Source organism: Typopeltis vanoorti, chromosome 4 (genome assembly GCF_054136105.1).
Source record: "Typopeltis vanoorti isolate ZY-2024b chromosome 4, IOZ_Tvanoo_1.0, whole genome shotgun sequence".
NCBI classification, from domain to species: Eukaryota; Metazoa; Arthropoda; class Arachnida; order Uropygi; family Thelyphonidae; genus Typopeltis; species Typopeltis vanoorti.
In genome coordinates, this window is record NC_143552.1 from 58,324,131 (window position 1) to 58,468,309 (window position 144,179).

Below are 144,179 nucleotides of genomic sequence, written 5' to 3' on the forward strand. Positions count from 1 at the left end.
TTGCCAAAGCAGCTGTTCATCTCAATCAACTCATTCAAGAGTCATCTAACTATGACAAACACAATAGGTGGAAACATAAGCGCCCGAGAGCAGCTCTGCTCATCGGCTCAGGCGCCTCCGTACAGCCCTAAATAGGGTGAGCCAGGTGCTCGCTGACCTTTAATATAAGTCTATTTCATAGCGATGAAAGGATCAGAATCCATGGGATTGATATCCATCAAGCCACATCAGTTATCAGTATTCAAAGAAATGTTATTATTGATGTTTATTCTAACTGCAACGTGAATAAACGAAGAGCTGGTGCTTTTATTTTATGTTTAGTTACTGTTAAAGCTTTACAATAAATTCGCAGTTTTATTTATCAAATTGGTGTTGAATTACCTGTAAAATGGATAAGTTTCTAATTAATAAAAGAAAAGCTGAAGGTGACGTTTGTGATGAACAAAATGTATCGACTATAGAGGAGACTATGCAAGAATCAACTGTTAAATGGTCTGCATTAATACGGAAGAAGTGTAAAGGAAAATTTTCCACGCCTCGTTTATACAATAAAAATTATATGAAATTGGGGTTCACATTTTCTGGTAATGAAAACCATCCTTGTCCCCAGTGTTTAGTTTGTGGAGTGATACTTGCAAATGAAAGTATAGTACCAAACAGTCATTTGTCAGAAAAGCCAGTAGAATACTTTATTGAACTTTCAAAATCTATAAAGAAGCAGTCTACATCATTCACCAAGAGAATGAAGATATCAGAGAAAGCTCAAAAGGCAAGTTACTTGGTTGCTCAAATAAAAATAAGAGTATAGTGTAACTATATCACGCAACATTTAAAGGAGTTATATGATATTTGATCTTATTAAATATTAAAAGGAATTGCTTGTTATAGTAATGATGGGATCAGTTTTAAAAGGAGTAAGTGATTAATCACTTACTATAAATAGTGAATTTTTATTAACCCGGTATCTGATGAACAGGAAGAGATTTTAAAATAAATCTTCTAAAAGTTATACAAAATATAATTGTAAAAGCATATACTTAAACTACATCTGATCTGGCCACGTGACCCATGAGAGACACATCAGACTGAATTACTGTACGGCGAAATTATGTTTGTTTAAAAAGTGTGTCACCAACATGAAAAGTTTGGAAAGCACTGTCTTAGAGTCTTTTCAAGAAATAGACACAGGAAATAAAACAGCAGTCAGATTAATGCAAATATTAGAATGGAAAGATACATCAAGGAGTATGGCAAATGTAGCCTATCACAAGTACTTTTTAATTTAATATATGTGTGTGTGTGTATATAATTATAACAATCTGGAAACAGCATAACTCATTTGGTGCACAAAGAAATATAGATTCACTGTTTTTTTTACAGATGATCAACTTGTATTAGCTACATCAGAAGATAATCCAGAGAGATCAGTGAAATCATTAAATGAAATTTCAGAACAATATAATGAGAATATCAAAAGTAAAGACAAAAATAATGGCTTTCAAAGGAGAAAATGCAATAAGTAAAATAGTGATAGATAATTAAATCAGAACAAGTAAATGCATTAAACATGGGATGCAACATCATATGAAGATGAAAAAGATAGAAAAATTTAAAGTAAAGAAAAATTTACTTTAACAAAATTTTAAACCATCTCTGATACAGAAACACACCAGAACCAACTTCATTATATGGAAGTGAAACATGGACCATAAAAAAAGAATGAAAAACGGATTAAAATAATGAATTTTCTCAGAAAAACAGCTGGATACACAAAGTGGGATCATAAAACAAATGAAGAAAATTTTATAATTCCTGAATAGAAAACCAGTTAACTATTATATAAGTAAACATAAATAAAAATAGGTAGAGCATCTAAATCGAATGGACAATAGCAGACTGCCAAAAATACTATATAGAAATAAAATAAATGGAAAAAGAACTAGAAGACCAAGTCATTTAGTTTAAAATCCATGATAAGAAGAAGAAAATCAAATGTCACTGGTTACCAGATTTTATTGTTTAATAAATAATTTTAATAGCACATTATTTTTAAATTCAAATTATTAACATAATGAATATTTGAGAATTGTTAATAGATTTAAATGAAGGATGTTATGGATCCAGCCAAATATAGAAATTGAAAAGTTTTGAAAATATCTTTCAGTTGGAGTTGCTGGATCCATAATATATACTCTATTTTAATATCTTACTTATGCCAGACCGAAGCCTTTCAAGCTCAATTTTTCATAAGTTTTAATATTTTTCAAAGTATCTGGAAAAATTTCAGAACTAAATAAATGTAATTTTAGGAATTAGCAACTTAAAGGCAAATGTCTGTTTCCTCCAAAACATTAACCTTTTGATAATTTGTTTGCTAACCTTAGGAGGACTTTGTGTTTCATTCTAGTCATTGACTACAGAAAATTTTTTCTAGACACTTTTTCAACTGATTCTACAATAGTTGGTCTTTGGCACTGTCAAAAAAGAGATTTTTCCTGGTGGAAAAGTATTGAGACTCTGTTCTATTGACCAACACACCATACCACAGATGACCTGCTTTTCCAACATATACCACTCCAGTGACTGATTTTGATGTAGTCCCAATATTTTTGATATTGTGCAGTTAGTAAGGTAACCTCCATTTATTCAATCTCCCATCCAATCTAATAATTAGATCACAATTTTTTCCCAGAAATTTTAGTATTTCATCCCATATACAGTCAAATTGGCCAGAGAACACACAAAAATGCTATTAGTGAACACAAGTGCACAGATGCTGAACAGTAGCATAATGTATAGTTGTCTACATTACTTAATCCTCTGATTACACACTATGCTACTATTCATCAATTACTGAGTATAGCACATTGATGATGGACAGTAGCATAGTGTAGAGTGCCTTCTGTGATGAATCCTTGGAGGTGTCACATAATAATAATATTTATGTAATCTGTATGCAATGCAATATAAACTAGATATTTATGTATTTGAATATGCATGGTAGGCATCAAAGTGGCTGTTGAGGAAAAAAAAACATTTTTCTTGCAAAATCTATTATCTTCTTCTGCAGCTTTTCCCATTTAAGTAGGGTTGCTGTTTGTAGTGAGTCTCCTCCACAACCTCCTGTCTTGGGCTGTAGCCACATCCAAGTTCTTCATCCTCAAGTCCTCTGCCACCATCTCTTCTTTGGCCGCCTGTGCTTCCTCCTCCCCTACACATCCATCAGCATGACCTTTATTCCCACATACTCTTTCTCCCTCCTCATCACAAGATCAAACCATCTCAACCCTGCCTCCTGTATCTTTGCTCCTCAGTTCATAACCTTCACCATTCCCCTTACATAGCCATTTCTCAGACGATCCTTTCTGGTCACACCGCACATCCACCTAAGCATTCTCATCTCCGCTACCTCCATCCTGCTGATGTTATTTTTCCTCAGGGCCACAATAGATTGATTGGCACCTTCTAATCGCACAGCACTCCAGCCATCTCTCTCTCCAGTTCTTCCACCCCACTTCCTTCTCAGCCTCGCCATCCTCTTTCACTGTTAAACTTAAGTATCTAAAGTCACTGACCTTCCTGATGACATTTCCTTCAAGCTCCAGAACTGTCTCCTGGCTGCCATCCACTTTGCAACACATACTGTATCTTACTTCTGCTCAGTCTCATACCTCTCCCTTCCAGTACTTTCCAGTTTAGCTGCCGTTCATCTCTTGATTCTGCACACAGCATGATGTCATCTGCATACAACATAGTCGAAGGCGTGTCTTCTTTCACCTCCTCCATCACAATAATAAACAGGAATGGACTTAATGCTGACCCTTGATGCAAGTCAACTGTCACTGGAAAACTTTCTGTCTCTCACTGGCAGGTCCAAACTCGTCTTCACATTTCTGCATCTCCTGCACCAGCCTGACATATTTCTCCAGTACCTTCTTTTCCCTCAGACACCTCCAGACTTCTTGCCTGGGCACTCTATCATACGATTTCTCCAGATCAATAAAATAAATACCAGATGTAGCTCCCGTTGCTTCTCGAAACTTTTCCATCATCTGCCATAACCCAAAGATAATATCTGTCGTCGATCAACCACACATGAAGCCAAATTGCTCCTTTGCAATCTCCACCTCCTTCCTCAGTCTTCCATCAAAATAAAGTTGATGTCCCACACAATGAAAATCCTCTCTAGGATTTTCATTGTGTGGGACATCAACTTTATTCCTCTGTAATTCTTACAGTCTTGTGCATCCCCTTTACTCTTGTAGATGGGGACAAGAGTACTTTCCTTCCATTCCTCAAATATATTTTCCTGTTGACAAACTTTTATTAACAGGTCAAATCCCTCTTCCCCCAGTGCCTTTCATGACTCTGTGATCCTGTCAGGGCCCACCGATTTTCCATTCTTCCTCTTTATGGCCTCCTTCACTTCCACTCTACTAATGTTCTGCACCATCCCCCCATAAGGCTCCCCCATCTTCTCTGAGTCCTTGCATTTTCTTCTTTCAAAAGCCCTTCAAAGTATATTCTCCATCTGTTTTTGATATCCACATCCCTCCTTAATACCCCTCCTCCAGAGTCTTTGATCTGCCTCACATGTATGATGTCCTTTGATGCCTTATTTCTACATTTTGCCAATCGATAAATCTTTCTCTGTTCTTCCTTTGTTTCTAATTGATCATAAAGGTTTTGATATGCCATGGCCTTTGCCTGTACAACAACTCTCTTGGCTTCTCACTTTTTCTCTCTGTCCTCTTCCACTCTTGACTTGTCCCACTTTTGGTTTGCCTTCCTCTTAGCCCTCACTGCTTCTTGTACATTTTTATTCCACCATCAACCCTCCTTCTGCTATCTAATCTTTCTGGATGTTTCACCAAGCATCTCAATTGCACAGTTCAGAATCTATTATCAATGTACTTTAAAAAAAAAATTTTTTTCAGATGCTATTACCACACACATTCTATTTACTTCTTTAACATTTTTAACGTGATTTTAATGTTATAATGTTCACTTCTGTCAATAATTCTTTATATTTCTATAGCTGTTTTCTTTTCAATGTACTTAGGTTACAGTATCAAGAGATTTATTATTATTATTCCTGACACCTCCAAGGAGTCCAAAGACTCATCGCGAGATGACACCTACAACTGTCTCAACCACTACACCGAATCTCTACTACGAATCATCTCCATCAACGCTATCTACCACCGACCTCCACCACACAACTGGTATTCTATGTCTGTAAACTGCGCGTTCTGAAGGGCTGATTTGTCTGTATGCGGGATGAAAAACCAGAGTTTCCAGGAGAAAAAACCCTGCTACCTTTGTATGGTATTACAGTAAACATTTTAAACCACTCTCTTCATTATACAATATGGGAATCATGTTCATCACCAGAACAATAAAGTGAAAACAGAATTGAAGATAGGCACCTTTGATATAAAAGCATTAAACGGTCACAGATAAAATATAAGCTTCATATTCATGTTATTTGAATAGCGTCCAAATGTCACATTTACTTCAAAGGACACTTCTTCACATCCATGTAATTATTGATATGTATACATGTCAAGGCCAGTACGGTAGTTAATCGAAAAGTAGCAGATACAATGTTGAAATAATGAGTGTTAGATATAGGAAATAGACTAAACAAGTGATATTATCCACTAAAAGTTGTGTAATCCATATACATATCCTCAAATGCTCTTCATAAGCAACACTCCAGAGTCTTGATATCACTTTGGTCATTCATCTTTGGATCCTCTCTAGTGTTTCCACATCACAATGAAAATTAGGTGACCAAATTGTCAGTTCAACAGTCCATGTATGGTCTGATAAATGCCTTATATAGAGGCATCACCATCTCCTTATCACTACATGTCAATGTACTGGTTATCATAGCAGCAATATGACATACAGTCTTTACAACACTTGCAATGTGCCCTCAGAACTTTAGTCCACTGTCTACCAACACTCCAATTATATACTTCTAAATAAATTATATGACATTCTATTCAGGCAATGGTGATCTTGGAAAGGAAGGAATACACATAGTATAACACTTATCACAAACTTCTTGAATAACAGAAAAACTGGAAGAGTTATATCGAAAAATTTCGAAACGACTTCTTTGTGTCTATAAGTCCTGCAAAAGATTCTGGCAGGGAAAATGAAGTCCGAGTCATTTCGAAAGCAGCTGACAAAGAAAACACTGGTCTTAGTTACAGATCTACAAGATGTGGCAATTAAATTCTTGGAATGCACACACAAAAACTATTTAACTGTAGACTAGTGGCTACTATCACCTTTTGAAATAATTCCCTTCTGCAGCAATACACTTATTCAAACAATGCACGTAGTCTTTTTTCTTTAAAAAAACGCTTTTGGAACTTGTCCTCTGGAGTGCTTTTTATTACTCTCTTACACTAGATGTCAGAAAACATTTATCCTTTCATAGCATTCTGCAGTATGGGAATAGCCAAAATTTGTAAAAAAGAACTCTCTAGTGAATACAAAGGATGGGCAACTTTTGTAACTGATTGTTTAGTTAGAAACTGATGGACATTGCATCATGTGCAGGGGTATTGCAATGATTGATGATCCAACCATTCAGACAAAAGTTCAGGTATCTTCTTACAAATAGCTTGTGTAACCCCGGCTCACTGTTTATCCTTATTTAATAAATTTGAATTGAACTATGCACTTATGATAGAAAAAAAACAAGCATTGTTTTGATATGCAATTGCAACATTTGTGCCTTTTTCAGTTTTGGTGAAGATGTTTTCTACTGCAAGCACCATGTTGCATAAGGAACAATAACTTTCAAAAAGAGCCCATTGTGAAGAAAGATCAGAACAAACTCAAGCTACTGCTGGTCTTGATTTTCACTTAAAATTTACAGAAATTTTTCTCAATCCCAAATCATCTGCCAAAATCTTCCACACTATTTCTCTAAATTTAATTCTTCTGCCTTTAATCACACACTTAATCATGTGTCATATGAACTAACAAACACAATCCTTTCTACATTTGATGAATTTATGGTATCATTACCATCAAATCAAACTTAACCACTTGTCAACAATTAACTGTTTTGATATAACTCAAGGCAACAGTACAGATACAGTATATTCCAAACATACAGAGTCACATGGTTTGGCATGACTCATTGTGATAGTATGAGCATTCCATGAGTTTAGCAATCACACTTCATAAACAGCACAACAAAAAAATAAATACCAGGCATATAGAAATTATTATTATTACGTAATACCTCCAGGGAGTCCAAAGACTCATCGAGGGAGGGCACCTACTCTACAACACTGTCTCCACCAACCACAACTACCTTCATCATCTACACCAATGCCATCTAATGCCGACCACCACTATTAGTATTTTCAGAGACAATCACAAACATCCATACCCACGGTAGGATTTGAACCCGCAGCCTTTGGCTGGAGAGTGGATATGCTAACCACTCAGCCAAACAGGCAGGCATCTAGGAAAATCTGGAGAAAAGAGCAAAGTTATTATCCTAAGATCCCATGGAGTCAGAGATTCATCTAAGAGGTCTCTTTGTTGAATACATAGCTCATCATACCATGCCTTAAGGGGATGGGGGGTGATATCTATCGTAGAGACGTATAAGTTGGTAAGGGGTTGTTATAGGATTAAAAAGGTTTTTTATAAAATGGGAGAACAAGAAATCATCCCTGGAAGCTGTATAAGAAGGGAGACAATCATTCTGATTTAAATTTGGGCAATGTAGAAGTGCTTCAAGACCCTCCTTAAATAACCACTCAAATCTAAATGCACCGACATAAAAGGCAGTTACTGAACCATAGGATACTGTGGTCACTGTCCACTCCATGGTCACCCGAAAAATCTGACCTTGCTTAGATTTCTCAGGTTTATTGTTGTTAATATAAGACTGGTGTTCTTGTAGTTTTTTTTTCTGTTTGTTTTTCTTTTCCAACAGAAGATAAACAGCCCCCCCCCCCTGGTGTTTATTGAGTTCAGCGTAAGTGACTCTGCTCATACTTTGGACAAATAAGACATTCTAACTTGTTTGTCCAAAGACTATAAGAACACCAGTCTTATATTAACAACAATAAACCTGAGAAATCTGACCTTGCTCAGTATTTCTCAGGTCCACAATATCCTATGGTCTAATAATGGTCTTTTATGTCAGTACAGGTTTAGGTTTGAGCGGTTATTTAAAGAGTGTCATTATAACTGAAGCACTTATATACTGCCCAAATTTAAATTGGAATGACTATCTACATCTACTGACAAGATCTGGGAGAGCCTCATCTTCATAAGTGGCAAACAATAATCCCCCCCCATTTTAATTAATAATAATTATTTTTTCTTTAAAATTATTTTAACAGTTTAATATAATGCTGTGTCATTTCATTATCTAATGAAATTTAATTTTATTTCAAATAACTTCATTTTAAATTTGAGACTTAATTGTAATGTGATTTCATTATAACCTGTATTTAATTGGCACAACTCTGTAAACAGAATTAATATTCTTGTTGTAGCTTCACCTTGTGATTATGCTGATGCACTGATAATGACCAGTTAGTTTCTGGTTGAAACATTTGCAGTAATAAAACTACTCTATTCTAATGAATACGTATGTATCATAAATGTTATAATGACACATGTTCCATTACAAATTTGTAAAATTCTCTTCATTTCACTCTGCATCCACTTAATTTATTGCCTTCACTATCTTAGGTAATTTTTTCGCTATCATTCACTCATGCTATTTTATCACCAGTCACACATGCTTCTTTGCTGTCAACTCGCCACCTTACCATTAATTGCACTGGTTTTCAACTTCTGCTACATTCACATTCTTACCACCACCATCAATTGTTTCATTTAGCAGATGCTCGTTTGCTTTTCCAAAACATTTTTACTACTCTTTTGCTGATCTTTTCCAGTGTCTCTCTTTGCCATCAGATGAGCATTCATCCTTCTCGTTGAATTCTCACTACCATCACCTTCAGTTACCGATAGATTACTAACCATCAAGTCCACATTTTTCACGGACCCTCCTTCTATCTGCTTCAAAAATGCATAATTTATCGGCATAATCTGACAAATACATATAGCACACCTCACGTTTCACAAAACAACTAAAATTAAAATTTAACTCTTGTAAAGACAAAGCTGCTGCCATCTTTCCTTTGTTGGTTACTATACTCTACTCTAAGTGTAACAATTTTATAAACAAACTCAAACAAAAAAGTCAGGATGCTCTACAAGCATCCTGCAACTCTTATACTGCAACTCTTACACATAAACAGACAATTAATTAGTCAAAAATTATCTGAATTTGGAGCCTTCTTTTCACAAACCTGTCAGCAAAACACCACCTAATAATAATAGCAGTAACTGTTAGATATCTTTCAAGAACGTGGACCAGTCATTATTATAATTTTCCGACGTAAAGATGTGTATAAATTCATGTAGAGAGAAGAAACAAGAAATGAGAGAATTAACTGCCTATGTTATTGTTGAAAGTAATATTTTCACAGTTGTTCAACATACAGGAGCATACAAAGGATAAGAATTAGGAGCTGATCACTATTTAGTTAAAAAAAAAAAAATGAATATTATATTAAAAAGAAAAACATATACTAAAGTTTTCAAAGAATTACAATAGAACAGATTTCTGTGTATGGGAAAGAAGTAGCAAATATATATTTTAATGGGGAAAAAATGAAAGAGTTGGGCACAATAACCAAATATTACAGATTCAATGCCAAAATACAAAGAAAATAATAACTGATTCAGCTAGAAAAGCATTTGAAAGTTGTTTGTAATGATGAAAACTCCACAGTACATTCAAGGTAAAGAGGCAGTCCGGTAAAAAAAAAGGGAAATCAAAGTTATGCATACAAAGAAGTGAAAAAGTCACAGGAAAAATATAGAAGATAAATGTCTCCAAGGTGGAAATATGTTTTGGAGGCTACTGAAAATCTCAAAAATGGAGAAAAGAGTACTGCAAAAAGAAACAGATAATTATGCAAAAACATATTCTGGATGTCTGAAGAGTATTACTTTGAAAAATTATTAAATAAGCAGTAACAAAACAGTGGTAAAATATTCAGGAGGGAATGCACCCATGAAAACATTTCAGTGCTGCATATACAAGAAAATATTAAAAATCTGAATTGTGGAAAAGCAGCTATAGCAGATAATAGCTGACCAAATAAATGTCCCAAAAGTTACACTGCATAATTCAGAATGGCTACTCAGGAACTTGAATTTTAGATGACTGGAGTATGAGAATTACAGAGAAATGTCCTTGTGTCCAGGAAATATTATGCAATCATTATTGATACATACCCTTCAGAATACATATCAGGAAATAAAATGCTTATTTCTATCTTAATCACTAAGAAGTTAATATATTTCATACCAACAGATGTAACCAATGTGTATCACTCCCATTTTGAGGTAACTAAATGGAGAGTTGTCTATAAAAAGATTTGAGAAAGACAAATTACAATAAAAAGAAAAATTAAATGCAAATCAGTTGATGGCTGCATGAAGTCAACTTCTGAAAGTCTTGAGTATCTTTTATTCAACAATAATGTGAAAAAAAAATAACACTAACATTCATTTATAACACTAGGAGGGAGTGCATCTCCAGTAAACAGATGATAGTTTTTTTTAAAGATTTGTATTACTTTCAATTATCTGTGACTCTGAGTTAATTAGTCTAGAAAGTGATTTCTAGAGTATACCAGATAACAAGAAATTAGTATAGTATATTTTATATGTGAAATGTAAAGGATTCAACTATGAAATTTTCAAAAATTGTTTTATTGCACTTTTTTATTTCTAAATATTAACTGCAGAAGGACATATAAAAAACACTTTATACACCTTCTTTAACAATACCATTTTTTTTTTGCCTTTCCTCAAGAAAATCTTATGTTATGATCTCAGTACAATTCAAAAAACTGACCATTTTGTTTAGTTCAACTATTAATTTTATTACAGACTTATGTTGAAATAACTTTCTATATATTTATTTACATATTTCAACAATTAGTTTTAAAGTTCTGAGTTTAAAATAACAAACTAGTTCAATCAAAACAGAGCTTAATAAGTAATAAACATCCTAGATATTCATTCTGGAGTGAACTCTTTATATAAAGTTACTATATTCTTTACTTACTTCATTCTACAGTAAGATAAATAGATGCATATTAGAGTATTTCATAAATAGCTTAAGTGTTTTTAAATGTTTTCTTAGTGTTAAGCATGATTCCAAAGTAATGATTAATTTAGATACTGTATAGATAAAAACTCAGCAATTATTTTGAATGGAACTCTAGACTATTAATTGTATTCAAACAAACATTGCACTTACATGAGGGAAGCAGCAGGAAAAAAACTTTTATGTCTGATTTATTCTCAGAGTGAACTTTCCATTAGAAAGGAAAAACAATTGTTCACTCAGTTAGAAATATAGTGCGTGCGTGCATGCACGCACACTGATCTCTCGATTATCTGACTCTTGATAAGCCTTTAAAAACCTCAGTTAACTGATTTTTAATGGATTAGCATGTCAATTTTCCTGGAACAGAGCCATGTAAGTGGTAATCATAATCCTCAGTTAACTTACCAGCAAATCAATTTCTCAACACAACTAGATAATTAAAGAGATCACTGTATATAATTAAATATAACTTGAAAATATGCATTAAAGAACTGATTTGTTCAATAATATTTGTTAGAGAATTGCAAAATATATTATTTACAGCAAAGAAACTATTGCATCATTTTCTATCATCCTGCTTTCTCTCTCATATGCCAAATGCTTTCAAAAGTGGAAATCAAACTGCTGTTTACAAAATAATAAACATTTTTCATACATAAAAAACTCAATATGCTGTAGCTTGGACAATTAAACATATCTGGAATGAATCTTATGTAAATTTAATTTAGAATGATAAAATATACATGATAAATGGCACTGAAATAGTGAACAAAAACAAATATAGATAATAAAAAACATTAAAATAATAAATAAAATACAAGTAAATCTATACTTCAAGACCCTATTTGTTAAGGCAAGGAATGGCAGTATAAATATACTGCATATATACATATCAACAAGAATATCAGGAGAATAATAAACAGATAATGACTATTTTATTAACAATTCATGAGTTCACACTTTGTTCAGGTATTAATTCCTGACTAGAATTATCCCTTTATAGACTAGTTATAATGTAGCACCCTGTAATGAAATAATGTGGCGAAAATATGACTATGTACATGTTGGTGACTGTGCTGGAAACTGTGCAAATAGTGCAAATCATTTCTGAAAATTTGCTAATTATAGTTTGCACTACTCATGAACTACAGATATACTAAATTATTTTCCCCATAAAATGATAAATTAGAGCTATGTGTGTGTGTGTGTGTGTATATATATATATATATATATGCACACATATACACAAACAAGTGTATGTTAAGTAAACTTGACTACTTTGCTACAAAAAGATGTAAATGAACAGCTGTATGAATTGTGCAATTACTGTGGAAGTACCTTTCCTTTTCCAATAAGAGCATATAAATTACATAATTATGAAACTGCAAAAATGATTCGGTTTGAATATAAATTAACTTAAGAAAATAAAATAAATCCCTGATTCAATGCAGTGATTATATATAAAATAAAATAGGATAAAAGCATACATACATAAATAACATATTCACGGAAATATAAATAAATCATAAATACAACTTAAAATATTATTAATTTATCTTGTAAATAAAGATAAAAAATATCTTAAATTTGTTACTATATAAAATTTTTTTTTGCCATCAAGTAAATAAAAGCTCTACCAGCAGCAACATGCTTTCCTTCTGTTTTTATTTCAATTGTATAAAATAAGTAATATTAAATGAGTGAATTAAATATGCCCATCTAGAAGAGTATACACATATATAGTAATCTAAAAAGTAAATTTCAATAAATAGGCAGCAGCTGTCCACTGAAAGTCCATCCATAGGAAATGCTGTAACCTAAACATGAAAGGTGTATGAGTCAATCACAACACTTGCATGTATTATTCTTCCTTTGTATCTTTAATGTGGTTAACAATGTTATTCTTTACAACAGGAAGACCAATAACAATTTCTTCTTCTGGAAGGTCCCAAACAATTGTAGCATGAAAGGCCATATTAGCAAAGCATATCACATATTCACATAGTGCAAACCAACTGAAAGCTGAAATAATAATAATACCATAAGAAATATTATATGAAAATTCTGTCATTCACAGTGTCATATTTTTTCATATAGCACAGTTTTCAAGTTCAAGTACACTATATATCTACCCTATATATATAAAATGAAAAGCTTTTTATGTAACGTTTTTGTTTCAAGTTATTTGAAATGTTTTGAAACTCAGGGGCTATCCTGAGTGTCGAGTCTTCAAAATTCGAGTCATCAGAATTCAAGGAGAACCAGTCTACCAGTCCAGAACCCGGGGGCGGGGGAGAAGAGGCCTTTCTAGTTTTCAAAATTCGAGTCATTAGAATTCAAGGAGAACCAGCCTACCAGTCTAGAACATAGGGGGGGGGGTATCGGAGGTTCCAGGGGCAGAGCTCCTAGTATACACACACACACGCTTTTATTTGTAAACTACACTTATATTCATAATAATGTATTACTGTTAATTTAAGTTGAATAAATTGTAAGGTACATGCTAAGCCAGTAGATCTTTGTTCTCTCTACACTAATAATTCATTACCAATAATGGACAACATGTGTTTTGGTCATACAGCATACTGCCCCCTCTAGCTATGCCACTGTTTTTACTGACCTCTTTTGCTGAGGTCACATAAGTGAAAACTAGGCTCAGGAAGATACTGAATTTAAATTACTGCAGAAGTCATTTTCTCTATGCAACTAGTAAAATGGTGTATAACCATATTATTAAAATACTCAGGATCAGAGAAAGTTATTTTCACCTTGGTTACAAAGTAAATTATAATATATAAGAAATTATATTCTTGTTTTAATCCTTCAACAAGGCTTCAATAAGGTTACGATGATTTCATGACATTTCACATGTTTCAAGGAAAAGATGATCAAATTTGAACTTGCTGGAATGAAGAAGTTTTATCTGGTTCCAAAGAACTCTCTCCCTGTCTAATGTTAATAGTGTGAAAAGCAAAGCCAGACCTGGATTCTAAAAATGTAATATAGTTCTGATGTTCTTTAATTCTAAATCAAAGCAGAACAGCCAGTCTGTCCAAAATAGTAGAGATGACATGAGAAGGGTACTTGATAGATGCCTAGTAAGGAAAGAGATGGTAATGTATCCTTTATAGATGGTAAGAAGGAAGACAGTTTTTTGAGCTGGTTGGAAGGAAGCATACTGAATTTACAAAGAATCCTTGTTATTTGTTGAGAAGTTCCTTTAAGGTAGATAATTGAAATTCTTTTTGCATCAGACTGTAGTCTGGTAGAAGGATCATAATTCTTAGTAATTTTTTGAATGGTAGTTTTGTTCTATCCATTGCTTTTAATTTTATTCAGTTCATCTATCAAAAGGGAATCAGAAGAGCAGATCGTATGAGCTCTATGTACAAACTCTTGATAATATCCATTTTTGTGATGAATGATAGTGGGAGGATGAGTGAATGTATCTGCCAGTAAACGTTGGCTTCCAATAAACTAAAAATTCAACATGACCAGTGGGATTACAAATTATTAAGGTATCCAAAAAGGGTAGTTGGTTAATAGATTCATGTTCAATAACAAACTGAATATGGGAGTACAAGGAGTTTATTTTCTCTAGAAACTGAAATAATTCTGATTTAGAGTGGGAATTCACAGACTGCACATAAATAAAAATATATCCTTGGAAAAGATTAAAGTTATGGGAAATTATTCATTACTTCTCATCACTACCCTTCTCGTTACAACTCGAAACATGATTATAAAGTCACGTTCATGTTGGCAAAAAAAAAAAAAAAAAAAATGTATATATATGTGTACTTGAGGGGACATGCATTTTACATAATTTCCTGAAATTTCTAATAACTCTTCAATATAGAAAAGCCTTCATATTTATTCAAAATAAAGATTGCAATGAAGCACTGTTTACACGTCATACACAAATCTGTTCTGGCAATATCATTCTTTTTCTCCTCTCCCATTATTTCAGTCAAAAATGTAGGCCATGTTATAAAAGCACTTACAAGATTAAAATGATAAAAAATGCAAAATCTCCCAGTTTTGCATTTTTGCAAAAGAAATCAGCAGCCTAGATCAGAAATTTCCTGCTTATAAACTGCAGCTTGTTCATTATATCCAGCCTACTGATAGGCAACAGAGTTCAGTTTGTGACCACCATGTTAGACCTCATTGCTGAACATGGCAACTACCTGCATTTTGGCAATGTTTCATGCGCATGGAGTTGTGAATTGCCATAACTGTCGGTGTGGGGGGGTCAGAAAATCCACAAGAACTGGTTGAGTTCGTCTCAACAATGGCTCACCAATGAATGATCGCAATGTTCAGCCATTTGTTTTTTTCCCCATGAGGAGACAATTATGAGTGTGGCATACCTGACTATGCTAGAGAACTTTGTATTTCCCCAGATTGAGAATGTGGAGGGCCTCATTTTCCAACAGGATTGGGCCCCTCCACATTATACAGCAATTATGTAGACTGTGCTCAACAACCAATTCCCAGGAAAATGGATAGGTAGAGGAGGTCCCACTGCTTGGCCACTGTGCAGTCTAGATTTGATTCCAATGGATTTCTTCTTCTTTTGAGGCTACATAAAAGACATTGTGTATTAAGAAAAAAATCCAGTTCCTTGTCCACTTGCACCATAGAAGCAATCCGTTCTGAGGTGGAATTCCGTTTAGATGTCTGTAGGGCTGTAAATGGTGCACACACTGATTACATTAGTGTAACTCAAACTTGTGACATTGTACTCTGATAATATATGCTACATACATTTCTGCTTCAAAATGTCATAAAATAAATTTCATTGAAAATCCCTGGAGTTCTTTTTTGGACACCTTGTATTTGGACTGATGTCAGATACAACTGATCTAATCAAAACATTAATTCTGAGTACTAAAATTCATTTTTATGAAATCTTACTCCATGTGCATCATAATAAAGTTGATAGAAGTGCAATCTCTTGTTTCTCCATGTACAGGTTCATGTTTCCAGTGTGCTCATGTTAAAAAGAGCAATTAATGGATTAAACAGTATTCCATGTGAATAATGAAGTTTGAACAAAATATGTAGAAATTACAGGTTTATCAAATCTATGTAAAGATGTCTCTCAGTAAGGAACAACATTTTCTCCAAATATATTGTTTACATTAAAAAAAAAAAAAAAGGCTTCATTTGGCCAAATAGAAAGATATTACATATCTAATTTTTTCAGCTAAATTTATTACAATTACAAAGTTCTGAAAATAACCAGAGCTTACAACCTTCAGCCCTGGAATTGCTTATTTGCCTATTTAAATATTTCGTTCTCAGAGGAAATTCAAAACATCAGATCAGTGAACTCTTAATTTAATGCATTAATAAAAGATAAATATACATGCATCTGAGCAGGGCAAAGCATGTCTTTCCATGTAATGCAATACCTAAGCAACTCCTATGCTGAAGGTTATATTCTCATAAGCACCCTGATCCTTTTTGAAATTTTATAGTTTCAGTATATTTGGCTGAAAAATAATGGATATTTAATATCCTTTCATTATATAGTGTTTACATATCTGGTTGAAGTGCAGAGTACTTTTGTTTTAAATTACTTCATTAAGTAATTTGTCAGATAACTGAGAGAGAGAGATTGACTAGCTCATTCATGTTTTCTGCTAAAAACACTAATGCAAGAAGTGGTCTGCATGTATCAAATTCAATCTACTGCATGGAAAAGACAACTTACAGAAGTTAATGAATTTCATTAACACATACTTCATGACTGAAATGTATATGCTAACAATAAACTTCCATTTCTATATACCTTCATGTTTTAGAAATCAAATGGGCAAGATTTTTATTTATTTTTTTTTTTACAGTATTCTGTAAGTCTGACTATTCATCATTCTACTTATTCTTCAGACCAGTCCTCAAACAAGATGTCACAAAAATATCTATAAGATCAGAGGCATTGGATTATTACTACCATTTAGTCAAAATATGTGTTAAAGTGGCATGCACCAAATACCCAGGAGTAACTCCTATTACATACAAGGCTTGAAAAAAAAAAGACTTTACCTTCAATCCAGCAAGAAAGAACTAACTGACAATCACCAAAAATCCCATGTCTCTGATATCGCAATCGCATCAACACCAAACTTCTGCAAGAAATGTTAATACATAAAGTGGAAGGACTGCAGAGAGCTACTTCTAAGAATATTTGGACTACAATTGTTTTAGCCACTTGGATCTAGCAAGCATTGCCACTAATGAGAAGTATCTGCTATAGTCACTTTCATTTCAGCACAGCTTACCAATCATTGCAATGCACCTGGACATCCCAAATTGAAACAGCGTTGATTGTGATTACCCCCCCCCACTTTTTTTTTTTTCAGAAGTAACAAAGGAATTTTGTCTAATGCTTTCTGTAAAGTTTGAGATTTTGGTAGAGCCAGCCACTTTATGTGTGCAGTGTGCATATACCCATCCCTTACCTCTGTCACCATGTCACATGATGCTAATATACATAACTATATCATTTCAAAGAAAGTATACACCATAGAGCAAGTTAGAACTGAAATAATTTCTTTAGACTTTGATTACTTAATATGCAACAATTATACTTTTCAATCCGTTACTGAGCTGACTAACTTCACAAATAACTACTTCTTATGTTTAGTCAATACATAAGAAAGGAAAAAAAAAATTAATGTCCTCATTTTGTCTAAAACAATTTATTATTTTTATATAACGAAACCGGTCATCACTAAAAACACACGTACTATTTAATTCGTAAATATTTCATCTCAAGTATCTTGGGATATCATCAGTACAGTAGTTCAAACAATATTAGGAATAACATACAGTTAGGGTGCATGATTACAATGGAATCTCAATCTGCGTGCAGTAACGTTATATTATATATATAATATAACGTTACTGCACATATATTATATATATATATTTTTTTTTAAAAATTTACTTCTACTGCACGCATATTGAAATTCCATTGTAATCATGCGCCCTAACTGTATGTTATTCCTAGAATTGCTTGAACTACTGTACTGATGATGTCCCAAGATACTTGGGATGAATATTTACACATTAAATAGTCATTATACGTGTGTTTTTAATAATTTCTTATTATATGGTATAATTTTTAGTATACAAATGCAACATCATACTCTGCACACATATATAGTGCTCAGAATAACATATACAAATCATTCCATTTCCATAGGTACCAAAACCAGAAAACTAAAAGAAAAAAATTAAAAACCTTAAGTAATTTTTGATAATATTCTAAGTATAAATGTATTACAAACTCTGTATCAGAACATTAGCAAAAATTATTAATAACTACTATAGAACAAATAGTTTCTTTACACTTACCAAGTTCTTCACAAAACATTCTGTGCTTATAAAAAAAGTATAACATTGCTGTTGATGACACTGCAATAATGGCAAAGAGGAAGAACTTTATCCAAATAGACCTCTGTTCCTAAAGAATAAAAAAAGCAGAAAATATCTTGAGGAATAACAAAACTATTTCAAAGCAACAGCCTGAACACTAAATTCATAAAAAGAACATTAGAATGGAAAACAAGTCAGAAGTATATTACTTCTGTCTTGTCTAGCAAGTTTGCCTGTTTGACAGGACTAAAAACCAGAGTTTCCAGGAGGGGGATCCTAGCCATTTTCATGTGAAACCAGCTAGCTTACCTCCAAATGAAAAGCTGTAATAAAGATTCCTTACATCCATCCTAGAAGGGGGGTTTATGTTCAATTATAAGGCTGGTGATTATGAGAGACTCAGAGGTCATCTTAGTCATCAGGGTATGACTGTGTTTGGAGAGCTCCGAAAGCTAAAAGTTTTAAAAAAAAATAGTATTAACAGTTAAAAAAAAGTGTGTTAGAATTAGACTGTATTGTGAAGTTAATTAATTTTAAATTAAAAGTTTTGTTTTAAATCTTGTTAATTTAGTCTTTTGCACAGTAAGTTACGTAGCATAGCACATGGCACCAATGCAAAGCAGAATAATGGCATCAAAGGCGTCATTGTTAACCAAAGAGACTTTGTGCAGCGCAATGTCTGCAAAATGTACGCATTAAAAAAGGCAAAATGGAATTTGGTTTGTCAGATGACAGATCAACTCTTTCACCTTACAAAAAGTGTAAGGTGAAAGAGCTGATCGTATTGGCTAGAATGAAAGATTTCAAAGCAGAAAAGAATGGCATAGGAGAGGACATGACAGAAATACTGGAAGTAGCAAAAAAAGTGAGAGAGTTAAGATAGGAAGTCTGTTGCCACAGCATGACAGAAGAGAACTGAGAATAAAAGCCATAATATAGAATGACTTGATGCATAGGTCATGCAGGAGTGGTGTGGGGTTTGTGGATGTGTAGAGTGGGTTTGACAGGCAAAAGGACTTATACAAGAAGGATGATTTGCATCTGAATGGATTTGGTGTTCAGAGACTGAAAAAAGTGTCGAATGAAGTGAAAGTGGTTGTGCAAAATCGGGGAAACTAGAGCTTTTAGGGGATGTGGGGGAAGAAGCTTTGAGTGGATATGCAGACATCAGTGAGGTAGTTGAGTGTAAGAATGTGTATAATATGCCTGAGTTAGTACCAATGGTAACAAACCAGAATGGGATAGTTAGTATAAGGCATCAAGATAGGGTGGGACTAGGAGGCTTTTGCACTTTATAATCATATATTATGTACACTAATGCCAGGAGCAATTGGGAACAAGCAGAAATTTTTGGCATTAGTTCATCCTGGCCAAAGGCTATTGGCATTAGTGAGACACTGACAGAAGATATAGTTAGTGGGATAGAATATGAAGGGTATAGTGTTCAGGGAGGAGAGAGAGAAAAGAATTCGGGGGGAGGGGAGGTATTAATAATAGTTGATGAAGTGCAACCAAAGAGAGTAGTTCAACTGCAGGCCAGTGAAAATAGCACATTTGAGGCTATCTGGTGTGAGATAGAGGCCAGGAGAACAAAATATACAGTTGAATGCTACTAAAGACCATGGAATGGAAAAGATGGAGATAGTATACATTGGCATATAGACTCAATGAGTGGAGGGCAGGCAATTATTATGGGGGATTTCAACTATGGGAACATGGATTGGAAGGAGGAGAGGACACATGGGAGGGAGGATATGAAATTTATGTAGTTACTAAGGGATAATTATCTGAGACAGCATGTGATGGAATATACTAGGAATTTGAGAGTGCTCGATCTAGTAACTGCATCAGAGAATTTGTCTGTAACGAATATCACCATGTTGCTACCAAATGGTGAGAATGATCATAAGGTCTTGACCCAGGAAGTGGCTAATGTGTGGGATTTTCAGTTAAGAAGAGGTGTATGTGGAATTACAGGGTAGTGAATGACAAATATGACAAACACAGAAGATTGCTTGGATTGGTGCCATGGCATGTAAAACTGCAAGGGCTGGATGTTGATAGTGCATGTGAAGTGGTAAAGGAGTGTCTCAGGGAAGTAATGGAAGACTGCATACCTAGAGTCAGGCAAGTAAATCAAGTGGGAGTTAAATGGATAAATATCATCATTAAGTTTGAGCTGCAAAAAAAGAAACAATTGTGGAGGAAATTTAATGAGAAAGGTGACCAGCAGGCACATGAACAGTACAAGGCACAGGCCAGAAGGGTAACTAGTGCGTTAAGAAAGACAAAAGCAGAGTATGAAAGGAAATTAGCCATGCAGGCTAAAGATAATCCGAAACAGTTCTTTTGATATGCTGCAAGTAAAAGAAAGAATGATTTTAATGCATGCCAATGATACGGAGGTAACTGAATCAGTTAAAATAGTAGAATTACTAATTGAACACTTTGCAAGAGTCTATCATCCAGGTGGTGATATTGAAAAAATGAGAGAGGCAAAGACTTATATTGGAACTGAGGTAAATGAAATGGAGGTGCATAGCACTGAGGGAATTGTCAGTGCCCTTGAACATACTGTTTAAGTCTCAGCTCTGAGGTTAGTCCCAAGAGGGTGGGAAAAAGGAGAAAATAGTTACAATGCATAAAGGAGGCTCCAAGACTGATATAGCAAATGACCGACCGATCAGCATATCAGGAGTTGTTGTCAAAGTATTGGAGAAGTTGCTTAAGAGCAAAATACAGGAATGGATAGATGGAAATAGGATACTGTATGCGGGCAACATTGTTTTGTGAAGGGTAGGTCATGCCTCAGTAACTTGCTCACGTTTTATAATACAGTGACAGTTGAGCTGGATAATTATTATTACTACTACTATTATTTGACACCTCCAGGGAGTTCAAGGACTCATCGAGGGAGGGCACCTACTCTACAATTCTGTCTTCACCAACTGACTGCAACCACACCAACACCACATTTTTCCACAGACCATCACAAACATCCATGCCCAAGGTGGGATTCAAACCTGCAGCCTTTTGGCTGGAGAGCTCCATTTCCTTACTAGCTGAGTAAAGGTAATGGATTTACAGTGATACTGCTAGACTTTGCAAAAGCCTTTGACAGGATATCACACAGTAAACTGCAGCACATGAGGGATGGATAAGAGAATGGTCGATGGAGAGAGATATTAGAGAGTCCAATTTATTCAGGAGTAGAGTCCAAAAGAAGGCATGTGACTTGTGGCATGCCACAGAGTTTTGTTCCTGGACCACTTCTGTGTAATTTGTACATTAATGATATATGAAATGATCTGAGAGGAACTGTTCAGTTGTCTACTGATGATGCACAGTTGGAGTAGAGCAATAGTTAATAGAGATGATATCAAAATTTCGCAGGATGATTTAGATAGATTGGCAGACGAGAATAGATGTCTGTTTAATGTGGCAAAGTGTAAGGTTATGCATTTTAGGATGAAAAAGATTACCAGCTATATACCACATTGGTGGAACTGTACTCCAGGAAAATCCACTAACACTCCCAAGTCTCAGACTTGGGAGTGTTAGTGGATAGGGAGTTAAAGCTTAGGAAGCACATAGCAAAAGTGGCTAAAGCAGCTCATCAGATTACTTGGTTACTGAAGAATACTTTGATGAGCAGAGACAAGTAGGTTATTGGTGCTCTTTAATGAACCTTGATAAGACCCCCCCCCCCCCCTTCTTGACTAATGCGTGTAGATCTGGGAGGCTGGATTTCTTGGCAATGAGGATGTGAAGATGATCTAGAGGTGAGCAACCAAGATGGTAGCAGGTCTATGGATGAGCTTTATGAGAACAGGTTGAAGATTTGTGTGTTATAGAAACTGGTTGATAGGTGGAAAAGGAGATATGATTGAGAAATACAAATTACTGAGGAGTTTTTACAAGATCAATTCAGAGGAAATTTTTCAGAACAGGTCCAGTGGTGTAAGAACTAGGGGCCATCCATGGAAACTGAGTAACAGTGTAATTAGCAAAGGTGTAAGAACTATGTTTTTTTTGCTTGGAGAGTAGTGAATGAGTGGAATAGGTTGCCAGAGACTGTTGTAGGTGTCATGACTGTGAATAAGTTCAATGCAAAGTATGATAGATACTGTGCAAATGTTGGATAGTTCTTGACATGATGTTAAGGGCCTACCTCGATAAGCCTAAGGACTCCTTGGAGTAGCCCGTAATAATAATAATAAAATATCATGGTATCCACGTGACTGCACTATACCCTTGTAGTGCAGTCACATGGGAAGTTATCCTCTAACTAATACTCACCATTTGTGTGTTTCAAAGATTGTAAATAAGATAGTAAATATTTTACTATCTTATTTTTATTTTAATTTATTTCTTGATATCTATGAATTAAAACAAAGTTATTTTCCTGGAGTCGATAGCACATATATCATGCTTTCGATTTAATTTTTGTTCTCTCTTTTTTGTGGTTATCTTCCTGTAACGTACTGAAAATGGCTATGAGGCACATAGCCATTTTATTTATAAAAATTTCCAAATATTTTTATAAATAAACAATTTTTTTGCCTAAGTGACTTTCATTATTAATTAGTATTTTACTGTCTTCTTCCACTTATGATTCGATTTTAAAATCGACACCATTAGGATCAAATGAAGTCTGTGTGTGTGCAATTAAAAAGATTGAAGCATATGTGCACATCACTTGCATGCACACTTCAGTTGATCATAACTGTATCGGTCCCCCCATCTGGCTGTCTTGTGACTGCACACAAGGAGAGAATTCTCCAAATGCCCCCACTGCTATATAACAGATGTTTTGATTCACGCTACGTGAATCAAAACATCTGTACTCAATCGTTCGTAATTAAACGCTTTTCAACTGTCTACATGTAACTTACACAAAGTGAATAACACACGGTTATCTCCCAGTAAAAATCCTGAAACTGAAAATATAATAAAACTAATGGTCACATTTATTTCCATATGGTTGAAATTTAAACTACAAGCTGTGCATAGGAAGGCTCAACATTTATAGTAAAATCGCCCTCTTAAATAGAGAGAGTGTCAATAAACAAACCCTGTAACACAATAAATTAAGGTTTTAAATTATTGCTCAAAGCATACACTAATAAGAGTAAAAGAGTGGATTTATTAAGGCAAACAATTAAAACTGCATTAGTTATTCTTTAATAATAAATTATTAAAAAATTATTCAGATTACTGCAGTAACATTCATGTACTAGATCAGCAAACAAAGATTTTAAAGCAATTCCATTCAGCAACTAGAGGAAAATTGTTAGTCTTTTTTCCCCCCCCTAGATGGTTTCTGAGTTGGAGCAGGTAATTATTATTTTTTCACAAAAAAAAAGAAGATTTTTTTGACCTAGATTTTTACCTTTACAATTAAGAAAAACTGAGCAGTAAAAATACACAATGTACACTTCATAATATTGACTAGGATTAGGAGAACAAAACAGTGGCAACTATATCTGGTATTCTTGAGTTGCTTTGGTTTACGTATTGCCAGTATCAATACATGTAGGCATGTATTCCTTAGTCTTAGTTTTTTGATTACCAAAAAAAAAAACTCCTTTTATGGAATAAGTAAAAATAGTTTTCTACACTTTTTTTTTTAGATTAATCACCCTACTATGGCACATCTAAGGGCATAATATGAGATGTCATGGGCATTAATATTCTATTTTATTTATTTTTTTGTAACTGTTACAAGTTTTCAACAGCCAATCCTTTACCTTAATCATTTTAATCCTTAATTATTTTTTTGGTTATTATTGGATTATATCCATTTAGTAATGTTCTTTCTCTGATAATAAACACCCTTACTAAATGGATATAATCCAATAACAATCCAAAAAATAATTAAACACTCACAAAACAACCCATAGAAGAAGCCCACAAGACTCCTATACCATATATTAAAGGCATCTTTGAACGTTTGGCAAAAATTGTGAAAAAATATCAACTCATGCTACCTATAAACCCACCAACTAAATTTCCAACTTGCTGCCTTCTCCAAAAGACAAACTCCCACTAATGATGCTACCCGGCATATATGAAGTATCATGTTCATCTAACTTGTCTTACTATGAACAAAAAGAGAGATCTATAAATAAATGTATCTATGAACATTAGTCTTATCAAACCTCACAAATCTGGCCTTGCACAACATGGAATCAATAATGCTAGCCACGGGATCTAATGGCAAAACACTAAGCTGCTACACAGATCCATATATAAATAAACATTTATATAAAGAAAATGTTTAAGCCTTATTTCATAGACCTAATCTTTGTCAAAACAACTGTCTCACTATTCTAAAAGTTTGGGAAATTGTTATCCTCAATTGTAGTAAATATTGTAGTAAATAATTTATCTGTTCTATTTTAATTTAATTTAATTTTAATTTAATTGTGGACAGGGAAGACGTGGACAGGAAAGAGCAGTGCACAACTGCTCAGATTAGCACAAGAGCGCAGTTTGTTCGCCAAGATGGTCGCTGACCTTCGATACAAGATAGCACAATAAGAAGAAGAATTTTAATTTCAGCCCAGTAGTTTTAATACACGAACATGTGGCATACATGTTATTCTATAGTTATAGATATCCCACAGGTTTCACTATAAAAGTGAAGGATGGACTACACAGGGAAGACACAATAAGTATATCCAGAAATGAACGTGTGTTCTGGTTTTCAATTTCATTAGTAAATGAAATTGAAATTTTGAAGAGCAGCTTGTCAGATGCCTTTTACAGATGTTCAAAAATTAAATAAATAAAAGAAAAGGAAATAAAACTGAAATTGAGAATTAAAGAGAAATTTCCTTCTGAGTACTTCAGTAAGTTTTATATAATAATATTTGAGCAGAGGCTACAAAAAAAAATTGCACAATGGAAATTCAGGGAAGAATAATACAGTAAGGAATTAGAGTAAAAGATTGGTCCTGACAAATCCTCCTGCTCAATGTCCACATTCCTTACAGTCTATGTTGAAGTCTCCTCCCACTCATCTAACTCTGACCCTGAAGTGAACCCTAGTTGAGATGCAAGTCAAATTCATCCGTAACTACTTGTGTTTTTTTACTTATGACTACATTAGGATACATTAAAAGTTCTGAGCATTTATTATAAATCAGTGAATTAAGATTTGAATTCATGAAAATACAACATATAATATTTTTAGTAAAAAGTTTGCTTTATATATGAATCACTGATTAAACAAAATGAAAAAATAAGATCTGACATATTCATGATCAAATATTTTGATAAGCGAATGCCAGTAAAGTATTTAAAGATAATTTAAATCCAACATTTATTTTAAAAAAATTGAGGTACAATAGAAATAACTGTGAATGGTAACGAGGCGTCAAGATTTTTTATTTGAAGTAAACAAATTTGATGTCAGATGCATGTAGTATGGCATATAAACCAATCTATAACTTACCTTTTGCTATGTGTGACACAAACTTTTCTGAGTAACTAACCGCAGTTTTATGTTTGTCTTAACTCTTGTAGAAGAGTTGCATTTGATGTACAAGTTCATTGTTTATGTAACTTGACAAAAGGGTTATGTTAAATTGTGAATGAAGATATTTATAATTAATAATACTTCATTTATAATTAACAAGACCTACCATATCATAAGCAGGATTTATTTAAATTTATTTTGTTAGTCTCTTGCTTATAAAATATTATTCATGAATTCCTTTTTAGTTTTGTTAGTTAATTTTATTTATGTAATTTTTAAATATATTATAGACATGAAAGGCCTCTATATTAAAGTATCATTTATTTTATTTGCTTTATTCTTTTAATAATAATATTAGAAACTGTAATGCATGTAATTTTAATATATCCAGAAGATTCTTTGTGATATCATTTGATTGGTTGTTGTGAGAAAACATGCAAATTTCTCCTAGCACGTGTTGGAGCGTGAACTACTATATACGAAGGGAAAAACAAGTTTGATGTGACCCTAACCGGTGAGAACCAGTTATTGGCAGGGAAAAGGAAGGAGTGGATACGAAAAGGAAAGTAAAAGGAGAATCGAGTAGGGAAGTATAGAGAACGGTAGACTGGAAGGGAATTTTGATGTGCCGAAAACAGAACTTAAAGGACCGGGAATCACTTGGTATTTTAACTTACCTTTTTCTGAGTTGGAGTTATACCAAAACTTCCTAACGCAGTGGAATAGTGTAGGAAATAGGATAATACGTATAAGAAAAAGAAGAAATAGGTAGATAATTTAAACCAAGTGCATAAAAGTTATATTCTCACGAGTCTATAAATCAGTTGCAGAAGTGGAAGATTCTTTTAAGTCTGTGTTATTACAAAAGTAAAAGTCAGCAAGGACTTTAAAAATGTTGTTCGATCTCCCTATGATGTGGTGAAGCTATATCCTGGTAAGATTACCTTTACTATACTTAGCGAGAAGTAACAAAAATTAATTCCTCCGAAAGTAAATTGTTCCTAGTTGCAGTATTCAGCGAGTCAAGATTTAATATGTGATGTGCTAAGACTTTTCTTTCTTCAAATGATAAATGCTATGTTATTGAATTAAGTGTTCATTAACTGAATGAGAATACTGTGAAGCCTATTTGTGTAATTTAGGAATCTCGAACTTACACGAACTAAAATTGATTAACTGAGCCTAGAGAATTACAAATGAATGTCTGAATGTTCATGAATTGTATTCTTCTGAATATCTTGAACTGATTTGATATTTAAAAATGTTTTGAAATGTAACCTTAATCAGAGTAGAGTTATGATATAAGTTCTTTGTAATAAGAAGGATAAGATCTATTAAATATAATCTTTAATTATAAAGTTTAAGCTCAGCTGAGTAGTATACTAGTGACTTAATGAGAGCTTTATATTCATTCAATCATAACGTCCCTGTTGGAATATTGTGTTATGATGTAATTTATGTGTCACTGCATTAAATAATTTTGTTTGAATTGAATCTTGTATTTGTCTGATTGTTTCATTGCACCGCTCAATAAAATAATACGAATCTTAGTGGGAACTCTATGTAGTAAGAATAAAAACCTCAGCCTAAAATCAGTTTATAATAATCTGATACAGTTGAAGGTTGATTTATCAAAATTGCTCATGCAATTCAGAACACGAAGTGGCGCAGTATAATATAAATTTTCTTCATGAACGAATGATATATCAGCCTACAACTAGTTATATACTAAAGAGAGAGAATTGTAAGACGATAACAACGTGATTGAACAGAAATTACGATCCAACAGTTAGAGCTATTACAAAGCTAGGGATTGATTCTTTTTTACTCAACCACAGATTTGAGAAGTGGGTATTCAAAGTTATCACATTTAAAAACAAAACAAAAAAAGTGCTATTTGTTGCTTTTTCTACAAAGGAAAAAGAGCCTACTCTTTATGGAGGAATACCGGACTGCCTTCTTTGAACTTGACAAAAATGACTCACAAATGAACTCAACAATTACTCAAGAAGTTACCAGATAACCTGTTATCTACATTATAGAAAACACACATTGGAATGTATGTTCTTCTTCTTCTTTTCAGCCATTTTCTATCCACTGCTGGACAAGGCCTCCTCAGTTCTTTACACCTTTCTCTGTTCTTGGCAATGGTTGACCAATTTCCCCAACAAAATTTGACAATTCATCACTCCACCTTCTTTTAGGACGTCCTCAACGTCGTTTTGCTTCTTCAGAAACCAGTTCGGTAGTATGGTAGTCCATCACTCATCTTCTCTTCTGGATAGATGTCCGGGCCCATTTCCATTTTAGTTGCTTGTGGTGAAGAATGATGTCAGTGATATGAGTCTGGCTTCTTATCCAGGTGTTTTGCTTCTTATCTTTTAATGTAATGCCTAGCATCAACCTCTCCAATTTTCTTTGAGTTGTTAATTTATTTGCCAGTGCTTTTGTTAGCAACCAAGTTTCACAATCATATGAGATGACTGGAAGTATACGCTGGTTAAATGTCTTCCTTTTTAAACAGAGTGGGACATCATTGTTTTGAAATTTTCAATTTTCTGAATGCATTCCAGGCAAGTTGAACTCTCCTATTTATTTCCTTTTGGAATCCACAGTTTAAATCAATGAGATGATCTATGTATATGAAGAGCTCTTTCCAAGAAATTGTTTTCTATTATTATGTTTTTTGGTGTTACAAAATGATTAAACATGATTTTAGTTTTTTCTCTGTTTATCTTTAGATCGACTTTCATGATATAGGTCTTCTATCATTATATTAAGGTCTTCTGGAGTATCTTAGGTGTGTTAAGTTTCTGTTATTAATTTTTACACCAAGGTTTGTCCAGTTTATATTATTAAATATTTCTTGAAAGACTGCTGTAAAGATTTTGGGTGATAGAGTCTCCTTGTCGGATACCTCTTTCAAATTAGTATTTTATTGCTACTCATGTAACATTGGATTTTTGCTGTTGCAGTGAGGTATATTGCCTGGAGGAGGGTGGTCTATTTATTCTCCTGAAATCCCCTAATTTTGGAGTGCTTTGATTATTGCATTAGTTTTGATGGAATCAAATGCTTTATCATAATCAATGAAGGCTAAACAGAGAGGCAATTGGTTTTCTTCTGCTTTTTCTATTATTTGTTTTACTGCATGAATATGATCGATTGTGTTAAAGCCTTTATGGAATCCTGCTTGTTCTACAGGTTGATTTGAGTCTAGAAGAGGTATTAACCTGTTTGTTATTACTTTTGTTTTACTAGATTAGAGAGAGAATACTAATTGGTCTATAGTTCTTTGCTTCTTTGTCCCCTTTTTTAAATAACAGTATCAGAGTAGCATTTTTCCAATTTTCTGGTATCTTCCCTTCTTCTAGGCATAGATTTAGTAAGTTTGTGACATGGTGAATTATATTGTTTCCTCTCCATTTAATTAATTCTATATGAATTAGGTCTTCACCAGGACATTTTCCATTATTTTTAATGCTTGTCTTATTTCATTTGAAGTGAATGGGGGGATGAATTCCATATGAGATCGAGAAGAGTTATTTATATTTGATTTATCTATTGAAGGATCACTATAGAGTTCTTTATAAAATTTTTCTAGCCTGCTTAGGATTTGTTTTTGGTTCCTGATTATAGTTCCATTCTTATCTTTTCTTGTAGTTATTTGACTTTTGCCAACTGATAAATGTTTTCTTAGTATTTTTATATTTTTATTGTTTTCAATTGTTTCTTTTATATTTTTTGTGTTATAAGATCTTGTTTTATTTCTCACCTTTTTCCTTATTGTTTTGCATAGTTCTGCATATTCTATTTTAAAAATTAAATTTTTGTCTTTGAATGTATGCTATCTACATTCAAATGTAGATGACATACATTTATCCATTATCTCTCAAGCTCAGTGTGATAAATTTGCCTAAATTGTCAATGCACACAAGTCAACTCCAATTTTGCTTATTATAAAAACACACTATCTAGTTACTATAGTTAATATAGTAACTAGTTACTATTAATATTACTATTAATATATTAAATGCTCACTTGAAATAGCTGGTATCACAGAATAGAAACAAGACAAAATCTCTGAAGAAACAAAACAATCAATTAACCTACAGAATAAAACTGAATTACACTGAATTGTGCAAACGATCAGAAAACATTTTGAAATAAGAAATAAGAAAATTCAATTGTATATTCATACAACAAACAATTGAAAACAACCATAGTCTCAAAATAGCCAAACAGCAATTGATGAGCAGCAACAAACAGATGGTTGCAGTCAAACTACAAGAAGGGACCATCATTAGAGATAGATATGCTGTAGCAAAAAGAGTTGAAGAATTTTACTCAATACTATATCAGGATGATGAATTAAATGAAGAAGACAACTACGACACAGCTGAAGTACCACAGATTCTACCAGAAGTTATGTGGAGCATCCAAAGCTTGCAAAATGGGAAAGCTGCAGGTAAGGATGGAGTTATAGTTGACCTTCTAAAAACAGGCAGAGAAATAATCTACAAACTCGTAGCAAAACTATTTACTTTATGCCCGAAGAAAAATGATGTACCAACAACATGGAAGAAGACTACCCTAATTCTGATACATTAAAAAGGTGAGATAGAAGACTTGACGAACTACTGACCTATCAGTCTACTATCAGTGGATTACAAAAGTCTTAGCTCATAGGCTTTGTGTGACTCTAGAGATCTAGCACAACCAAAAGAACAGGCAGGCCTTTGAAGGGGTTTAGTACAATGGACCATATTCAAGTTGTACAGCAGATTATTGAACGGTGTGATGAATATCAATTACCACTAGGCCTTGGTTTTATTGACTATGAAGAAAGCCTTTGATTCACTTAAAACTTGTGCAATACTTAGAGCATTACGAAATCAACACGCGTGGAGGAGCCATATATGAGGACCATAAAATCAGCATACACCAGTGCCACGGCAACAATTCATTTCAATGGAAACATCTCTACTGTGGGAATACAGAAAGGTATAAGGCAGGGTGATACAATATCTCCAAAATTATTCACAGTATGCTTAGAAGAAATATTCAAACTTCTTGATTGGGAAGGGAAAGGTCTGAAGATAAATGTAAGATATTTAAGCCATTTATGCTTTGCAGATGACATAATTATCTTTACTTAAATTTGTGCATGAATTACAGACTCATATCCATGAACTCCAAATTGCTAGCAAAACAGCTGGCCTAAAGATAAACCTAAACAAGAACCCAAGTTATGTTCAATAGCTATGTCGAACCAGAAATAATAAAAATCAATAATGAGGAAATTAAACAAGTAGATCATTATACATACTTAGGACAACAGATATCAATGGAACGAAATATCATGGACAAAATTAAAAGGTGTACAATGCTTGGGTGGAAAACATTCGGAAAATTGCATTCAATATTCAAAAGCCAACTACCATTATGCCTGAAGAGAAAAGTTTTTAACCAATGCATTCTTCCTATACTGACATATGGATGTGAAACATGGACACTGAATGCAAAGGAAATTCAAAAATTAAGAATAATACAATTTAGTATGGAAAGATGCATTGCTTGGTATCACAAGATTGGATCACAAAAGGATACATGGATAAGAAATCGAACCAAAGTCTCTGACATCATAGGAAGAGTGAAACATCTGAAGTGGTAATGGGCTAGGCATATTGCTCAAACACAAGATCAATGATGGATAAAAGAAGTACTGGATTGGATTCCATGAGAGAAAAAATGACCAAGATGCCGACCTAAATCACAGTGGATTGATGATATCATCAGATTTGCAGGGATGACATGGAAAAGGAGAGCCATGGGCAGACAGTTTTGGTCTTGGAAAGGCTTTCATCCAGCAGTGGATCGACAATGGCTGATAATGGTATTAACTAGTTACTATAGTTAGTATAGTTGCTATCGTGATTAAAATGGGTAGGTGTGTATATAATCAACTAAGTTGGCCTGATTGGCTGTGCATTTGAATCCTACCACGGATGTTAGTGATTGTCTGAGACGACTCACCCCAGTAACAGGAGGCCTGTTACTGGGGTGAGCAACATATATTGGACTTTGAACTTGAAAAAAAGCCATAATTGGTCTCAAAAAGCAGGGTTCCTGTATTATGTAAAAAAAAACACAAATAGGGAAATTAATAATTAGTCCATCCAGAGTATACTAATGTACCATAGGTTTCCTAACCTTTCATAAATGGGATTTGCCTAAATAAACATCTTAGGTTATGCAATTATCAACAATTCGATTTCAAATACATTTATTTAAGATAATCGCATTCTTTTCTGAAAACTCAATAAGTGACATTGTACTGACATGCAAAATCATTTACGGTTTTGCTGATTACCATTATTATCTTTAACATTCACTGAGTGCAAATGAAATCAATCTTCTTGGTTCAGCAAACATTAAAGAGACATTATTATGATAAACCTCCATGGAATCAATATACTAATTATTGGAGGTCACACTTAGTGAGCAACATATATTGGACTTTGAACTCATCCACTCTCCTAGCATATACATTATCTGATCAAAAGTATCTGGACACCTACTCGAAACTGTAATCAGACTTTCCCTGTAACATACTTTCCAGTAGTGGACATTAATATCCATCCTTTGCTTCTATGACAGATCTAACTCTGCAGGGGAGACTTCATACCAGGTGTTGGAAAGTCTCTGGAGGAATGGCAGCCCATTCTTCCTGAAGAGCTGTAGCCAGAGCAGTTCGTGATGTGGGTCTTTGGGGTATGGAGCAAATTCGGCATTCTAATTCATTCCAAAGGTGTTCTATGGGATTCAGGTGAGTCAGGGCTATGGCCGGACAGCCTATTTCTGGAACATTATTGTCCACAAACCATTCCCTAACAGACCTTGCTATATGGCAGGTAGCATTGTCATGCTGATACAGACAATAGTCATCATCAAATTGATCTTCTACCTTAGACAGTACGCAATGAGTCGAAACGTCCTTGTACCCTTCCGCATTTAGATTTCCATATAGTGTTACGAGAGGGCCAAGTCCATTCCATGAAAAACACCCTACACTGTAATGCCACCTACTCCAAATTTCACTGCTGGCACTACACACACTTGCAAGAATTGTTCTCCAGGCATTCACCACACCCAGACCCTCCAATCGGAAAAGCGTGATTCATCACTCCATATCACACATTTCCAGTTGTCCAAAGAGTAACTCTGCTGTCCAGTGGTGTTGCTCTTTACACCGCTGCAGGTGCTATTTTAGCATTCACAGGAGAAATGTTTGGTTTATGGGCAGTTGCTTGACCATGGAACCCCCATTTCTCTTAACTCTCAATGCACAGTTATGGTGCTGGCTGGACAGTTAGTAGCACTGCGGAACTCCCAGGGAATTGCTTCACTCGATGTCTGGTGATTTCCACGAACCACCTTCTTCAATGCTCGATGGTCCCTTGCTGTCATTAAATGCAGCCTACCCATGGTTTTGTTGTGCCTTCATGTTTCCACTTCACAATCACATCACCAACTGTTGACTAGGGCAACTTGAGGAGGGTTGAAATGTTTCTGACAGATTTCTGGCGGTCAATAACTAGTCCACGTTCAAAGTCACTGAGCTCCCTTGACCTTCCCATTCTGCTCGTACTTCTTATCACTGAACAACACACAAACACACGTGTGTATAATAGGTTATGTTTACAGTAGCAAATATATTCGTTATATTTCATTTCAAAATATATATAAAATATATATAAAACCACTTTTCTAATTGATTTGTACAAAAATAAACCCAATTTTATATTATACTTATGGCTATTTGCCTGCTTCTGTTTAGGAGTGCCCCAGTTTAAAATGCCATTGACTCTTTTCTCACGGATTCTTAGCATTGTAGATGTATATTTATCAATAAATATATGTTGCATAGAGGACAAGAAATTTGCACATACCTTTTTCTGGGTGTTGTGGCTCTTCTTCTTTCGCGTTGTTCAAACTACTGTATGTGTGTGTGTGGGGGGGGGGGGGGGGGGAGTTTTGGCAAGTGGGAGAATTGAAATAACATATGGAAAAACCCAGGTTTTTTGAATAACATATAAAATATATTATAAGGGATGGGCGGAGTGTTTTTTATATATTTATATGAGGTGGGAAAGGGTGAAAGGGGTTGAAAACAGCAACTGATTTTTGGAGAGGGGGGGGGGAAGGGTTGACCGGGTGCGGTCCGTTTTGACGATTCGTGGTCGTCGTCTGAACACATGGAGGAAGTGGATGCTATGTCAGGTCGGGTAGGTGCTTCTGCTTTTGAAATGTTTGTGTTATCACCTATTGGTCAGGGTTGTGACCTCAATTTTATGTTGTGTAGCTTCCAAACCTCGGAGATTATGTAAGGCCTGTGTACGTTGATAGAGTTCGCATCACACTTTATGGCTATTGTTTCCGACATTCTAAGCATTGTTTCAACAAGGCCATCATCGATCTGGGGTATGTTTTTGTTCAAGGGCATGGACAGCTATTTCCGTTTTTCCTGTGCTTTGTATTCAATTTTTCTTTTTGATGTTGCATTTTTTAGTATTTAAATGTTCTGGAATAGGGATATTACAATCGCGAAAGTGTTCCTGTAGTCTTGCCCATAAAGATCTGATGGTGAAACCTGTGTAGGTGATATCACAGTCTTTTTGGCAGGGAAATTTATAGACTACATTGTGGTGTTCAAATATTTCTTTTTGTGTCTGAGGTTTAGTGAGTTTTAGGAGATTTGCCAATTTTTGGTTTGTGGTGAATACCAGTTTGTAGTCAGTATGTTTGAAGATGTATTTGCAGGCTTTGTATGTGTTTTGGGTGTATGGTAGTTTGATAATTTTTTTGTGTAGGGAAGTTTATTTTGGTACTTGGGTTGTTTTGGCAGTTTTTGGCAGTCTTGTTTGCGTAATTTATTAGTTATGTAGGATAGTTGCGATTTTCGAAAATCTGTGTTAGTTTTTTTATTTCTGCGTTTAGATTACTCTGATTGGTTGAAAATTTGTACGCATTTATGAATTGTGATAAGATGACAGATTTTTTAACGGAATATGGATGGTATGAGTGGAAATGGAGGTAGTTTCCGATATGCGAGGGTTTGTGGTATACTTTCGTGGCTATTTTGTTGTGTGTTCTGGTTAGTGTCAAGTTTAAGAAATTGATGGATTTGTTCTGTTCGGTTTATATGGTGAATTTTAGTCTGTTGCTGTAACTGTTTAGGGACGCTTTTAAGGTGGTGATGTGTGTAGGATTTCCAATGCACAGAATATCGTCCATGTATCTGCCATAAAATGTGATGCCAGGGGGGGAGTAGGAGTGATTCTATGTGTGCTAGGAATAATTCCGCTAGTTGCCCGCTGATGTTTTGGCCCATGGGGAGTCCGAAGATTTGAATGTACATGTTTTTGATGAACTTGAAGAAGTTTGCCAAGATTATTATTTTTATTAGGTTAATAATGTCATTGGGCATTAGTTTAGTACGAGCATGTAGGGTGTGGTCTTCTGTGAGTAGAGTGTGTACGATGTCGAAAGTTCTGGGGACATCCACGTTGGTGTATAAAGAGGCTGCATCCAATGAAGTGAGGATGTCATCTTGAGATAGGATTAGGTTTTTTATTTTCATGAAAAGGTCGTCTGAATTTTTTATCATGAAGTTAGATGCTGTAATTAAGTAAAAAGTAAAAGTAAATAAATAAATAAATAAATATAATAGTCTGTTAAGAGGAGTAACATGGGATTTTTCCCAGTAATAATATCCACAATTTTATATAATTTAATATTACAAGAAAAAAAAATAATTGCAAGAAAGAAATAAAATCATAAATTTTAGTTAGCCTAGTTAGTACTAACTTATATTGCTAACTAGAGGGAAAAAACAAAGCAAATATTATTCGAAACTTATACTGTTTTCTGTGGTTATGTTTTGTAGGTTTGTTGTTTATATCTTGTGTAATTATTCTATTTATTAATTATTATTTATAATTATTCGGACAATGTCATGGTCGGACGAACAAAATGCGGTTGCATGCAAAATAAAAAATTGAACGTGTCATACAGGATATTTTAACTTCTATTTTTTATATACTTAAAAAATGTATTCATTTTTTGCTATTGTAAAAATTGATCGTGCCATATAGGCTTTAGTCTATCCACGCAGCAGATGAGTCTTAACTAGTAGTATGTCGGTCAACTATTACGTAGGTCATTCAATGAATTCAGCATGTTTTGACAGGAATGTGGGTGCTTGCAGTGACTTGTTCAAAGCACGAGTACGATGGTATCGCAAACAAGTCAATGCATGCAAGTCGATTCGGGCTAGATTTCAAATCTATAAATACCAGTGGTTTAGGAATAAGTTTCATTATTTTTTGTGTGCTTTGCCAACAATCATCAGTCGAAAGTGTGATAGATAAGTGGAGTCATACAAAGTGTAAATTAAATCTTTTATTTTGTGAATATTTTTGAAAATTTTATTACTTCATTATGTCTGAATATAAGAAATGTCGACAGTACAGTATTGAGTATTTGAAATATGGTTTTATTCAGTCTCCTACGAACCAATTATTACCCACGTGCTTGATTTGCCAAAAAGTGTTTTCAAATGAAGCAATGAAGCCTTCTAGGCTACAAGAGCATTCAACTAAAATGCATGCGGGGGGGACGTTACAAAATTTATGTCTTGCAAAGTGGGCGGTGGCTCGAAAAAGTTTGGGAACCTATGGTGTAGATCATCCAAATTATACAATATTCACCAGAGGGAGATAAAATTCTGTCTACTCTTGCTATGATATATTTTTTAAATAGTTTCATCCTATTATAGTTTGCCCACCGATTAGAGATCCTTCGACACTTCTGCGCATCTCAGAAAAAGGAGAATCCATTCAGATAATAGGGTAATCAATCCGTATTCTGGGATGAGTTGTTTATTATTACCGGTCGGAAAATTAACTTCTCTTTTATGATTATTGTAGTTAACTATGTTGCTTGTATAACAGATGGAAAATTTTACCTATAAAGCATGATTTCGCGTGTTGGCGACCAATTCGGACGTCCTTCATTTCTTTCTCCCCTTCAGCATGAATCGACTATTCTTGGAAAGATGCGAAGCAGGGACCTACAAACGGTGGGCGAACTATAATTCAATGTGGTCTTATAGTCAATACAATTGACTTTAAGACCACATTCTGGATGACTGGAGAGCAATCCCAGGCAGAGAAGGCTAATGGTGGTTAACTCAGATAAGGCTAACCACCTGTGTACCAATTGGTCTTCTGGTTGTTCATCTATATGAGATTGTTGAAAAAAGAAAATTGATAGCCTCTGGCTATATGGTGATAAAAGAGCTGAGGCCTTTTTTCTCTCTCTCTCTCATATTATCTATGTGTCTTTTTTCCCTCCTAATACCATCAGGCTCTCTTACATCCCTATACTAACTACTCTAGGCCTATGATGAGCACCCCTTTACTTTTTCACCTCAATAAAGGCCAAAAACCATGGATAGTGGCCCTTCCAATTATGCATAGCATTTTACATGCCCGAGAGGATATGTGCTTCGCATTATGGGATACATACTAAGGCAAGTGATGTGAAGCCATTAGCCTCTATATACAAGTAGCTCAGAAATTAATATATTTCACGCACAAACCATTGTTTTGCTTCCTTGGGTAAAGGATTAAAACCAAGAATATAATTTCTTGGTATCTTTGACGCATAACAGAATCAAGGTAAAAAATATATATATATATATATATATATGTAAAATAAGCAAAAAACTGAAACTTGACCTCTTTTCATTAAAATAAAAAGGAAAACAAAACAATATAACTATCTTTAAAATCTAGGGAATATACTTTTTTTTTTAACACCTATCATTAACAGACAGCATGCTATTTAAGCTGCAAAAAAATCGTAAGATGCAGTAAATATTTCCCCAATCAACACTTTTTTAATAATCTGTGTAGCTGCATACAACTGATATATACACTAGTGGCCAAAATTGTGAAAACCATTTGGAAAAAGTGTATTTTTGAGGTTTGATGGCTCATAACACCACTTTTTTTTGGTGTAATACAATAAAATTATATATCACTGGAAAGATAATTTATTCAAGAATGTAATGCAACAAAGTTTGTTCAATTATCTGTATTCTATGATAAGTTATAGCCAAATAACCAGAAAAAAGAAGCACAACTTGCTTAAGTTGATATGAAGTAGCTTTCCTTCATTTGAATGTAGCCAATGAGCATGTGTGTTTAGAGAGCCAATCAGGTGTCATCTTGTTTTGGCAATGAGCCAATAAGGTTACAGTAGGATTCAGCTATTGATGTCGTGTATTGGAGCTGAGAAGAGGACATCTGTCAGTGTGTTATGTGATTGCTATCAGGTTGGTTGGTTTTTTTTATGTTCTTTCATTTAGTGAGCTTGTAAAACGTAATAAAATTAAAGAAATGGTGCAAAGAGTTGACTGGTCACCCAGAAAGCGATGTAAAATAGTATTATTGAGTGAACAAGGCTACAGTTATGAAGAAATTAGAAGAAAAATTGGTAGAAACTTAACCAAAGGTGGCATTCCTAAATTTTTGAAGAGGTATAAGGAGACTTGGTCACTACAAAACCAGACTGGTAAAGGCAGGAAAAGGTGCACAACAGCAAGTGATGATAGAAGAATTGAGAGACTGTGCCTACGTGACAGAAGAAAATCATCTGGGTGTATACAAGATGAAATGGCACAATACAGAGACTGTAGGAATTTGGTCTAAATGCTAGAATTCCAAGAAAAAAGCCATTTTTATCTCTCAAACAAAGGTTGAAAAGATTAAACTGGGCTAAAACCAATGTTAACTGGACAGCAGAACAATGGGACAGTGTTATTTGGAGTGACGAGACCAAAATCTCCCTGTTTGGTAGTGATGGCATAAAATACGTAAGGAGAAGAAGAATCGAAGAAGATTTGCATCCTGATTGCATTACACCTACTGTGAAACACCCACTTAGTGTTATGATCTGGGGTTGTATGACATCAAAAGGTGTGGGAAGAATTTGCGTGATTAATGGAAATATAAATGCCCAAAAATACATAAATGAAATACTTGAGCCCAAACTGAAGCCTTCTGCAAGTGATTTTTTCCAAGATAATGAAGCATTTATATTTCAACAGGATTCAGCTCCATGTCATGTTGCTGCTGTGTGCAAAAAGTGGTTTCAAGATAATCATATTCCACTGCTGGAATGGCCTGGGAATAACCCAGACCTTAATCCAATCGAAAATCCATGGAGCTGACTAAAGAAACTTATTAGTCAGAAGCAACTCACCAATAATTCAATCTTGGTTTCACATTATAACAACTGCAGAACTAAAAAACTTTCACTCCATGGGAAGGCGTTGTAAGGCCGTAATTAACGCTAAAGGTGACCCAACTAAGTATTAACTCACATTGTGAGAATTTTTGTATATCTCATTTTTTCTATGTGTTTCACTTTTCTTTTTTATAACTGCTGTTCTAATAAAAAATAATTCATAAAAGTTATTGCATTATATTCTTGATTAAATTATCTTTCCATTGATATATAATTTAATGGTATTACGCCCCCCCCAAAAAAAAAGTGGTGTTATGAGCCATCAAATCTCAGAAATACATTTTTTCCAAAAGGTTTCCACAATTTTGGCCACTAGTGTATGCAATGTGAAATGGCTGCCATTCAGAAAGCACAATACTCACTTCATTCTTCACATATTCAGTTGTAAGACTTGCAAAAAAGGAATCCCTAAAGAAACTGAAGGTTTATTTAAGAATTATTTTATTGTATTCTAAAAGTTGTTTATTTACAGACCTGTCATTCAAAAAATATTGAGCCAAGCCTGTTCTCTTTCCCCACCTTTTGATATTTAAATGTGTTAAAAGTTAAACGCACTCAAACCAGTAACAAAATTCATTCAAAAGTATGAAACATAAAATAAAAACACTGTCTACTGCTGTTGAGTGTATGATTCTCAGCCAACAGTTGTTAGGATGTGATATAAATTACAATGAGAACTTTGATATAAATCCTAGATTGTGAGACCACGAAAACTTCATTACATGAAACAAGGTTAGCATAATTTAAATATGACTCATTCTGAGATCATAATATAAATCTAAGAACACCTGAAATCAAACTTCAGGCTATAAAAGCTAACATTATGTGTGAAGAACCACATGCAGTGCTAAATAGCAATTATTTAAATAAACAGATAAACAGTATATAATTTTAGTTCTTGTAATTTGGATTAACTATTTTCCACTTCATAAAGTGTTGTAAAACAGCAAAAGATTGCTGATAAAGCTACAAGACCAAAGACAAAGCCAAAAAAAGAAAACAAAACAAAATATGAATAACAGTACTTTAGGTTGAGTTCTAAATTTATTTGTAATTTCATTCCATAGAGTAAATTCTTACCAAGTCAGTCAGCACTTTTGGTCTTCCTTTATAACATACAAGGCATGTGCTAAGCATATATGCAATTGAGGCCACCATAAAAGTGATGAATATCTTTTCATGAAGAGCTACATACAGAAATGAAAAATATAATTTTAGTTTTTAATATCAAATATGATTATGCATTTAAAAAAAAAATGCTAACACATGTACAGTCAAAAATCATGAAATTTTTACTCTGTTGTGTTATATTGATAACAGACCTGTATGAGATTCATTGCAGAAGGTTTCACTCAGCCAAAAGAATTATCATATTGTACCTTAAAATCATTCACTCTTTGCAATCATAACATACTAGTAACATTTCATTTAGCTCCTGTTCTCTATTTAGAAAATCTACTCATCACTATTATTTGCCACAACTTCCAGGAGACTGCATCAAGTTCTTTCCCCCCCTCTAATTAATACCTTCTGTATTAATCAAGTAAAACATCCTGCAACAACTTAATATCCACAATCATGTACATATCCACTAAATGCTGCAATTTACATTTTCTCAATGTATCCCCATAATCAACATTCCAGTTGCTTTGCAATGGGTATTAGGTGACCAAATATGCAGACAACAGTCTAGGTGTGATATAATCAAAGTTTTGTACAGTGGAACCACCTTATCTCTCCTTGTTAGTGACTTCATTATAGCTAAGATGCACTGTGCAGACTTCATAAATCCTATTATGTACTTATTGAAGTTCAGGTGGAAAGGATGTTAGCAACCTTTATAAGGCTTTTCAAATGAAGTTGAGTTAGCCTATCTTAAACAAAGGCAGTAGGATTTCCCTCTTGAAAACTGGTTTCCTCACTTCACAAACTAGACAGAACAATCAAACTTGGCAGTAACATCAAACATGTATTCAAACTGAGCATCATCCTCAGATATCAAATCTCATCTATTCTTGGAGTGCACTTCCACTAATATAATATGCAGCTTTACACTTCTGCACTCTAAAGTGTCTAAGGCTTTCTAAATCTTTCTAAAGTGACTTGATATCAATATTCCTCTTAATAGAAGAATTGAAATATTAGGAGTATTAATAGGAGAAATGGAAGCAAAAGAATCGGGGTGTATCAAGTTTTGATTGGGTTAGATGTTAATAACGCTGTGGGAATGAATGACATATCACCATGTATTTTTAAGGAATATGCACAACAGTTAGCTATGCCCTTGACCTGGTTATTAAATGAAAGTCTCACAGTGGGTAAGGTGCCTATGGAATGGAAAGAAGGCAAAACAGTACTACCCCACAAGCATGGTTCCAAGACAGAAGTTTTCAATTATAGACCAGTCCATATAATTGTAGTTGTAGCCAAGGTGTTGGAGACATTGGTCAGGAAAAGAATACAAGATTGAACAGATGGGCATAGTATTATTTATGATGTTAGCATGGAATTGTAAAGGGTAGGTCTTGTTTTAGCAATTTACTTGCATTTTATGATGAAGTAACGAGTGTGTTCTAATTATCTTCCTTTTCTGGAACACTGCTTCTGATATATAGCATACTGGTAGATTTCTATGCATGATTAATTTATTATCCAATCCATCTCCTTGAACTTGTACACCAAATTGCCATGAAACAATCTATCAAATGCCTTTGTGAAGTTCAAAATCACCAGTGCATATGTCTCCCTATTATAACACATTTGTAAGTTTTTTCAACAAATGTAACTAAAGCAAGATCTTTTTCTATCAGCCATTTTCTGTTCAATGCTGAATGAAAGCTTCTCTTAATTCTCCACTCTTCTTTATTTTTGAGCTATTGAACACCAGCTCTCTTTAATCTCATCCTCCCAATGTCTCTCTGGTCTTGGACACCATTCTGATATTCCTGTCAGCATAGTTTGTAAAAGGAAGCAGTTGTAACAATTACCCTTTACAAACTAATGCTGACTGACACAGAGAACTTCATCTCCATCAACCTAATCCTGAATGCTAGTCCTAATCAACCTCTCCAGTACCTAAATCACAACTGCAGATACAGTGTCTATAACTGAAAGTCTTAGTATAAGAACCCCTTTTTGTGCAGTGGCACTGTTTTGTTTGCTTTTCTGCTTTGGACCCTTCTTACTAAAAGATTGATTAAACAACCAGGTCAAGGATACCAGTCAACATCTATGCATGGCAATATCATCCAACCAATTCCATAGCCACATTAACTTAATACTACCTTAGATCTGATTCTATCACTTCTGGACTTTATGCATTATCACTTTCACCAGTATAAATTACACCTAAGAAAGTGATCCATAATTCCACATAATCCACTACAGTGGTTACTTATCAAAATCCACCACTGTCACCTTTCAACAATCATTTCCCCTGCCCTCCCCCTTTTTTTGTCCTCTTCAATGTCATTTGCCTAACTGGAATACATGTTCTTATATTCCCCTCTCATATTTGTCACTTTTCTAGACAGATTCTTATACTCCTCATGCATCATTGACTATCATGTATCTCCTATATAACAATTTTTTTTTTTTTTTTTTTTTTGCACTTCTTGTCTACTTTCAGTGTTCATCATTTGTTAGTCTGACTGTTTATATATACAGCCATCTACTGTCTGGGTCACATTTATATGACTAATCAGGTATACCATTTCCAAGATAATGTTCCATTTCCACATGATTAAGACTGCCTGCACTTGAATGTGCAGGCAGTCTTAATCATGTGGGACCTGTTAAACAGTTAACTCATTTATCTATCACAGATAGTATGGAAGGGAAGACCAAACCAGTGATTAAAATAATAAATAAATAAAACAGACATTTCCATTTGTTTATATTTAATAAAAAGCAGAATTACTCCTGCAATTGTTTCCATTAATTTTCAAGTCTGAGAATATATCCTGAGTTTATATATATATATATATATATTACAATTCTTCACTGCAACTCGCATATTATCAAGCTTCACTTCGTTCTCTACTGGTTCCCCATATAGCATTATGTATAAAATATATATAAATAAATATATATGGAAATACATAAAGGTCTGCTTTTAAATATCTCACATAACTTAATTAAAAATAATATACAGTATATTGTAACATTTTTGAAATCTGACAAATTAATAGCTGGATTGTGTTTTGTATTCAAAAATATATTTTTAATCCAGAAAATTTTAATAATTATTGAAATTTATTAAGTTTGCTTCTAATTTAAAAATTCAAAAGGAAATCATTTGAGTTTGTGATGCCAGACATGGTAGCTGAGTAGATAGCAGCTCCTCTCCAATCAACAGATCAACAGGCTTGACCTGCTGAATCTTATTTCATCATGTATGTCTGTGAACATCTTCAGGATGTAAGATGATGTTTACTGATAACCATCCTGCTTATATTTTTATTTTATATTTTTCTAACTTTGCACTGAAAACAGCACTACATACCATAGTCCCACATGTAGGTCTAAAAAAAAGAGAAAAAGGTATAAGTCCCCAAAAGAAGATTGCAAGGCAATCTCTTGGTGACCTGAATGTCTACAACTCCTACTGGCTCTCCATCTCCAACACTACAGATCAAGCCAGACATGATGCAGAAGTTTTGGCTATATGCAACATCTAATGCAATTTGTGCAGCTACCTACCTGAATTCCAGATAATCCTCTCCACCCTCCCAATACCTTTAGATTCAGACCACAATCTAGTGCAAGTTTCCGGTCTCACAGAACATTTTCCTTTGACCACATCCAACCTCATGTCATCTGGCACTACAAAGTAGGATGATCTCTAGAACTACTACTCTTCTTTCCTACAGCATGACAATTGCTTCTGCTCTTCTGACCCAGACTCCTGAACTGAGTGAGTCACAGGAATCATCCTGAGCAGCATGAAGGCATTCGTTCTTCATTCCATCCAAAATTCCTATCCACTTTCCAAGCCATAGTTCAAAAAGAAGATGTATGAAATTAGTCGAAGAAAAAACTTAGCTTACTGCAGGTGGCGTGCATCAAAAATCCAAGCATCATGTTCAACTATGCAGCACACAATAAATGCAAATCAACTATCAGCAAATCCAATTTCATAAAAAAACCACTAGCAGAAAACTCGGCTCTTGTCCAAATGAAAGCCATGCCTTCTGGTCCCACCTCTCTTCCATCCGATTGGCACCACTGTTACAGCACCCAAAGAAAAAATAATAATAATCTACCTCTTGGCATCAATCTTTTCCTTTACTCCTGCATAGATGACAAAAGCTTCATACTAGTAACAGGGGAGGCATATGAGCACCATATGCCTCCCCTGGCTTTTGGACAGAAAGACATAAGAATATTAAATAGTCTGAACACTATAGAGTTGTCTTATGCTAATGGGATCTCTCCTACTGTACTCAAACGTGCTCCAGAGCTAACACCTGTCCTCTATCATCTTTTCAATATTCTATACCTATCCAATCTCATGGAAACTAACAAATATCCAACCCATTCCAAAAAAGGGAGACAAAAGCCTACTGTAACTACTGACCAACTGCCATCACCTTACAAAATAATGGAGAAACTTATCAATGGTCAGCTTTTCACTAGCTAGAAGCTCATCAATTAAAGCGGCCAACAGTATGAATTCTGCCAATCCAAATCCATGGCTGATATCTTAGCCTAATCATCCACCTCTAGACTCGTGCCATGGAAAGGTTTGGAGAAACGTGTGCTGTTTCCCTTGACATTTACAAGGCTTTCAACCATGTCTGGCATCAAGGCCTGCTTTGCAAAGGGCCTTCCTTTAGTTTACCTGCCACTCTCTGCAACTGGATAGCCAGCTTTCTCTTTTCTCATTTACTGTGTGTCAGGGTGGGTGGCACCCTCTCTTTGTGCTTTGCCACCAATGCAAGAGTACCTCAGGGCTCAGTTCTCTCACCTACCTTTTTTTCTCTTATACCTAAATTACCATCTCGATCACTACAAATCCTATCCATAGCTTTGTTAATGATAGCACTCTTCACTTATCCTACTCCTTTGACAAACCATGTATTTCCCAGACATCCCTTACATCAAGATCATCTGCAATCAGTGCCTTAAACACTGATCTCTGTATCATTCTTCAGTTGGGCAAAGATAACTTAATTACCTTCAATGCAACCCAAAATGAAGTCCTGCCTTTCCTCTTGCAAAAGGGATCTCAGCTCACCTTCCCTCATCCTCAGTAATACATAGATCACCAGACAGGATGAACTCTCTCTCTCCTTGGATGACAGCTTCTATAAAACTAGGCATTCTTTTCTGCTCAAGAAGTTATTTTACACCCACCCAGCTACTAACCCTATATAAATCCCAAACTCACTCATCCTTAGACTGTACACACATTTGGGATGGTGCACCTAAAACCTTAAATTTTTGATGCTGTCCAGAGGACAGCAATTCAGCTCATAAGATGACCCTTCTCTTAAAGACTCACTTCAACCTCTATTTTACAGATGCAGTTTCAGCTCTTCTTCCAGCTTTCTGAATTGCCAAATGTCATTCCTCCAATTGCTGTTAGGCCTGATAAAACAAGAGTAGCTGCTGTCCATCTGTTTACAGTACAACTGCAAATTCATCAAACCTACTCTTCCTCATTTATTCATCTACTGCTGTCCTCTGGAATAGCCTTCCACTTCTTTCTCAACCCTCATCTGCACCTCACACACGGAACTGATATGCTATAGGTTATTGTACCTCTCGTATATGAGATTAAAAAATAAATAAATAAAATATCCATTACTATCTGACTCTACACCTGAGGAATCGAGAAATCATTCTCTGGTAAGTCCTCCATGCTGTCAGTGTGTCCTGCAAGGTACACAAAGAGGTTATCTTGAAATCAGCATAAGCTTGAAAAAAGTTCCATGTTTCATTTCTAGCTGTCTAAGTTTGTCCATGACACAAAAATGACACACAAAACATTTAGAGAAATTAAATAATTAATCTTTAGACATATTTGAAGATTACTTATTTAATGATGTCCAACTGGAGTCTAATTAATGAATTACAGAATAGATCCTCCATACCTCAGTCAGTATAGAAAAAGCCCTATGGTTGGAAAGACCCGGGTTTGATTCTAGTCCATGACGTGAGGGAACTTTATCTGGTCTCTTTTGACTAAAGGTGAGTTAGCTGGTCCCATATGGAGGTAGAGGGTTTTAATCTGAAAACTTGGGTTTTTCATCCCTCAGAACAGACAAACTGGCCCTGTGAATGCAAATGGATCTACAGTCATGAATGCTTGCCCTTAGAGGATGCAGCAGAGGAGTGATGAGCCAGCTGCATTAATTCATCATAAACCCCTCATTAGGGGGTCTCAACCTGTTCTAAGGGAAAAGATGAGAAGGGAAAGAAGGAAATGATAATGATGACAACAACTTTGCTACAATAAGCATACATACAGTGCATATGTTTATGCTACTGTAGCAAATGAAAGAAAATGCTAATAAGTTTACTGCTGGTAACAACACTATGCTAGCTAAGTAATCCAAAAAATAAGAAAGTAACAATTAAAGTGTTTAAATTTTAAGAAATAAAAATCATCACATCCTGCCATTTTTGCCTAATTTTTTTTTAAAGATTTTCATTAAATATATCACTCAAGTTATGTAACCTTGTTCCCATTCCTCGCAAACTACAATGCATCACGGTATAATCCTCTATGGTGCTGCGGTACCCAAAATAATCTTTGAGTAGTGGTAAATGACAACACTGAGCCAAAAATAATAAACAAAACTGAACAAAGCAAACTATACAAATAAACTGAATGCTGTGTGCTCACAATTACAATTATCTTAAAAATAGAAGTTAATATGGACATATAAGAAACAAAATAACATTTTTTGCAACTCCATAGCAGCAACTTCCTTCCAATATGCCTGTCTCCCAGTGATTCTTAATTGTCTTACACAACCCACCTTGCAGCACCTGGTTGTGTAATAGTGCATACAATCAAGTGCTATAACTTTTAGTGGGATGTAAAAATTAAAGACAAAACTCAAACTTACATAGAAGTAATTATAACTAAGATGAAAAGCCAAATGGCTATTTTTCTGGCGACCTTAATTAAAATTAAGGGGATAAAAATCCCTTGTTGTTTTACAGCCAGTAAGCGAAACTCTAAGATCGAGAACTACGATATATGAGTTTCATGCCAAAGAACTATTGGCGAATCCAAGTGTAAGTGACCAGTTGGTAGTACAACACCAAGGCAACTCGAAGCAAAGGTGGAGCAAGCTCCCTCACTATCCTTGATATTTTCTCATAATATAAAAACACAGCTCCTAGAAAGAAACATTATGAGAAAATATCAAGGATAGTGAGGGAGCTTGCTCCACCTTTGCTTCGAGTTGCCTTGGTGTTGTACTACCAAGTGGTCACTTACGCTTGGATTCGCCGATAGTTCTTCGGCATGAAACTCATAGATCGTAGTTCTCGATCTTAAGAGTTTCGCTTACTGGCTGTAAAACAACAAGGGATTTTTATCCCCTTAATTTTACATAGAAGTCAATTTAATAGATGCAAAAATTTCGCCTATGTATCCAAGGCATCTTCAATATGTTATCGATGAAATACAAAATAAAATAATTAATATTAAAAGGTCACTACAGAATAAGTACGACAGCAGATAGTCAGTAAATTCCTAATTTAAAAAAAAAATTAATTAATTAATTAATATAATAAGATAGGGTCTCACTTATGCTGTAGTGGCAGTTATACAACGAGAGTAGCGAGGCCTTTCTATACTGACCAAACTTATACAGATTTGAATCTTTGGTTATCCCCTTTATGGGAATATTATTTTATCAATTTTATGTCAATTCCTGATTATTATCTTATTAATTTATTTTTTATTTTATTTATTTTTTTTAAATTAGAATTTACTGACCATCTGCTGTCTTACTTAAGCTGTAGTGGGCATTTTTTTAAATAAAATAAATTATTTTATTGCATTTTATTTTGTGCTCCATTTTTAATGTACTGAAGATGCCCTTGGGCAAAACTTTTACATCTATTAAATTTACATCGACATAAATCTGAGTCTCTGTCTTTAATTTCTACAAACATGATGGCTAATGTTCCTATTTTGAAGCAGTTAAAAACTTAAATGGCGCAGATGTAAGGAACAGTGTGGGTATGCGACATGATAGCAAGATATAATAATAAACAAAACTGGACCAAGTAACTATACAGTTCAGTTAAGCACCGTTGCTCAATCACATCCACCTCATACTCACACTGCTCAATGACCTAAAATGCTTAAAAAAGTCAAAGAACATTAAAACAATGTGTATAACTTATATCAATCCAATTAGTACAGTATCAGTCAGCAGTACATCTAAAAGACACAAAACAGACTACAAAGTCAACATTCTATCCACATAAAATCACCAAACAATATATGTTAATCACATTCTCATCAAAGCTTATTCTAGCTTCAAAAATTTCTCTTTATTGCTTACAGATCAACAATAGATACGAAGCAATCCTTCTCAATTATGTCATAGATTTCAAAGAAAGCAGAGAACTGTACAGTGTTACTGACCTAATGTCTGCTACTTACTTTCTTCTGATGCATCCCATTATGCTTAAGGGTCAAAAACAGAGAGACTAGAGTCAAAACATCCTCATTTTGTTCAGAGTCCAGTGGATACTTAACAATGAGGACATTCTAGCTACTTGGGACTTAATTAATCAAACTGTATTATTGGTTTAAATCAAAAACCAACATTTTTTTTTTTGTTGTTGTTGTTGTTGTCATCGTCGTCAAGGAACAAAGGCAAAAAGTGAAAGGTTAGTTACATGAACAAATCTGCAACTCAATTAACTGGCAAAGCAGTTAATGCACCTACTCTCTTCAACCACCAGGTTGCAGATTTGAATCACAACATGGATGTTTGTGATTGTCTTTTTGGTGGAAGATTGATTTTACTGTCAGGTGTAAGACCAACTACCTTGCTTAATGGTGGCCTGAAGTGGCTTGAAAAATTCTATTTGGTCTTTAAAGTACTATGTAAAAAAAAATTAATACAAACTTGGAAAAGAAAATCCTTAAGCCCATTATGGATTTTCCTATATAGTTTCTAGATCATTTAAAAACAAATTAATTAAAAAATAACAAAAAAAAAATCCTTAGATCACTGATGTTCTATGGTAGGAGTCACATAAAACAGAACTGAAGATAAGAGCTATCAGTGAAAAAAGGACTAACAAAAAAGTGGAACTGTTAAAAGAAATAGAGAAGTACTAATGGTGTTATTATCAAAACAATGACTAAAACAGGTGAGATTCTACTAAATAATATAAGATTATATTCAGGCAACAGTGACTGGGGAAAGGAAAGATAAGATGCAGCATTTAAGACTAAATAGGAAGTTAATCTTCTTGAATGACAGACAATTTCAAATAGAATAATATTGCAGAAATTGGAACTGGATTAAAAATAGGGAATTGGATGATGAAATGTATTTGTGCTTATGGTCTCACAGAAGGTTCTACAAAGAAAGAACTAGAAGAGTTTTTTGAATCATACAAGAAAGCAGCTGACAAAGAAAAACAAAAAGCTCATCATGTGAATGCACGTATTTAGGCTTAGGAGCTGGTTTACACTCATAAAATTTAATGGAACGATACAGCACAAAGAGAAATAATTAAACAGCAGATTTAATCATTCCAAATCTGATTTTTATCAGGCAGCTTCGGGAATACAATATTAAAATACATACACAAAACAATAAGTAGAATGAATTAGACTATTTAAAGCCTAAAGCCCTATGGGGGGGGGGTTGTCATGCATGGATGATGTGGATAAGAGGCCTGAGAATTAAAGTTCCCCAAATCTTGGGAAGTTTAACACAACCATATTTATTATGATTATATTGTTTATTTAAATATGCTACTGATTCTAAAAAGTCTTTCAAAGTCTGCTATACTTTACTGACCATAGCTATGGATGCAGATGTTAACAGACTTCCAGTTTATCCATAATATGATAAATTGTAGGAACAAGGACACACATGGAACAGAGAGGGAAGACAGAAGTGGATCCTTAGGAGAGAGGAAAAGGAAAAATCAGCTTCAAAAGGAATTCATGTTGAAGATTTAAAAATAGCAGAGCAGGAAATAAACAACAGACAAGTTGAGATGTTTTGAGAAAATTTGAAGAGGACAAAGTTAATAATAATAATGGCAAGTAATCAGGACATGAAACAAGTTCCAACAGAAAAATATACACAAATTCATATGGAGAGAAGACCCAAGAAATAAGTAGTCTTACTATATTATTCTTGATATTAATATTTTCATGCTGATTCAAGATTCAAGAGCATACTAGGGATTTGAAATAGGAAATGATCACTATTTATGGAAGAATTTCCCTATTGAGTTCCAAGTTAAGATTTAAGCAAGGAAATTTGAAAAGAGGTAACAAAATTGTGGAAGAGAAACAAACTCAAGTTTAGGCTAAATAGAGGCTGTCAGGATCAGATTTCCACTTTAAAAGAAATAGCTGAGAATTCATGGGAAGAATCTGTATTTAAGTTGTGTAGATATGGAAAATGTATATGGCAAGATTTGAACCACATAAATGCAAGAAAGTTTATTAACAATATATGCACAAATATTTTAGTCCGAAAGTGTAACAATTAAAAAAATATATATATGTTCAAGATGCCAAGCTATTTTAAACCTGGTATACACATATTTGTATTTACTCGGTTAAACGACGTTTTAGATTTAATTTAAATGACTACACTACAAGTTTCGTTGGTTTCAATTAAAAATTTCAATCTTTAGCTTCCTAAAGATTGAACTTTTAATATTATCAGAGCACCTTGTAAGTTTTATGTCTAAAAAACAAAGACAATTGTTAGTTTCTAGCTCATAAGTGAATTTGATCTTGTGATGAAAGTTATTTAGATGATCCAGAAAAACTATGAGGTTATCTAGGCCATGTTGCCATAAAAGAAAAACATCATCTATATAACAGAGCCAGAGTTTTGGTATTAGTGTGGCCGAGCAAATAGTTAGTCCGGAGTTTTTCCTTTCATCACAAGATCAAATTCACCTATGAGCTAGAAACTAACAATTGTTAGTTTCTACTTGTAATTGTTAGAAACTAACAATTGTTAGTTTATAGACATAAAACTTACGAGATGCTCTGATAATATTAAAATTTCAATATATTTAAGAAGCCAACACATACAGACAGATACCTTCATGCATCCTCTCACCACTACCCTCCACAGAAATTTGGCATTATTTCCACCCTTGCACATCGGGCCAGATGCATATTATCAGACAACGTAGAGCTTCAAAATGAACTTAATTTCCTCAAAAGGACCATTCTTAATACTGGTTTTACTTTAAAAAGCTTTTTTAAAGTAAAAAAGCTTTTTAAAGTTTTCTTTTTTGCCGTTGTCAACCAACTAATGAAGATTCCATAATTAAGTGGCCATACCTTAGAGCTATCTAAGGTATGGCCACTTAAACAGAATGGGAGAGGAAGGGTTAGTAAAATGTGTTTTATGCCAAGTTGGCAGGAAAAAAGATCCAGGGGAAGACCAAGATTTTGGTGATTTAATGCAGTCAGAAAGAAAGAAGATTAATTTTTAGGAAAAATGTTGATAGGATGGTAATAAAATGTAAGCTTTATCATGTATTATCACACTACCCTGTGAATCACACAAGGATACATATAACAGGAATTTGATGACAATAATGAGGAAATACACTAAGCTGTCACTTTATTAGAGACAGCATTTAATAATGAATAGAACCCCATTTTGCTTCAAGAACAGCCTGTTTTCTTTGTGGCACCGATTCAACTAAATGACCAAAATGTTTCTCCGGGATGTTTGTTTACACTGTTTGTCACAATAGCATCACCCAGTTATTGCAGATTGAATCCCATAAGGGTACATACAACAGGAATTTGATGACAATAATGGGGAAATACACTAAGCTGTCACTTTCATTAGGGACAGCATTTAATAATGAATGGAACCCCCATTTTGTTTCAAGAACAGCCTGTTTTCTCTGTGGCACCGATTCAACTAAATGACCAAAATGTTTCTCCAAGATGTTTGTCTACACTGTTTGTCACAATCGTATCACCCAGTTATTGCAGATTGGATGTTGGCATGTTACTGCTGAAAAATGCTTGTTCCGCCTCATCCCTATATTGGATTGAAGTCTGGGGAGTGAGCTGGCCACTGAAATAAAGGACACTCACTGTCATGTTCCTCAAACCACTCCATCGTGCTATGTGCTTTATGGCATGGCAGATTGTCTTGCTGGAAGTGCCCATTTGAAAATGGTAAACTGCAGCCATGAATGGGTGAACATGATCAGCAACAATGTTATGATGGGCTGAAGCAATCCAGCAGTGTCCAGCTGGCATCAAGGAATCTAATGTGTGCCAAGAAAGCATTCCCCAGACCATTACATCCCTCCCTCCATGCTTGAGCTGTTGCTACTTGAGAGGAAGGGTCTATGGCCTCATGTTGTTGCTGCTATATTCTAATTCTGCCATCAGCATGATACAGCACAAACCAGAACTCGTCAGATCAGGTGACATTTTTCCAGTCACCAGCTGTATAGTGTTGGTGATCACATGATCACTGAAGCTACATTTTCGTGTTCTTGGTTGACAGCACTGAGACTAGGGATGGTCGTCAGCTCCTATACACCTGTATACAAAGTGTGCAATGAACTGTTATTCATTGCACACTGGATGTTCTGACCACCACCACTATTGTACTCAGTTGTGATTCGACTGGTTGTGACACTTCTACCATGTTTTATAATCTTTGCCATTCTTCTCCGACCTTGTGCATCAATAAGTGTCTCCAAACTTTGTTATGGTCTGTGTCCAAAAGTGAGTAATGTTTGCTAGGAGATCTCACTGTGCAGTGAGAGTAATTCGTACTGGTAGTCATTAGCTAATTGGAGGACCTCTGGATGGTGAAGGAAATTAGCTGTTGGATGATCTTCATCATTTTCAAGAGAAGTGAGATGAGAGAAACAATAGCCTGATGGCAAACTTATTTTTTGGGAGATGGCCTGAATATAGGCTTGCTTCTATGACATAGGATACATAAAAAAAAAAGCATGAAAGATAGTAGGTGACATGGGGTTAATTCTGGAGGACATATTTTGCATAAATGGAGATTAGAAAAGGACACCCATTGGCATCAAAGCAATTCAAGTATTCCTCTGTTTTTTTTTTTTTTTTTTTTTGAAGACCAGAGAATGCATGCAGTGAGTGAATGAGCTGTTTGTGGGTATAGTGGAGAGGGGGGGGGGGATGATGGCTCTTGGCTGTCTATGCAAGAGGTGGTCAGGAGGCCAATCTTAAACAAACAGAACTGCTGTGCATACTGTTATCAGGTATGTTTCTGATTTTGATTTTGTAAATGACTTGCTTCTTGGTCTGGTGCTCTCCGGAATATGTAAGTGTATTACTCTTTATAATGGAGGGGACTGATGGTTTGTACAATGCAGCTACACTATTTCAACAATATTACCCATCCTCAATAAGACATGAGTATATGACCACTTAGGTAGTTAATAATATGCAAATATCCTTTGTCAGGGCTGATGACTCCCTGACAAAGAACATCAATCAGATAATACCAACACAAACAAAAATAAAGATAATTATAAATATAGAAAACCATACTTACGGTAATTTTCCTTGTTAGAAATGTAAGTAACACCCACCAAAGCCATGACCTCTATGACATGTAGCCAATAATTTACACATACCAACTGCTGGTAAAAATTTTTGACACCTGGCAGCACATTTTTAACTTTTTGTTTGTGGTGACTATAGTAAAGCGAGGCTAATAGCAAACGTGGAGCACAGTGTAGAGCAACTCCAATGCGCCAAATATATCGCTGCGGAGATATACCGGTTATGGCACTAACTGATGGGAAAAAATTGAAGACCTGAGAAGAAAATAATATTCCATATGGTATGTTACTATAAACTCCCATATATTATATAATAAAACTGTTTACATACTTTAACCATTGATTATAACAATACTGTGAACTCACATTTTTATAAAACCAGGCAGATTGTATGGTTGATTAAACTAGTTACATTATCTATCATATAACTTCTATCCATGAAAGGTTATAAAACTTATGCCTGGGGAGGAGTGTCCTAGGCGCATTAGTACTATGGGTGAACTATGGCTAGATAATCCAGACACTGCTCTACAAACCAAACATGGAACTTAACCATGTTTTTAATTACAAAAACAATAAGTTTTTATTACTTTAAACTTGATATATAGGATGGTGGTCTCTCATTGTACAATAAATGTCACTCCACCTATAGACATTCACTAACATCCATATTTACAATGAGATCAAACTCACAATCTATTGGTTTGAGAGCAGAAGCGATATTCACAAACAAGGCAGACTTTTGTAAAAATACTAGATAAAAATGAAAGAAATGTAATAAAAGTGCATAATTATGGTATCATTAACTGTCAACAGCTGACTTTTATTAAGGATGCCTAAGCCTTAATTTTACTACAATAAATAACTAAAATATTATCAAATTTCATCAATTTAAATTAAAGTACACTGCTCAGAAAGAAATCAATGGACACCACCACGGGCAAGGTGCAAAGAGTGTGTACATGGAAGCTTGGAAAGCTGTATTATGGAGCGATGAATCATGCTACGCCCTCTAGTGAGCAGATGGATAGCTGTGTGGCAAATGTTGATGAACATCTCTTACCAGTGTAATTCCCCACCCCCCCAAACTATGAAATTTGGAGATGGCAGTGTGATAGTATGGTCCTATTTTTCCTGGTCTGGCCTCAGATCTCTGTTAGTAGCAGTGCCACAAACATTAAACTTTAAGAGGGGGTCTGAACATTCTGGACAATGCAATGCTTCCAACTCTGCAGCATTCTACCAAACTGACCATTGTCTCTTTCAGCAAGACAATGCACCACGTCATAAGGTAGCTGCTGTAATTGCGTGGTTTGTGGACATGAACATTGACTGGCCTCCACAGAGTCCCGATTTCAACCCTATTGAATATCTGTGGGATGAACTGGAATGTTGTCGAGGTCAAGGGATGTCTGCCCCACAACAGTATGACTTCATTACTATCTAAAAATTTCATTGAAAGCTATCATTATGCTTGTGGAAAGTATGTCCTATAGAATTGCTGCAGTTATGTCAGCAAAAGGAGATCCTCCATCTTATTAAGGTGGGTGTCATGGCTGTTTGTTCCCACACTATGGTGTCTGTTGACTTCTTTCTAAGCAGTGTATATTCATAGCATACATCAGACTAACACAGAATCTAAGGAAATAGCAGTGTGGATCTTACCACTCAGATACATAATGAAGAATCCAAGTGTCATGGAAATATTGCATTGCATCCATTTCTCGCAACAAAAACTTTTTATACATGTGAGAGTGAGTGAGAGCATGTCACTTCATTTTTCTAACTTGTTTTGCAAAAACAAGAGGGTACAAATTACAACAGCATTGATTATGAAACTCAAAATACCAAACATCATGCTACTTGTTTACACAAGTAGTATGTTAGCCATTTATGATGGAAGCCAAATCACCTACAGCATTTGAAAGAAATGCTATACTGCTAATTTCATTCATCTCTAAATAAACAATTAAGGATCTGACTACAGATACATATTCACATATGTCCCTCAGACAATCTGTTTTTGCTTAATTTTGCCGTTAAAAGGTTCTCATGAAATGACTCGGCAAATTTCAATAATTATCTTAAATAGCAAATTTCACTACATTCCAGCAAGTTAAGGAAGAATTATAGTGAAAAAAAAAAAATAAATAAAAATAATTCTTTCCCCTTGAACCTAAGATTGAATTGAATGAACAAAAATTACTGCACAACACATCCATGTGATCAAATAAATGGAGGGCTTTAACTGACTCAACATACATACAAAAAAGTTTGAAGTTGTTCAAAGATTTTAATTTTTTTTTATTTTTTAGATATATATTTTTAATGCTGATTCCTATACACAAGAAGTTTGGTGGTCAATCTATAGTATTTTGATTTGAAAGCTCATGTGCTGCATTTCTTGGAAAACACAAAAGAGAGGAGACTATTCCAGCAGCAAAAGCAATGAGGGAAGAAGAGAAATTTGTTCCGAGAGTTTGAGTTGAACTGTGGGAGTGGTGTCAAGTGGCTGCTGCATACATGTACCGATGCTAGTTCAGATGAACAGAAACCATGGAAGTATTTATAGAAGTTTCATGCAGTAAAAACTAAATGCTCGTATGAGTGAAGTAATAAGATGGGGGAGTTAATCAGTCTAATTACTCTTTTTATATTACTGAAATGAATATTTTTAGGAAACTATTAGGCCACCATCTGAAATGTGAGAACAGGAGTATTCTTTGGCTGGCCAGATCAGCCATTTGTGGAAAGTTAATAGTTGTCTGTAGGTACATGAACACACATTGAATGAAAGAGAAATTCTAATTCTAATTTTTTTGGATGCTGAGGAAGTAATAATTACATATTTATGCCAAAAGAGGTTTAATGTTAGTATAATTCCAAGAAGAGAAATTTTATCATTTTGAGATGTGGGTGATATCAAAAGTAATGCTGGAAGATTTTCTTTCATTGGGGGGGGGAGTGTGTTTAGGCTATGGTATGCAAACCATGGCCTAAACACACTATCTCAATCTGGAGGTTGAGATGGTTTGCCTAATGCTAGGTTTGACAAATGAGGAAGAATGGAAGAGTGCAGTATACTGTCATCAACACAATGTGTACTGGGTTGGCAGTCTGGAGCAAGTCACTGATATACAAGAGGAAGAAGTGGTTGGAGAATAGAGCCCTGTGAAACCCCAAGATTGGTTGCAAATTAAGAAAATAGGGAACCATCTACCCATCACATCTAGTCAATCAATAGGGATCTGCTTGCCTATGTTATTTCTTTGGATTATAGAAAAATTTATTAGTTATAATTTCAATATAATGATTATCTAACATAAAGGACATAAAGAAATGGACCTCTTGGCTCATGAAATAAATGAATGATAGCATAAGGGCAAGGATTTGTTACTCTTCTTAGGAATGAGTTGTACAAAAGCTAATTTCCAGGCTGGATAAATATGCATGATATAAGAGAATGAAAAAGGTGACACAAAACAGTAATCAACTCAGGAGTACAAATCTTCAGAACAATCAGAAAAATTCCATCAGAACCAAGAAGCTTCTGATATCTAATTTGGACAAAATTATTCTGATCTCTTCCTGGAAAATAAGGTTGGGAGTTGGGGGGGGGGGATAGATATTAAAAGTTGAGTGTTTAGAATGGTTCGAGAACATTTATGAAGATCAACAATAGCATATACATAAATCACAACTGTAAACTGCAAAAAATCTGTGAAGTAATTCATAACTAGAATTACACATAAACAATAAACAAATGTAATTTAAAACCAGCAAACTTATTAATAAACATTTTGATGATTATTTCATGAAAGAATTGTTGTTTATTGAAGATGACTGTTATCATCAGGGCAAATGCTGGTCTTGAAATTCACGCTTGCTCTTGTTATCATTCAGGGAGGTGTGATTGAAGTCTGATTAGTGGAATAATGAATTACTGACTATTTAAAACTATATATTTAGAAATTTATGTACATTTAATCATACAAATACAACATTTATTTTACAAATGATATGCTATCTTTTTCAATTTAGCTACTTGAATACAAATTCTACCCTATGGTTCTTCTTTATGAACTGGCCAATAACATCTTCATAAAAAGTTGGTTGTAACTTAATTTTCCCAAGCAACACGCACACTTGCAAAGGCTGGCTGAAGAGCAGTGGCTAGAACTATATTGATTGCATATGGCCTGTGTTTAAGCAACAGAGTGAGATGACGTGAAATGGCTATACGTGAGCATGAAATCACAGTGCTGCTGCGAGGACCTGGAAGCTCCTACAACTGAGAAAGCCAAGGTAACTTTGATTAGACGAGCAAGCATCGGCCTTCGATACACAATGCAAAGCTCAATTATGCTACGCAAGCTTAAGAAGTCTTCTGTTTACAAAAATAAAAGCCTAAGGAACTGAGTTCTCGAGACTGTATTTTAGAATTAACTGCAAAAGTTCAAAAAGGCTTAAAGTACTGCCTGGACCAGACCCCCCCCCCCACCTACACCACTGATCTTCCTAAAAATTGTGCCTAAGTAGATAAAATGTTTTACTTGTTCTATAAGTTATCCTTCACAATGCAGTTAACATTTTCAGTGATTCTGCTTATTTTCATTGTCTTTGTTTTGTTATTGCTGACCTTCATACAATATCTATTACAAGAGTTATTCAATTTAGTCAGGGAATCTTGCCGACTTATAGCAGATTTATTTAGAAGTATAACATTGTCCACATAAAGCAAAGAGTTGAAAAGCATCGTCCACATAAAGCAAACATCTGCAATTTTGATATCAGGTTTAATATCACTTTCCTTCATAATGTGATCCATATAGATAATGAATAACAGAGGGGATAATGTACATCCTTGTCTGACACCAGATTTAACATTAAACCATCTTCCTGTATACATCCTTCAATTCTAACTGCTGACTTACAACTCAAATAAAGACTAAGTATTGCTTGATTTAATGCCCCATTGACACCATATAACCGTAGCGTTTGGAATAGCTTCTCTCTTGGCATCTTGTCATATGCCTTTTCCTGATCTACAAAACTTAAATATAGATCTTTGTTATATTCCCATGATTTCTCAACTATCGGTCATAAAGTGATTTTGACAACCGCAGTTTGGCCTGAATCCAGCTTGTTCTTCATCAAGCTTCTCTTCTACAATCCTTCTCAACTGTTTCTCAAGTATATTTGCATATATCTTACCAGGAACACTCAGTAATGAAATGCCCCTGTAATTCTCACATTCAGTTTTGTTTCCTTTTTTATATATGGTAATATGAGAGCTCTACTCCAATCATCGGGAATTCATCCCTTTGTCCAGGCCTTCTGAACTATGCAGTGTAGCCATTGTACGACTTTTATACCTTTATACTTGAGCATTTCTGGTCGAATATCATCTACTCCTGCTGCCATTCCACATTTCAGGCTTTTGATGGCTTTTGGTACTTTAAGTATGGATATGTATTCCTGACTGCATGCCTGGTTAGTGATTTTTACCACTGTGCTGTCATCACTGCTTGTTTTATTTAGCAGTTTTTCGAAGTAATTACTCCATACTTCAAGGATTTTTTTTTCTCCTTGTTCTTGCCAAAGTCCTCCCATGACGTTGGCAAGTTTTATACAGTGTTTAGCATTCTTACATTTGTCTCTGTATTCTCTAAGAGCACAAGCTGACTAATTTGCCAGGAACTTTTGATATGCTTTCTTCTTTTCCTCACTGCTTCTATAACTTCCTGTGTCCACCATGGAGTTCTGGTTTTTCTATCCTTGTACACAATCTCACCACATGCCTGTCTGGCTGAATCAATCAGTGTTTTCCTCAAGGCTTGCCACTTAATCTCCAGGTTTTGGTTCCTGTTCTCAAACTTTTTCATTTTTTTCTTGAATAATATTTGTGTATTTTAGTCTACAGTTCACATCTGAGAGCTGCTCAACTTTTATTCTCTTTAAAACTTTCTTACATGTTCTTCTTTTCAATATCAAATTCAATTTTATCCTGCTCAAGACTAAATGGTGATCACTTCTAATTTCAAATCCTCTGTACACTCTGGTGTCCTGCACCAGGGGAAAAAACACCACTATCAACAATAACATAGTCAATGAGACTTTTATTATTCCTTGCCTCTTCTCTCCATGTGAATTTGTGCACATTTTTATGTTGGAACATGGTGTTTTATGTTGAAAAATGAACCAGTCCATGTCCTGAGCAGAAATCCAGCAGGTATTTGCCATTATTATTAGCTTTGCTCTTTTCTCCAAATTTTCCCAAAATATTTTTGTATGTCTGACAATCATTTCCTACTATGCTATTTAGATCCCCAACAAGGACCAACTTTTCCTTTTTAATTGTGTCAGTTGCTTTCTCTAAAGCCTCAAAAAATATCTCCACTTCTACTTTAGTAGAACCTTCTGTGGGACCGTAGGCACAATTAAGTCTCATTGTCTACTTCTCCATTCTCATATTTGCCCACATCACTCTACTTGACACTGCCTGCCATTCAAGAAGATTAGCCTCGTATTTAGTATTGAATACTATGGCTACTCCTTCTTTTCCTTGATTGTCATTGCCTGAATATAACATTTTGTATTTATTGCTGAGAAAGATCTCACCAGTTTTTGTATTTTTTGTTTCAGTCACCCCGATTATGTAGATCTGGTACTTATCCAATTCCTCAGCTAGCTCCATTTCTTTGCCATTCAGGCAGGGGCATGCTGGCCAGCCATATGTGCAACATGTGCAACGCACACAGGCACCAGGATAGTAAAGGCATCAAAGAAAAGGAAATACTTAAAAGGCACGCCCCTGCATTCAAGCTTGTTATGTTGATAGTACCAATCTTTAACTCTGGTGATGTTGAGTTGGGGTAAGTTTTAGTATTTGTTCCAGTACTTTAATTAACAACTACCTATATTTCAGCAATGTTACATTGCCATCTTCAGGGAACATAAAACAATGATATGTGCATGCAGGCAATCAGACTAAACAAATGAGACTCAAGAAAGGCAAATGAAGTCAGTCCTAGAGTCCCAAAAGATGCCACCTAGTGAACTAAATTGGGTTGGTTGTGTCTTGGCTGTTAGGCTAACAATCTTAGAATGTAAGCTTCCCAAATTTGGAGTAGTCTCATGCACCCAAATTTCTTGAGATTTGGGAAGATTTTCAGAGCTGAGGCTGATTCAAGGAATAATCTTTCGTACTTCTACTTGCTGAAGTGTAATAAAATGGCTATCCAATAAAATTGGATAACCACCACAGAATACCTCTTCCTGCGTATTCTATGGTGGTTATCCAATGCATAATCAGCAAGTCCTGAGTGGCTGTATATTGGTGGAACTGGATGTAGTCTTTGTGTTTAGATGTCTTGCTTGTAGTAGGACAGTCTCCAACTGCAGGAGACTCGGTATACTCCAGCTATTCCCAGGGATAGTGGCTGGTCTTTGGTGGAGCAGATAAGAAATGCCAATTTCTTATGAGGTTTGAAACTAGTTGTGATGTCACATTTTCTTAGGATTTTTGTTAGTTTATCGGATGTACACCAGATGTATAGAATGACAATATATTTAGAGTAATCTCAGCTATGAAGGAGGGAGGAGGGTTGTAATTAACTGGTTTTAATATTTTTAGGATTTTTTTGGGAGTTGTAGCCATTGGCTAAGAAGGTGTTAAGGATATGGTTAAGTTCAGTTGTTAGGGCATTGTTATCTGAACTGATTAACTGAAAAACTAACAAAATTCCTAAGAAAATATGACCTCACAACTAGTTAAAATCACATAAGAAATTGGCATCTTTTATCTGCTCCAAAGACAAGCCACTTTCCCTGGCCCTACTAGGAGCATACCAAGTCCCCTGCAGTTGCAAACTGTCCTACTACAGCCAAACAGACAGGACAGCCAATATCAGGATATCCGAACACAAGGACTACATCCGGTTCCACCAATAACAGCCACTCAGGACTTGCTGACTATGCATTGGACACCCACCACAGAATACAAATTGTATTTGTATTCTGTGGTGGGTGTCCAATGACACTTCAGCAAGTACAAGTATGAAAGATTATTACTTGAATCAGTCTCAGTTCTGAAAAACTTCCCAAATCTCAACAAATTTGGGTGCACGAGACTACCCCAAATTTGGGAAGCTTACATTCTAAGACTGTCAAGCCCAACAGCCAAGACAACCGAATTTAGTCCACTAGGCAGCATCTTTTGGGAATCTAGGGCCGACTTCATTTGCCTTTCTTTAGTCTAATTCCATTGGCATCCCTGAAGATGCCAATGTAACATTGCTGAAATATAGGTGGTTATTAAAGTTTTATAATTAGTAATTTAGTTTACGTTGTCATTTCCTAAAAAATTAGAAGTACGTCTAACCAGCGTAAAAATTTATCTAGAAGGATGAAGTAATGTATAAACAACTTGGATTACTGAATAAAGGAAAGGTAATTATTATGGGTGATTTTAATTATAGCAGTATAGAATGGAATAAAGAGATAGCATTTGGGAATAAGGAAGGGAATTTCTCAAATTCTTGAGAGATAACTATCTTAGGCAGCACATAAAAGAGGGCAGTTTTAGATATGGTCATTTCATCAGAGGATGAAATTGTGAGTAGGGTTTCACACTTTTCTCCAGTTGGCGAGCGTGATCATGAAGTGATCGCTTCGGTTGTGGCACAACATACAGACTTTTGTGTGGAAATGATATGTGTGAAATTATAAGGCTGATGATAATGACAAGCTTAGGAGACAGCTTGGAGCTATAGCATGGAATGAGGAGTTGAGTGGTAAGGAAATAATTGCTGCTTGGGAATTGACAAAGAAATACATAACAGCATCAATGTGTGAATGTATTCCAAAGGCCAAAAGGCTGAATAAGGTAGGTGGAAAATGGATGAACAAGGAGCTTAAGCATGAAATCTGGAATAAGGCACTTTGTAGGCAGTACACGATTAATAATGCTAATAATAAGTTCACATGAAGAGTATAAAGCACAAGCCAGGAGAGTGACTCAGTAAGGAAAACAAAAGTGCAATATGACCAAAAATTGGCAAATCAGGCGAAGAAAAATCCTAGAAAGTTTTTTTTTTAGATATGTGGCAAGTAGAAAGAAGAATGATCATGGTAAGATGATGTTAATGGATGAAAATGGTAGAATGGTAACTGCTGCAGAAGGTTTGCCTCCCACTGACGAGACCTCAATAAAGGTCGAAACCGGTCTGGGTAGTGGCCCTTCCCTTAATGCATAGCACTATACATGTCCGCAAGGAGATGTGCTTTGCATTATGGGAGATACTGAGACAAGGAGTGATGAGCGCTTGGTCCACCTTTGCTCGGAGTTGCCTGGTGTTGCACTACCTTACCTCAGTCCTGAAGATATTTTCAGGTGCAAACTTTGTTTGCCTACACTTGGATAAAGGATTAAACTAAATTTATTAAAGACATTATTGAGGTATTCAGTTATCAGGGTGGAATCATGAGGAACTTAAATGTAGAGGACAAAGGAGATGGCTTAATTATGAGTGAGCAGGAGGTATTTGAGAAAATAAATAACCTTGATGTCAATAAGGCAATAGAATTTGATGACATAACCATGCATCTTAAGGGAATGCCTGCTTAACAAGTCTCAACAGCACAGGTTCCAAGGAAGTGGAAGGAGGGTAAAATTGTTCTACTGCATAAAGGTGGTGATAAGGCTGTAGCTTCAAATTATAGGCCAATCTGTATATCTGGAGTTGTGGTGAAGGTACTTGAGAGATTGGTGAGAAGCAGGATACACAAATGGATTGATAATAGCAGTATTCTCTCTGGATATCAGCATGAGTTTGTTAATGGGAGATAATGTTTTACTAACTTACTTACGTACTATAACAAGGTGACAAATACCTTGGACAGGGGAGATGCATATACAGTGGTGTACTTGGATTTTGCAAAAGCTTTTGATAGACTGCCACACAACAAACTGTTAAATAAACTGAAATGGATGGGATTGGATAACAGACTTCTGAGTTGGATTGGTGACTTGCTGTCAGAAAAATATCAGAAAGTAATATATGGGGATGCAGTAAGGTCACTAGTGGTGTGTACCTCAAGGATCAGTTTTGGGACCCTTGTTGTTCAAATTTGTATACAGGAAAACCTTGCTTAATGCAAATTAATTAATTCTTCAATTAATGCGCACTAAGCGAAACCGCATTAAGCGAATACAATAAACAATAATTATTATTTATCCATTACTTAGTGTAAACTTGGAAAAAAAAAATGGTATAAGACGCTATATTAGAGGATAAAATCATCAAAGTTGATAAAAATCAATTGCTTAAATTTTTGTTTAATGTCTAAACATTTGATTGAGCTACTTTTTCACAAAAAAAAAATTAAGTAAAGATGTTTGAATCGTGCTTGACTTTTACACTTGTCATGCAATTTGCAATAGATTTATCAAGATTTTGGTGGAGTTCAAAACTTCGTTCCATATAAGAATCAGCATCAAACAAATATTTTTTTATCATGCTCAATGTGATTGAAAACTAGCTCAAGTTCTTTTGCAGTTAGCTTCTTAGTCGTAACATTCTCTTTTTGTTTGCACTCCTTATCTACTTCTTCTTCATATGCATGCTGTTCTTCTAGTTGAAGGAAATCATTCTCACTTAACTGTTCTGAATAGGAATCGAGCAAGTTTCTCACATCTTCATTATCCAGTTCATTTAATCCATCCAATTGTGCTGATTTCTTCAATAATGTTAGATCTTGGATTTTGCGCACGATAAACTAGCATAAGCTTGAGTTTAAAGTTGCCTTCTGCATTGTCTCCTAATAAAAGCATAAGATGATCTTTAGATACTTTGTATTCTGGTTGAGATGCTTCAGTTGTGGCTAGGAAAGTTTTTGTTGACATATTCTTTCAAAAGAGACCAATTTCGTCTACATTCAGTATTTGATGATCATCATAATCACCCTCCTGAATTATGCTTTGCAGTTCTTCAGGAAACTTAGCTGCAGAATCTTTATCAGCATTAGAAGATTCCCAGTTATTCTTACGTTATGCAGTCCACTTCAATTTTTAAAATGGTCAAAATGCTGTATATAAATTCAGTTTATATACAGCATTTTTTGAGATTGTCCTTATTTATTGCAAATATATTGTCATGTATATTGCAAATATATAGACATCTTACTGCAAAGAGTAAGATGTCTAAGAAAAAAATATTTTCTATATGAATTCTTTCTTTGTTGGTTAACCTCCATTCTTTATTTTATTCATATACACTGCAAATAATAATGAAGATAGGGGAACATCCTTGTTTAAGTCCTATTATTTTCAAATATTTTGGTTCTTTTCTCACCAATTCTTATGCTTATTACTGTTTTCTCATAAAAGCTGTAGAGCAGTTATAATAAATTTATTGGTGTTTTTTTTTTAGTATATCAAAGAGTTTATATCTGTCTATCTTGAAAACTTTTTAATAATCTGTTAGTGCTCCATGTATTTCTCAGTTGAGTTCTCTTCTTGTCTCAATTAGACTTTGAGGATGAATATAGTTATCTATGGGATCTTACTTTTCTTAAGTTATTCAGTTCATTTATAATATTTTATAAAGGCATGTCAAAAGAGAAGCTTGGAGTATGCGGATGCTTGGAGAGCATTTGAGGACAGAAGGGAACCGTATCTTGCATTTGAATGAAGGAAGGATGTAGATACCTAGAGAGAGAGAGAGAATGCTGTTCTCTGAACAAGTCAGTGTGTGTCAATGCAAGGAAACTAGAATTATCAAGGTGGATGGTAGCAGGGGTGACCTCTTGTGGGAATAGGTGCTTGGGAGAAGGGGAATATATTGGGTAATGCTGAATCTGAAGAGGATAGCAATAGGTATAAAAAAATCAAGGCATAGAAACAGTGACAATGCCTTGATTTTTTTATACTAATGTCAGGAGTATCTGGAATAAAGGAAATGAATTGGTGGCACTGATAGCATTGCTGTGTTCAAAGATTATTGGAATCTCTGAGATTTGGTTGATGGAAGATGATATATTGACAGTAATAGAAGTAGCAGAAGATGGCATTTTTCGACAGGTTAGGCAGGGAAAAAAGTGGTGGTGGAGTACTGCTCATGATAAGTGATGACTTATGTCCTCTCAGAACGAGGATTTGGAGGGCAGTGACATTAATGGTTTTAAAGATATATGGTGAGGTACAGGTGGGGAGGGCAGTATATTTAGTAAGATGTTGCTACAAGCCACAGAGCATAGAGAATGAAGAAAAGATGTTTGGGCAGTTGAGCTTGTCAAGTGCAAGAAGAATGATTATAATAGTCTTAAATATCAACTTGGAGCAGTTTCATGGAGAGAGGAAGTGGAAGGGCAAGATATCATCAGTGCTTGGAAACTTGCAAAGGAATGTTTATTAGCAGCAATAGCAAGATGAAGAAGAGAACATAATTTGGATGACATACATTTGGATAAAGTGAATGATCTGGATTTGGATAAAGTGGATGACAAACAATATCAAATGGGAACTTCAGGTAAAAAAGAGGTTATGGAAGAGATAAGGAGAGGAGTGGAGAGCAGATGCATGAAGAATATGATTCAAGCCAGGAGAGCAACTAGTACGGTAAGGAAGACAAAACTAGAATATAAGAGATTGGCCCTGAGAACCCAAAAAAATTCTACAGGATTTTTTCGCTATGTGGCCAGTAGAAGGAGAAATGATTGTGGAAAAATGACACTGTTGGATAAACACATGGGAATAGAATGATTGATGCAAAGGACATAGTGGAGTTGTTTGTAATGAACAGTTTATTGGGATATTTCATCCTATTTAAGGTAGGGAAGGAGATCTTTGGATGAGTTGAGTCATACATCTTAATTTTGCAGGAGGTTTGAAATTTGCCTTAATATTGTATTTATGTAGTGTTATATCTATTTTTTCTAATATTCTCCTGATATATGGTATGGCATTCTTGTAATCTTTTTTGCTTTTCATGTGAAGGATCTTGTGTACTGTTTTTTTTTTTTTTTTTTGTTTTTTGTTTTTTTTTGGTAGCCATTTTTTTTTTATGTTTGGCTAATAATTTCAAAATTTTTCTTCAGCACCTGCTCATTGGAGCAAATTGTTAAGGCTCTATGTTCGGGGTTGCTGATGATCCCTAGTTTTTTTGTTGGATGACGGTATGATTTTTTTGTGTAGGTATTGGCCTGTATATGTGTAGCTTTGCAGTGAACCATGAAGAAAAGGTAGCCTGAGGGAAGACGTGTGACAAGTGTGTCTAGAGAAGGAAGAGAGTTATTGTTTTCAATTTCAATGATAACTGGATACATTTGTGTTGTTTGTCCATATGACTTGGGAATAAATTTAATGTTTCGAGGCCATTTGGCCAAATGGCAAATATATCATCAACATATCTGAGCTAGCCTTTGGGGCTTCAGGCTTGGTGAATCTAAAGCCCATTGCTTGAAGCCTTCCATGTAAAAGTTGGGGGGGGGGGGGGGGAGTGGTGAGCCCATGACCAAAACTTTTTTTTGCAGTAGAAATTATTTTAGCACATGAAATACCCAGAGTGAAGTACATGGGCAAAGAGGATCATGATATCAGAACGAAATATGTTCTGTACAAGAAGAATAATATCACTGATCAGAATATTAATGAAAAGGACAATTAAGTCAAAGATGACTAATATATCTTTGTTGTTGAGTGTGTTTTTAATTTGGTTTGAAGTGTTGTGTATTTTTTTATGTAGGAGGGGGAATGACCTACTAACTCCTTGAGTGTAGCCACCTGTTTCTTGGCTAAGTGATAATTGGGATTGTCAATTCTTTCAACTATCAGTCAAAATTTTTGTTTGTTTTGTGTATTTTTGGCAGGCTATAAATTCTGGGAGAACGGGCATAATGCAGTTTTTTTTTTTAATTTGTTCCTTTGGCCAAGTGATCAGTGACTCACTTAATTCTGTTTTACTTTTTGATGCAGTTTGGAGGATTGTAATTATTCAATTGGTACATGTTTTAGTCAGATACTAACTGGTTCATTTTTTTTCAATGTACATTGTCCGATCAACAACAATGCCTTGGTAATAACAATGTCTTGGCTATTTCATAAAGATTTCTTCTTCTTTTCAGCCTTTTCTGTACACTACTGGACGAAGGCCTCCTCCAGTTCTTCCCACCTTTCTCTCTTCTTGGCAATGGTTGACCAATTTCTCCAACAAAATTTGACAATTCAACACTCCACCTTCTTTTAGGATGTCCTCAGCTTGCTTCTTTAGAAATCCAGTTCGGTAGTATGGTGGTCCATCGCTCATTTTCTCTTCTGGATAGATGTCTGGCCCATTTCCATTTTAGTCGCTTATGGTGAATGATGATTTCAATGATGTGAATCTGGCTTCTTATCCAGGTGTTCTACTTCTTATCTTTTATTGTGATGCCTAGCATCAACCTCTCCAGTTGATGGTTGAGTTGTTAATTTATTTGCCAGTGCTTTTGTTAGCAACCAAGTTTCACAACTATATGAGATGACTGGAAGTATACACTGGTTAAATGACTTCCTCTTTAAACAGGGTGGGACATCATAATAAATTTAGTTTAATCCTTTATCCAAGTGTGAGCAAACAAAGTTTGCGCCTGAAAGTATCTTCAGGACTGGGGTTAGGTGGTACAACACCAGGAAACTCGTTGTGTGGAGCAAGCTCACATCACTCTTATCTCAGTATCTCCCATAATGCAAAACTTGGGCCTGGCTCCCACTGAAGAGACCTCAATAAAGGTCGAAACTAGTCTGGGTAGTGGCCCTTCCCTTAATGCATAACATTATACATATCTGCAAAGAGATGTGTTTTGCATTATGGGAGATACTGAGATAGGAGTGATGTGAGCTTGCTCTACCTTTGCAACGAGTTGCCCGGTGTTGTACCACTTAACCCCAGTTCTGAAGATACTTTCAGGTGCAAACTTTGTTTGCTCACACTTGGATAAAGGATTAAACTAAATTTATTATAGTCTAACCAAGTGAAAAATAAACTTTCAACATCTTTCTCTAAATCAAGAGTAATTTAATAAAAAGGTGGCACACCGTTTGGCAACTCCTATAGGTAAAGATGACCTTGCTAATGCTTCTGCCTGGTATCCCCACTTGGGCCTGGCTCCCACTGAAGAGACCTCAATAAAGGTCGAAACTAGTCTGGGTAGTGACCCTTCCCTTAATGCATAACATTATATACATATCCACAAAGAGATGTGTTTTGTATTATGGGAGATACTGAGATAAGAGTGATGTGAGCTTGCTCCACCTTTGCAACGAGTTGCTCGGTGTTGTACCACCTAACCCCAGTCCTGAAGATACTTTCAGGTGCAAACTTTGTTTGCTCACACTTGGATAAAGGATTAAACTAAATTTATTATAATCTAACCAAGTGAAAAATAAACTTTCAACAGAGTGGGACATCATTATTTTGAAAAATGTTTTTCAGTTTTCTGAATGCACTCCAGGCAAGCTGAACTCTCATTTCTCAGATCCACAGTTTAGATCAATGAGATGACCGAAGTATGTATATGAAGAGATTTTTTCCAAGAAATTGTTCTATTATTATGTTTTTTGGTGTTACAAAATGATTAAACATGATTTTAGTTTTTTCTCTGTTTATTTTTAGACCGAGTTTTCTGCTTTCATGATACAGGTCTTCTGGAGTATATGCAAAAATTATGATATCATCTGCATATCTTAAGTGTGTTAAGTTTCTGTTATTAATTTTTATACCAAGGTTTGTCCAGTTTATATTATTAAATATGTCTTGAAGGATTGCTGTAAAGATTTTGGGTGATAGAGAGTCTCCTTGTCGGATACCTCTTTCAAATTAGTATTTTATTGCTACTCATGTAACATTGGATTTTTGCTGTTGCAGTGAGGTATATTGCCTGGAGGAGGGTGGTCTATTTATTCTCCTGAAATCCCCTAATTCTGGAGTGCTTTGATTATTGCATTAATTTTGATGGAATCAAATGCTTTTTCATAATCAATGAAGGCTAAACAGAGAGGCAATTGGTTTTCTTCTGCTTTTTCTATTATTTGTTTTACTGCATGAATATGATCGATTGTGTTAAAGCCTTTATGGAATCCTGCTTGTTCTACAGGTTGATTTGAGTCTAGAAGAGGTATTAACCTGTTTGTTATTACTTTTGTTTTACTAGATTAGAGAGAGAATACTAATTGGTCTATAGTTCTTTGCTTCTTTGTCCCCTTTTTTAAATAACAGTATCAGAGTAGCATTTTTCCAATTTTCTGGTATCTTCCCTTCTTCTAGGCATAGATTTAGTAAGTTTGCGACATGGCGAATTATATTGTTTCCTCTCCGTTTAATTAATTCTATGTGAATTAGGTCTTCACCAGGACATTTTCCATTATTTTTAATGCTTGTCTTATTTCATTTGAAGTGAATGGGGGGATGAATTCCATATGCGATGAAGAAGAGTTATTTATATTTGATTTATCTATTGAAGGATCACTATAGACTTCTTTATAAAATTCTTCTAGCCTGCTTAGGATTTGTTCTGGTTCTTTAAAGATTTAATGTCTAATTTTTCCTTGGATAAATTGCAACTTAGTAGTTTATTATAATTTAGCATACTGGATGTTTCCATCGGTATTTATTGGGTATAATATTACAGGGAAGTAATTTTAGACCTTTTCCAATGTAGTAGATGAAGTCTAGTTTGTTTACTGACAGTGCAATACCATAGTTTAAGCCTTTTTGCAGAAGAGTTCTCTATCATTAAGGTTGTGGCTGGATGTGTTGGTGACCTGACCATGGCCTGTTTATGGTTAGCTTCTCCTTACTTCGCTCTTGTTTGTGAATGCGGCTCCTCTGAGCATAGCATCTAGATTGTCTCTTGCTTTCTTGTTATTTTAGTCTTTTGAACTTCGCTATTTGTTTTTCTTTGTACATAACGTGCTTTGCCGAGTCATCTGTAATCCTGTCTAGAACATCCAAAATATCAGGATTTATGGAACTCTGATTTTAGTTGCAAAATTTTGTTTTTGGTAACTGCTAGATTTTTGCAGGCTTCACAGGCTACTGCTAACCTACCATACACACACAGACCAATAGATACAAAAAAATTCATCCCACCATCAAACACAAAAACTAATAGTCATCAGCATCCTCAAACATAGAGTCCTAACAATTTGATCCAATGAATAGGCACCAAAGAAGGAATTTGAAATTATTAGCCAAATATTTGTAAAAAATGGTTACAGAGTTCCCAAGAAATAGGAAGCAATTACTATTTAGTTTTGAACAGGAAAAATTGAATTCCAGATTTAAAAGAAGAGTGTGTACAAAAGTTTTAAAATGAATAAAGGTTGAGCAGCTTTCAGAGATGAACTAGATCTAATACACAAACATCACTGAAGAAAAATTGAAAGAATTTGAAAACAAAAACCAAACCTTGGAGATTCAATGGCAAACAAGAAGAAAATATTAATTGATTCAGCCAGAAAAAAAGAAAGCATATCAAAAGTTCCTGGCAAGTAAGTCAGTTTTGTGCTCATAGAGAATATGTAGGAAAGTGAAGCACTGTGTAAAACTAGCTAAACAAAAGTCATGGGAAGAACATAGAAATCTACACTTGAAGTAGAAAAAGTGATCAAAAATATAAAAGTGGGACAGCAGCTGGAGTAGATAAAAAATGGCCAGAAATGCTCAAATATGGAGGAATAAAAGTTTTAAAGTGTGGCTGTATTTGCATATTTCAGAAGGCCTGGTAAGAGGGTTGAATTCTAGATAACTGGAGCAGAGCTCTCATAGTACCCATCTATAAAAACAAATAAAACTGAATATAAGAATAACAGAGGTATTTCCCTACTGAGTGTTCCTGTTAAGATTTAGTATACTTGTAAAATGGCTAAGAAAACTTGTAGAAGGGAAGCTTGGTGAAGAACAAGCTAGATTCAGGCCAAACTGAGGTTGTCAAGATCAGTTTTTCACTTTAAGACAAACAGTTCAGAAATCTTGGGAATATAAGAAGGATTAAGTTTTGTTGATCTGGAAAAGGCATACGTCAAGGTGCCAAGAGGAAAGCTTTTCAAAATGCTACACCTATATGGTGTAAATGAGACATATCAAGCAATACACAGTCTCTATTTAAGCTGTAAGTCAGCAGTTAGAATTGAAGGAGGTACATGAAGATGATTTGAGGTAAAATCAGGTGTATGATATGAATGTACATTATATCCAGTTATTCATTATCAATAAAGATCACATTATGAAGGAAAGTGGTATTAAATCTGATATCAAAATTAGCAATGTTAATGTTAGCTTTACTTTATGCAGATGATGTTATACTTGTGAATAAATCTAGTATACAAGTCTGCAAGATTCCCTGACTAAATTGAATAACTGTTGTAATAAATGTGGTATGAAAATCACCAATAAAAAAACAAAGACAACAAAAATAAAATGAGTCTACTGACTCCATGGAGATACCTAATAATAATAAAAATAGACAGAAACATTGAAAACATCAACTATATCCTGAATGGTGAACCTATAGAATAAGTAAAACATTTCAGCTATTTAGGCACAATTTTTAGTGAAGACGGCAAATTAAATCTGGGCATAGACAACAGAATTAGTACAGCTGGTATGATGGGAAGTCACCTGAACACATTTATATGGAACAAGAAAGAACCATGTCAAAACACTAAATTAGCAGTATATAAGACAGTGTTAAAATCAATTTCAACTTATGGATCTGAGAGCTGGGTTAGAAATAAAACAATCAAAGACTGGAGCCATCTGATATGAAGTTTTAGTGGAGTGAACTGATGGCATCAATTCATGACTTATTTTTCACGGTATTAACAACACCACAAACACTTTTATCCACAAGGATGTTTTATTAACGCTAATATTTCGCTGATTTTCAACTCAGCATCATCAGAGCACAACACGCATGTAAACGCGACGGTGAGTGAGTGAAACAATGTAATTGCAAAAGACAAAAGATCTAAAGTCCTATTTTTGGCGTCCTCTACGGAAAAAAAAAAAAAAAAAAAGCAGCAGTTATCCAGGAGTTTTTCTTAGGATAACCGTCTCCCAAATTTTTGGCAAATTAATGCAACCATATTTGTTAAGGTTGGGAGAATTCTTCAAAGCCATTGCTGACTCAAAAAATAATCTTTCAGATCTATAACGACTCCTAAATAGCACATTCGTTTTTCTCCATCTAATCCTGTGTGAAGGAGTGTCCAAAGCGTGGTCTGCCAGTCCCGACTTGCCATAGTAATAGTAGCGAATGTATCTTTCATGTTCTTCCAGGCGGATGTTCACTGATCTTCCTGTTTGCCCATAATAGGCCAAGTCACAGTCACATGGAACTTCATACACTCCTGGGTGTGCTAAAGGGTGAAGTTTATCCTTTGGCGAGCGGATCAGAGTTGCCAGCTTGACATGAGGCTTGAAGGTGGTGCGAAGGCCATGTTTCAACAATACTTTGGCTATCTTTTCCGATGTACCTCTGATATAGGGAATGGAAATGGTCATGTTGTATTCTTGTGTATTAGGGGTGGGGGGCAGAGTAATGGGCCTATGTAGTATTTTTTCTATTTTGTAGGGATTGTAGCCGTTGGCTAAGAACGTATGGCGCAGGTACTGGAGTTCAGTGGTCAGAGCTGTATCGTTAGAACAAATGGCTCTGGCTCTGTGTGTAAGTGTTTTTAAAATGCCGTACTGTTGGACTGGATGATGATATGATTGTGTGTGTGTAGGCTTTCTGTAAATAGAAAAAGATAGTGATCCATCTGACAGGCGGGTGACTAATGTGTCAAGAAATGGTAGACAGTTATTTGATTCTTTTTCTACTGTGAAGTGAATTTTGGGGTGTTGGCTGTTTAGGTAGGTGACAAAAGCGTCCAAAGTGTCTTGTCCATGGGGCCAGATGGCAAACACATCATCTACATAGCGCAACCAAACTTGTGGCTTGTATATAGCTGTGGTAAGTACTTTGTTTTCAAAGTGTTCCATGTAAAAATTTGCTAGCAGGGGGGAGAGGGGGGAACCCATAGCAGTACCATTAATCTGTTTGTAGAATTTTCCCCCCCATGTAAAGTAACCTGCATTCATGGTAAATTGAAATAATTCAAAAATATCTGGGGGAAATTTAGACTTGATTAAATCAAGAGTGTCTATAAGTGGTACATTGGTAAATAGGGAGGTGACATCGAAACTAACCATTATGTCTGAATTTTTTAGGATTAGATTTTTAACCAGTGTTTTGAAATGGATTGAATTTTTTACAAAAGTAGAGGAGTTGCCAGTAAGAGGGGCAAGCGACTTAGCTAAATGCCGGGCCAGATGGATCACTATCTTTTTCTATTTACAGAAAGCCTACACACACAGGAAGATACCTACATAAATAATCACATCATCATCCAGTCCAACAGTACGGCATTTTAAAAACACTTACACACAGAGCCAGAGCCATTTGTTCTAACGATACAGCTCTGACCACTGAACTCCAGTACCTGCGCCATACGTTCTTAGCCAACGGCTACAATCCCTACAAAATAGAAAAAATACTACATAGGCCCATTACTCTGCCCCCCCCCCTAATACACAAGAATACAACATGACCATTTCCATTCCCTATATCAGAGGTACATCGGAAAAGATAGCCAAAGTATTGTTGAAACATGGCCTTCGCACCACCTTCAAGCCTCATGTCAAGCTGGCAACTCTGATCTGCTCACCAAAGGATAAACTTCACCCTTTAGCACACCCAGGAGTGTATGAAGTTCCATGTGACTGTGACTTGGCCTATTATGGGCAAACAGGAAGATCAGTGAACATCCGCCTGGAAGAACATGAAAGATACATTCGCTACTATTACTATGGCAAGTCGGGACTGGCAGACCACGCTTTGGACACTCCTTCACACAGGATTAGATGGAGAAAAACGAATGTGCTATTTAGGAGTCGTTATAGATCTGAAAGATTATTTTTTGAGTCAGCAATGGCTTTGAAGAATTCTCCCAACCTTAACAAATATGGTTGCATTAATTTGCCAAAAATTTGGGAGACGGTTATCCTAAGAAAAACTCCTGGATAACTGCTGCTTTTTTTTTTTTTTTTTTTTTTTTCCCCGTAGAGGGCGCCAAAAATAGGACTTTAGATCTTTTGTCTTTTGCAATTACATTGTTTCACTCACTCACTGTCGTGTTTACATGTGTGTTGTGCTCTGATGATGCTGAGTTGAAAATCAGCGAAATATTAGCGTTAATAAAACATCCTTGTGGATAAAAGTGTTTGTGGTGTTGTTAATACCGTGAAAAATAAGTCATGAATAACCATCAACGCCTAAGCTTATCCGTTAGATTGATGGCATCAATGGCAGTATCACATTAAAAATGAGGGTATTAGGAAGGAACTTGCCATTGTTAGCATTAAGGAATGTGTTAGTAGAGCTAACTCAGGTGGTATAGTCACTTAATGAGAGAGGAAAGATTAGCAAGACAAGTGCTCTTTGCCAGGTTGGCAGAAAAAAGACCCAGATATAGATGGACTGATACAGTAAAAAGTGCCTTAAAAGACAGAAATATAAGATAATGATATTGAAATCTTGACAGATTAATTGGGAGGAAAACTGTTGATCAGACTTTAGTAATGGTGCAGGATTTTTAAGTAGTATTATCATAATTATCCTGTACACCACATTGAGGGTGCATATCAGGAATTTGATGTTTCCCTTAGAGGATATACATATACTGGCAATTGAATTAGAAACTTTTATTTAATACTGTGTTAGACCAATCCTTTTGGACCTTTAATAGTGATCCTCTTCAATTTCCTGTGCATAGTTTGGTGAGATATGGGCCAGGAACAGCTTTCATTAAATGCTTTGGTCAATTGTTGCACAAAGGAAGGCCTGTGGTTAGGACCACAGTTATACCTCTTAGACAAGCAATGGGTTATTTTCCCACTTATTACACACTCAAGATATCTCACCTTTTGAGAAACCAGTGAGCTCTGCTGTTTTCAAAATTGTCGCTCTAGCCAGATGGGCATTCGCAACAAGCCATTTATCGAACCGCAAAATATCTTTTTGTTTCCCATTGTGATCAACACTACTGATGATTACTGACCACCAACATTCTTAAATAGGTGCCTAGAACATGTGGTGACAAGTCTTTTGCATATATGCTGCATAAGTGATGTTTACATACAGCTGCATAAAGGTTTCTAATTGAGTGGCTGGTCAGGAATTTGATGATGACATTTCAACCTGGTCTCTGATGAGAACTCACAGTTCAAAATACTTCACGCAAGTTGAAACATAACAGTATGAATAAAAAAAAGTGAATATACAGGCTTCTTGACAGAGTCTGAATCTTAATTAGTGCAAAACAAAGACAACTCCAATGACAAAAATTATATTCTCATATACTTTTAAATTTTGGAACTTCTAATATCCTTTATGTTAATGAAAATTGTATCTTTGCTCTATTATTAAAGTATCCTGAAGAAGCTGGTAATAATCACTGAAAAACCACTGATTTTGTTAAGATAACAATCATATCCTAACAAAATTGTGTTTAGTGCAAAGCACACAAACAGAGATATGTTATCACCATGAATACAATCCACAGAATTCTTCAATCAAAAGTGAGAGTTCAGAATGAGTTCGTTGCTTATATATGAATGATAAATGCATACTGAGCATGGTAAACTCTTAGTTCATTTTTAATAAGATGCAACAAAAAACTCAATCCTAAGTTTCTACAGTTCAAACAATTTAATACCAAAGAGATGGCTGAATGATGCAGAGCGAATGTTGTAAAAAAGTAAAGGATACGAAAGAATGTGTAAAGGCAGGAGTTGTAATAATAACAAGAAGAATATACAAGTGTGGTCTGAAAAGTTCTCGGCCTCGACAATAGATGGCAACACTATCGGCAAGATTTTTTTTTCTAAGTTGGTACATCTGTCATAAGCATCCATGTGAAATTGCAAGTCATTCTATCAAGTAGATTGTTTTATGCAACTGTCTAAAGCAAAAGTGTTGTCTGTATCCCTTGAAATAGATACAATTGAGTATCGTAAGGTTATAAAATTCTTTGTAAAAGAAGTTTAACACCAAAAGAAATTCATTCGAAGTTCATAAAAGTTTATTATTATTATTACTGGCAACTCCAAGGAGTCCTTAGGCTCATCGAGGGAGGCTCTAAACATCATGTCAAGAACAACTATTCAACATCCACACAGTATCTATCATACTTTGCCTTGAACTCACTCACAGTCATGGCACCCACAACAGATTCTGCCAGCTTATTCCACTCATTCACCACTCTCCTAGTAAAAAAAAAAAACAAAAAAAAAAACCTAGTTCTAACACCCTTGCCCAGTTTTCATGGATGGCCCCCTAGTTCTCCCACCACCAGTCCTGTTCTGAAAAATATCCTCTGAATTAATCTTAGAAACCCTTCAGTAATTTGAATGTCTCAATCATATCATCCCTTTTCTGCCTATCAACCAATTTCTGCAACCCACAAATCCTCAACCTGTTCTCATAAGGTTCATTCCGTAGACCTGCTATAATCTCGGTCACTCCACCTCCTCCCCATCAAGAAGATGGGGAGGAGGTGGAGTGGATAAGATAAGACCCCATCTTGCCTACTGTGCCCAGATCTGGGCACAGTAGGCAAGATGGGGTCCTATCAAGGCTTGATACAGAGGAACAATAATTTGCTTGTCTCTGCTCGTCAAAGTATTCTTCAGTAACCAAGTGATTTGATGAGATGATTTAGCCACTTTTGAAATGTGCCCCCTAAACTTCAACTCCCTATCCACCAACACTCCCACATCCCTGGCCTCATCAATCTCCTGGAGTACAGTTCCACCAATGTGATATACTGCTGCTAATCTTTTCACCCCAAAATGCATAACCTTGCACTTTGCCACATTAAATTGACATCCATTCTCCTTAGCCCAGTCCTCTAATCTATCTCCAAATCATCCTGCAAAATTTTGACATCATTTGCATTCACTATTGCTTTACCCAACTTTGCATCATCAGCAAACAAATGAACCATTCCTCTCAGATCCTTTCCTATATCGTTAATTTAAAAAATTAAATAGTAGTGGTCCAAGAACAGAACCCTGCAGTATACCACTAGTCACAGGCCGTCTTTTGAACTCTACGCCTGAATAAACTACTCTCTGATATCTCTCCATCAACCACCCTCCTATCCATCTCACCAACCATATATCCAGTGGTGAGCAATGGAAATTTTAATAAAGGGCTCGCATCATCGAGTAAAAAAAAAGTCGTATTTCACACAAAAACGTTTATTAATACAGCTTGTGTACAAATGCAAATCAAAAAGTATATGAGGCTATCATTTTTAAACAAATCTTTCATGATCTAAACATGAATTATTTGCACACAATCATCTGTGTTAATTTATCTTACAATACGAAAAACATTTCTTAACTATCAAAATATAATAAGAATAAAATCTTTTATAATCGCACATATGAAATAGTCCGCATTTTTTATAAAAAAAAATAAATTTCTTTTGTTACGATAGAAGTTTTTATAACAACCAATCTATAAATAATAAATAAATATTATCTAAACACAATAATATTGAAGTATGTTATATATTTCTTTTGTTTTTATACTTCAAGTGATAATCAATGGTACCAATTAAGGGGCATTATTTTATAGTCCTATTTATTTATTTATATGCGATTATCAAAAGTGAATTCTGATTTGTAAAATGGTAGTAACAATAACTATATAATATTTTATTTAATAAAATCACTTTGTTAGGTTACCGTACGAGTTTGTCACTTAATATATTTCAAAAAATAATGTTTTTTTTTTTTGAGAAAATAAAAAAATAAACAAGAACAAGGGGCTCGCAAATTTGAAAAAAAATTTAACAAAGGGCTCAGGAGAGCCCCTGCGAGCCCCTTATAGATCACCACTGCCTATATCCATCCCCATATGCTGCAGTTTACTGATTAGAATTCGATGTGGTATCCTGTCAAAGCCTTAGCAAGGTCCAGCAGTATCATGTTAAAACCATTACCATTATCCAGTTCAGCAGTCACTGTGTTATAAAACGTAAGCAAGTTAATGAGGCATGATCTATCTTTCACAAAACATGCTGTTCCCCATACAGTATCCCATTTTCATCTATCCATTCCTGTCTTTTTCTCTTGACTACTTTCTCCAAAACCCCTTGACAACGACTCCTGATATGCTGATCGGTCGGTAATTTGCAACAACAGTCTTGGAACCTCCTTTATGCAGTGGAACTATTTTCCCCTCTTTCCACCCCCTCGGGATTAACCCAGACCCAAGACTCAAATTAAACAAAATGGTCAAGGGCACTGACAATTCTTTAGTCGCTTCACGTAAGACCCAAGCTGGTATACCATCTAATCCCACAGATGTATTCCAATTAATGTTTTGTAATATACTATTCACCTCCATTCCCGTATAAGCTATTGGTTCCTTCATTCCTGCAATATCACCACCTGGATGATATACTCTTGCAAAGTGCTCGCTCAGTAATTCTACTATATCAACTGATTCAGTTATCTCCCTACCATCGGCATTGCTTAAAATAATTCTGCCGTATACATTTTTTTTTTACTTGCAGCATATTGAAAAAACTGTTTGGGATTCACTTTAACTTGATTGGCTAATTTCCTTTCATAATCTGCTTTTCTATCACACTCGTTACCCTTCTGGCCTGTGCTTTATACTGTTCATGGGCCTGCAGATCACCTTTCTCCTTAAATTCCCTCCACAGTTGTTTCTTTTTTTTTTTTTTTTTGCTGCTCAAGCTTAATGGTGTTATTCATCCATTTAATCCCTACTTCATTTACTATCTGGACTCTAGGTATACAGTCAGCCATTACCACCTTCAAACGCTCCATTACAGCTTCCCATGCACTATCAACCTCCAGTCCTTGCAGTTTTACATGCCATGGCACTGAACACTCTTCTCCTTCGTTTTCGACAATTAAGAAATGGGCTGCTGAGTTTAAACATGGCCATACCAGCCTTGAAGATGATCCACATGAATGACGTCCAAAAAAGTGCAACACACCAGAAATCACCGATAGATTGCACGATATGGTATTGGATGACCGGTGAGTCAAAGTGCACGAAGCTACTGAGACTATAGGCATTTCAAAAGAATGTATAGGATATATTTTGCATGAAGAATTGCATATGAAAAAACTATGCGCAAGATGGGTGCCGAGCTTGCTCACAGCAGATCAAAAACGCACTTGCATGAAATTCTCTGAATAGTGCTTGGAGTGTTTTAACAAGAATAAAACTGATTTTGTGTTTCGATTTATTACTATGGATGAGACTTGGATTTACCATTACACACCAGAATCCAAACAGCAGTCAAAACACTGACAGAAGCCAGTTATTCAGCGCCAAAGAAAACAGTCGGTTCCATCTGCAGGAAAGGTCATGGCATCGGTGTTTTGGGATGCTAAAGGCATTTTGTTTATGAATTGTCTTGAAAAGGTTAAAACAATAAACGGGAAATATTATTCCAATCTTTTAACCAGACTAGACGAAAAAAACTCAGTTTGCAGAAGAAAAAAAATCATATTTCATCATAACAATGCACCTGCCCACAAATGTGTTTTGGCAAAGGGAAAATTAAGGGATCTGCACTATGAATTGTTGGAACATCCACCCTATTCCCCAGATTTGGCTCTCTCTGACTTCTATGTCTTCCCAAAACTAAATCTTTACCTCGCCGGTCAGCATTTTTCTTCAAATCAAGAGGCGATTGCAGCTGTAGAGGGGTATTTTGCAGATCTTACTGAGACCCACTACAGGGATGGGATAATGGTGCCGGAGTATCACTGGAATAAATGTGTTAAGGGAGACTATGTTGGAAAATAAAAATAATTTTGAAATTGTAAATTCGTTTTTTCATTGTTAGGCCGAGAACTTTTCAGACTGCCCTCGTAGACACATTTTAATGCCATTAAAGACAATGACACATAAACAGTAATTCCTCAATTATCTATCCATAGCAGGAAATTAATTTGTTGGTCAATAATTGAAGGATAATTAATTGAACAAAATATTATGGACGAAATTAAAATGCGCATAATGCTTGGGTGGAAAGCATTTGGAAAATTACATTCATAGTCAAAAGCCAATTACCATTATGCCTGAAGAGAAAAATTTTTAACCAATGTATTCTTCCTATACTGACATATGGCTGTTAAACACGGCCACTAAATGCAAAGGAAATTCAAATATTAAGAACGACACAATTTTGTATGAAAAGAAGTATGCTCGATATCACAAGACTGGATCACAAAATGAATACATGGATAAGAAATCAAACCAAAGTCTCTGACATCATAGGAAGAGTGAAACATCTGAAGTGGCAATGGGCTGAGCATATTGCTTGAAGACAAGATCAACAATGGACAAAAAAAAGTACTGATTATATTCCACAAGAGGAAAAACAACCACGACATTGACCTAAATCATGGTGGATTGATATCATCAGATTTGCAGGAGTGACGTGGGAAAGAGGAGCCATGAACAGACATGTTGTTTATTATTTTAACGGTATAATAGAACACAGAAACTAAGTAAATAATTAATTTATTAACTTGATGCTGATATTTTGCTGGTATTATAACTAGCATCTTCAGAGCACAAAAACACTGTTTGTCACAATACGTGAGACTAAAACAACATGGTGTACTTAAACAAAATTGTAGCAGCAACACAAAGACTAGAGTCCTGATTTTGGCGCCCTCTATCTAAAAAAAAAAAAAAAAACGCTATCATATATTACTAGAGTCCTAGAAAAGTGCTAGTTTTTTCTTAATATGACTGTCTCCCAGATCTTCGGCAAGTTAATACACCCATATATGTTGAGATTTGGAGTGTGTTTTAGGGCTTCTGTCGCCTCTAAGAACAATCTCTCTGATTTATATGGGTTTCCGTGTAGTACTTTTGTGTTTTTCCAGTTGATCCTGTGTGCAGGGGTATCCAGAGCATGGTCTGCTAGGCCCGACTTCTGTCCACACGTCCATGAACAGACAGTTTTGGAGTAATCTTGGAAAGGCCTTCATCCAGGAGTGGATTGACAATGGCTGATGATGAATTAACTTAAGGTATGGTGACATGGCACTGTACCAGAAGTTAGTTGACACACTAATCTATTCAAGGGTTAATAGAAGATTGAACAATTGACATCACTCTGTATATACAAGGTGATTCCACAATGACTTCACATCACTTGCCTTAGTATCCCATAATGCAAAACACACACACACACACACACACAAAAGAAAAAAACTTAAAGGTATATTCTACACCTCACAACTAACAAAGGCTCTGCTAAACATGAGTATGGAAACTTTGCATTTCCTAACTACAGCGCTTTGTAGTTTGCAGCATGAATGCTGACAACATACATAGCAAAATATAAATGCAATTTGAATTACATGACAAAACAACCATAGTCACATGCAAAGTATGCCTGTAGTTGCATTCAAGTTAACCATTCATCCTGAATAAGTGACAGTTATTGCTATTGGTTTCAATGTTTTTAAGTGATATTATCAATATTTTGCAATGGAGGTGAGTTCAAATTTGCTGAAATGGATGGACTTTTATGTGCTTTTACTATGGACATGCAATACTATCCCAGTAACTATATCATTTTCTGTCAAGCAGGTCTCACTGATACCCAGTGACAGCTGGTGAAATTTTAAGTGGGGGGTGCTGCCTATACAAAATAAAAAAAAAAAATCTTTTTTTTCCTAATTAGAAACCAATTTATTAATAAATAAATCTGTAGATTTATTTATTAATAAATTGCTTAATTAGGAAAAAATAATTCTTTTGATTTATTTATTAATAAATTGCTTAATTAGGAAAAAAATAATTATTTTGATTTATTTATTAATATATTGGTTACTAATTAGGAAAAAAAGAATTTTTTTTTTTATTTTGTATAGGCAGCACCCCACTTAAAATTTCACTGGCTGCCACTGCTGATACCTATAATTTTTGGCAAAGTCAAGCTAACCAATGCCAAACACTCCTCTCAGTTATTTCTGACAATTCTGATATTTGCATACATGCATTTAAACATCCTCTTAGGTCTACGGTTACAGTGGCATGATGTCTTTACCAAACTGTTCAGTTTCGCCCGCCCATTCATGATCATTTTTAAACTCTCTCCTTTGTTCCAGATGTTGCTAGGCACATGCTTAACCATCCCCCTCATCCCTAGTAACCCTAAATTTTCCCTTCTATAATTAAATAAAGGCAAATAACATTCAAATTTTCATCAAAAAAATAGTGTGCATGTTTGCTGACTGATCTGCAATGAGTGCCAGTGATGCAAGTAAAGAGATTATCCAAGACATGAACTATCATACTTGTCTTTTGTATCCATATGATCTGTGGCTGGGTAAGATGTCTGAAGTAATCCACTCAATGCCTTGAATGACATTTTGTAAGAAGGACATCCTTGTATATACAGCATTCTTTGCACTTGTAAATCTAGTACAAGCAAACATGGTGGGTGGAGAGATCAACTTTAATGAATATAAAAGACTATATTAAATATGTTTACCATAATTAGTCAAATATATCTGACAATGATAAGTTTGCATAAGTTGAATATTACACTAAATGCATGTCACAAAATCAACATACAGCTAACTACTGACATGAAAACTGTGAGGTTCTAAACATGTTCAAGCACAGTCTTAATATTTGTACTCAAAAACACTTGACCATGAGTACATGGAGTCCTTTGCATAACGATGATGATCATGTCCGGTTTCCATGAGTTCCTGTTGTCAAATTCGATTAACTTCCCAAAGGAATTCATGTAGAAAAACGCATCTGTCTACAGCTCTAAATGCATGGGACACTATTCGTTGGAAATAGATCTGCAACAAGCACATATAATCATCATGGATTTTATTTCATTATGTTTGATTGATATTCATGGAAAAAAAAAAAAAAAACATTGTTTAGAGGTAGTATGACGCGAAAGACTTGAATCACTGAAAAGATCCCAGTGGAGAACTACTGGGCATGAAACTATTAGACAAAGTAAAAAAATAAATGATTACGGGTATCATTAAAATGAAAAAAAAATAATAAGAAGAAAGAAAAAAAAAACCGCTTACCTTACAAATTGTAGTGTTGACAATTTTAAAATTAAACAACATCGATGTAGCAAAACAGAAGACCATGGATGTTAACGGTAAAGCAACCGTTGTTAAAGATAATTTCTTCACACTCAGACGAAACAGAGGTTTGTCCAGGCCAACTACATTATCGTCGTTCATTTTATATACACATATATCTATATATATAAATATATAGATATATATGTGCGTGCTTGTATATAATTATTTTATATTCTTAGCAAACCACAAAATTAACAGCAACAAGCCTGAACACTAGCAAAGTTACGGTAATATGCATTGACTCCTTAAAGTGCATATATGCAAATATATACATATGCACAAAAATTTTCATATAACTGGCGTCACTCTGAAACTTCAACTTATAGAAATTACAATGAACAGCATCAACACTTAATCACAGGTTCTAACACAACAGGAAACAGTTTGTCTATATAGCAAGTGCTTATATCTGCACAAACAGAATTTCACTCAGCTAATGTATTCTGAACTGGCAAGTTATCAACAGTAAAGAATGCTACTCATTGAAAACTTTGTTTATTCAGCAGCAGCTGTTAAAATATAATCAGTGTTGCGAGTATTATTTATTTATTTATTTATACTGGTTCAACATTATGTAGCAGTTTTTTCTCAAAATAAATCCATGCAACCTAATTAAAAATGTGTGAATTTCCTAACTCCAGGCATGTATCATACCATTCATTCTTCGTAATGACCACATATCACAGTTGAAATCAAGAAGTACAAATAGTGGACTTATCTTACTTATTCTTTATTTAAACAAATTCAAGAACATCGTGATTGCATGGTGAACCCAGAAATCTAGATGCAACACGAAAACAAATCATCCAATCTTATGCCAACCATTCTTCCTAAGAGCGAAACAGTAATCAGTTATGTTACGAAATACATTATCAAAAGTGTAAAATAAGACGAAAATAAATGCACAACTCATCGCACTTCACAAACAAATCAGAGATAAACACACAGCGAATCAAACCCCATTACACAGCTTGAAGTTTAACTACTTTGGATCCAGGAGATTATTAATCCACAAATAAGTGAATAAATAAATATACAAAGCAATTCGCCCAAAGAAGCTAAAAATACATTTTTTTTTCCTCCCATGAGCCTTGGTGATTCTGTGCAGAATGAAACCCATTGTAAATAATAATAATAATAATAATAATAATAATAATAATAATAATAATAATAATAATAATAATAATAATAATAATAATAATAATAATAATAATAATAATAATAATTATTATTATTATTATTATTATTATTATTATTATTATTATTATTATTATTATTATTATTATTATTATTAAGAAAAAGAAATGACCTTCACAACTAAGATCTATAGCTAATTTACCTATCATCTCTAAACTACTTGAAAAAGTAATACACACAAGGCTACAAAATAGTTACAGAAATAGAGTATTATATCACAAAAGCAGTACGGTTGCCAGAAAACGAAGAGTACAACCATGTTACAAGAGGACATTGCAAACAAACGAAGTAAATCTCTTGATAAAAACAAATTTTTTATCAACATACTTCTTGATCTTATCAAAGGTTTTCATACACTGACCATGAAACACTGCTGACCAACCTATATGCAGTCAGAATAAGAGGGACTATGCATACCTAGTTTTGCCAATTATCTCACAGCCAGAACGCAAGTAACAAAAACAGGCACTTATTAGAGCCTGTTTTTGTTACTTCCTGGCTCTAATAAACTTTTTGTTTATTAGAGCCGGGAAATACACATTCAGCACGGAGTCCCTCAATAAGTAATATTATCGCCCACACTGCTCAGCATATACATAAATGCTGAGCAGCGTGGGCGATTGATATACTTGGCTAAACAAAGTCAAGTATATCAATATGCAGAAGACAGCACCACTAACAGTCCACACATTAACACTGCACTCTTCAAAGCAGCACAACATGACCTTTAATAAACTGTTTTAATAAACTTTTAATAAACAAATCAACAGCCTACTTCTACCACAATTCAATTATAGTAAACAACACCAAAACGCAAATGCTAATCAAAAAGAACCCATGAATTATGTACCTTGCTCCACTAACGATATACATAGAAACTCATGGCATTGCATTAACCATGGAAACTGGGCTGTTCCGAAATTACACCCGTTACACAAGCCAAATACCTCTGTTTATATATTGGATCACCTGAAATGGAAAAAACGTATAGAATACATTCATAACAAACAAAGCAATATTGCTCCAAAACTCTTCCAAACAAAAGATATGATGCCAACCAACGCAAAGAAACTCATATACCACGACATCCAGTGAAGATATCACAGCAGATAAGTGCTGTCATCTAATAGATGATAACAGTAACAATATGATATTGTCTAAAATAGTGCGTCTACGATCGATTTGTTGAAGTATACGGGAAGAAAAACCAGCTAACCAGCCTGCCCGTGCAGAGATCCTCAAACGTATCAAAGAAAGAGATAAAAACATTCCTATACTCCCCAACTAGAATCGAATTTAGGACTATATTACTCTGGGATATCTAGCACTATGGATGCAAAACAAGTCCCCTAGTGGTAATATAGACCTATCATTTGATCAGAACCCCAGCGCAATTGCATATACTGAAAAAGTACCTTCAAGATCCAGTGCCCGATATAACTGATTGTTTTTTAAAAAATCTGATAATGCTTTCTATTAGCCCTATCTAACGTTTGAAGACTGAGGAGGAAGTTTGTTCTCCGTCGGTAGTCAATGAGAGAGACTAGCTAGCCCAACACTCTACATAATTATAAACGTATCCAGTGCAAAGATGGGCAACAAGAGGTACAGCGTCTCATGATACCGAATCCCGGCATTATATTTATTCTTTGAAATAGCACAGGTTCTGCAGGTTATTTTCTAGAACTATGGGACGAAAAACTAATTCCACAAGAAAAATCCCGTTTGTTGTGACAAAGATCCTCTAACTCCAATTTTCCAACAACTGAAAAAAGGCAGGCTCACAAAATATTCCTGTGGTCGGCAAACTAGAAAGCACCATGTGGAATTAAACGCTGCTTCCACTGAGCTACGGAATTGTCTAATTCATTGAAATTTATGCAACACACACACACACACACACACACACACACACACACACACACACACACACACACAAACACACACACACACACACACACACACACACACACACACACACACACACACACACACACACACACACACACACACACACACACACACACACACACACACACACACACACACACACACACACACACACACACACACACACACACACACACACACACACACACACACACACACACACACACACACACACACACACACACACACACACACACACACACACACACACACACAATCGGGGTTGAGTATTTTGGGTGTGCTAGGTATGCGGTGCACATACACACAATATCAGCATTACCGATATTATGTATTTGCATTTATTCCCTTTAAAGATACCCCTAATTTTTTCATGGCTTCTCGTGATTCCTAAAATTAAACACAATATACTAATGCTTCGTTGCTCTCTTCATGAGGGCAATGAAGCATTAGTGCTTCATGAAGAAGGCATTTTTCGACAAGTAAACATTGTATTACTCGTATCATTTTCGCGTTAATAACCTGGGTGTGCTCTGAAAATGCATACACCTTTGAGCCCTTTGAAAAGATGTAAAGAGGGCGCAGCAGGTCAAATTCTTAGCGTTCTAGTAATTTTAAACCGCTAAGAAGGCGAGGCTTGGCGAACTAGCACCCTGAGACTGTGATTGGTTATTGTGTCAAACAATCCAATTGAAAGTTGTTATTTGTCATGGGTTGCTGCTAGTGTTTTCAAAGTTTTATCTGTTTTGCATCCATGAAGTGTGAACTGACGTGGTGGGTAAGTTTTTGTATATAATATGGACAAGTTTTTAATATATAATTTTCAATAAATTTATAATTTTTTGCCCATATTTACTATGGGAAACAGTTTTGACGATCTACCAAATATTTCGTTTTCTTCCAGAACTTTTGTGGATTGTAGGACAGTATTTGAAGGAGGTAAGCTTCGTCTCCCTCTTCCAAATTTATAGAGCATGCAAAAACTCAGTATATGAGACACTTCTCTCTTTCATGATACACTACAGTAGAATGGATAACTGGATGTGAAGTGTTGGCAAGACTTTTTTTGTTGGCCTTGTTTATTATTCTCTTCAGATAGAAAGACGTTTGGAACATCTAATGGTCTGTTTAAACGTGTTGCACAGTTGACGAATTGAAAATCAAGGACAAGTTAGTCGGCCAAACTTATGATGGTACCTGTGTAATGAGTGGCCATATTAATGGCTTACAGAGAAATGTTATCGAATAATATCCTTTTTGCAATATTTACACAATGCTATTCCCAAGTTTTGAATTTAGTTCTGAAGCAAAGACTCGAATATCAAAGAATGTAGATTGTATTTCCAAACTATCAGTGCATTGGCAGCATATTTTTCTAAATCATCGAAAAGAATAAATGCATTGTAAGATTTTGTTCCTAAAAATTACCCTCCATCGCATCCACCAGATGGTTACTTCCTGTTTAACAAATACAATAAAACATCGCAGATATCAACTCATTAAATTTTTTGAACACAGTCGAGAATTCTGGGGAATGGGATGTAAATGCTGTAATCAAAGACCATAATTTTTGCATATCTTGCAGGATTTCAAATAATTTTGTTGTTAAAATTTTTTTGTTTTACTTGGCTACACTGATGTCTTGAAAAAAATGAGTATACTGCAAATTATATGCGGGCATTTTTGGAAACTAAAGTTTTCAGGAAAAAAAAACTAAAAATGGGTATGACTTTCTAACAAGCTTCTATTCTCCATCACTTCTTGTGTCCTCGAGAGCGATTTCCTTGTTTGCAATCAAAGTTATCTACCCAAATAGAGGCATCTTCTTCCCATTATATGAAACAAAAATTACCAATAATTTAAGACTTGGGATACGTAATGAACAATCCTTGACAAATTACTAATGAGAAGTGAAAGATGTGCGCGATTGTAGGCTAGTAGAAAAAAAGCAACTGTTAAGAAGTGTGTATGATTGGTGCGGTATTCACAAAAGATCGCGTGACTCAAACAAAAAAAGATGACAATTGCATCGAAATGCTAATTCTCTTAAATCGATTTCCATAATATCTGAAATGCATTCACTATATATTTCTTTGTTTTAACACGTTCATGACGGGGCAGTGTCCAGCAAAAACTATATGTTGCACCTGCAACATGTGGTTTGCTCCAGTTTATTACAGCAGTTTCTGTTGAAGGCGAGATTTGATTATTAGTTAGTGTTTATATATTCCCAGTTGTCTCTAATTGCACTATTTGTTGAGAAATATATTGCACAGTCTGCAAATGTCTGTGAACCTTAATCAGTGACATGATAAAACTAATTGTTTTTCGTGTTTCTGCAGTATAGTTGCTGTTGTGATGGGCGTATTGTTTACTGCAGGAAGTAAAATGTGAAAGTCGGGGACAATACTGGGCAAAGCACAGCGTAAGAATGAATTCACAGTCTGTCTTAAACTAACAATTTCCACTAAAATATAATAAACAATCGAGAATATTTATACAATTTTCGCTAAGTCGATGCTTACTCTGTGAAATAAAATCTGTGATAATGTTGATAACGTTCCACTTCCAAAAATATTATAAAAAACCGGTGAGGTATTAATTTAAATATGTTCTTAGATTATTAAGAATTCATAATAATTTGACTGATTTAAAATTTCATTTTTATTGCATTAACTAAAATTTGTAATTGTGATATATATATATATATATATATATATATATATATATATATATATATATATATATATATATATATATATATATATATATATATATATATATATATATATATATATATATATATATATATATATTAGGGTTAGTAAGTAATTTTATAAAATTAGTTAATTTACTCCTAATCCCAAGTAAGGAAACAGTTAAGTTTGCTCTGAACATAGTTCAAGTCTAAAGGTGGTGCAACTTATAGTAAAGGTGGGAAAAGCTCTGATCACTATTCTTAGTATTTTCCATAATGTAAAGCACATCTCAATAAGAGATGTATACTGCAATACATTATGGGTGGAGTCACTACCCAGACCGGTTTCAAACTTTTTTGAGGTCTCCTCAGTGAGTAGCTAGACCCTAAATACCTAATTTTAGTAATACAGTGCCTTATCAAATTTACCTATAAAGGTTATAACAAGGTGTTATTATTAGTTTTAATAAAAATCTCTGGAGAAGATATAGATGTAAATTAGTTTTTTTACCTTGGGTAATGTAAATTAGGGTTACTAAGTAATTTTATAAACTTAGATAATTTACTCCTAATCCCAAGTAAGGAATCAGTTAAGTTTGCGCCTGAACATAGTTCAAGTCAAAAGGTGGTGCAACTGATAGTAAAGGTGGGAAAAGCTCTAAGAATAGTGATCAGAGCTTTTCCACCTTTACTATGAGTTGCACCACCTTTAGACTTGAACTAAATTCAGGCGCAAACTTAACAGTTTCCTTACTTGGGATTAGGAATAAATTAACTAAGTTCATAAAATTACTTAGTAACCCTGATATATATTACCGAAGGTAAAAAAACTAATTTACATACACACACACACACACACACACACACACACACACACACACACACACACACACACACACACACACATATATATATATATATATATATATATATATATATATATATATATATATACCAGATATGTATTTTACCAAGGTAAAATACTTTCTACATTTATATCTCCTCCTGAGATTTTTATTTAATAAGGTTAAAAACCTTATGGTAACTTGTTTTGGTAAAATACTTATAAGCTCTGTATTACTAAAATCTTGATATTTCTAGCCTGGCTCCCACTGATGAGACCTCAACAAAGGTCGAAACCGGTCTGGGTAGTGGCCCCTTGCCTTTAATACAAAGCATCGTACATCTCCTCCAGGAGATGAGCTTTGCATTATGAGTAAATGTTAAGATTAGTGATCAGAGCTTATTCTACTTTTACCATGAGTTATCTTGGTCTTGCACTACCTGCAGGGTCAGCTAGACTTGCATTACGTGCAGGCGCAAACTTGACTTATTTGTCTGTTTGCTTACTTGGGAAATGGAGTAAAACCAGATTTAAAATAGCTTGGTATCTTTAACATTTATTATACCTGAGGTAAAATACTTTCTACATTTATATCTCCTCCTGAGATTTTTATTTAATAAGGTTAAAACGCCTTATGGTAACTTGTTCTGGTAAAATACTTATAAGCTTTGTATTACTAAAATCTTGATATTTCTAGCCTGGCTCCCAATGATGAGACCTCAACAAAGGTCGAAACCGGTCTGGGTAGTGGCCCCTTGCCTTTAATACAAAGCATCATACATCTCCTCCAGGAGATGAGCTTTTTATTAAGGGTAAATATTAAAATTAGTGATCAGAGCTTATTCTACTTTTACCATGAGTTATCTTGGTCTTGCACTACCTGCAGGATCAGCTAGACTTGCATTACATGCAGGCGCAAAGTTGATTTATTTGTCTGTTTGCTTACTTGGGAAATGGAGTAAAACCAGATTTAAAATAGCTTGGTATCTTTCACACACACACACACACACACACACACACACACACACACACACACACACACACACACACACACACACACACACACACACACACACACACACACACACACACACACACACACACACACATATATATATATGATTAGTTTTAGCAGTGAAAATTTGATAGTGGATGTTAGGACAAATTGGTCTAATTAGGTGTTATATTTAATGCTACAATAAATCCGTTCTGCTCTTCCGCATACAGCATAGCCTACGGGAGAGGAGTGTTTTTCCATTAACTGTTCGAGTTGTCTTGCAATAATATAGTACCCAAATGTTAAATATCTGTTTACTGTATTTAGCGATAAACAAAGCTAACCGTTTTTGTCGCTTATGCAGTATAAAAAAACTAATGAATGTAGAATTCCCGAAAGTGTGGATAATTCTGATATTGATCGGATATTTTGTATTCAATTATTTCAGAAAATATATACTGGGTCACAGTAAACAAAAGAAAATTTTTAGAAAAGAGAACGAAGTATACATAAACCAAAGAAACATGAACAAATTTTACGAGATGACGTACTGCTGATCTATCAAACCACATGTATTCCTGCGACGACTAAATGAATCACCCGATCAACATTATGAGTTCATTGGATTAGCCCCTCCCTATAGTTTTTAACTGAACTACTAAATCTATTAGGGACTGTTTATTATTAGTCAGTTATTTTACTTTGCAAATAAATATCATTTTCTCCTCGTCCTTCTTTTTTAATTATGCCATCATAAATTCACTTATTCATGTCTAGACTTCATAGGATCATATGCTATTCGCTCTACCCAGCAACTAATGGGACACACACATATCACAAATGTTAATTATTAATAAACGAATTATTGAAATGAACGTATTTCTACTCACAGTTATTCTTTCCTTTCATTTCCCATTCTCGCGTCTTGTAAATGATGGTTTACATATTTTCACCTTTGAATAATTCAAATATACCACTCAAATAGACCATTCTCCTTCATTGCTACTTTCTAATAAATCCTTAAACAACCGTAATGTTTCTCCACTGTACGCAAATTTGGGTACAATTAACTGATACATTAAAGTATTCAAAGTTAACTAGAATTAACTGCATTGGACCAATTGAGATGAGCTCATGCGCTACTGACACACACACACACACACACACACACACACATATATATATATATATTATATATATATATATATATATATATATATATATACACACAGTAAAACCCCTTATTTACACTCTTCAGGAGACTGATGGAAAAAAGTGTAAATTGCAGGAAATGTAAAAAAACATTTTAAAAAAGGCTAAAAGATGACTTACTGCTAGCATGTGAGTCTACGTACTCGATTATAAAATTTAATAACTGAAAATAAATGAATTTACAGTTACTTACATTTATCTATTTAAAAAAATCTTTAATTGTTGATTGTTTTTGCATTTCTTTTTTTTTTTTTTTTTTTTGACATAGCGTCAGATTGCTTTGCATTGAGTTCAATGCTTGACCTGTTTTTTACTATCGTGTTCAAAGTGTACACGGAGAGTCCAAGATCTTTTGCTAAATGTCAATCTACAGGTCGCAGAATTGCCATCATTTCTTCTACCGAAATACATTTTCTCTCTTTTTTTTCTCCATGTTACTAACATGGATAATCCACCATTGCAACTTGAAAGCAACTTTCACACGTAGCAGAACTTCTGCAATATCAATTCGTACTGTGATTGAAAAATTTCCTCAGAAATCGATTCGAAAATCAGTATTGCCACTCGAGAAAAAAACGCAAATCACATGAAAAAACGCCACATCAAGTTGTTAATGGCAGGAAAACAATATATCGTCAGAATTAGACTTAAGATGGGACCAACGGAAAAGGATGTAAATGGCAGGAAAACGTAAATTGCGGGAAATATATATATATATATATATACTGTATATATATACACACACACAAACAAACACACATACACTAGTCTCCAAAACCTAAGGGCGAAGACTATTTCTGATTATTTAAATTATATTTAGGTAACAATTTCTGATGATTACAATCGCAAATTCAGACAAATAATCTTGTCGCGATTTCGAGTAGAAAGCGGGTTCACGTTCAAATTTTCAAATCACGCGCAAAGGGGTCACCTGGGTAGCACTTAACAGGATAAAAGCCAAAAGACTGCACTAAGTGAATTGTTCGTGGGGAATCACTTTTCATGAAGAAATAAACTGGAAAAGTTGGATGTATTATCTATATGATTTCACACGGGGAAGAATTATTTGAAAGTAGAAAGAAGGCTGCAGAATAACTGATGCTGATAGAGAGTTTGGAATCTCATATAGCGTTGTATTGAGGCTTTGGACCGCATTTCAAAACCGGTGGACTGTGTTCTAGATGATTGCTGTCAGGTTGCTCTCAGTCTATCATGGAGCATGAAGAAAGTTTTTTTTAGCTATAATAGCAAAACGCAATCGACGCACCACAGCAGGTCAGATTGCATGTCAGCTCTATTTAAGCAGAGTTATACGGATATCTCGACAAACTATGAGTATAGCATGATGTGTTCGACAAATAGGCCTATGTTCCCCATGGCCTGTAGTCTGCATCCTTTTGTCCACAGCTCATCGTAGAGCATGTATTCAGTTGCGTGACATCCATAAAAATTCGACAAGACACCAATGAGCTAATGTACTAAAACATAAATGATAAAAATTTATATTTGAATTTGTAAATGTTAATTAGGGCTAAAGGGGACTGCTCCTTTTGGGAATAAAAGATCTTAGTGCTTTATTTATGTTTTACATTTCTGAAGGTAAAAATGATAAATTATTTCATTAATAAAAATAAAGATTGGTGTCGTCTCGTAGAAATGGCGTTTTACATTCCCTAGTCTGCCTGACAAAAGACCATTGTAAGTTCGATTCTAGTCTCTGTCTACAGGAACTTTTTTGCAAGCCTTTATTTCGCCTGTTCCTAAATGCTTTATTCAACGTATAGTGTTAAAATTGTTTAAAAAATTCACTAACGCATTTTATTTCTCTATAGGGTAGAAATAAAATGCCAATCAGAGATAGTTCGACCAAGACTGTGACTGATTATATGCAGCATCTGGTGAAGAGAAGCAGCTAATAAATTCTACCATTTCATGGTCCGTAATTTTAACAATATATTTAATGTATGAAATAGTGTGGGTTCTAGTTTCCTTGAGTTTACAGAGCGAAAAACCGAAGTGTCTGGGAGAAAAAAACCCAATTGCCCATGCCGGAGATAGACAAACTCGGGAATCAGCTGTAAAAAGGATTAGAAAAAGTTCCTCTACTCGGCAACTAGAAATTAATTTAGGTCGCCGTTCTTCGGGCGGCTTAGCGCTGTTAAAGTACACGAGCAACACAGGATTTTAATGTTAAGTTTAAGCCCCAAATTCTTGCTGCACTCTCTTCAATGCTAATTTAAAAAAAAATGACGGATAATCTTGGGCCAGCTATTGTGATTAGCTGCTCACCAGTTTCCAAAGTTAGTTATGGTAAGCCTAGCCTACTCCATCTGGGATATAATTTAGCGGATTTACTGGCATATATTTATATAAATATGAATAAACGAACAGAACATCTTAATTGAATGGACATTAGAAGACTGCGAACATTATTGTATAGATATAAATTAAAAGGAAGTTAAAATTGAACGACCAATGAAACTGTGGCATGAGACAGGAGCAGGTTATTTACCCTAAATCCACAATAAGTAGACAATGAAGGAGCAGTTCTTTTTTTTTTTTTTTTTTTTGATTGACCTCTTACTAGAAAGGAAGTAGGATGGCAGTTTCAGTGTTTTGAAATCATCAGGATTCCTCGTTTCGGATTTTAAGGTCGGATTTACGTATAAGCTGTATAAGCTGCAGCTCAGGATCTCACATTATAATTGCTTGTATTCCGGTATTAACCTAAAATGTTCTCAATGGAGAAGTGTGACTTAAAAGTTATAACATAAGGACCAGAACAATCTTAAATTTGGCATCGCTCATGGTATCGCCGCACTCTGGGATCAGCAGGTGATAAAAAAATTAACTTCCAAATTTCTATTGTTTGTCTACACCAGTAAAATATGGATGGAAACAATATAATTTCTTTCAAGTTTATATTTCAATCTAGCTGGCTGTTGATTTCTAAGAAATAGCTAAAAGAAACTCCCTTACTCCTTTAGGCAAATGAAGTGGTCTGAGTTCGTTTAAAAATGTTAGATTAGATATAAGCAAACTAGAGATGAATACTAGGAAAGACCATCAAATATCAAAACAGGCTCGACAGCAGAAAAATGCTGCAAACTCTCCAAAATATCAAAACAAACTATTCTGGGATCCATTTACAATCTCTGAATTAGGAGACGCCTTGGAGAGACTAGATATAAATAAATCATGTGGACCAGATAACATACACGGAATTATGATTAAACATCTTCCTTCTCTAGCCCTAGATTTGCTACTTCGCCTATACAACAATAGCCTAAAACAATGAAAATTTCCGAAAGACTGGAAGACAGCCACAATCATACCAATCTTAAAGCCTAACAAACCACAAGACTAACCAGGAAGTTATAGACGAATTTCACTGACTTCAATTCCAGGCAAATTAACGGAAAAAAAGATACTCCAACGTTTGAATTACTATCTAAACAAAAATAGTACACTACCACATTTTCAGGAGCTGCCTTTAGAAGAAATCACTCAACAACTGATCAACTTTTCTACTTAACCCAGACAATTCTAGATAACTTCCAGGTCAAACCTCCCAATTCCACCATTGCAGCTTTTATAGATTTTAGCAATGCCTTTGACAAGGTGTGGAGGCAGAAACTCTTTTCCAAACTTTGTCATATTGGAATAGAAGGGAAAGTTCTTAACTGGATCTAAGACTTTCTAAAAAATAGAACAATTCGAGTTAGAATAAATAACACCTTTTCCAAGAAAGTGAAAATGAGAACAGGGACTCCCTCAAGGTAGAATTTTGAGCCCACTATTTTTTTCCATCTACTTGAATGACTTAGATAAAAATATAAATAAAGAAACAAAGTTAGCTATGTTTGCTGATGATTTGGTGCTATTCTCAGCTCACAACAACCTAGAAACAGTAAAAGGTCACTTAAACAAAGCCATTGAAAGTTTAGCTACATACTGTGAAAATCACAAAATCAAAATTAACAATACTAAATCGAAAATATGTGTTTTTACTATTAATAGCCCCTCAGAAAGTGGAGACCAAAGATTAAGCTAAACAGTCAATTAATTACATTTCATGAAAACTCCAAATACCTTGGAGTTACTCTGGATCCGTCGCTAAGCTTCAATAAAGATATCAACAATGTAGCAGTCAGAGCAAAAATAAAACTATCTGTCATGAAAAGTATCTCAGTTAAAGAGTGGGGGAGCCGATGCTAAAACTTTAAAAGTCACATACACCTCTATTATCCGTCCCATAATGGAATATGCTTCAACAATCTGGATGCAAACAACACAAACCAGTTTAGACAAGTTTATAAAAATTCACAAAAATGCAGCTAAAACCATATATGTGGACTAAGGGATACAACTCCTGGAAAAAATAGCAAAACTCGAATCCAACCTTGTTCCTTTAAAAATTAGATGGCAAGAAAAATCTTACCAAATTTGTAGAAAAAAGAGCCAACCTTCACATCATAGAACAAGTGAACTTTTTAAAAACTGGAAACCAACAAACAGAATAAAGAAAAAATCAACAATGCATGAAATCATAGAAAATAAAATTCCCTTGGATTGTCCAAATAAAATAGCCGACTACCCAGCATTTCCTCCAAATCAAGACAGAAAAAATATAGTTATTATTATTATTATTATTATTATTATTCCTGATACCTCCAAGGAGTCCGAAGACTCATCGCGGGAGGACATCTTCAACTGTCTCTACATCTTACCTCTACTACGAATCAACGCCATCTACCGCCCACCTCCAACACTACCACAACTAGTAATTTTTGTCTGTAAATTGCGTGTGTTCTGAAGGGCCGATTTGTATGTATGCGGGATGAAAAACCCGAGTTTCCGGGAGAAAAAACCCTGCTACCTCCGTATGAGATCGACTAACTCACCATCGATTGAAATCGACCAGATAAAGATTCCTCCCGTCGCGACGAGAATCGAACTTAGGCCTATTCCAATCGAAGGGCGCAATGTACCGTCGTTCTTCCAATTGCGCTACGGAGGCGCTTATCAATTCTGAAATAGGGAAACATGAGAAAAAAGCCTAGAAAACCCTTAAATCTTGAGATCATTACCACTTTCAAAAGTAATAATAATAATAATAATAATAATTATTATTATTTTAAGGGTGTCTCCGTGGAGTCAAAAGACTCAACGCGGGAGACCCGACATTGACACACTAACCATTATTTACGCAATACCTGTCATACCTCTCCTTAAATTCATTCACAGTTGAAGCATTCACAACTAGTTCTGGCAAAGCATTCCACCCATTCACAACCCTCCAAGTAAAAAATCTAGTCCTAACACCCTTGTTAACCACACTATTACACAATCTCCAGGGATGGCCCGTCGTTCTCTAACATCCTGCACTGGTCTTAAGAATATCATCAATATCAATCCTGTAAAATCCCTTTAACAATTTAAATACCCCTATCATATCTCCTCTCCTACGTCTATCAGCTAATTTTTGGAGCCCACAGATCATCAATCTATCCTCATAGGGAACATCCTACAGACCTGCAACAATCTTTGTAACCCGCCTCTGAATCCACTCTACCACTTCCGCATCACCAAGAAATCCTGGCGACCAGATCTGTGCACAATAGTCCAAATGCGGCCTTATTAATGCCTTATAGAGTGGAACAATAACTTCCCTATCCCAGCTTGTTAGTGTGTTCCTCAACAACCATGTAATTTGATGTGATGTTTTGGCAATCTTTGCAATATGCCCTTTAAACTTAAGTTCTCCGTCCACAATAACTCCCAAGTCTCTTGTATCATCAATTTCCTGCAGTTCAATTCCGTTAATATAGTAAACAGCATGCGATGTCATCCTCCCGAAGTGCATCACCTTACACTTAGCCACGTTGAACTGACAGCCATTTACCTCAGTCCATACCGTCAGCCTATTTAAGTCATCCTGTAAAATATCCACATCATTTGAATTGATTATCACTCTTCCCAATTTTGCATCATCAGCAAACAAGTGGATATTTCCATTCAAGGTATTTCTAATATCATTGATGTACAAATTAAACAATAGAGGACCAAGAACTGAGCCCTGAGGTACACCACTAGTCACTTGCCTTTTCCTGGACTCAGCTCCTCCGTAAACCACTCTTTGATATTTGTCCGCTAGTCATCCTTTAATCCAAATCACCATCTTCGGATCCAAACCCATTTGCTCTAATTTATGTAACAGAGTTCCATGTGGAATCCTGTCAAAAGCCTTTGCAAAATCAAGCAGTATCACTGAGTAAGGATTTCCTTTATCCAACTCCACTGTTACTTTATTATAGAACGTAAGCAAATTACTTAGGCAAGACCTACCCTTCACAAAACCATGTTGCCCCTTATAAAGCATCATATTGCTGTCCACCCAGTCCTGAATTCTAATTTTAACTAATTTCTCCAAAATCTTAACCACCATTCCAGATATATTGATTGGTCTATAATTTGCAACCTCAGTCTTAGAGCCTCCCTTGTGCAATGGAACTATTTTCCCCTCTTTCCACTCTATTGGCACTTTACCAGAATTGAGGCTTAAATTAAACATCCTGGTTAGAAGAGTTGCTAATTCTCTTGCACATTCGCGTAACACATGGGCTGATATGCCATCTAACCCAATGGCAGTGTTAGCATTAAGGTTCGTTAATATATTAAGCACCTCAATTTCATCTATCTCTATACTCTCATCAGTCAATGGCACATCTGACACTGCACTATCACTACGAAGATGGTACACTTTTGCGAAATGATCACTAAGCAACTCAACTATTTGACTAGCTTCAGTAATTTCCTTACCATCAACACTTTTTAAAGTAATCTTTCCATGGATATTCTTCCTTTTACTAGCCACATAGCGAAAGGACTCTTTAGGGTTTCTTTTGGATTCATCAGCTAGCTTCCTCTCATAATTAGCTTTGGCTTTCCTTACCATACAGGTTACTCTCTTTGCCTGTACCTTATATTGCTCATTGGAACTCTCATCACCTTTTTCTTTATACGTCTTCCACAACCTTTTCTTTATCTGCAACTCCTGTTTAATAGTATTAGTCATCCAATTTACTCCTACTTGATTTCTCCTTCTGACTCTGGGAATACAGTCTGATACAGCTTTCTTCAAATACTCCTTGAGAATCTCCCACGCACCATCAACATCTCTCACTTGAATTTCTCATGCCATAATACAGCTGAAAGCTGACTTCTCAGCTTGCCATAATCACCAGCCTTGTAATTCCACATATACCCATTCTTAATAGAATATTTAGCACGTCTTTCATTCTCCCAGGTCAAGACCACATGATCGCTTTCCCCAAGTGGAGACATTGTAACTAAATAACTTATTGATATGTTCTCCGATGTTATGACCAGATCTAACACTCTAGAATTTCTTGTCCCTTCCATCACATGCTGTCTCAGGTAATTATCTCTTAACAATTGTATAAACTCCATTTCCTTTGTTCCTTGTGACCATTCCTTCCCCCAATCTATGTCCCCAAAGTTAAAATCCCCCATAATAATTACTTGACCTTTACTCATCGTGCTAATTTGCCAATACATGCTATCTACATTCTCCCTTATTTCCCTTGGATTATAGCAACAACCAATTACATATTTCGCCTTGTTAATCTCTATCTCATATCAAACAGCCTCTAATGAACTGCCCTCTACATACCTGTCACAGTGAGGTATTTCTATCTTTTTTGGCTTTAATGTTTCGTCTCTCATTAATAAAACCCCTCTCCCCATTCTGTCATCTCTGTCCTGCCTGAAAATACTGTACCCCTTACATTCAATCCCAATAACTATATCATTCTTGGTTAACTAAGTTTCGCTAATTCCTATAATTTTTGGCCATGTTGTACTAAGTAATGACAAAAATTCTTCACACTTATTCCTAATACTTCGAGCATTAGTATACATAAACTGCAATACTCCCTTCCTCCCATAATATCCCTGTGTGCGAATTACCCCACTCTGTATACTGTTAACATTCTGCGAACAATTAATCCCAGTTTCACAACGATTAATGACCTTAGCACTATTACAGCTGACTCTATCACCTGCCTCCCCAGCAAATCCCATTTCCCTGTTTTTGACCCTTTACTCTGTCCTTTATCAATAAATATTCTAAATGCCAAGCTCCTAATCCATTTAAGTGCAAACCATCTCTCTTAAAATACTTCTTCCTTTTAGCAAACTCATCCCAGACATTCATAAAATGAATATTCAGTTTCATTTCTTTGCAAAACCTTTTACACAATCTGGATACCATTCCATTTACTATAATTGCTCTTCTGTTCATTTCATCACAATCAAATCGTGGTAGCACACTCATTATCTTTCCACTCTCACTCTTTGCATTCATTGCTATCATTAAATTCTTCAAATCCCGTCTTACAGAAAATCTTTCGCTACGTAGATCATTCGTCCCTATAACTGCAATAATCTCACTCACTCTATCTTTCTGCAATTTCACAGCCCCAGTTATATCCTTTATCTTTGACCCTGGATAACACACTTTAATTACTCTACCATCCTTCACCCTTAATTATAGAATTCCCATACAGCACAACATCTTTTTTGTTTCTTCTTAACTTGACATCGTTTACTCCCACTGATGCTTGTTTTTGTTCCTGAACCTCTCTCACTTTCTTTAGTATATCACTCAGCAATATGTGTGTATCTATTTCTGCACTATTTATTCCGTGCTCATATTCACTTCTGTTATTCTCATACTTTGTCATTCTTAATCCCCCCATACTTCCTATTCCATAAAAAACATTAGAACATATTGGAATTCTAAAAGGTAGATTATACAATTTGGTCTGATCAAAATTATAAAATATATTACAGTCATTTAAAAATGTCCGTTCATTTGTTTCAGGAGAACTTGCACAACACAGTCTACTCCACATGCTTCTATCAGATACATTGGAATATGGCTGTATAAAACATGTATGTTCCCTATGTGACTGATGGTAGCTAACTGCGAAGTCTTGATGATCACTTAAACACATAATGGAATATGGACCTGACTCAATAAAGATCTACAAAGATGGCTCCCAAATGGCAATTCTGGGAGTGGCGTAATGATCTATGGCTCTCATAATATAGAACTAGAAACAACTAACAGTATTGGATGCAACACTCATACCATGCAGAATTAATAGCCATTAACACAACACTGCAATATTTGGACAAACAAAACCCGAAGAAGTTTATATTTTTCACATATTAATTAGCAGCCCTTCAAGCTATTAAGAACTAGCCATCAAGAAATACTTAGAGACATAGCAAAAAGCATAAACAAACTACATAAGGATTCCGAACTAATCTTCCAATGGATCCAATCCCATGTGGGATTAAAGGGAAACGAAACTGCAGATGAAGTAGTAAAATTGGCCGCAACATCAAGTGATACCATAGATTTCGATCTTCTTAAAACCACTCAAAAAGAAAATATAAAAATCAGCTAACGCCTTTTTATTCCCGTATACGGGGAGTAGGCGAGGCCATTTAGCCCTCTCTAACTTTTTGGAGACTGAGTGGGCAGTTCAATCTCCACTGGTACCAATCAGAGATAGATGGCCCAAGTCTATCACTAATTAAGCGGTACACAGTGAAGAGAGACGGCTCGAATGTGCCGCCATCTCGTGGTCCCTAACCCTAACACAATATATTTAATGTCTGAAATAATGTGGTTCTACGTTCGATTTTCTTGAGTTTACGGGACGAAAAACCCGAGTTTCCGGGAGGAAAAACCCGCTTGCCCGTGCCAGAGATCGACTGACTCGGGAACCAGTCGAAAGAAGGCTTAGAAAAATTTCCTCCAGTAGCCGACTAGATTCGAAACTAAGTCTTCCTTCGTGCGGCCAAGCGCCGTGGTATGCAAACGCCAAATCCACTGAGCTACACAGGCTCTAAAAAAAAAAAGAAAAGAAAACATAAAAAGAACAATTCTTCAGGACATGACTCACCACTGGTTCTCAGCGGAAAATCCGGAGCTATCATCAACTTTAAGTTTAATCGCAGTGCCACTACCATGATCTCTTGCCCAGGGTCGTCCCTAGGAATTTTGCTGCCCCGTGCAGTAGTATTTTGCCGTATAGTCGCCCGGGGTTATTCGTATAGTCGCCCCGTGTAGCATATTTTGCCGCCCCTTCTCCCTTATTTTTCGTATAGTTTATGCCAACTTTGCCGCCCCCCAAAAAAACTTTTCGCCCTGTGCAAATGCACATCTTGCACCGTCGGTAGAGCTGGCCCTGCTCTCGCCTCAAGACCAATCAAGTTTATCAATGGCATAAAAGTCTTCCCCACCTGCAAAATCTGTAATATCGAGGAAGCACCACCAATGCATTTGCTAAACTTTATGAATATTTCCAAATGTGAACTCTATAAAAACCCAGAAAAGGTGCTGTATAAAACACATGAACTTGACCTCTATGATCTGGTGTACCATGGGATTAAAAAAAAAAGATTAGATTTAATATACATATAATAATACATATAACAAACAATATCATAAGCTCCAGAGTTCTTCGAAATGATGACGTCAAGGATTGGGAGGCGCAGTTGTACTACAAGAGGTTATTAAAGTCGTTTGTTCAGGATCAGTTTATCGGATATATCATATCTTTTTCTTATTGAAAAGAAATATAATAACAGGATGCTCAGTAAGGCTCTTTTGCCAAAAAGAAGTGTTTTACATTTCTTACGTAAGTTGTAGATTATATGAAAAATATGATTATATTTCTTATTAAAAAATAATAATAATAGGATGCTTATAAGGCTACTTTTCCACGCAGAGGTCATCAGAGATTTTCTGCCCAACTTATAATGTTATTTGGAACACAAATTACACCGAAAACCATGAAAGTATTTGAGATAGTGATATATTATGAGAGTGTATTTAACGTTTTGGAGTATAGGATCTGTAGTGCCATTTGAGAAGATAACGCAGAGGCGGTATTTTGCTTACACACACATTGCCGTTATTAGAGTTAGATGTGTTTAAAATTAAGAATTAGTAAAGAATTCAGAAACCTAATAAACTACTATGATTTAATCGGTTAAAGATGATATAACATGGAAAAGCGGTAGTGGTGCAAAGTAATAAGTATAAATGGAATTGATTGGTCGTTACACCAAAATCAATAATTATATGCAGAACGTATTCTCATACTAGACTACGTAAAAAAAAAAAAAAAAGAAAGAAAAATGTAAGTTTAATGTAGAAAGTAGAAATTTATTATTTTTTTTTTTTGTATTTTTCCCCAAATGGATATGAGTGAGTGCACTGCATTTTCCTGATGTTAGACGCATCAGAAATGAAAGACGTTTTTGGCAATTAGTTGGTATGACTTGGCCAAAAATTATATGCATTAGTGAGACTTCATTAACAGAAGGATTAGTGACACAGAGAGAGAATACAGAATTTTGTTTTGAGAAATGACAGGGAGAACAAGATGAAGTATTGCTGATGATGGCATTACTTCCTGTGTGAAACCTATTGTTGGTAGCAAAATTCTTGATACCAGCAAAGGTGGTTTCACAGGAGACTGTAAAAGAATCATGAGAGGTACCATGCTTGAGGCTGTCTAGTGTGAAATCAAGTTCAGCAATGTCACTTTTCTTCCAAATATCTTGTTTTTAATGTGATTCTGCATTTGATGCCATCTGTTCACTTTCCTAATCTTTTCCAGAACTCATATCTGTAGTCAGGACTGGATTTAAGGTTGTTTGTGATCCTATACTATATCTTTTAAGAGTTTTCACTCTATCAAACAAATTTTATCTGAGGAAAGTTATCTATACTGAGTCAGAGGTCTCTCTTGTAATGTCAGGTCCTAAGCTATGGCTTATGACCTGACTCCGGATTCAGAGCCACTTTGCAACGAGTTGCCTGGTGTTGCACTACCCTACCCCAGTCCTGAAGATACTTTCAGGCTCAAACTTTGTTTGCTCACACTTGGATAAAGGATTAAACTAAGCTTACGATGTTGACATTCAAGAAGATTATTCCCATGTTTTTTATTGATTACTATATCTACAATAATGCATTTTCTTCTCCTGTTTCATCATTATTGCTTGAATATAGCATCTTTGTTATTCAGAAAATTCATCTGTTCTGTTTTGGTAACATGTATTATGTCGATCTGGTACCTCTTCAATTCTTCTGCTAGTTTCGCTTATTTTCTGATGATGTTTTTTATATTGATGTACCACAATTGAATTCTGTTAAAGTTAAGCTGCAGTTTGTTTTAGGAGCTGACTTTTCACTTTTTGCCCTGGTTTCCTGCTCTGTGATAATTTATGCCTCATGATTGATGTCACTGGAAGAGCAGTCAGTCATGTGGCATTGCACTAAGAAAGTATGATACAGATAAGAAAAACAATATGAAGTTTAAAAAAAAAGTACAACAAAACAGTTACAAATTTTGTTAGATTTCAACCAAATTGACATCAGTAATAAAATTTAATAATACAGAGCAGATGTCACATAATGTCACATCTACTTATAAACACAGCAAACACTTCAAGATAATTGCTTTGTGATGAGACTGGTTTAATGTCACAAGAATACAGAGTGAAACTAGAACAGAAAACTGCCATGAAGTACAATGTCCAAGTAAAGAAATGCCAAGAATAACCCTAATACAAATATTAAGAAAAAGTAGACAAAAACTAACATTGGCAACAGAAAAAAATTCCAGTGTCATCAATATCAGTAGTAACATCACTGAGAAAATCAGTTTAAGAATGCAACATAACAATCTTGGCTTATGCAGACATCAAAAAAGGAAAAAAAATAAGTTTTTCAAGCAGTTATTTGTAAATACTGTATTGAGAATAATACAAACAAAATAAAAATAAGATACAAAACACCAAACATATCAAAATAACACAAGACCAGATAAAAAAATAACTACAAACACTGACCAAGAACTAAAAATGCAATACCAAACATTTCAATGTTTGGTATTGTATTTTTGGTTCTTGGTAATGAAAACTTTTGAATCTAAACTAACCTTTTGAAGTCAGAACCATCATAATCACTATTTCTACAGAAATAAAAATAGCCACAAATAAGAAAAAGCCAATACCAGAAATGTAGGAACCAAGAACCAAACACCTGTCACCCTTGGAAGTGAAACTGATGTTTTAAAGTTAGTAAAATAACATAATGCCTCTCTTATGGAAACAAAATGGCTACAAATAAGAAAGTCAATATCTTAAACATGAAGCAGACACCTCTAGCTTTGTGGACTTTGAAAGCTGCCCTCTCCTTTAGTCAGTAAAACTAATCTAACCAGTATAAACATGCTTTAAGAAAAATAAACACAAAAAAAGCAAGATATCACATCACCTTTTGAAAAACAAAAATTGATTAAAATAAACATATCACGCTACAAACAAAAACATGCATGAAAGAGTACAATAAACCTATTTGCAAAAACACTACCAAATAGCACTAAAAAATTAATAGATGAAAAAAAAATTAAGACAAATGAAATTATAGTCATCAAGAAATTATTATTATTGTACCAGTGCCTCCATGGAGTCTGAAGAATCATCACAGAGACCCAAACTATCCACACAATCTATCATACCTTTCCTTGTACCCATTAACAGACCATTCACAACTGACTGTTGCAACCCATTCCACTCATTCACAACTCTCCAAGCAAAAATCTAATCCTCACATCCCTACTAACCACACCTTCATTCAACTTCCAAGGATGACCTTTTGTTCTGGCCCTTCCAGCCAAGTGCTGAAACATTTCCGCTGCATCAATCCTATAAAACCCTTTAAGTAATTTAAATGTTTCTGTCATATCCCCTCTTTTTCTCCTATCAACCAACTTTTGCAATCCACACACCCTCAATCTATCTTCATAGGAAACATTCCACAGACCACTCACCATCTTGATCACTTGCCTCTGAATCTTCTCGACTGCTTCCACATCCCCAAGAAACTTTGGAGACCAGACTTCAGCACAGTGATCCAGATCCTATATATACCACTTTTTGATATCTGTCCAGTAGCCATCCTCTTATCCACCTAACTGGTGTCATCCCCCATTTCTAATTTGCATAAGAGAGTTCCATGTGGTATTCTGTCAAATGCCTTTGCAAAATCCAGCAGAATCACCATATAGCCATTTCCTTTATCCAACTTTGCTGCTACTCTGTTATAAAAAGTTAAATTACTAAGGCATGACCAGCCCTTCATGAAGCCATGTTGCTCCTCATACAGTATCATATTTTTATCCACCCATTTTTGAATTCTCTTTTTGATCAATTTTCCAGTACTTTTACCATACACATGAGCTGCTGATTGGTCTATAATTATATTGTTTAATCCTTTATCTAAGTCAGGAGTCTTCAATGCATGGCCCGGGGAGCTCTTTGCCATGGCCCACCGGCTATTTGGAAAAAATAACTACTTAACATTAAAATGTGATTAAATAAAAAATAATTTCAATGAAGCCCGCAGGCCACTAAGCTATACTGCTGTATTTAGAATTGTAAGATGCTTTCCAGATTCACAAGGAATGCTGTGCATTTGATACTTTACAGAAAATAGTATAAAAATAAATATTAAATAGACATGCGTCTTCTCTACCAGCGCCAAGTGGTACTTAAGTACCAGTACTAACGTCGTGGGTAGAAGGCTGAAGCAGTAGTTCATTTGAATGTGCTGTCTGGTGTCTTCCAGATACATCTCGAAGGTTCTCGATACTTCGTTATTTTCATATAAATACAAGAGGATCTCATCCACAATCAGTCAGTCGTTAACAGTGTGGTATTCATGTATAAGCGCACGAAGGTTCGTCGTGTCAGCCATAGCCTGTTGTGGTTTTATGTTGCCAGACTTTTTTCATTAGTGTGAGACATGTTCAGGGGATGATAACCGTTACACGCGGATTTTGAATTATTTTTTGAGTTTGCCTTCCATCACTACGGCGTCTACGAGTAAAAAGCGTAAATCAAGTGATTCGTGTCAGGTTTTTAATGAAAAGTGGACCAATTTGATCTTTGTGCTGATCAACGATAAGCCAGTGTGTTTAATTTCTCGTGAGTCAGTCAGTATCAAAAGAATACAATATAAATTGACACTATGAGACAAAGCATGCATCCGGTTTTGAGCACCTTCAAGGGCAGCTTCGTGTGGACAAAGTGAACCATCTCCAAATTGATTTAAAATGCCAGCAGCGTACATTTAAAAGGCAGAGGGAAGAGAGCGAAGCGTGCTTCAAAGTAAGTTAATAGCTGAAAAAATTGCTAAAAAATCAAAAGCTTTCTTGGATGGCAAGTTTCACTGCTGGGGAAATTCTGTGCCCAAATAAAGAAGTGTTTAAAAAACAGAGTTTGTCTGGGGTGACTGTAGCACAACGTGTCAAAGAACTTTCCAATGACATTGAAGGAACTTTAAAAAAAATGGTCATCTGAATTTGTCATATTCACTTGCTTTAGATGAGAGCACAGATGTGAAGGATACAGCACAACTGGCTATCTTTGTGCATGGCATTGATCAACAATTCACCATGGCAGAAGAACTGCTAGCGCTCGTACCTATGAAGGGAATAACGAAAAGCACTGATATTCTTGAAGCTGCCAAGAAAATGCTCCAACATTTCTACCTCAGCTTAACCAACCTCGAGAGTGTGGCAACTGATGGTGTCCCTGCTATGGTGGGAAAGAACGAAGGGTTTGTTGCACTGCTACCGAAAGAACTGGAGCTAGAAGGAAAAGATTTCGTCCATTACCACTGTTTAATCCACCAGGAGAATTTGTGCCAAAAACTTGGATTTGAGAATGTCATGGAAGTTATTGTGACTGTCGTCAACATTATTAGGGCAAGAGGATTGAATCATCATCAATTCCAAGAGTTTTTGACCCAAGCGTGCGAAGCGGATCATGGCGATGTGGTTTATTATAGTGATGTGTATTAGTTGAGCAGAGAGAATGTTCTTAAAAGAGTCTTTGACTTAAGGAGCGAAATACAGCAGTTCACGTGCAAACCAAGGGGGGAAGCCGATCGTGAAATTCAAGATCCGAAGTGGATGAATGACCTAAATACGCGGCTACAATCCAGAGATCAACTGGTGCACACTCTGTTTGATCACATCAAAGCTTTTGTGGCCAAGCTCAAACTTTGGGAGACATATCTCGCAAAAAAAAAAAAGACTTCACTGATTTTCAGCTTCTCGCTGAGTCCAACTGTTCATCTCTTGATGAATACGCAACAAAATTAGCCGTGTTGCGAAGTGAGTTCGAGGAGAGATTTAGTAATTTTCATAACCAACAGTCTTCTTTAGATTTATTTTTAATGCCATTCAGTGTCAATGCTGCCGAAATGCCAGGCTCAGTACAAATGGAGCTGCTTGAACTCCAAAATAACTCTTCTTTGAGAGAAAAATTATTCAATCTGCCCTTGCTTACATTTTACAAAGACTACATTTCTGAGGATGCATTCCCTAATCTTCGTTGGCATGCTTTGAAGATGTGCGCTTTGTTAGGAAGCACACTTATGTGAGCAGTTCTCCAGAATGAAATATGTGAAGTCCAAGACAAGAACTCAGATTACGGACCAACATCCCAAGAATACTCTGCGCATAGCAACTTCCAACATTGATGCCAACATTGACAAGCCGGTCAAGGAAAAGCATTGCCAAGTTTCTCTTTGATATTGTAAAAAATGAATGTTTTCTTCATTAAATTATCTTTTTTCAAGTATTTACTTTATTTACTTATCATGAACCCGACTCCTACCTACGCTCTTAAAGCTGAGTTTGTTTATTTTCATAGGATTTTATGTAAAGTATCAAATGCACAGCATTCCTTGTGAATCTGGAAAGCATCTTACAATTCTAAATACTGCAGTATAACTTAGTGGCCCACGGGCTTCATTGAAATTTTTAATGTGGCCCGCACTGTCTGAAAGGTTGAAGACAGTGCAGGCCAACCCTGATCTAAGTGTTAACAAACCAAGTTGGCATGTTAAATATCCTCCTGATTAGACTACTTATATATAGAGGCTAATGACTTCATATCATTTGCTTTAGTGTTCCATAATAAGAAATAATGAGTTGATAATATGCAAATAAGAAAAGTGAGAAAGTAAAAGCAGTGAGTCTGTTGGTACAGTATGGAGCTGAGATAGAGAGCTATGATTGTGAATAAGTCAATGTGCAGATTGTGCAGGAGGAATGGTGTAGAGTTTATGGAGTGAGTTTGATGAAAGGAAGGAAGGATTTATATAAGGTGGATAGCTTGCATCTAAATGGATTTGATGTCAGTGGTCATTAGAAAGTGTTGTGCAGAAGTACAAAGTCAGGAAAACTAAAATATTTAGGGGGTGGTGCAGGTGAGTGGTCCCAGCAACATACAAGTTAGTAAGTGGGAGAGTGATCACATGATGCAAAATGTAGCACCGCAGGTTAACTTTAGTCAGCTAAGTAACACATGGTGTGTGTGTGTGGGGGGTGGATATTGCAGTTAATGTGTACTAATACTAGAAGTATTCGAAATAAGGTCGAAGTTTTTGGCATTGGTTAGCACAACTTGGTCAAATGGACATTGGCGATACATATGATTGACTAAGGATATCATAGGAGAATGCAAGGGATGTAGTGTCTTCAGAGAGGACAGAAGGAACAGGACAGGGAATAGGTTTGCTAATGATAGCAGAAGAATTAAAGCCAAAAAGAGAAGTACATCAGGGGGACAGGGATTCAGAGGCTATTTGATATGAGATAGAGGCCAACAGGACTAAATATGTAATTGGTTGCTGCTATAATCCAGTACATGGGAGAATGTAGATGAAAAGAATTTGCAAATTTGCATGATGAGTATAGGTTGAGTAATTATTATGGGGGATTTCAACTATGGGAACATAGATTGGGAAGAGGATGGTCACAGGTAAGGAAGGAAATAGAATTTATACAGCTGCTGAAATAATCACCTGAGGCAACATGTAATGGAGGGGACACAAGATTCAAGAGTGATCTAATCATTGCATCAGAGAACTAAACACTAACCAATCTAGCTACACTGCCTCTGCTTGGAAAAAGTGATCATGTAGATCTTGATCTCTTGATCTCTGAGATTGCCAGACATGCAGAATTTTTTTTATTAAGGAGGGGTTTATGTAGAATTACAGTGCAAGCAATTATGACAGGCTGAGGAGATGGCTTTCAGCAGAGAAATGGCATAAGAATTTGGAGGGGGAGAGATGTTTGGTGCATGTGAGATGATAAAGGAGTGTTTGAAGAAAGAATATCTCAATGTATACCTAGAGTCAGAAGGATAAATTAGGTAGGTGTTAACAGGAGTTGCACACAAAGAAAAGGTTGTGGAGAGATTATAAAAAAAAAGTGATTAGCATGCCATGACCAGTATAAGGTGCAGACAAGAAGGGTGATCGGTGTGGTAAGGTGGGGCCAAAATTATGGGAGAAAGCTAGCTTATGAGTCCAAAAGAAACCCTAAGGAGTTCTTTTGCTATGTGGCAAGTAAAAGAAGGAATGACTGTGGAAGGATGACTTTAAAAAATGCTAATGTGGGAGGTAATAGAAACAAATAGTTGAATTACTGAGTAAGCATTTTGCAGGGGGTGTACTATGTAAGTGGTTACATTGACTGATAGGAAAATAGAAGTTGAAGAAATGGATGTAATCATAATATCGCAGAACCTCGATATGAACACAGTCATGGGATTTGATGGCATATCAGCCCACGTATTACAAGACGGTGCAAGAGAATTAAGAGTTAATCTGATCAAGCTGTTTAAGCTTCATTAGTGGGAAGGTGCTAATTGAGTGAAAAGAGGGCAAAATAGTCCCATTGCATAAAGGAAACTTATGAGGCCATTTGGTATCTCGGATATTGGAGAAATTGGTGAAAGACAGAATCCAGGACTCGATGAAAAGGAATGATACTCTTTAAGGGACAACATGGGTTTATGAAGAGTAGGTCTTGCCTTAGTAATTTGCTTACTTTTTATAATCAAATGACAGTGAAGTTGGATAAGGGAAATGGCTACTCAGTGATATTGCTAGACTTTGCAAAAGTATTTGACAAGATTTCACATAGAACTCTATTGCATAAATTGGAGCAAATGGGGGATGGGTATGAATTTGGTGAATTGGATTAGAGGGTGTCTGATGGACAGATATCAAAGTGTGGTTTATGAAGGAGTTGAGTACAGGAGAAAGCAAGTGACCAGTGGTGTGTATCACAAGGCTCAGTACTTGGTCCTCTTGGTTTAATTTATATATCAATGATATAGGAAATGATTTTTTGACAGGAAATATTCAATTTGTTGATGATACTAAACTGGAAAGAACAATGGTAAATGAAAGTGATGCAGAGATCCTGCAGGAAGACTTAAACAGACTAGCAGTATGGGCAAAAGTAAATGGTTGCCAGTTTAATGTTGCCAGGTGTAAGGTGATGCAATTTGGAAAGAGATCAGAAGCTGTGTACTATGTTGATGGAACTAAACTGCAGGAAACTGATGAGGCTGGAGACTTGTGTAATTATGGACAGGGAGTTGAAGTTTAGAGGTTATATTGCAAAGATAACTAAAACAGCACATCAGATTACATGGTTGTTGAAGACATTAACAAGCAGGAAAAGAGAAGTTATTGTTCCCCTATATAAGGCTTTAATAAGGCTGCATCTAGACTCCCAGATTCCATGGTGAAGTCGGGAAGAGGATCTAGAGATGAGTGATAATTGTAGCAGGTCTGTGGAATGTTCCTATGAGAATAGATTGATGGTAGGCTTCAGAAATTTAGCTGATAGATGAAAAAAGAGGAGATATGATAGAAGCATTTATCAAGGGTTTTTTTTACGATTGTCACTGAAGACTTTTCATTGCATGGCAAGAGGGGAGAGAGGACAAGGAATCACCAGTGGAAGTTGTGTAAGAATGTGGTTAGCAAGGGTGTTAATGATATCAAATAAGACTAGATTTTTTGCTTGGAGGGTGGTGAATGGGTTGCCAGAGGTGGTTCTGGGTACTTTATCAGTGATGAATTTAAGATGTATGATAGGTATTGTGTGAATGATGGCTAGTTTGTAAATAATGGATCTCCCATAATGTGTTCTGACCCCCAGGGAGGCTACCTTAATAATAATAATGCACACCATGCTTCCTTTTGGATGGGCATAATGCTATGCATTATGGGAGGGTCACTATCCAGACCAGTTTCAATCTTTCTCATTAGTGTGAGTAAGATCCAGGAAGTTGCTAAGGTTGAATTAATGCAGAAGTCACATTTCCCATATAGAAATACTAAAAAGGTATACATTAATCCCTTGATTAATATGCCCCCTATTAGTGCATTTTCGATTAGTGCGTCATTTTTTTTCAATATCCAAATTTGATTAGTGCACCTCTAAAATTTGATTAGTGTGCCTCTAAAATTTGATTAGTGTGCCTATATATACATCTTAAAAATTAATGTTACAGATTTTAAAAATTTTCTATCTACACATTTTTATGGCTAACTATTTTAAAAAATCACTCGCCAGAATGAAATAATTTAGTTACCGATTTAAAACATTTTACAAAGTTATTTTTAATGGTATACTACACTACTTCCATGTATACTATGTTCCAAATTTTTACCGCCAAAATTTATGTCGTCTGCTATAGTACGCCCACAGATTCGAGACCCTTTGACACTTCTGTGCATCTCATAAAAAGGAGAATCCATTCCGATAATAGGGTAATCAATCCGTCTTCTGGGATGAGTTGTTTATTATCACACGTCGGAAAATTAACTTCTCTTTTATGATCATTGTAGTTTTTAAAGTGGTAACTATTTTGCTTGTATAACAGTTGGGAAATTTTATCTATAAAGCACGTGATTTCGCGTGTTGGCGACCAATTCATGCTTCCTTCATTTCTTTCTTCCCTTCACTGATAACGTCCAAGAGTTAAGTAAATCTCATTCTGAAGAATTGAGTGATTCCGACCTGCTAAATTTAGATGCACAGCAGGAAGATCCCGAAGAATATGAAGAAAATTTAACCACTGATAGTCAGCCAAAAGAGATTTCATAGAAACAATTTGAAAATATTTTTGTACAGTCGAAGTTTTTAAGCAGCAATGCTTTGAGGCTGACCCTGATGAAGAGAGAAGCAGTAAAATTTGCAGAAGAGTAGAAGAGGCAATAGGGCCATACTGTCGGTTGTATGAAAAAAAAGAAACAAAATGCCCACCAAACTACGTTAGTTAGCTCAATTCCTTGTTAAGAAGTAGAATAATAAATTTATATTCTGAATATGTTTTATTGTCTTTCAGCTTAATGGTTTTCCTTTAACTAGACCCTGAGACATACCTTAATTCTTTTATAAAAAAAAATTAAGGGCCAAAAAAAAAATCTGAGGAACGAATTATATATTAGTGCATTTTCAATTAATGTGCCTGTTTTAAAGAACGCATTAGGCGCACTAATCGAGAGATTACTGTATAACTTTATTATTACAATATTCTCTATCTTTGATCTAGGACAGCGTTTCTCAAAATTCAGATATCTGCGTACCCCTTAAATTTTTATTATTACCAAGTATCCCCTTATCAAAATAATAATAAAGTATATTTGATTGTAAATGTCTATTTTATTTGGATTTGAATTTGAACGAAAAAATATGATTTATTTTTAATAGAACAAAATTTGGAATAGGTTCCTTTTCATTCCCATCCATGAAAATCCACATTTCAAGTAATTCATGTCATACTTACAAAACATTTTTCATCTTCTTCCTAGTTGGTTCTCTAGAGATGTCAGATGACACACCCTTATCAATTTCATTTGATCCAAATACGATATGAACATTGATATCATATTCCTTGAATGTGGGCAGTAATAGGAAAGAGAAAGTTGCCCAGCTGGACTGAGCAAATTGCAGATGTAAGTGTATGTAAAGCCAGGAGGTAACATATCTATACACAAATACCAGGAGCTAAAAAACAATGGGATTGAGTCTGTTGCCTTGGTTAATATGCTGTGGCCTAAGATTGTTGGCATTAGTGAAACATAGCTGTTAATTCGATGTAGTAACTGGAATTGAGTGTTATGCCTGTTATTATTAATATCTATTTGGTTACAAAAATAAATTAAGCTAGACAGCAACCATGTTCACACAAAGTATACATATAAATTAAAACAAAACAGTATGGATGGTGGCCAATAAAAGCTGAAATAATTACTTAGTCCTAAAGTCAGGGTTTGCTGGAAAACGAACTAAGTGGGCTGAATGTGTGCCATCCAAATTCATGGGATGCCATCAACAATAATATGCCATCCAAATTATTGTTAAAATTAGAATGGTTAATCAAAACTTCACAGGCTTCAAGTTTCCATTCATACCAAGTTTTGGTATGATGTAAAGAACATTTCCAATCAATTTGGTGTAGGATGTTAAGAGCATGATCTGAAAGGGATCCTCACCAAAATTGTTGAATTTAATGTGCCATTTGTGTTCTTTTTTTTATGGATAGGTATTGTACATCCAGTTTCACCAATATAATATTTCATATAATTCACTGAAATAATTCACCAATTACAGTAAAATCTCTCTTAACCGGCAATACCATAACAGCAGCACTTTCAAAGTTAAACCCGAGTTGTTTTGTATTTTGCGCAGTCAGAACTCACGCCAACAAACAACATTCGTATATGTATGCTCCTAGCCCACATTGTGTTGCTATGGCTACTCCTGTTAAACATAAGAGAAATGTTCACACTCTCAAGTTAAAACTCGAATTTCTGGAGAAAATGGAGAGAGGCATCACTGGAATGAAATTAATGGAGGAATATAAATTTGGAAGTTCAACTTTGTATGATATAAAGAAACAAGGGTCAATTCCAGAGATTCATGATGCAAAGAGAATCTACAAAAGCTGCAGAAAATCCGAAAAACTGTACACCAATCTCGGTGTAAAGAATTAAGATTGTGTGTTATAAGGTGGTTTGCCCTGAAAAGATCAGAGGGAACTTGCATTTTCTGGACTGATGCTGCAATAAAAAGTGAAGGAATTGCATGGTAAAATGAAGATGCAAGGTGAGTATGGGTTTTCTGTTGGGTGGCTTAACCAATTCAAAGAAAGGTATGGAATCCGTGAACAGAGGAATGCTGATGAAGTGTCTGCAAACAAGTTTATTGAGCAGTTTCAGAAAATTGTGGATGAAAATAATGACTGTTGAACAAATATATAATATCGACGAGACTGGATTGTTATGGAGGTGTCTTCCCACGTTGACTTTGGCTTGTGTGACAAAAATCTCACTGAAGGGCTTTAAGCAGGACAAGTACCTTGTAACCGTGGTGGTATGTGCAAATGCTGCAGGTACACACAAAGTAAGTTTGTCAGTGGTAGGCAAGTACCGCAATCCACGGTGCTTTGAAAATGTGAAAAATCTGCCTATCCTTTATCAGGCACAAAAGAACGCATGGATGGATTGTGACATATTTAAAGAATGGTTTCATAGTGTATTCATGCCCAGTGTGAAGGAGCATTTAAGGAAGAAGGGTTTACCACCAGACAGAAAAGTGATTCTTTTCTTGGACAATTGCCCACTGGACAATTACCCTCAGCTGAAGACTTAAATGTGCAAAACATTTATGTTTCTTCCACCCAGTGTAACAAGCCTTATCCAACCAGTGGATGAAGGAGTCATCCAGAATATAAAGATGAACTACTGCTTCCTTTGTATGCGTTGATGTGTGAACTTTGAAGGTAGCATCCAAGATTTTCAGAAAGAGTTCACATTGAAAGACTCCATATTTACTTTGTCTGCCTATCTGTTAAAGTTACCTGGAAGAATGAAGAACATTACTTTATGTCACTGTTGGTGTAAATTGTGGCCAGTGATCATGTTTGAAGATGACAAATCGAGTGAAGATTTTCGTGGTTTTAAAACATGTCCTGTGTCCGACATCTTGGATTTAGTAACACATTTGGAGAAGATTAGCATTAGTGAAGAGGAGGTGCAGGCTTGGGTGGATGTAGACAATTCTGTTCCCGTCACAATCTCTCTCTTGATGATGACGATTCATCCTCCTCATCTTTTTCCTTTCCCTGTACTGGGAAAGGAGAAAGATGAGGAGGATGAAGATGAGGATGACAGCATGCAGACTAAGAAAGTTACTTGGAAGGAAGCTGACAAAGGATTGCAAACTTTCATAAGATTTGCCGGACAATGTTCATCTATGTCAGCACATGATGTTATGGAACTTCATTGTATACACAGTGAATTTTTAAAGCTCCAGCAACAATCTTGTAAGCAGGCAGACATTCAAAGTTATGTTATGTTGTCACACTAAGAAATTTACAACAACTTTCATGTGCTAATACATATTGTAATTTTTTCGTGGTAATTTGCTGTTTGAATTTGATTTTGTGAAATATAAAATTATATTTATGTGTTTTAAATTTAAAAAAATCTGCATGATTTTTGATGTTATTTATTTAATTATGGCTGGCAGATCGAAAATGACCAACAAACTTCACGTGCTGCAATTTCTACAAATGGCATCACAAAACATGAACAGGTAAGTTCTCGAAATATATATTCAATTGTCCAGCAAAATCTTGTATCCAGAATCAGCAAAGTCCTGTTGTTTCCAGTTAAGAGAGATTCTACTGGCCACCATCCATACTGTTTTGTTTTTATTTATATACTTATATGAGTAACTTTGTGTGAACATGTTTCTCTCTAGCTTAATATATTTTTGTAACCAAATAGATATTAATAATAACAGTACTCTAGCATTGATGTAGTAATGTTTTTTTCTCACCACAGGTCAGGCCAATACTTTTAAGAGTTGACCAAATCAATGTAATTTTAGCATACTATGTAGATTGTAGTGCTGCTTGTTTCTTTGTATATATGTGTATACTCCAGATGATGACTTTAATGTGAAGTTTGAAACGTAGAGTGATTATTTCAGTTTATATTAAACTGAAGTTTTATTCTAACACGGTAGTTGTTTCCATAATTTTTATAATGTAGTCTGATCACCGTGTAACCATGAAGGAAACTACTGTATAAAGTCTTGTTCAGGTTACCAGGATTTGAAGGTAGATACCTCATCTCTTGTGGTTTGAAAGAAGTTACTTTATCATCTGGTGCAAAGCAGGTAAGATACCGAGATGATAGAACATTAGTTATACGGATAGATTTTTACATTTTGACATCTCTTAGACACTATATGGTTACTCATAGGCTTTTGGGAATGAAGTCTCTGCTAGAAATAGTAGGGTGACAACTACTTTTTCCACACAGAATTAGTAAGACAGTTACAAATATCAATGCATATGTAGGATTCCAACCCACAGCTTGTTGGTTGGAAGGTGGGTATGCTATCCACTTTCCACTGAGTACATTTCCTAGGCCTTTGATCATTTCTGACATTGTCTTTTTACCAAACCACCATCCTATAGTCTTTCTCCTGTTCTTTGTGTGAGAAATCTCATATGATTCAAATCTCTTTACCATTCTCAAGTGGGGGCGAACAAAATATACTGAATTTTCAGCTATTATTATTCTTGTGTTATTACCTTGAAGACAGAACCTGCTTTACTCTCTTACTTTTAATGTTTGATTTCCTGTCCAGATTGGTTTCTCTTCTTGGGAAGACTTTCACACCTAGGTCATCCTGGTATAAACATGTCATGACCATGGCTTCCTAAGCCTCTAAAAAAATACTCTTTTTTATTTAAAACACCACTGTTCAGCTCAACTCCTAATACTTTATGAATCAGTGACATCAAATCTATTGAACTGTAAAATATTGTTTTCACATTTGAGGTGGGGCACCCAAAACCTAACTAGTTGAGAATTCCTCTGGTCACTTTCTCAATAGGTGCACTTTCTGCATTGTGCCTTATTTATAGTACTTTCACACTGGCAGCAGTCCACACAATGCTGCTCTGATTACTGTGGGAACTGGCCTTTCATAATGATTGTAAAGATTTGGCTTTTCCCAAGATCATTGTTTGCTTTCTGCATCCAATGACTGCATTATAAACAGACATTACCATGTATATTCAGCAACTGAAAATTTGAAAGAGCATGTTAGAATGTGTATTGTCTGGTGGTTCAATAAAACAATTTTGTGTGTGGGTGTGAGGAAGAGGATGCTTTTGGTTATATAGGGTCATTTTGATTCAGTTTGTCTATTTACACTAATTTTTGCTAAATATAGTACATACTATAAATGTCTGTATTGTATTTAGTGAAACAATAAAACTACTTGTTTGTTGCTTCTGCATTATAGTGTGTTGAAGATGGGATGTTTTTTTACAGTATAGTGACATTTCATTCCAATCTCCAGTTTATGTTTATTTACAAGAAATGAACATAAACTGGGTTGTGTATGCCCAGATTTGGGTGCCAGGGTTTCTTCTTGATGGGGAGAAGGTAGAGAGGATTCAGAGGCGAGTGACCAAGATGATAGCAGGTCTATGGAATGAATCTTATGAGAATAGGTTGAAGATTTGTGGGTTGCAGAGATTGGTTGATTGGCGGAAAAGGGGTGATATGATTGAGACATTCATATTACTAAGGGTTTCATTAAGATTAATTCAGAGGATATTTTTCAGAACAGGTCTGATGGTGGGAGGACTAGGGACCATCCATGGTAACTGGGCAAGAGTGTGGTTAGCAAAGGTGTTAGAACTAGGTTTTTTACTTGGAGAGTGGTGAATGAGTGGAATAAGTTGCCAGAGTCTGTTGTGGGTGCTATGACTGTAAATGAGTTCAAGGCAAAGTATGATAGATACTGTGTGGAAGCTGAATAGTTGTTCTTGACATGATGTTTAGGGCCTCCCTCGATGAGTCTAAGGACTCCTTGGAGTTGCCTATAATAATATATTGGCTGAAGAATTTTTAATAATAAAAACACCAAGTTTCCCCAACTGGGCTGTTTGGCTTCGTCAGGGCATACAAAAGTGATACAAAACAACTTAACCAGTCTATGAAGGAATAAACAGAATACAAATGTTTTTTTACAAATTCAGAAGAATGCATTACATCAAACGCATGGAGTGTGTATGATATCAATTATTGTTATGTAAGTACGTTCTGTAGTTTTCAGCGAAATTAAACTCTGGCATACTTAGTGATCTTATAATGGTCTTCCAAATGTCAGCTAGAATTAATCCTTGATTTCTGTTGAGGCTGTGTTTAGTATGAATGACTACTATAGCTTCTTTGATGTTTTGGGAGCGGAAGTCTTCCTCTAGGTAAGGTATGGAACTTTTGTCCCATTCGATGGAATGGTTCGTTCTTGAGAAATGTGAAATGTCTTCCCTGTTGTTCACATCTCTAATGTGTTCTCTTTTTCTAATTTCTAAACTTTTTGAGATTTGATCTATGTAGTTTAAATCACATGAACAGGGGATGTTATAGACACCACCGTATTTGAAAAAAGCATTACTATCTTTCGGAGATCTTAACAAGTGGTGGATAGTCTTTATAGGTTTGAAAGTCACTCGTATTTCATATGGTTCGAGGAGTGTAGCAGTCTTTTTTGAAACTGTCCCAGCATTAGGAATGGCAGTAGATTTGTAATGGATTATCTCATATATCAAAAACCCTGATAGACAGTGGTTATCCAAAAAATCTGATCCATAAGATACTTTTCAGTGACCCCCCCACAACAACAATCTGAAGAAATCCATTACAAATCCTCTATTGCCATTCCTTATGCTGGGGCAGTTTCAAAAAATATTGTTACACTCCTCAAACCATACAAGACAAGTTATTATAATATAATATATTATAAAATATTATAATAATAGTATATATTATAATATATATAATTATATTATATATAATATCTATTTGGTTTAGCCTGTATATGCATTTCTCAGTTATAATAAATAACTTTAAACAACACGCTGATCTGATATCTGTCAATGCACTATCTCCAAAAAAAATTGCGAACCTGTGTGCTTCTAGTAAGTTGTCATGACTGATGAGTTTGATATGATAAGATAAAGAGAGAGAGCTCTGATTAAGGTATTGAGTTCCTGCATTGTCTTTAATCTACACTTCAATCCCTCACTTCCAAAAGTGCAGTGTGGCTGGCGCAGTTGGAAAAAAAATTTTTTTTTGCTAGACAGTAGAATGAGGGAGATTGGATAGATCATAAACATATAGCTGGTGGCGATTAGAAATAAAGCCGACCTTACATGCAATAGAGATTAGGGCAAGGCAGGAAGTAGAAGAAAGAGAACGTTAATAGAGTACAAGTGAGTGAGGATATAAAGATAAAAACTTTAGTTATATACAACCTTACAAATACATAGTACATATAACATCTGTAATATATAATAGTAAAAAGTAAAACTTTACAGCTGTGAGCAAGAGGGTGAGGAATGGTTTCTTTGCATCAAGGGTGGTTGAACCATGGAATGCATTTCATGATAGTGGTGAGAGCACGAATGATCAAGGAGTGGTATGATACTTTTTCCTAAGAAGGACCTCCCACGATGAGTCTTTTGACTCCATGGAGGCCTGAATCATAACAATAATGTAGTGGATGAAAAGTCTTACTACTTCACAGGTTTTTGAAAGGTGGAAAATTCTTAACATTTAGTGAAACAACAATTTTCAGGTTGTTGAAGAAATGTGATATCATTAATGAATATGCACTGGTCAGTTTTGAGTTCTTCATATGAGTAACATCCTTTTACAGTACACCTCGAAACCCATAGAACAAGTTTCTTCTCTTCCTCATTCATCCCTGCTACTGCAGTACTGTGGAACAGTCTTCCCCCTGACGTATTTCCCAAGGAATACAATATACATGCGTTCAAATCAAATGTAAACAAGTTTCTCCTTTCACAACCCATCACCCATATATGGTACTAAAGTACTATAGGTTGACCAGCCAACCTCCTGTATATGGGCCCAACATAAAAAAAAAAAAAAAAACTTCTTTGCATCCGTTTTTTTTTTTTTGTTCCACGAGTGACTATGTATGCACTGATGTAGCAGATACTGTTTTCTAATAATTTTTTTTTTAATAGACTAAGCAGTTATCATAGTTAAACTTAGTACAGCTTTTTAATAATTTTATAACCATATAAATGTATTTTTTTTTCCATTATGTCTTGCTGTATTTCACTTCTTTTGAATATTTTTCACATGATTACAAAATTTTTCAGGCAATGGCTACAGAAATATGTCAGATTACACTCCATCTCATTTTAAGCCACCTAGTCTGAATGATATGCCAGTGCCCTCAGGTTCATGGGCATCAGAATATAGTAAAAAGCAAGGAAAATATAATCTGCAACTTGCATTAGGGTTAGGATTTTTTGCATTTACTACAACAGTAGTAAGTATAGTTATGGATTGGTGTTACTCTTATGTATCTTTATTTAAATTTGTTTTTAAAATTTGTATAGGGAAAAAAATGACAAAAATAAAACTCAATAGTGCCATCATCAGATGAGTTTTCCCACAAAAAATTTGTAGCAAGACTTATCTTAAAATATTTTAATGAAATTTTGTGTAGTAAAAGATGAACATATGCTATTATTTATGCACTTAAGTCTAACACATTGCAAAACTTAAAACACTTTACCTACACTGCCATTTATTGACCATGCAATCACTACTCCTTCAGGCATCACTTTTTCACTACTTGCCCAAGTGAAAAAATAAATTAAAAAATCTATACATCTTTGGCTGATGTGTAGTGTGGGGGGGAAAATCTAGTTCCATTTATCTTTGCTAACTAAAAATTTGTTCATTTTGCTTACTTTTTCAGGGATGAGATTCTTTTTTATCTCACCTCCCACCATTGATAGAAAATTTTATCTTCTACATCTCTCCATTAAAAACCATTAGAAAAGTAACTTATTTCTGTCATATTCTCACTTCATCACTTATTTAGAACTTATTTACCGTTAACTCTGTTTAATTTACTATCAGATTTAGATATTTAATCCAAAGTAGATTTTATCTCTCAGCATATAAAATATTGTTCTGCATGATTTTTAGTTAATTTATTGTGAACTATGCTTGATTCAATTTAAATATCACCCTGTTGATAATTTAGTTTTGATTAATTATAATTTTAAAATATCATAGATACTCTGATAAAATACTTTTTTCCTCTGGATTTTTCATTTTTGTCCTTTGAACATCTTATTTTCAAAAGTTGATTTCAGACATAATTTTTAACACCCAACTGGATTTTTTTTTTTTTTTTTTAACTCTTGTACAAACTGAATGCCTGTTAACTTTGAATATCTGACATCACTTCTGAGAGGTGGCAGTAATAGCAAGGTTTTTCATTGGGTTAAAGTATATTCAACAAAAAGAATTCTTGTTTTTATCCTTATACCACAGCCAATCAACTGAAAGGATGCATACGAAATAATTTCAAGACTAGGTTATTTTTGGGAGAAATTATTTTATATATTTACAAGCACAATATGTTGCATTTTCATAATACAGCACCCTCCCTTCTGAAGTATGTAAATACCATGCATTATGGTGAGTAACTACTTACATTATATATTATTTACATTGTATTATGTACATTATGTATATTATTTTGACCTTTATTGAGGTTTCACTGGTAGAAGCTAGTCCCATGCTGATGCCAAGTTATCACAATGGCAGAAAATCATTTTTCGAAAACTTGATACAACAGTGTCAAATCCAGAGTATTGTAATAACATGGTCATGCTGCTCCAGAATCCAATGGCAGTGAACTTTACACCATCACCAGACACTTGGCATTGCCCTCTGATGCTAGGCTTGTGCACAGCCATGGAAACCCATGTTCTTCAGCTCCCAACAAACAGTCATGGTGTTGGTGTTGCTTGCAGAGGCATTTTGGAACTTGGTAGCAAGTGTTTCAGCTGAGGGTTGACTTTTTTTTATGCCATATGCTTCAGCACTTTGTGGTCCTGCTCTGTGATTTTATGTGGCCTACTACCAGGTTGCAGTTGTGCTATTGTTGTTACTCCTAGGCATTTCCACTTCACAATAACATCACTTACAGTTGATTAGGACAACTGCAGCAGGGTAGAAATTTCCTGAACTAAGTTGTTGCAAAAATGGCACCTACAATAGTGCTTCCTCAAAAGTCTGAGATCTTCAACATGGCCCATCTTATTATTAATGTTGTCTATGAAGAATGCAAGACTGCATGCTTCCTTTTATATCTGCATGAGCCATTGTTGATGTATATAGCCATATCCACTACTACTACTATTATGAAGAGGTGTCCAGATATTTTTGATCAGATAGTGTATGTAGCATATCAGATCTGATATGCCATATAGACAAGAGAACTCCAGATATTGTGTAGAATGAGGCCTCGGTTTCTATTCAAAGTGCTTTAGATCATATTTCTTGATGGTCCTTTACATTGAGAGTGGCTAATAGGTATGACATGGAGGCAGATGACCAATTAGTTTCATGTTTTTTGGAAGTGAGGCCAGTTTTTACCTTTTTTTTTTGTTGTTGTATTTGAAGTCATGAATTTTTTATGGATTTCAAAACCCCTTCACTGTTTGATGTATGCTTTGCTTCAAGAATACAGTCTTGTAAATGCCAGAGCATTTATTGAAAGGGGCATTGTCCTTTGGAGAGCATAGGAAATTTTGTAGGATCTGAACTGGTGCAAAAGCAGTTCTAAGATGGTTGGGCTGGTTATAGGCTATATAATGAATTGTTGATGTATTTACACTCCTATGAAATTAGTGATTTTTCTTGCGTTATTTTCTTAGAATAAAGTTTTTTTTATAATAATATTACTGCTGGTTTTCGTGTAATTGTATGGTATTTTTATGTATGGTTATTTTTATTTTTTTTATTAAAAAAAATTTTTTTTTTTGCATACTGTAATATAAAAGTAGTACTAAAAGAGTGCCAAAACTCTGCAAGAACAATCTAGCAGCAACAAAGAGAAATGCTAGTCACATTGTTAACAAGGTGGCTTATTCCAGTGAACATAATCATGCCATTTTGTAAACTAATTAGGATATCCAGTATAAATTAACTTTGGAAATATCTAGACCAGGGGTCTGCAAACTTTTTAGACCATTGACCCCTTCATGGAATCCTTCATGGAATCGACCCCCAATCATGTTAAATAAATGAATGAATGTTATCAATAATCTTCTTCTTCTTCTTCTTCTACAGCTTTTCCCACTTAAGTGGGGTCACTGTTTGTTATGAGTCTCCTCCACACCTTCCTGTCTTGGGCTGTCACCACATCCAAGTTCTTCATCTTCAAGTCCTCTTCTACCAGCTCCCTCCTTCTCTTCTTTGGCCGCCCACGCTTCCGCCTTCCTTGCACATCCATCTGCATGACCCTTCTTCCCACATATTCGTCCTCCCTCCTCATCACATGACCAAACCATCTCAACCTTGCCTCCTGTATTTTCGCTCCTAAGTTCGTAACTTTCACTGTTCCCCTGACACAGTCATTTCTCAGATGATCCTTTCTGGTCACACTGCACATCCACCTAAGCATTCTCATCTCTGCTACTTCCATCCTGCTGATGTTATTTTTCCTCAGGGCCACAGTTTCTATAGCATATGTCATAGCTGGCCTCACTACTGTCCTATAAATTTTGCCTTTCAGATTGATCGGCACCCTCTTATCGCATAACACTCCAGCCATCTCACTCCAGTTCCTCCAACCCGCTTGTATCCTGCATCCCACTTCCTTCTCAGCTCCTCCATCTTCTTCCACTGTTGAACCTAAGTATCTAAAGTCTCTCACCTTCCTGATGACATTTCCTTCCAGCTCCAGATCCGTCTCCTGGCCACCGCCCACTGCGCAACACATATACTCTGTCTTACTTCTGCTCAGTCTCATACCTCTCTCTTCCAGTACTTTTCTCCATCTTTCCAGTTTAGTTTCCGCTTCTTCTCTTGAATCTACACACAGCATGATGTCATCTGCATATAACATTGTCCAAGGTGCATCTTCTCTCACCTCCTCTGTTACCACCTCCATCACAATATTAAACAGAAACGGACTTAATGCTGACCCTTGATGTAAGCCAACTGTTACTTGAAAACTTTCTGTCTGTCCCAAACAGGTCCGAACATTTCTATACATTTCCCACACCAACCTGACATATTTCTCCGGCACCTTCTTCTCCCTCAGACACCTCCAGACTTCTTGCCTTGGCACTCTATCGTATGCTCTCTCCAGATCAATAAATACCAGATGTATTTATTGATCCCTTTGTTTCTCTCGATATTTTTCCATCATCTGTCGTAACCCAAAGATAGCATCTGTTGTTGATCTACCAGGCATGAAGCCAAATTGTTCCTTTGCAATCTCCACCTCCTCCCTCAATCTACCATCAAGAACCCTTTCTAGGATCTTCATTGTGTGGGATATCAACTTTATTCCTCTGTAATTTTTATAGTCTTGTGCATCCCCTTTACCCTTGTAGATGGGAACAAGAGTACTCTCCCTCCATTCCTCGGGTATATTTTCCTGTTGGCAAACTTTCATGAACAGGTCCCACAGCAGGTCAATTCACTCTTCCCCCAGTGCCTTCCATGCCTCCACTGGAATTCTGTCGGGGCCCACTGCTTTTCCATTCTTCATCCTCTTCATGGCCTTCGTCACTTCCATTCTACTGATGTTCTGCACCATCCCCTCAGAAGGCTGCCCATCTCCTCTGTGAGTCCTTGCATTTTCCTCATTCAAAAGTCCCTCAAAGTATATTTTCCATCTGTTTCTTATGTCCACATCCCTCCATAATACTCTTCCTTCAGCATCTTTGATCTGCCTCACATGTAAGATGTCCTTAGCTGCTTTATTTCTACATTTCGCTAGTTGGTAAATTTTTCTCTGTCCTTCCTTTGTTTCTAATTGATCATACAGATCTTGATATGCCATGGCCTTCGCCTGTGCCACAACTCTCTTGGCTTCTTGCTTTCTCTCTTTGTAGACCTCTCTGTCCTCTTCCACTCTTGACTCATCCCACTTCTGCTTTGCCTTCCTCTTAGCTGTCACTGCCACTTGTACATCATTATTCCACCACCAACCCTCCTTCTGCTCTCTAATCTTTCCAGATGTCTCACCAAGCACCTCGATTGCACAGCTCAGGATTACTTTTGAATTATGTTTCCACCAATCTTGTACACTTTCCAGTCCATCCGAAATCCTCTCTAGCACTCTCTCCCTAAAACAATTCCTCACACTCTCCTCTTTTAAGCGAAACCACTTAATTGTCTTCATCCCATGGCAACCAGAAGTTCTTATCTTCGATCTTATTTTAAAGTATGCGCACAGCAGTCGGTGTTGTTGTGCTACTTGATCTGTTGGAATTACTTTACAATTTGTCACAACCTTAAGATGTTTTCTTCTAGTCAAAATGTAGTCAATTTGTGAGCTGTTGTTACCACTTCTAAATGTTATCAAATGTTCTTCCCTCTTGAAGAAAAATGAGTTCACAATTGCCAGATCAAACGCTACTGCAAAGTCCACAGCCCTCTCTCCTTCCTGGTTCATCATTCCCACTCCGTGGCCACCATGCACCCTTTCACAGTCTCTATTCTGTCGTCCTATGTGCCCGTTCAAGTCTCCTCCGACAATCATCATCTCATTTTCTTCCAATTCCCTCATTTCTTCATCTAACACGTTCCAAAACTCATCTTTTTCCTCTGCTGTACAACCAACTTGCGGGGCATATACACATAATACGACCACCCGCTCTTCTCCAAGACCCAATTTCATTCGCATGATCCTGTCGTTCCTTCTACCCACGTCCAGTACTTCACCCTTCATTCTGCCACACACCACAATTCCTACACCATTTCTTCCCTCGTTATTCGCTCCAGAGTAGAATAATTTATATCCATCTCCCAGTTCCTTTGCCTTTCCCCCTTTCCACCTTGTCTCCTGCACACATAAAATGTCCAACTTCCTCTTCCTCATCATGTCTGCCACCTCTCTTCCCCTTCCAGTCATGCTTCCAGCATTCAGTGTTCCCACTCGCAACATCCTCTCCACCTGCTGGGCTCGCTTCTTTAACCGCACCTGCCCTTGATGCGGTAGCCCTCGTCCACTTCTCACAGCTGTAGGGCGATGTGGCTGCGCGTCGCTTAAGGGGTACGCCCTAGCCCTTATATCATTTTCTCTTCGACTCATAATCATAGTTTGAGTTGGCACTGAAGTTTTCCGACCGGATGCCCTTCCTGACATCAACCCTCACATTTATCCGGGCTTGGGACCGGCACCTATTGAGGCTAGCTTGCCTCCTTCGGTAGCTGCATAAGACGAAATGACTTAGCAAGATAGGAAAGACTCACCCCTAGCCCTCGAATACTCTAATAGCATCAGGGGGAAGGAGCAAGGACAGGAGAAAGAAGCAAAGAAAGAAGAGGAGGGACCAGTCTACAGAATAATATAACAGATATATATTACATGAAGTAAGGCATGGTCCAGCATCAGGTACCTCGGGTTTGCCATGCCCGTACTCACTAAAGTGAGCCCTTGAGGAAATCAATAATAAATTTCTTAATTTAAAAATAATTCCTGTACCCTTTTACTTCATTACTGCTTCTCGATAAGAAATATTTAAAGAAAATACTTATGAAGAACATTAAAAATTTACTCACATTTTATTGATTTACTTGGAAGAGTTAATGAGAAGGATGTGTTTGATAAATAGTAGCGATTGCATCATATTGGTGAGTTTTAGATTTGTTTGGTCGTTTAATCTTTTCTTTCAGTGCCTTAAAAAAAAAAAAAAAAAAAAAAAATGAAGATCTGTGATTTTCTTATCAGAGTGAACCCTTTCAAGATGGTCTTTCATCTTTGCAGGCTTCATGGCATCATTTCTGAAAGTCTTTTCACATAATAGCACATAGGCATTATTTCATTGGTAATTGATGGTATAAATCAATTGGCATTGCTAGAGCTTTTGCCACCTGGGTTTGCTGCCCCTCCATGAGTCCATGAGTTTGCTGCCCCTCTCAATACACACTAAAAATACCACAAAAAGTGAAAACGAGTGAGGTTCAAAGTGCCGTGCCCTCCCCTAGCTACGTCACTGTATAAATCCAAATATTAAATACTCTTGCGAATACTGTCGGCATTTCTTACTATCAGGAGCAGACATTATGGGCACTATAACTTTAAAAAAATTACACAGTAAATTCAAAGTTATCAGATCACTGACCACCACTCTTATAGCTATGGGGAATAAATGCACACTAGCCCTGATTGTCTCCCTTCTAGATGTCTTCATCAGGGAGAGCATGCACTTCTCCCTTGTTGGCTCAGTCAATCAGCCAGTTGGCTTTGCATGTTTAATAGGTGTTGCTCAAAATCGTTTTAGGTGTTTATTGACTCCCTTTTCACTCCTAGACATTTATGGATCCCTTGGATAGCCACATCGACCCCCAGAGGTCTATCGACTACTTTGCTGCCCTTGATCTACACCATCGGTTCCCAACCGGTGGTACAGTACCCCTCGGGTTACATGCTGGGCCGTTCAGGAGTACACGAAAAATAATCGGTAATGGCAGAAAAACAAGTAAACTATTTTACATTAAGATAGGCACTGAACAAAAGTGTCAGTATTTAAAAACAGCTATTTTAAAAACAAGGGGTAGAATTTATAGAAATGGGTTTAAAAGGGGTACGCAAGTGGAAAAAGGTTGGGAACCACTGATCTAGACTAAAGCAAATCATTAGATGGATGATGTGGTGGGAATTGAAAAAGTTGAAAAGTAATTAGAGGACAGATGAGATGATTTGAGAGGCATTAGAAGAATGTGAACAGTAAGTAGCAAGGGGGAGACTGAATCAGCTAAGATATTGCATAATAATCAAGTAATTAAAATTTATTACAAAAAGGATTATATTGTATGGAGATTAAATTATTAAACATGTAATTGATGATAGTATGAGAGAGGCACCCAGAAAACACTATAAGTTTTCTGGGTGCTAAAAATCACAAATTTAATGAATGTAATTTAAAAGCAAAGCAAAAGAGATAGTAGTTCTTGTAGTAATAAATTATTTCTGGTGATACAGTATGAGAGAGAGGATATAAAAAGACTACTGGAAGAAGTGGGAGTGAAGAATAAGAAAGCGATATATTGATATGATATATCATTCAATGATAACAGTTGCTAAATGAAAAGGTATTGGCATTGCATGGGATGTATTTAAAAAATACATCAATGATGCAACATCAGAATGCATCTGTAGAGTTAAAGAAAACTCAAAATGGAAGTGAAATGGATATGCAGTCTTATTAAGCAAGCAACCCTTAAGAAAAAGGTGATGTGAAAAGAATACCATGTGCATAAGGATGATGCTAGTAATAAAAATTATAAAGTTCGGGCTAGAAGAGTTATAATTATCATATAGAAAGCTATGTGTGAGTATGAAAAACTGGCTCTGCCAGTTAAAGACAACCGAAAAAAATGAATGTAGGTTGCAGATGTAGAAGAGATTGTTCAGATAATTATCATTATTGTACAGGCACTCCATTTGTCAAAGACTCATTGTGGGAGACCCAAACTATCCACACAATTTATCATCTTTCCTTGAACCCATTAATAGACAAATAGACAAAGCACTCACAACTGACTCTGCAACCCATTCCTCTCATTCACAACTCTCCAAGCAAAAAATCTAGTCCTCACACCTCTACTAACCACACCTTAATTCAACTTCCAGAGATGACCTCTTGTTCTGTCCCCCCCTTTCTAGCCAAGTGCTGAAACACCCCTATATCAATCCTGTAAAACCCTCTAAGCAACCTAAATGTTCCTATCATATCCTTCCTCTTTTCTTTCAATCGACTAACTTCTGCAATCCACACACCCTCAGTCTCTCCTCGTAAGAAACATTACACAGACCACTCACCATCTTCGTTGTTCTCCTCTCCACTGCTTCCTCATTCCCAAGAAATCCCGGAGACCAGACCCAAGCATAGCAATCCAGATGTGGATGTATCACGCCGTTAAAGAGGAATAACTTCCTTATCTCTACTTGTTAGTGTGTTCTTCAGTAGCCAAGTAATCTTATGGGCTACCTTAGCAATATGTCCTCTAAACTTTAACTCTGTCTACCACCATCCCTGAATATTTGGTTTCCTCTATTTCATGGAGCACATTGCCATCAATGTGATACACAGCTTGTAATCTATTTATCCCAAAAGGCATAATTTTACGTTTCTCGACATTAAACTGATACCCATTATCATCTGTCCATGCTGACAGTCTATTTAAATAGTCTTGCAAGCTCTCCAGACAAGTATTTATCCTATACTTAATTGGATAATTTACACCATATAATTTCAGTGTTTTGAATAGTTTTTCTCCAGACAGCAAAACTAAATACTGATCTGTGTTTATATTTTCATCATTTCTTAGCCATTTTGTCTTAAAGTAACAATATGATCCTGATAAGCCCCATTTGATTGGAATCTAGCTTGTTCTTCTCCATATTTCTTCCACAATTTTCTAAGCTCCTCGCATGTCATCTAATCCAGGAAGTCAAGGACTCATCGAGGGAGGCTATCAATCATCCAAACCAAGCTATCATACCTTCCCTTAAATTCATTCACACTAGATGCATTCAATACCCCTAAAGGCAAACTATCCCACTTGTTCACTGCTCTGTGACAGAAAATCCTAGCTCTTACCCCTTTCTCGACTGTGAACAAACAACTTACATGGATGTCCCCATGTTTTCTCCCCACCTTCCTTATAACGAAACATTTCATCGGATGCTATCCTATAATACCTTCAAAAGTTTATAGACCTCTATCATCACCCCCTCTTTCTCCTGTTAACCCTCCAACTTGCTAGGACATATATATACGTCCAGCTAAATCTGGATATGATTCATAACATCTGTTGAAAGAACATGGAGTTTGACTGTTCTGTCCTTTAGAAGGTACGATAATCCTTCATGCTGTAGCGAACACTTAAACAGATTATCTCGCAAAGCTGAGTCCCAGTTCTCTATAACAAGGAATGCAGTCCCTTGTTTTATGCTGGGCAACTTGACTGCTAGTTATATTAGAGAGACTAAAATTATAGAAATAATTTTTATTTTTTGTACAGTTTATAATTCCAAGACAAAATATAAATCCTTGCATACTTTCTTCACTTAAATATTGCATTACCTTGAAGAACTAATGTTTAATGTTTTTGTGCTAATTTTGTTATATCATATCACTAAGTACAAAACTGATATGTATATATTTTCTGCTAGTTTATATATTTTTCTACAATTTTGAAGTAAGCGATACTTTTGCATATATTCTCTGATACAAAATATGTATATGTGCATTCATCAAATGTGAAATTTCATATTTTCGCAATAGAAATGAACTTTATTTAGACTTTGATAGTTTAGCCCCCACCCCCACCCCTCCAGCTGCATGATAGAGAGAGAGATGCCTGATTGTACTGTTTCCATTTCATCTTTCAAGTAAATTATTTCACCAAAAAAAATGAAAAATATAAATAATAAAATAAAATAATTAAAATATATAAATAATGTTAACATTTTCCACTTGCCAACACACTACTACACATAGCACTGATGTTATATAAGTTCCAAATTTTTTTTGTGTGGGAGATTTATATATATATATATATATATATATATATATATTCATATTTATATATACCGACTATAACCGAGACTAGAATAATAATTAAATTTATTCAAAACGCAACGTTTCTTCGGATTGTCCGACTTCTTCAGGTGTGGGAACATAGAAAACAAGTAAACACTATAAGAAACATCGTATCACTATAAAACGACTATCATAAAATCAGTTAGCTTTGAACTGTAGCTACAGTCCGTGTTGAAGTTCTATTGTTAAGTACCTGTGTGCATCTGATTTCACATGTGTGTGCCAATATCGGATAGCAGAGCTGAAAGAATCCGGTAGATTATAGCTGAGGTTATTATTTATGTGATGAGGGTCCATAACAATTTCCTTAGACTCGACTATGCGTCGCTCCACCTCGTCACGGCATATATGAAGGTTTGAGGTTGTTGTGTGTATATATATATAATACCTTAATTGTATTCCAAACAATTCTGAATAGTAGGGCAAATCATTCTCTGAGATGTTTTATTTCTTAATTTTTGAAACATTCTGTGCACCACAATATTGCCTAATACAACTTTTTTTTCAAATATGCCTATTATAAGATTGTTTTTTGTAAATAAGAATACAGTTTGCCGAAACTTTGTGTATTAAATTTTCATATCAGTGTGTGCTATAAATTAGAAATTTTCAAAGTAGCACGAATATTTTTTATTACAAAACAGCAAAGTTTGATAATAAATATTTGCACTACAATAAAGTTCGACAGATTGAACAATATTATTGCATTATTTCTTTTCTCCTGTGGGAGAAAAATTGTAAAATGTCACTTGTATAATTATAGCAGATTTTCTATTGGCAAAAATGGTAAGAAAATAATCATTTACACTTTCATTTCAAAACACAAAGAAAGAACATTGTAAATTCACCCAATGAAAAAGAAAATACTAATATTTTTCTTCTATTATTATCTGGTTTTTTTCTTGTAATAGAAAAAGAAATTTTGAATACTGTCTGAAAGCTTTCAAACAGTAGAAATGTAAAGTAGTTATGTAACTGAGTTCTAGAACAGGAGAGGGGGGGGGCAGGGAGTTGCAGTAAAAAATCCTAAAAAGGAGCATAAATTTTGAATCATTCCATACAGGATATCCTTCCTATTATATTTTCAAGATATCTACTGGATATTATAGTAATCTCCAGGATATTACTGGATATTATTGTAATGTGCATCCTGCAAAAAAAAAAAAAAAATCTGTTGCAATTTTAAGCAAAAGGAGACGAAGAGTCTGATAAAATACCATTTGATATAAATTTTTGATACCAAAAAAGACACAATCGGAAACCGAGTAATGCAGTTTATAATCATTTGTTGTTCATAAAAAAAAAAAAAAATCGTTCCTAAAATTGAAATGTTGAGGATCCATATAAAGGTATTTTGCAAAGAAAGAAAGAAAGAAAAATGTCATATTTATTTCACTAAATGTTATTTAAAAATATAAATATTTGACAAAATATTTTAAATGCAAGCAAACATTTGAAAATGTTTGCTTGCATTTTCAAATCGCACCATCTTTATGAAGGATTTTCATATTTGTTTTTGTATTGTCATGTAAAACCATTTCAATTTCATTCTGTTACATTGTAATGATCATGATCGAAAGATTTTATTTTTTAACTTAAATGTTGCATCATCACATTCAGTTTGTTTGAATGTCTTCAGAAAACACTAGTTTTCTAGTTTGCTGGAAAAACTCATATTTGGGCATCTTGACAGGATTTGAGCTCATTGAACTGATTCAGAGTTGATTCCAGTGAAAACCATTGCATTTTGCTATGCCCCAAACATTTTTATACTCTATTCTCACAAAATCAAAAAATTTGACTTCCTATTCTGACTTAACTGATGAAAGCACTGTAAGGCTTTCTGCAGAATTTCCCCAACATCAACAGCAGTTTGAGCAGCATTATGTGTGGATACTGCCCACACATCTAGCATAGGCTACACCATTTTTGTTTTTCTATTCAACCTAAGTTTGTTTAATATTACCTTCTGAGATGCTCATTATTTTATCAGTGATTTGTTCTTGAACAGCTTCTAAAATATCATCAAACCTCCCTGGAGAAACATTTGATCTTTTGAAATATATTGGAGAGAAAAAATTGACAGTAATATTCGCGACCTTTAGATTAGTGTTAATAGAAGCATCTGTAGCTAAACAACAGTATTTCTTATGTCTTCTAATTTAAAATAGATGATGTACAATCCAAACCCGTGATTATGTTTAACATTATAATAAATGAAGCCTACACACACCTAGCTCTCTTATTTTCTTAAGTTTTTTTGTCTAAATACTATTATCAGCGAATGACTTTAATCTTTGTAGATGCAGCACCCTTATGTTTTTTATGTGCTGACATGGCCAGGCATATCAGCCTTTATTTTCACTAACCCTGCTTTCTTTCTTTTAAAAATGGAATTGCTCCTGTAAACTGTGACTAAAAACATTTTCCCTTGGACACTATTTGTATAAGTGTTAAGTCTTAGCAATTTAATAAACTTTTTTAATATAAAGAACATTGAAATTCAAAACCATGAACAATGTTTGTAAACTAAACAGTATAATGTTACCAAATGGCAAACATCAAAATGTAGCACCATTTTTAAAATATTTGTTATTGGAAAAACCTGGGACATGTTGCATCTTGAACTGAATTTGGTGAGACACTAGGACAGTGCTCTGAAACAATCCTAAAACTGAGACTGCCTGCCCCAGTAAAACTAGGACAAGTGAGTACATTTAGTTATCCATGCCTGCATTATGGGTTGCTTAAGAATCAGCTAGATAACTGAGAACAGCCCTTTACATAGCCTGTAAAGAAACAATAGTGCTTCTGACCAGTTTGTCCAATCTTCACCTTTCTGTGATGCATTCTTTCTGTAGATTCTGCCTGGATGCTGAACAAATGCGTATGAGCTAGCAATTTGGCTTTGCCAATCAAACTTCTGTTTTGGTAAATTTGAACTACATGTACAATATGATACTGCAATAAACTATTTGTACTTTTAATTATTTACCACTGTTCCATGCTTGGTCTCTAGAGTAGATTAAGTGATAATTAAAAATACAACAAAATCATATAGGATAGAACCAGCATAATAAAATACAGGCAGCCCTCAGTTTATGCTGGTTCAATTTACGCCGATTCACAATAACGGCAGTTGCCTGTGCGTGCTTTCTTACTGTAGTGTGGTTGACTGAGAAACGACGCTATCAGGCACTCTAGTGTTTACCGAGCTACTACGACGCATATGTATCAAACCTAGTTTTACTGTTGAATCTACCTAATTGTTCTATTTAATTTTTTTTACATACACATGCATTTAAATTGATAAAGTACGTAATTACATACCATGTCTGATAAAAGAAGTACAGAAAAATTAGCAGAACTTGGTGTAACAAGGTGCAGAAATTAATCGCACTTGAAAAGAAGATGGAGGTGATTTGAAGAATGGAAGATGGGTAGACACGTGCTAATGTCTGTAGAAGTATGAACTTACCTCCATCGACTGTTACTACAATAAAAAACAGTCTGCCCAACAATCTATTGCAGCATTAAATGCAAAACATGTATGTTATAGCAGGGGTAAACTTCATGAAAAAATGGAAAAATTATTATCATTATGGGTGGATGACTTGAATCAGAAAAACATTCCTCTGACACAGGCTGTTATAACTGAGAAAGCAAAAACAATTTTTGAGAATCTTAAAAAGACAGATGGAGGCGAAGAAACATTTTTAGGAAGCAAAGGTTGGTTCATGAGATTTAAGTCTTGAAGTAAGTGCCACAGTTTCAAATTATGTGGTGAGGCAGCAAGTGCAGATGTTGCAGCAGCGGCTGCTTTTCCTGAAGAATTTCAAGACTGCGTAGAGCAAGGAAGTTATCCTCCTGATCTCATTTTTAATGTTGATGAGACTGGGCTCTACTGGAAAAAATTGCCATCACTCACCTTCATTACCTGTGAAGAACAGGTAATGAAGCTCCAGATTTTAAAGCTGCAAAAGATAGACTTATGCTTTTGTTGGGTGCAAATGTCTCTGTAACTTTGAAGCTTAAACCAATGTTGGTGTACCATTCACAGACACCATGTGCCTTCAAGAGTCTAAAAGCTATGCTGCCAGTCTATTGGAAATGGAACAAGAAAGTTTGGGTTACACAAGACATTTTTATAGAGTGGTACACAAATTATTTTTGTTCTACCATGCTTCGTTTCTGTAAAGAAAATGATTTGCCAGCCAAGGCATTGCTTCTCTTGGATAATGCCCCTGGACATTCTCAAAAGCTTGCTGAAGTAAGAACACCATTGGATGTCAAGGTTGTTTACATGCCCTCAAACACAACATTGCTTTTGCAACCGATGGATCAGGGGATTATATCAATCTTCAAAGCCTATTACCTCCGTATAACATTTATGGAAATGGTAAGAGTCTTGGACACGTCAGGAAAAACTATTAAAGACTATTGGCGGTCATTCGATAATTTGAAGGGCATTAACAACATCGAGGCAGCTCGGAACGACTTGTCAGCAAAGTGTTTTAAAGGAGGATGGCAAAAACTTCTTCCAGCATTTATTCACGACTTCGAGGAATTAGAGCAAGAGGAGAATGTTATTGAAGATGTTACCAAGCTTGCGCAAGAGGTGGGATTGGACGATATTACAGCTGAAGATATGACAGAAGTCTTAGAGAGCCATGATAAACCGCTTTCCAACGAAGACTTAAAAAAATTAGCCAAACAATTAAGTCAACGTCCAAAGGAGGAGAAAGAAAACGAAGGTCCTCTGAGAGCGAGAGAGATATGAAAACAGCCGATTTAAAGCGTATCCTTGCAAGCATACAGACATTGACTGATGAACTCTGCAAAATGGACCACGATTGGGAACGTAGTGCGAACGTAAAAAGGAGTGTAATCCCATCTATTTGACCTTACACTGAACTCCTTAAAGAAAGAAAAAGAAAATCTAGGCAGTTAACACTGGATACTTTTTAAAAAAAAATGCAGGTGATACGAAACCAGGAACTTCAACATAGAAATATGTAATATCTTTTTGAAATTTCATATTTTTTGTATGTAATTTTTGTTTTCGTTATTAATAATTTTATTTTAACAAATATATATGTATGTATTATCAACGCTTTAAATATAATAATGTTACACATACTTCATGTGCATATTTTTTGACTGTGCGGAACATAACTTCATACCTCCCATTAAAATTGGGTTTGTTTTACGCTGATTCAGTTTATGCCCGTTTTTTCAGGAGCAGAACTGAGGCGTAAACCGAAGGCTGCCTGTATATAATTGGATGATTCTATAGACTATGGAATAGAAAAGATGATAGTGATAGTATGCATCGGCAAATAAGCTCAATGAGTGAAAGGCAGGTAATTATTGAAAATTTCAAGTATGAGAACATCGATTGGAAGCAGAGGACACATGGGAGAGTAAGGAAATGGAATTTATTTAGTTACTAAGAATTACTTGAGGCAGTATGGGATGGAATATACCAGGGGTTTGAAAGTGCTAGATCTAGTAATTGCATCAGAGAATTTGTTTGTAGCCAGTATAACAACGTTGCCACCAACATGAACATACTGGTTGAGAGAGGATATATATGGAATTACAGGGCTGGTAAGGATGACAAGCTTTGATTGCTTCGATCAGTGCCATGGCATGTGAAACTGCAAGGGTTGGATGTTGATGGTGCGTGGGAAGTAGTAAAGGAGTATTTGATGGAAGTAATGGCAGACTGCATACCTAGAGTCAGGAGAATAAATTAAGTAGGAGTTAAATGAAGGAATATCATCATTAAGCTGGAGCTATAAAAAATTTCTGGAGCAAATTCAAGGAGAAAGGTGATCAGCATGCAAGTGAGCAGTACAAAACAGGCCAGAAAGGTAACCAGTGTGGTGAGAAAGGCAAAAGCAGAGTATGAAAGGAAATTAACAGCACAGGCCAAAGATAATCTCAAGCAGTTCTCTTGATATGTTGCAAAACATATCAAAAGTAAAAGGAAGAATTTTTATGGCAGAATGATTTTAATGAATGCCAATGGTGCGTGGAGGTAACTAAATCAGTCAAAATAGTAGAATACTAAGTGAACACTTTGCAAGAGCATATAAATGAGGTATCTTTGCAAAATACCTCACTTTCAGGCAATTTTTTTGCCTGAAAGTGAGGTAAATGAAATGGAGATGCATAGCATATTACAGAACCTTAATGTGAATACCACTATGGGATCAGATGGTTAACCAGCTTGAGTTTTACATGAAAATGCTAGGGAATTGTCAGTTCCTTTTGACCATATTGTTTAATTTACGTCTTGGCTCTGGGTTATCCCCAAGGGGGTGGAAAGAGGGGGAAATAGTTCCATTGTATAAAAGAGGCTCCAAGACTGATGTAGCAAATTACTTACCAGTCAGCATATCAGGAGTCAAGCTACTGGAGAAGTTGGTCAGGAGCAAACTACAGGAATGGATAGACTAAATTGAGATAGTGTATGGGGGGGGACAACATAGTTTTGTGATGGATAGGTCATGCTTCAGTAACTTGCTCATGTTTTATAATATGGTAACAGTTGAGAGTTGGCTGAGAAGGTAATGAGCTTACAGTGATACTGCTGGACTTCTCAAAAACCTTTGACAGGATACTGTATGGAATTCTAATCAGTAAATTGCAGCACATTGGGATGGAAATAAAATTGAAGTGGATAAAGAGGGTGGTTGATGGAAATATCAGTTTATTCAGGAGTAGCCTAGAAGAAAGCCCATGACTAGTGGCGTGCCGTAGGTTCTGTTCTTGGGTCGCTACTATTTAATTTGTACATTAATGTACAAAGGAAAGGATCTGAGAGGAACTGTTCAGTTGCTTGCTGGTGATTCAAAATTGGGTAGAGCAATAGTTGATACAGATGTTAAAATTTTACAGGATGATTTGGATAGATTGGCAGTCTGGGCAAAGGAGAATGGGTATTTAATGTGGCAAACTGTAAGGCTGTGCATTTTGGGATGAAAAGATTACCAGCTGTATACCACATTGATGTAACTGTACTTGGGGGAAATTCACAAAGCCAGAGATCTGGGAGTGTTAGTGGATAGGAATTTTAACTTGCTATCCACTAACATGAGGACACATAGCAAAAGTGGCTAGATTAGGTCATTGGATTACTTGGTTACTGAAGAATACTTTGATGAGAGAGACAAGCAGGTTATTATTCTTCTTTATCAAGCCTTGGTGATGAGAAAGCGGCAGAAAGGATCCAGAGGCGAATGACCAGGTTCTTATGAGAACAGGTTAAAGATTTGTGGGTATACAGAAAAGGGATGATAAGATTGAGACATACAAATTACTGAAGGGTTTTTTTATAAGATTAATACAAAGGAAATTTTTCAGAAGGTCTAGTGGTGGGAGAACTAGGGACCATCCTTTAAAACTGAACAAGGTGTTAGAACTAGATTTTTTGCTTTGAGAGTGGAATGAGTTGCACATGTTGTGGGTGCCATGACTGTGAATGAGTTCAAAGCAAAGTATGATAAATACTGTGCAAATGTTTGATAGTGCTTAGCATGTGTTTAAACATCCCTCGATGAATCCAAGGACTCCATGGAGTAGTCAGTAATAATAATAATCGGAAAAAGATCCTTAACTCCACTTGACTAACGTACTATAGGTTTACAGCAAATAATAAATTTAGTTTAATTCTTTATCCAAGTGTAGGCAAACAAAGTTTGCACCTAAAATATCTTCAGGACTGAGGTAAGGTGATGCAACACCAGGCAACTCCGAGCAAAGATGGACCAAGCTCTCATCACTCCTAGTCTCAGTATTTCCCATAATGCAAAGCACATCTCCTTGCAGATATGTATAATGCTATGCATTAAGGGAAGGCCCACTACCTAGACCGGTTTTGATCTTTATTGAGGTCTCGCCAGTGGGAGCCAGACCCAGAGGTGGTGATACTAAGGTGGAATCAATTCAATGGAAGACTTCTCCATTGCTTCCACCTTAGTATCACCACCTGTGGGTCTGGCTTCCACTGACGAGACCTCAATAAAGGTCGAAACCGGTTAGAAGCTTGGGTGATGAATGGCGATGCTGTAACCCATGAATTTTTAACTGAGGCTCGGTTGCTATCACACAGTTTCTGGGTGATGGTGGTGGGGAGGGTAATGAATGGCAATGCTGTAGCCCATGAAGGTAACTGAGGCTGTTGCTGTTACCCCTCAGATGACATATGAGCAAATAAGCGGCTCTGCTCAGTAGTGGGGTGAGCTTGCCATGGTGTAGAGCCAACGCTGAGAGTTCTTCTCAGTAGCAGGGTGAGCCTGTTACTGAGGGGAACAACGCTGAGTTTTTGAAGTTTGACCTGTGCTTGAACATTCAATAAAGGTTGAAACTGGTCGGGTAGTGGCCCTTCCCTTAATGCATAGCATTACACAAGAAGCGATGAGATCTTGGTCCACCTTTATCATGAGTTGCCTCAGTCCTGAAGATATTTCAGGTGGATTCTCCCTTCATAAATTTATCAATCAATTATAGTTTGTTTTATCACCTGCAATATTATTATTAGACCTCCACAGCTCAAAAATACATCGAGGGAGGCCATACATCACACACACACACCAGATGTCATACCTTTTCTTCAACTCATTCACACTAGATACACCCACTACTTCAACTGCTCCACTCACTCATGGTTCTATGAGAGAAAAATCTAGTTCTTACCCCTTCTTAACTGCACACAAACTTACTTCCACTGATGCCCCCCCCTTTCCATATAATGAAATTTTTTTTTTATCAATTGACATCTTATAACGCCCTCTTAAAAGTTTATAGACCTTTATTGTATCCTTTTTCTTCTATCTACTAGTGTCTGCAGTCCATGTACTTCATATCCTTGCAATCTACATTTCATAATTCCAAAGCATCTTTGTAACTCTTCTTTGCAGCCTTTGCTTGATTACATTCTTTACTTTAAAAGATTAATGCCAAGAACTAATTTCTTGGCATTGTTAATATCATTAATATTCTTGATTTTACTGCCATCTCCTGTGGCAATTGCACAAAAAAGTACAACATTGTCAGTGTATGACTTTCTGAGTGAAGTGTAATATAATATACAGGCATTGATAAACAACTATGTGTTCCACTTCTTATCTGTAACAGAGCTGACAAAACATTTACTGATGAAACTCTCTTTGAGGAGCCTAACTCAGTCCATTCCGACAAAGCCCCTTTGGTTGGAAAGACCTGGATTCAAATTTCTGTCTTTTCATCCCTCAAAACAGGCAAACCAACCAAATGAATGAATACTGGATGACATAAAATACTTACTCTTAGAGGGATGCAGCAGAGGAATGGCAAGTTCCATTAAATTGCCTAAATTAGAGGATTCAACCTGTCTAAGGAGACAGGTTGAATACTCTAATTTAGAATTGGATGCACGAATCTCATTAATTCAAGATATTAGATGTACCAGTAAGGCAGTGGCTCACGTACCACCAGTGGTCCGCATACCATAGGTTGAGAATCCCTGCTCTATAGTATATATGCACCATAAAAGATGCAATTACCATAACCAGCATTAACTGAACAAGATGGTTACGTGTGTAGAGGCTTAAGAAAGATCAGCTCCCTCCTCTCTCTCTCTGCTTGGAGTGTACAAAGTACCCTGTTCTTGTAAGCTGGCGTACTTTGGACAGACAGGCAGATCAGCATCCATCCGTCTAGAGGAACGCAAGTCTTACATCTTCAAACACAACTATGGCCATTCAGGCTTGGCTGACCATGTTTTGAACACCACCCACAGGGTATCATGGAAGAAAACCACCATGCCCCACCACAGCAAATTCAAGAAAGAGAGACTTTTCTTAGAAGCAGCAGCAGCTCTCAAAAACCAACCAAATCTCAATAAATATGGTTGCATTAAGCTTCCGAAGATTTGGGAAACACTCATCATCAGAGTTCCCACCTTACATTCCAGGCCACCTACTACTGCCCATAGAGGGCGCTCTACCTAGATAGGACTTTAGTGTCACCCACGTGGTTGGGCTTAGTATTGTTTGTTATTTGTATATATGTTACATTAATTGTTTTTGTAATCCCCGTAGGTGTCCTAGTGACTAGGACGAAATATAGGAAGTATTAAATTCTATTTTAATTCTTTTTGAGTGTTGTAAAAAATCCATTAACCCTCCAAGAACAAGATGGTTGTTTTGCTTTAAAAAAAAAAGTCCCTGCATAAGATCTTTTTACAAATGTAAGTAAAGAAAAGATCTTATGAAAGGATTTTTTTTTAAGGCAAAGATTGCCTCCTTTGCATTAGTAAACAATACCACATTGTCATTAAAATCCAAAGGTGAATGCTTAGTGAAATAAGTGCTGTATAACTTAATGCTTGAAATAGAAAACAGTGCAATTTCCATAAATTTGTAAAAAAAAAAAGTACAGAAAATTCTTGCACAGATTATCAACAAAATGAATAATCAAGAATACACTATATATCAAAAGAAAGAACTGTATTATTGCAGCAATGCACTTAATGCAGTGTAATTTAACTCCATTAACTCATTCTCTTTTATTACAAAGGCGATCTTTCATCAACAATTTCCTGATATGTACCCTTAAGGGATACATATCAGGTGTACAGGCTACTATGACAGCACCGTAGTGCTGATTAACTTTACTTTATTATTAATCTCCTATCAACAATTTTCCTCCAAATTAGTCTATAACTTGTTAGATGTGACAATATTGGAATTCTGACATTTCCATGTTCCAAGGCACTTCTAACTGAATCAATCCTCATAGATCTTGGGTTCCTCTGGGTCTTCTTCCTGCCTTCTTGACATCAAACACCTGCATTTCTAACCTTCTCCTTCTACTTTGTTTAAATGACCATACTTCCTTAGATTAGCCCTGCTCACATGTTTTGAATGCTTGCAATGTCAAGTTCCTTTCCTAATGTCTTCATTTTTAATATACGTCCATAAGTTTCTGGCCTGACTAACTTTTAGAGATAAAAAGATAACAACTATGTCATTTTTAATATAATATCCCTTTACTTCAACACACTTTTCACATCTTTGAATTA

General features: G+C 35.6%; 2 protein-coding genes across 2 annotated transcripts in view; one reads left to right on the forward strand and one right to left on the reverse strand.

Moving 5' to 3' along the window:
* Positions 1–10,823: 10,823 nt before the first annotated feature.
* On the reverse strand, positions 10,824–85,490 carry LOC150107340 (post-GPI attachment to proteins factor 2-like). Its single transcript, XM_090391816.1, has 5 exons — positions 84,476–85,490; positions 54,251–54,515; positions 40,575–40,681; positions 18,614–18,722; positions 10,824–13,267 (listed from the first exon to the last, which is right to left on the reverse strand). Exons 1-5 carry the CDS (start codon positions 84,635–84,637, stop codon positions 13,107–13,109), a joined length of 804 nt encoding a protein of 267 aa, XP_090247942.1. The 5' UTR covers positions 84,638–85,490; the 3' UTR covers positions 10,824–13,106.
* Positions 85,491–103,982: 18,492 nt separating this feature from the next.
* COX7B (Cytochrome c oxidase subunit 7B) overlaps positions 103,983–144,179 on the forward strand; it is a 59,413-nt gene continuing 19,216 nt past the window's right edge. Inside the window, exons 1-2 of the mRNA XM_090391206.1 lie at positions 103,983–104,133; positions 122,615–122,787. Of these exons, the coding sequence (XP_090247332.1) occupies positions 104,085–104,133; positions 122,615–122,787 (222 nt within the window). The 5' untranslated portion in view covers positions 103,983–104,084. The remainder of the gene's footprint in view (positions 104,134–122,614; positions 122,788–144,179) is intronic.

What these genes read in the sequence shown, in the direction of transcription:
- LOC150107340 (XM_090391816.1), bottom strand. Translation starts at nt 84,637, where the DNA reads ATGAACGACGATAATGTAGTTGGCCTGGACAAACCTCTGTTTCGTCTG. An exon ending in TTCTAACAAGGAAAATTACC is followed by an intron (nt 40,682 to 54,250) that starts GTAAGTATGGTT and finishes TTCTGTATGTAG; the next exon opens with CTCTTCATGAAAAGATATTC. An exon ending in CAAAAGTGCTGACTGACTTG is followed by an intron (nt 18,723 to 40,574) that starts GTAAGAATTTAC and finishes TTTATTCTTTAG; the next exon opens with GAACAGAGGTCTATTTGGAT.